The sequence below is a fragment of the Bemisia tabaci genome, chromosome 1, assembly GCF_918797505.1.
Source record: "Bemisia tabaci chromosome 1, PGI_BMITA_v3".
Lineage (NCBI taxonomy): Eukaryota > Metazoa > Arthropoda > Insecta > Hemiptera > Aleyrodidae > Bemisia > Bemisia tabaci.
Genome location: NC_092793.1, coordinates 77,404,396 through 77,526,291, shown reverse-complemented (window position 1 = coordinate 77,526,291; position 121,896 = coordinate 77,404,396). Strand labels below are relative to the sequence as shown.

Here is a 121,896-nt window from a genome sequence, read left to right as displayed (position 1 = left end):
CTAGCAAACCCTTGGCTGTCTGTCAGCAGCTGAAGAACCAAAGGAAACTGTCAGCACCAAAGGTACTAAAATATTTACTTATTCTATCGAAACTTTCATAACGAGTGAGAATAGGAACCGAACCGTCCCTTTTCAGGAAAATTGATCCAAGAATTAATTTTCTTGTAATTTGGCGTCAAACTCAGAGTAGAACTCACTCAAGATAAATTCTGTAAAATTTTCATCGGCAAAAGGGATGCAGAAAGTGCTCATCGGCTGATAGCAGAAAAAATTTGAAGACACCTAAAAGGGAGCAATACCCATAATCATGTGAAGGCAGAAGAAATCCGAGATTTTTCTCTTTCAAACACTATTATTTCTTGGTATGAGTGCTATTTTGTACACTTAAAGGTAAAAGGATTTTTTTTTCTTCATTAGCTTAAGCTTGATTTTCAAGATGGCTTTCAGTACTAAGGAAAGAGCTTCTCCTTCCAAAAAATTTCAAGAATTCAAGACTCTGGTAAGTAAAGGTGAGTAAAGATCGGCAGAAGTAAAGGACTGGAGAAGGTATATATTTGCAAATTAGCTCCTTTATTATAGGCCAATATTGTTGATGCAGGGGACATGTGTCATTCGTAAAACATTGCACAGTCTTGAGGCTCTAAGGCCTCACTGGTTGAGGAGAAACAGTCATCAATTTTTGTTATCTTTCTAATCATTTCATTTTTCAAATTATCATGTTGTCTTCGAGGAGGCGCTAATGACTCTAAATGTATGAATTCGCTCAAAAAAAGCGACACCCGGAACATGAGTAAGAAATATAAGGTCTTAGTTAGATCTAAGACTCCCTACCTACTTACAAATGATAGTGATCTTTCCAGATCTTCCCACTGCTTCACCCTGATAAAACGAAAAAGTTTGGACAAGAATTTCAAGCAGCGTAAGGCATAAAGGGATGAATAATCGAGCAAGACTCGGAAGTATTGACAGCCTGACAGTTCTGAGGCCTCCTTCACGGAAAAAATTAAATTGCTGATTTAACAATTCAGTTGCTAAAAAAAGTGACTGCAATGTTTCGATGTAGATTTTACGACCAGAAAATGTTACTTTAATCACTATTGTGAGCTAATTTAACCGCGGGGGTGGTTAAGTAGCATTTTCTGGTTGTAAAATCTACATTGAAACATTGCAGTCACTTTTTTTAGTAATTGAATTTAAATCAGCAATTAAATTTTTTCCGTGTTGGCAAGGATAAGTACAAGCTTCCTCTTAGGATGCAGTTTTGACCGTTAAGACGGCCTCATTTTGGCGGTTCTACTCTTGACTGTAGCCACCCCAGGTCGAAATACTCGCTCGAATATTCCTTTTTTGCCCTACACATCCCTTAAAGCTGAAAACGGCCGTACACAAATTACGTGAGGCACTTAAGAGGGGGGGGGGGGGATGTCATTAACAGCCTTACACGGCGCCTTACGTGGGGAAGGCCTGAGCCTTACATAAGATTTCCAGCCTACATCCCAGGAAATTGCAAAAAAAGTCAGTCGAGCCTTACATAATTTTTAGAGGAGGGGGAGGGATGCCTTTCGGTGCCTTATGAAGGAGGGAGGGGGAGGAGGGATGCTTTATGAAGGAGGGAACGGGGGTCTAAAAATCGGAAAAACTGCTGTGCGTAATGAATGCTCCCGATAAGAGAGGTATTTCAGAAATTTTGTATCACATCCTCTTCATTTACAATAGTTTTCAAGAAAAGAAAGTAGTATACACAGCCATGCGGAAATTTTTTGACGAATTTTTTAAACTCTCAACCTCATTCTTTGCCAAAAGTTGACTTCGGTACATTGATCAGGATAAGGCCTTCATGTGTTGAATCTTCAGATTCATTCCTTTTTTTTTTCTAGTTGCCCTTGTTTGGATGAAGATCTGTTGGTTTTTTTTGGATTTATCCTCCAATTTGCGACTATTTACCCGGCCCGGATGGGCATGGAATCCCTGAAAAACTCCTTATTTCCCCGGAATAAACGCAGACGCATTATTCCGGAAGCACGTTCGACCCGAAGTTTCCCGCTGGTCCTTCAACGACGAACAGCGGTGCCAACACAATTGCACCAGCATTGTTTAGTATCTTCCTGGTTTTTGTTTCCTACGTAAAATACATCAATTTTTTTTTTTACTTTAATCGAATTCATTATGACCATGAATTGATAAAATTAAAGTGCGTGATCGTTACTTCTCAAAAAATGTATATCATTGCTTGTTTTTCTATAATATAGCATGTGCTCAAGCGGCTATAGTGGCAGCACTGTTCGTCGTTAAACTTCGAACGGCCGGCCGGACGTAATTCCGGAATAATATGTACGTCGGCGTTTATTCCGGGGATTGTACTTACGAGTCTTTTTTCGCGGTTTTCATGTCTTACCAGGCCAGATTTTTCTCTGCTGAAAATATTATTAAGAAAAATATAAATAATAAAAAGTAAAACATATTTTGAGTTTCGTGGCGCCTACAATCCGCAATTCCGCAAAACATAAATCTTAATATAATGAGGTACGACAACATCGGCATTTCACGGTAACTGTTGACAATTTGAATCGAAAATATAAGAATTTCTAATGTTTACGTCTCCGGGAAGGTATTTCATAAAACGACACCAGCGCCCTCTTTCTTGGTTAGGTGTTTTCTTGGGTATTTTGGTAAAATACCGTTTGGGGAAGTAGCCCACCTCCTATATATTCTGTGACAATAAATACTGTCTATCGATGGCTGTAGGTTCCAACGGAATATAAGCCACTAAACCAGCAAAAAAAAAAAAAAAAATTTCTAGGTTATGTTTATATTTACCTACCTCTTCACATGCAGTTTCGTGTCTCCACTAATTTTATAATTAAATCTCTGTCCTTCACAATTGCGTCGCAGAAATCACGTAATAAAAGCACATCAGCTATTTATTACATCTCTGAGTTGTATCGTCGTTCAGAGAATAGCTGGCTTGACGAACAAAGTTTTACCCTTGAGTGTCTCCGATCTTCATGTGATGCCTGTTTGGATGTGATACATAATGAGTTCAGGCAGAGAAGTCATAACCCTTCAGTTTGGTCACCAGTCCAACTTTGTTGGAGCTCACTGGTGGAATATTCAGGTAAACGAAGGATTGTTTATTCATAAGCGTGCATTGTTTTAAACACTAAACTAGTGCTTACGGCACTTACTGAATGGTCCTTAACACCATCTGAACTAAAAGCCAGGCAGACAAATACTTTGTGTGGTTGCATTTTATTGGCAGGAGCCATTTTAGATATGTATTTGTGAGCAGAAGATACTAGAAGCGTTTACTGAGAGGAACTAGAGTTTCTCTTAATATCGATATCCTTTTAAACTAGCGCTTTGATAGCAATACAAAATTGCGAGAATCTCATAAATTTACTTTCAGTTACATAGCTTGTCTATCCCAGTGACATGCATATAAAAAGCCCAGAGGTGTCGTCAGCCAAGTCGGCACTCGTCTACATTCCGTTTGCTCGCAACTGTGATGCAGTTGTCCAATTGGGATCTAGGATTTGCTATGCTCAGGATTGGGCTGCGGCCAATCCTTGTTTGCTATTGAACAATTGCATTTTAATCTCATGCAAGTGGAATGTAAACAAATGCCAACTTAGCTGACAACACCTCTACTCAAACTGGTATATTACTCATTATATATTTCATTGTATCTCTCAAGTTGCTCTGAAAGTTTCCGATATGCAGCGAATGTAACTCTTTTGCATTCAAAATTTTTAAAAGCGATGACATATTTTTTGGCTTTTGATTAAAGAATTAGTACAACTTTTTCAGTGGATGCAAGATTTCAATACCTACTAAGTAATGTAAGCTGGTGTCCCGTTTTCCATCTTTTGCTCAGAAGCTCCTCATACCTGCACTCCTCCTACATTCTTTTCCGGCATGAATTACGCAATTCAAAGAAGTAAAGTCAGTGAGAATTTTTTGTTTTTGTTTTTTTGTTTTTTGTTTGCCTCTTTACTTCTTATATGCTGTACTTTCTCTCTATCAAAACTCATTTTAACGAGAATATGTTGATCACAGCACCGCTCATTTTGACAAAAAATTGTTTGGTCAGTTCTGATTCATTGTATAGAGAGGGAGATTATTGTACAACATTTTACATGTCTGGGACAGGAGGCGGGCCAGTAGGTTCAGGATCCTCTTGATGTGCAGGTGTTACCCGAGGGTTTAATTTTGGGATGAAGGATTCTCCATGTGTACTGATCTCTTTTTTCTTTGATGTTCCAGGAGTCTGGATTTATTTATGATCCCACAAGTCCACCTTCTGAAATAAATCATGATGTTCTCTACAGGGAGGGCATCAACCACCGGGTAAAAATTATTTCTTCCTCTTTTGAATCTGTAAATCTTACAAGCAGTATGCAAAGCTTATGTACTCTTGCTTCAAGTCCAAGATTTTTCATAATTTTCCTATGAATTCTGTTCCAAAACTGATTATAAAATAGCATGATCGGCCAAGTTACAATCTGTACTTAAACACTGAGTGTTCTCAGTAACAATTAAAAAAGTCAACCAAATGTATCCAAGGTTTGACACCTATAAACAAGGTGTGACACCTGACAATAATAATTGACCTAATAATTGGTTTGATGACCAATGAGCACAACAATGTATCTCTATTCCTATGTTTCAAAATTTCCACTCCTATTTTATTTTTTGAAGAGAAACAAGTCAACTTTACAGCTTGAAATTTGCACAGATTGTTCTGCTAACATAGAAGAAAATCAAGGAAGTTTGCAAGAAACCGAGGTTGTCTAGTTTTCTAAACAAAAAATAATTACGACAGGATGTCTGCAGCATCGCAAACAGAAATAACCAGTTAGGTACTATGGCCATTTATATGATGGGGGTAATGTTGTTAAAACTCTTAGAGTATAACAATTTACAGTTACCTGTTTGTAATATTTTGGTATAATGCTTCATAATATTATTATTAGATAATTTTGTATTTTAGGCCTGCTGCTTCATTGACTTTACACAAGATTACCGAACATTTTCCTACAAAATTTTCTAAGAAGATTCTTCAAAGGGCTGAGCGAAAACCCATAAAATTATGTTCAATAGCAATGATCAATAATCCTGAGGAGAAAATAAAATAAAACAAGAAATTTGCAATTTTCCTAACGTAGATATGCTGTTTCATCTCTGGACTATGGTATTACAGAAGTTTCTTCTGTCAAAATACACAGCGCTTTTAGCTCTTCATTTCATCAGTAATGGGGGAACGAAAGACCAAAAGTCTTTTCAGATTCTTATAGAAAAGAATTTGGATTTTCAATTACGCATTTTGTATAACTTTCCATGATGATTCGATTGTTTCAGAACGAGGTCACTTTTACTCCTAGAGCTATTGTTGTTGACTTGCATGGTAGTTTAAATCATTTAAAAACATCCGGGGAGTTGTACGATGATCCAGGAGTTCCTTCGCCTGAGACCATACCATGGCAAGAAGACAAGATTGAAGTTGTTACAACAGATCAGCCAGTAAAAAATGAATTTTTACAAAACCTTGAGAAAGAGGACGGCGAAGGTAATCTTTCAAGAGATAGATATTTCACAAACAAATTTCTTTTTTGAGATACATTTTTTTAAGGATGAAAAATAAACATTTTTAATGGTCTGCAGGCAAAGTGACCTTATGGCTGTGAAGGAAATTTTTCCAGAGAGTGATATATTGGAAGGAAAGTTAAAAATTCGATTTCTTAGTCTTGGATGGAAAATTCGCCATAGTATCGCTAAAAGTAAGAATAATCTGGCACAAAAGTAAAGAATGTTGCATTTTATCCTAAAGATTTTAAGTCCTGATAAAAAGTCAAAGATTTAAAAAAAAAAAACCAACAATAACGTTTTCATTAAGTGTGTCTTTTAAATCTTTCAAATTTCCTACCATCATACCTCTTATTTGACTTGATATTTTTTTTTTTTTTTTGGGGGGGGGGGGTTTGTCCCAAAATTTAAACGAAACACTCCTCTGTGTCGGGATATCTAATGTAGGATTTTTAGATTCTTAATACCAGGCCTCTTATCCTGCGAATAGTCACATATATAGAGTGGACCCAAAATTATTTTTTCAAATAATAGATCATTCTTTTCAAGTAACAATTACATCAGTAACTTTAAATCAAAAATCCTCCTCCACAGTTAAACCTCTTCATCTTCGATCCCTGTCAGTATTTTCTTTTCTTTTTCAGGCGTTCCAGAGAATGGAAAAATGATTTTTGAATTAGACAATGATATTAATGTATGGTCAGATTACTTGAAAACCAGATTCCACCCAAGAACTTTATCAATAGTGAATGAGTATAAGCACAATGATAACAATCGACCATTTGAGTCCTACATTCAAGGTTCAGAAGTATGGAATTCGCCAAATTTTGGAGAAGATTGGTGTGATAAGTGTCGACTTTTTGTTGAAGAGTCGGATAATTTGCAAGTAAGTTATCTATTTCTATTATTTCACTCTTTAATTTGACACTCTGTACCAATGGGTCAGTTGAGTTTTTTTTCTTATCCGTGTGTCCTTTGAAAGTATTTAGTGAACTTGGCTCACTGTTTTTTCCCCCAACTTACTTCGATAATGGCAACATGTTTACTAGTTTACTTATGATTCTCTTTTTCTGGTAAAAAAAAATTAGGTAATTGTTCTAATCTGCAGTTCGTAAATTATAAAGGAAGATGGAAAAACAAAACAACAGAAGCTTAATGTTAATTGAAACAAAAAAAGGTTTAGAAAAATTACTTTCCTTCTATACCTGTACGTAAATTATTGTTTGAGAAAGTTGAGGAATTTTTGTCATCTATGTTTGCAAAATCATGGAAAATTCAATGAAAATGATGGATGAATCAAGATTCCATCTCTTAACAATTAAGGGACGATTAAAGAGTCACATCTCAGCTCCTTTTGTGACGTGCGGATTGGCTGCCGAATTATATTGAGAGTTCCTTTCTTCGGAGATTTTCTCTATGTTTTTTAAAAAAAAATTCTAATCATCTAAGAATCCCTTTTCCTCTTTCAGGGCTTCCAAATTTTGATGGATAGTACAAACGGATTCTCTGGTTTGGCAGGCGAGGCTTTGCAGTACTTAAATGATGAATATAATTCCAAGTCTGTTCTGACGTTCCCTGTACTGATGTCCACCAGCTCCAGTCACTCGACCGACGAAGAGTCTATGAGAATAGTAAATCTAGTCATGGCATTTGCCAAATCCAGTGAATTTTCCTCATTGGTTGTGCCTATGTCTTGCCACAACACAACGTGGCGACAGTACGGCCCAGGAAGAAATTTTCAGCACCTTAATTACGATGTAAGTTAGATACCTTTATATGTTATTACAGTTTTAATAGGCCTGTTGCAAACTTTTGCTAGAGCAAAAATAAGAGTTGTTACTTATAGATAATAATGTCTCAAAAATCAAGATGAGCGCATTGGCAAAGTCTGAAATGCACTCATAACTTCACAATCTGCGAAAGAAATTTGCGTGTTTTTAAGCTTCCCGCTTCAAAAAACGATACTACAGCACAGGTGAACAATTTGCTGGAGGAGTCGTTCCATCGTCGGCAATATTCTTCATGGCCGACGCTTCCGCAGTTCTGCGCCTAATTTGAGGAGAGATCAAGGTCAATCAAGGCAGGCGAGGAAAATATGAACCTAAACACGCCGATTGTCACTGGTCGTATCCTGGTCATGTGTTATCTCGTCCCAGCACACTTGTTTTGGCGGATTGTCGTCGGCCATGATGAATATTGCCGACGATGAGACGTCACGCTGCATTGGGTACATTTCTGGGTACATCTCGGGTACATCCTGATTGCATGGCAAAGTATGTACCCTCTGCCCATCACAGCCTTTAAAATGGCGGCTCAACTCGAAATGCGACCACCTTTCTTTATCTGTCTTGCAGATCGGAAGGGTTACAACCTGAAGGAAAAAACCGCTCTGCTGAAGTCAAATTGTCTTGAATGAGTCTTATAGATTGCAAAAAGTTTAAACTGAGTAGAGCTGAAAATTATGCCTTTGAGGTCAATTTTTTTCACATTACTCAAAAATGTGCTTGCCTCTTACATTCATTCAAGGTCTCAACCATCCCCCCTATGAATACTGTTAACTGCCCGGTACTCTAGTTTTAATGATTGCTTAATCGATTTTCTGGTCTTCTAATTAAAATATTTTTTATGTTGGTAGGTAAACTTTTCTTATCACACAAGTGCGATTTTAGCATCTTACCTCGAAACTATATCCCTATACTACAGACGTCGAAGTGATGCTTATCGAATGTTGAATCTTTGCTCTTCTGTCACTCCTACCGGTCGGAAAATGGCAAACGCTGTCCTCTCTCTTCCATTTGCACTCGGAGAGAATGGAAATCTACTCAGAACTCTGGAGCTGTGGGAAGGACCACTGTGGTCAAGTTTGACGCCTCATTGTGAGGTGGATGAAAGTGTCGCCCTTCAATCTATAGCAGTTAGGGGCATCCAAAAGCACCAGCTTGTCCCAACGTAAGTCCTCATCGAAATTGAATAATTCTGGCTTATTTCAGCGTGTCAATGTTTTTTTACACATTGATGGCAGAACTCCCAAACTGCGTATCTTATTTGCGGTATATGAAAATCCCCATTCCTGTTTTATTACTTAATGGAGGAACAAGTCAACACCATTCCTTGAATTTTTCTCAGAATTTGCTTTGTATAGAGAAAAAATCATGGAAGTTTTTAAAAAGTGATGTTAAGTAGTTCTTTATTTATAAAATGAAGTATGAGAAGAAGTCTGCAATGTCGCAAATCGATATACGTAGTTTGGGAGTTTCACCATCGATATCTGTTTCGCTTAGGTCAGAACATGCCAAAAAAAGGCAAACTTAGGCAAATAGCTGGAAGATCTCATACACCAGTATCAATAATGATTCAACTCCAAAGTTTCTTATTTATTTTAAATTTGTCAGCTTAAGCAGTGTAATTTTAGATCTTTGCCTGTTTTACCAGCTGCTGAATTTTCTCCCATTCTTCAATTTCATCTAAAGTATGTATCACATTAAAATTAACTATGTTTCAGCATTTTAAGACCGCAGGACCAATGTAACCCTCTTTTCAACCATACTACATCTGCTGGAATGCTGGATGCCTATCTGACATTCTCGTGTGATGGGGTTTCGTCGCAAGTGATTTCGATTGAGGAAAATATATCCACGACAGCACCATACCCCAATATTTTCTCAGAACACATACAGCGTGATGGTTCTTTCTCCTCAAATCCTAGACCTTCATTTATGGGTGAGCAAACTGAAAATTCATTTTGTTCGTGACAGCTCAATGAACATCACCTTTTGATATTAAGAAATTGAGGAATAATCTCTCTTAAATCGTTAGGGTATCAGTAAAATTATGAAATATTTTCGTTCAACATTTTACCAACCGGAGAGCTCGTAATTGGCTGGCTTTTTCCTCTCACTGCGCATTGGGTCATCATCAAATCACCCTATTCCTGCAAAAATACTTGAGATCAACTCCCAGGTGTGAAAGAATATTGATCCTTATTGTTTTAGCTTCTTATCACTGAAGGTCACAAAAGCCTTAAAAAAACTGTGTTAAGTATTTACAAGGAAAGGGAGGGTCTTTCAGTATTGTGAATTTGTCATAAGGGTGGAGGAAAAGTTATATCTAAAAGTCCACTCTCAAAAAATGGGTCAGTTGCGCTGGTCACAGAATCGTGTTTTGATGCTTGATTCTTGTAAATCAGCGAAAAATAAAAAGACGTGTTCAAACAGCAACTTTCTCTGTTCAATATCAACCAAGATATCACCCCTCGAAAAGTCGAGTTTTTGACGTCATCTACTGCGGTAGTGACACCCTTGGTTCTTTCCACCTTGCTTTCATCTTTCGGTGTGACACACATTTGTGCTGGTTGTTCAACGTGAAACTCAGATAGAAGCAAAGTGAAAGAAACCAAGGCCGTGTCATTACCGCAGTGGATGACATAAAAAACCTGACTTAAAGGGCGATATCTCGACTAATATTGAACGCAGGAGGTTGCTGTTTAGGCAGATCTAATTATTTTTAGCTAATCTACAAGAATCAAGCATCAGAACACGATTCTGTGCCCAGCACAAGTGACTCATTGTGCTTTTTAGAAAATGTGACCCAAGGACCTAATACCTCCAAATTGAGTTTTAGTAATATCTTGACCCAGAGGAAGTTAAATATTATCAAAACAAACGGTGTTAAAATGGTTTACCGTTGGCAATCAGAAAAATGTAGTTTTGAGAAAAAGTTTTTTAAATTTTCCTCCCTGAAATAATTTGTTTCTATAGTTACATTTTAGGCTTTAAAGTAAATTTAATAGACATCACTGAAGTTTAATCTCTTTACTCTTTATTGTTCACAGCTGTAGAAAAATCTTCGTCCATAGCAGGGTTACAGAGCGCCAAATCAACTGGTGACATGTTATCCTCGTTACATTCTGAAGCCAGTCGACTGAATTTACGTCGGATCCTTAAATCAGCTACATCAGATTTGGAAGTGGAAGATTATTCAGAAGCAAAGGAGACTCTTTTATGTTTGTCAGAATGTTATTCCGATAACATGTTCATTTGATAGAGCAGAAATTGATTTTAAGTCGCCCGTCTTACATGAACTTTTCTCAGGCAAAGGGGCTTCCAAAACTTGTAAGAGTTAACCTTGGAAAAATGAATTTTGTGAAATAATAAAGGTAACGAAGTATTGTTAAGATTTTCTCAGGGAAAAGAAGTTCCTCCGAAAAAAAAAATCTTGAACAAAAAATGTTCCATAACTGGCAATCATAAAAAAAGGCTTCGTTCTTGCCGGTTGAACCACTTTTTCCTGAAACTTTTCATGAAAAAATGCTTTTGAGTGAAAATCACTCAATACATAAAAATAGTCTGCTAAAGGAAAATTTTAAAGGTTAAAAAATTCACTGGTGTCTTAAATGCTCTCAATGCTGCAGCTTTGAATGGATGCTGTTTGTTAGCTGCTACAATATTTTATGCAATCTTACTTGAATTTTTGTCTCGTAATTTATCTGAGCCCTTTCAGTCACCGTGTACGTTATAGTGTAAAGAGGCCATTTGCATGGAGTCTTAAGAGAAGTCGAAAAATTAACCGTGGGTCTTTAATACCAACATTAAAAATAGTTTTGAAAATATATTTATTTTTTCATTTAATTTCATGACCATAACAATTGATATTAGGCAGCCTTCTCCAGATTTTTTCCACAGGACATATGTTTTGTTTTCTTTTAACAAACATATAAGCACCCCAGAGTCAAAAGGTACCTAGCCCCATTTTAGTCATTCCGAGATACCAGGGAAAAATGTTGTCGTTGTCTTCATTGATTCCTATATAAATAGCAATTTCTGAAATTCCGTATCCCATACTCGGCGAGATAGAGCTACCCAATTTTCCACACAAGAAACTGTAATTGGAGATCACCAAAATGACACAAAATAGATTCTTCAAAAATGTAAGTTAAGTACCTTTTGGCTTTGGGGCACTGATATGCACTTTTAGGTAATGTACTGTACAACCATAATGGGGTAATGTAGCCATCTCAAATAAATTACAGATTAAAAATTGCAAATAAATTTCCATGCTACCTAACGTGGCTTTTCCCTGTTCCTACCTTGCTATTGAAGTGAAGAGGTAAACAACCCCTACAGTTTATGGGAGCCAGACAAGTTTTCTCGATCTTGGCCCAAATATTCTTTATGCAAAAAAACCGACTAATCCTACATACTTTAAGGTGTACTAACGATTTCGAATGGTTTCGCAGCTCCTTGAGGCTTCCTAAGTTGGGAATCGGGTGTTTTTGACCATTTTCGATACCCCTTACTTACCGTCACGCAGCCCAGCAGACTCATGGAGTCTTTTGGACCAGAAAATCTGACTCCCTAATAAGATTTTGTCAACTTTTGATGATGATACAAAAATCAATCGATAGAAAATGATCAACTATTTATTTCACCTATGATAAAAAATATTCCTAATGGGCCTGTTGCAAACTTTTGCTAGAGCAAAAATAAGAGTTGTTTCTTATACATAATGCCTCAAAAATCACGATGAGCGCATCGGCAAAGTCTGAAATGCACTCATAACTTCACAGTCTGCATAAGAAATCTGCGGTTTTTTGAGCTTCCCGCTTCAAAAACGATACTACGGCACAGGTGAACATTTTGTAAGAGGAGTCGTTCCATCGTCGGCAATAATCATCATGGCCGACGCCAATCCGCCAAAACAAGTTTGATGGGACGAGATAACACCAGAACTGGATGAGACCATGATTGACCTTGAACTCTCCTCGAATTACGCGCGGAACTGCGCGCAAGCGTCGGCCATGATGAATATCGCCGACGATGGAGCGACTCCTCTAACAAAATGTTCACCTGTGCTGTAGTATCGTTTTTGAAGCGGGAAGCTTAAAAAAATGCAAATTTCTTACGCAGATTGTGAAGTTATGAGTGCAATCCAGACTTTGCCGATGCGCTCATCGTGATTTTTGAGGCATTATCTACAAGAAACAACTCTTATTTTTGCTCTAGCAAAAGTTTGCAACAGGCCCATTATGAAATATCTGATCCTATGTACAACTGGACTTTCCTTCTTTTTGGACAATAAAGTTATTTTTGCGGAAAAATTGCATTTAAATATTCTAGATTTAAGTGATTATTAGCAGACTTATTGTTAAGTTGGTCAAAAAAGATATTCCACCTACTTGAGAAAAATCTTCATATTGAATGTTTTTTCATTAATAGATAATCAAGAATTTTTTTCTCAGGGAATTTTCTTTCTAGGACTCGAGGAAATGCAATGAAAAGATTCTGTCTCTAGTTTTATTAATTTTTATTTCCTATCCAGAGAAAATATTTGGAAAGTTCACACAAAATTTCTAGGAGATGAAGTAAGTATGACATTAACTATAGAAAATATATCTTAAAGAAGGTACAACTGTATTTCGGGTCAAAAAGAAATGTGCTTTCATTTCTTTCATCACAGACTCATAAAATCGGTTAAAACTTAATTAATCCTAAGTTTATAAGATAAAAATAAATGAACTATGTATTTACAGGCCAGGCATTATATAGGCTATATTATCCAATACTTGAGCATATCTATCATTTGGTATGATGTTGGTTTCTCCAACTTGCTGCATCAAACACATCAGAGGTCCTAGCGCACAAATCAAAGAATCCAATAGTACAGAATAGCTCCCAGACACAGCTATTTGCCCCTGAAAATGGAAGGCACAAAAAATTATGAGTTAAGGATTTTTCCTCCACATAATATAGATCACTATACAAAACAAAAGGGACCTTCAAGTCAAAAATCTCTGAATGAAGACACCAGTAGGACTGTTTTCAGGAGTGTCTCATGGGCAGTCCAGAACAAAAAACACCAGGAATTATCAAATAGAAATTATAAAATTAAAGTTGGAAAATCAAAGATGAAGTTTTGATAGGTACCTTATGAAATTTTTAAAAAATGCTGTTGAGGGCTCAATATTTTTAATTTTAGATGCGACATTACACTGTCTTTTGGCACCAAAAATTATCTCAATCGTTTGTGACTGATTCTTTGGAATACTAGGGTCTTTATTGGCGAAAACTTAAATTCTGACTTTTCAACCTATCTGGACAAAGACTGTCTGAAATTTTTTTCCATACACTACGGCCTTTTTGCCTGCAGACGCTCTAGTTCCTAGAATGATGAAAGCAAAAAAAAAAAAAAAAAAAAAAAGAGAGAGATGACAGGCATGTGAAAATTGTGCAGCATCATCTCAATGACTTGGGGCTACAATGAAGTCTTAGAAAGTTCTATGATTACTTTTAAAATGCAGTTGCTGGTGAATGAGAAAAGAGAGAGAGCTCATGATGGATTTTGACTTCGATTCCTCTCCTCTTCCTACCATGGCTTAGAATAAATTGAACTGTTATCAAGCCAATAACAGTATTAAAATCCCTATAACATAGTGCTCTTATAAATGGCCTTAAAGGATCATAAAACTAGTCTCATGTATGAAATACAAATAATTAAAGGCAGTTACCTCATGTTCCTTCAAACGTTCACCGATGATGTTCAATGATTCACCAAGTAACCTCAAGTGGGCGGCCAAGTCAATAGGCTGAGTTCCGACAACTTTATACAGACCAGTCCCCAAGACAGGCTCTTGGACTAAACCTTCTCCACCCTTCATCCTGCTATCAAATTGAATGAGACTATGAGTGGAAAACAAGCGAGATTCAAGAAAAACATGAGATGGAATCAGAGAGTGGGCTCAATGTATGTATGTATGTATATTGAGACAATCAAAGAGTGCGTATCTACTCAGCAAATGAATTTGGCTTAGAGTCAGACAAACAGAGATTGGATTTGAGGTAATTAGATACGTAATCAAGCCTTTTGCCAAATTGAAATTTTTGTGTTGAATTCTAAGACTGCAGCCTTCTACGGATAGAACGTTTTTCCTCGGGCACTTTTGCAGATATATTCAGGCCTTTTGTGAAAGATTTCAGAGGGGAATTGGATTGGGTAATTGGAACCAATCTACAGGCAAATCATTAAATCATCTTAGGGTTTTGTGATTGCTCCCTATTGACGCCTCTATCATTGTTGAATTTTCTCTTTCTTTACTTCTTCTCTTTCTTTTCTTTCTTTCTTTTTTTAGTTTCTTCTTGTGGATTAATCACACAATTATTTTGGTTGAATTTTAATGAATTAAAACAAAATATATTTTTATTATTCTGAAATAATCTCAGACCGATTCACATAGTAAATACTGGTAAGATGATTTGAAACCTGCAATATTTCCAGGCGGTCTACCATTCAAGTAGTCGCTATGCCCAGCGTTGCATAATCTTGTAACTGGGCAAAGAACTCTACTTTTGACATCAGTTTCCGTCCGCACATGGGTGGTGTGATCCTATCTGGTGGCTCACACGTGCAAAATACAAACACTTTCACAGCAGAACCCACAATATTTTAACACGGCGGCAGCTTTCCTACCAGTTTCACTAAGCTCGTGATATTCAACCAATCACAAGCGATTTTTGCACAATTCCTCTAACTCATCATTAGGTTATTGAAAATATGGCAGTGCGTTTAAGGTATTAACGATAACATTTCAAGATAAATTGTGTTACCATCCAGAGAATGACTAGAGGATTGTGTGATATTTACGAAGTGAAAAAATTTAGGTGGTACCTGTGTCTTGAAATGTCTGGTGGAGAAACAGGAATTTTTCCTATGACTGATGGTTGACCCAAATGAACTACTTGCTGACCCTTCGGAGTGGTAACAGGACTAGACACAGCTACAACGTTAGATTGTTTGTTTATAAACTTCCGGGAATTCGAGCCTATCATTTTCTTTGTTTTTTCTTTGATTAACATATCATCAGCCAACCGCTTAGCTCGTTTTTTCCAGACCTGCTCCGCAATGGTTAAAACAAAAGTCATGAAAGATGAGGAATACAGTATAAAACATAATCTAATAATAATCTAAGCAAACCACTTTGAGCTCCAAACATGATGAAAAGTTATTTCTTACAACGAAGCACGATCATCAACTGTCATCATCACTGTTGTTAGTGATGTCAGCCTGCTTCTTTGAGTGTGCACCATCATGAGTGATACATTTTTGTATCCTTTCTTACCATTTATCCATTATTATCTTCTACTATTCTTTGTTTGGGATCATCATTAAGAAATCGTGAATTGTCTCCTTTTTGTTAGAAAATTTCTCGTTCCTACAAGAGGGGGGGGGGGGGGGCGCGTTGCTGTACGCACTTGATACTAAATTCCCAATTGGCTGGTGAAGAACCTAATTTTTTAACGCAAATTTAGACTAAACAACATAGAAACTTGCTTTTATCAGGATCCTTTATAATCTATATATATCTCTCTCTTTATAAAACAATAAGTTCAGTCAAATATTCTCATTTTTTTATTTTATTTTTTTTTAAATTTGATTTACTCGTTTGTCTATTTTTTTATTTATTTGATTTTTAATGAGCAGAGGACATGATTATCTTTTGATTGACGTTACTTGTCGGTACAGTACCATCAAATAAAACAATATTCGTCAGTACAATACCACAACTGCCGTCAAGTAAAACATTATTTGTCGACACCGTATCCCTAACTAGAAAATCTTCTAAGTACTGCTAAGGTGACTTTACAAGATAACTTTTTCCCGCTAAGGTGACTTTACCTGACTGCTAACTGGAAAAATTTCTACCACGAAGGTGACTTGGTAGTTTCTTAAGGTGGTCTAGATATTGTCTCATCAATGATGAATTTTTGATCCAAGGTAACAAGCAAACGCCATCAATGGTGATCAATGGTTTTATTATCTGAGGGAATTAGGTGAACTAGGAAAATCTGGGAAATGCATTGAGTGCTGATCTATCAGTAAACGCGTCCGAAACTGGCTTCACGTTTTCAGGCCACCAAGAGAATCTCACATATATTTTCCATGATCAACTGTGTATTTGTTGAGTTTTAGTTTTGAAGTGCATCTGGACAGTCAGAGATAGCGTATAGAGATAGAGTATTTTTGACAGTTTCATTTTAACTATGCACAGTTTCTTAATAGAAAAATCTTGGCAGTAGACATTTTTCCAGTTGGCAGTCAAAAATTCAACTGGTAAAGCCACCTTAGTATTAGAAAATTTGATGATTAGTGATAAAAATTCATCACATAAAATCACCTTTGTGGTAGGAAGTTTTCTGGTTAGTGGTAAAAAAGTCATCCAATAATGTCGCGTTCGCAATACTTAAAAGATTTTTCAGTTAGGATACGGTACTGACGAATAGCGTTTTATCTGAACATACCCAATACTGTCGAATGACGTTTAATTTGATGGTTTGGTCACGAATAATAACCACTTCGTTATCTTTTGGTTAAATTAAGTTAAAATAGGTGTACTAGGAGAAACCATACAACAAAATTTGAGTATACTCACGTATTTTTCATTTTGTGGAACGGTTTTCCAAAGGTCACTTAGTTTTCTGCTTGTCTGAGAGAAATCTGGAAAAATGGAGAATCTATATTATTTGAAAGAAAACACATTATTTTCACAGAGAAGAACATTAGGTATCTTGACAGGCGTTTTTTTTATAACAAAGTTTTAAAAACAGCTTAAGAAAACGATTAATCCAGTCTCTCCACCTTGACTGGGGTTCGAAATAAATAAATAAAAAAAAAGGTATCAACTTTTTTAACTGTTAGAAAAATGGGAGACGTTGTTCTTGAGATTTAAAGGCATGGTAGATAGGTGGAAGAACTTAAAAACTCACCTAACTCAGGATGCTTCTTCATGAGGTCACCTCTAACTTCTTTGGCCCAAGTCATATATGCAGTGAATCTGGATTTCTGGAGAAATAAATTGAAAATACTAATTTTTTGGATTTAGGATGAAACAATAAAAATATAGTGTCTAGAGAGACGCAGGGCAAACACTTGAAATAAAGCAAATCGTAACCCTAGCAGAAATGATTCAGAAAGAAAAATGTGAACTAAGCACAAAGTCAAAACTCATGAGACTTAGCTGTATTGGCTATTGTTGTTGGGCTAGGATTTAAAGCATATTGGTGGCTGAAATTGAAAAATGTCGTCAATGTTTCATTGCGATGTGTTTTTTTTTTTTTTTTTTTTTTTTTTTTTCCAATACCCGGGACATTTTCCTTCTATCTTTATTCAATACATATACATACATATAAGTCGCTTTACAGCACTCCCTCGCGCTCTACGACTCCTAACCTCCACTGCTCTCTTTCAAACCACAAATCATGGGGATTGAGCACCTTAACATTTCCGCATTCAATACATATTACAAAACAAATATACAAAGAATGGGACGGAATCTGTCTTTAGACATAGCTTACATAGCTTTCGCCCCGTTAACATTGCAATGTTAAAAAAACCTCCGACAACGCTTTGATAAAAATAGAGACAAAAGAGTCGTCTTTGCATTATTTTTAAATATTACCAAATACATGAAGAAAATTCACAGATCATTTCAAGAAAAATAGTTGGTGAAGGCCCTTCTCAAAAAATAAAACACGATATAAATTTTTTACTTTCGCCATAGAAATACTTTTTTGAAGCATTATGGCCTTCAACTTTAATTTTATACAGTTTCAGTGAGGATCAATCAATTCCTGAGGGGTTGATGTTGGAAAATGCCGCATACCATTTCAGCTGCAAGCTTGGTTGATATTCCGCCAGGTGAAAAAATACCGTGCAAAAAATTTCGAACGTGCAAAAGCGAACTTTGAGTTTAGGTTAAAATAAAGGTTAATCGTTATTGGTACAATTTTTCAAACTTAAAAAATTTTACTTACTTGAATTTTATTTAAAACTTTTATTTTTGATTTGTTAAACGATATAATTTTAACGATAAAACCAATTAACGATGTATATTGACCTCTTACGGTGCGAGCAAGAGAAACTTATATGATTGTTTTTGCTTATTCTTCACCAAGGCCATTTAAATTCAATAATAAAAAAAACCATAGGAACACTGGGCTCACAAAGAAACAGCATAAATACTTACTCCTTTGTCTTTTCGTTCAGCTTTGGCGCGGCCTACAACTTTGCCATCTTGCACAACAAGCTTTTTCTTTTTTGACCTTTCGAGCATGTATAAGGATGCACCCTAAAAACATAGACAAAATTATTATATTGACGTACCATGGTTGAATGCGAGGAATTCAAATAGTTTTAAAATAAATTTGAGGGTTGGAAGATATTTAATGAAAATATGGGCTTGAGACACGTACGTAATCATAATACATAGGCTGTCCCAAAACAACTGGCACTAAGGCTATCATTCAGGAACTACAATAGATATTGACATGCGGTTTGCAGGAGGTGATAGCTCATACTCTTAGCTCTTAAACGAGCCTAAGTTGAGCTAGTTTGGTTAAAAACTCAACGAGTTACATCAATTTTCCCGAGACGTGTAAGAAATACCCCTACGGATTTTTCGGTAATTTTTCATTCCTTAACTTTGCCTCCGCAAGCTGTGCAATTGGTTCAGACGTTATGAATCAAGTTTCCACTTGTCTGGATGCAAGTTTGAACTTGTCAGCAAGTGTTTCCATCACAGCCGAGAAGTTTTTTTCTGTTTGCAAAGTCAGTTTAGTGAAATTGTCCGCCTGATAACGCGTTTTTTTGTGTTTCGTCATGAGTTCACCCTCGGAGTTGAAGCAAGAGCAACGATACGCAATTCGATATTGCGTTCGTCGTGAATTATCTGCTTCTGAAACACTTCTGAGCCACTGTCATTTCATTCACAGTTTCAGAAGCAGATAATTCACGACGAACGCAATATCGAATTGCGTATCGTTGCTCTTGCTTCAACTCCGCGGGTGAACTCATGACGAAACACAAAAAAACGCGTTATCAGGCGACAATTTCACTAAACTGACTTTGCAAACAGAAAAAAACTTCTCGGCTGTGATGGAAACACTTGCTGACAAGTTCAAACTTGCATCCAGACAAGTGGAAACTTGATTCATAACGTCTGAACCAATTGCACAGCTTGCGGAGGCAAAGTTAAGGAATGAAAAATTACCGAAAAATCCGTAGGGGTATTTCTTACACGTCTCGGGAAAATTGATGTAACTCGTTGAGTTTTTAACCAAATTAGCTCAACTTAGGCTCGTTTAAGAGCTAAGAGTATGAGCTATCACCTCCCGCAAACCGCATGTCGATATCTATTGTAGTTCCTGAATGACAGCCTTAGTGCCAGTTGTTTTGGGACAGCCTATGTAGGTACAACGTTGGGGAGTATGCCAAGAGTGCCAAGATCTAAGACATTTTCTCTTAAAAATTATTTCGGGTTACAGTCAATCCAATAAACAATGCATAAATAAGTTGAAATTTCAATTTTTTTCTTGTCTCACTTTGACCGAAATTTGACCAAATTATGGAGTCTTGTCTTTGCTTCAACAATTTATTGAAACCATTTAAAAATGGCTGGAGACTTAGTTTAAATATTCTATTTTACAGTTTACATTGAAATTGAGCTAAACTAATTCTTTGGTTTTAAAAGTGTTATTGAAAATTCTACAAGCATATGTGTAACACTCATCAAGCCTCGAGTGGAGTAATTTTTTGGGGAGAGCTGATTTTCGAGATGTTTATTATGGCAATTTTTTTTCACGTAAAATTTGAGGAGCAAACGCAGAAAGAATGCTAATATTCAAGAAGTACTGAAAAAAGCGTAAAATTCAAACATTTACTTAGAAGCCTGTGAACACTTCTCACAGAATTTTTCCATGAATTTTATACTTTTGAAGAACTAACATTCATTTTCTTAAAGAAATAATAAGTTTTTATTAACTTAAAAAATCAAGTAATGAAGATAAAATTTCACCTGTGGTTGAGTATTTGTATCGTTTGATCCTCGCTCATCGATCATCATTCCTCCTTCCATATCGTCATCATCTTCACTGTCTGAAATTGTGAAAATAACTTTAATGGCAATATAGGGAAACAGAGAACTGTCATTTAAAAGCACAAAAGTAAGTCTAATTTATCATTTTTTTAATATATGCAGCTCGTAGCTCAATATAAAAATCATTATTCAGTTAATGTGGTAACCTACAAAACTTAAAAACTCTTGAAAAAGTTACAGAGCCCTGAATTAAATGGCTAAAAGTGGAGGTAACAATCAAAAGGCCTCTTCATTTCTACACATCTCAAAGTTATATTGAAATCCATTTTGTAAGGATATGGTATCGCCCAGATCTGTGGGTAAGTAGGCAATTCTGCGAAAACTTTCCAACTCCCGTCATGATCGTTATATTTGTAAAATGTGTTATAAAAAGTCGCACATTTTACCAAATGTGTTGGAAAATGAGTGTTTTTAACGAATTATAACCATTACAATTGTGTAAACTGATGGGTTAAGCTTCATTTTCAGCTTTTACTGCTTAAAATGTCACGACCGTCAATGTCATGATTGGTAGGTTGCAATGTTTACAACCTCATAATTTTTTTTGGTCTGATAAATTACCTCCAGGAGCAGTACCTGATCCGGCTCTCCTAGGGTGGTGTGGAAACCAGCTTGTCTGAAGGTATTTCCCCTTTTTCCTTCCGAATTGTGGATTATAGCTACTAGCAACAATGGAAATAATAAATGAATAGTGTCAAAACCTGGGAATCTTTTCATTCGAGGTGATTCAATGGACGCCATATTGTCAAAACTACATGCGATATATCTCATCGATTGGTTCCATTTTTTCAGCCACTCGTCATTTTTCTCGAATTTTGAGATCACAATTCTGTTGTCAGGAGACTAAAAAATTCACTTACCACATTTGACAAACAAATTCAACATAATAATGGCGTGGTATCGCATTCAAGTGCAGTTTTGATATCAGTATCGAATGCTATATTTCTCAGTACAGTAGCAATGGAGATACATGGTTCCACACTTTGGCCGTCAATATGATTAATTCAGAGGACACAAGCGGCACCTAAGGTCTTTGAGGATGCAAACAAAGGAAGAAAAGTTACCTAATGAATCTAGGCTAGAGCCAGGGTCCTCATCACCAGGTGCAGGATACATTCCTGGCTCCGAGTCAGTTTCTGAGTAGTGGGCTTCTTTCACTTGAGTTAGTCTGCCAGTATCCTGAAAAAAGAACAGAGCCGATAGAAAAATCGCCAAATGAAGAACTGCATTGAGAGGGGACCCGCATGATCTCCAGCCAACTTGTTTTAACCTTTTGTCATTTTATAAGTTTTTTTCAGTACCTGTCAAAGGGTGGTTTCACGATAACTGGAATATTTTTGTCGCTGTAACAGAAAACACATTTTTCGCTCATATTTTTAGTAGTAATGATAGTCACTCAAATTTTTTAGCATTAATCTACACAGGGTTACGTGTTATAACGCTTCTCAAAGATTTATTGCTTTAATTTTCAATTTTAATACATAAATGCCGAAAAGTGCTGTTACACCGACTTTTTACCATGTAACAAACGGCACATTTTCGGAATTTACATGATATTAATTGAAAAGTAGAGTAATAAATCATTAGAAAGCGTTATAATACGTAACTTTTTGAAGATTAATGCGAAAAAATTTGAGTGATCATCATTTCTACTGAAAAAATATGACCGAAAAATGTGTTGTCTGTTACGGCGACAAAACTATTCCAGTTATCGTGAAACAACCCCTAAATTTTTGTTGGTTTTGAGTTAGATGCAGAACGGACTGTAGGAGAAATGTTTTAGCTTCCATAAAAATATTTGTAATCTTGGTCAGAAAAATGAGGAAATAGGGAATCCAAAAAAGATTTTCATGTATCTAGGTGCTAATTTGCTAAAAATGAATCCCATGCTGGCAAAGCATGGAAAACCTTTGATCATAAATTAGTAAAAAACAGCGCTGCATTGTTTTGAGTTAACGCTACCATTGTAATTCCCATTAAAAATTTGATCAAATGAATAATGAAACTTTTTGCACCTTTACAGCAAACTTGCGGAAAAAGTTCTTTGAGACTGTTAGCAGGGCTTTACTTCCATCAAAATCTGCCAAAACCAGCTAAGAACTTTCATTCCAGATTCACCTCTCAAGATAAAGTATTGGTTTCTAATTTGTAAAACGGAAATTTAGGTTTTTATCTCATACTGCCCACATCTCATTCTCCTCAAAAATGCATGCAGAGCATAGAAGAATATTTTTTTTTTCTTCTTCATTGATTATATAGAGGACTACAAAGTATTAACTCTATTTTTTATAACTACAAACTATGAACTAATTACAATATTTTAGTGGGAACAGAAGAGTTTTCTAAAGAGTAGTTTAACAGAAACATACGAAGTTGCATCAAGTGTGAACTGAGGAAAAGAAGTTTCAAGTTCTATTCCTCCACAGGACTAAACGTTAAGAAGAAAGTTAAATGAATATTTTCACATTGAAAATATTTTTTTTAACTTTGAATTTTTGGCAGGAAAATGTATGACCAGTAGAATCAAAACTACTCCTAAATTGTTTTTTCCTCCAAGATGCAATTTGGTGCATTTCTATTAAACCCGGTCCAACTAGTACTCTTCTACCGTCAAAGGTAAGGAATGTGAATACTTTTTGCTCTCTTAAAAAAAAAATTGTGGTTTCTAAAAAAGAAGGTTCTGTAATTTCACAATTGTTAAGTGTTGGCACCTAAGCCATTATTACACTTTCAAAAGCACATAATTTAAAAAGACACTCTTACCAAATCGGGGAAAATGGGACGTTTGATTTCTTGCTGCACATGCTGGGTGACTTTTTTTGAGGTTGCTGGAGTTCTGTTTTCTGCAGCTAGAAAAAACCATTAAAGTGTTTTCAAATAAAATTTAGAAAGTATTCCAAAATAAGTCTGACAAGTGATGATGGAAGGAGAGAGTATCCGTGCAACACATTTACTTAGCTAAAATTGCAAAGAAGTCAAATTGCATTACCTAATGCTTTTTTTTTGTTCCTTCTCAATTAAATTAATTAAAAAATTCTACGTCAGTTCATAAAAAAACAAGCAAGGGTTCAGAGGATAAAAATAGAAACCTTTCTCATAGGGGTTTAAAAAGTTTTGATGGTTCATTTATACTTTGCAATAGTTGACATTAACAACTTTTAACAATACACTTTCGCCATGGGTAACAAGAATGAAAGATAGACATAAGGTGATTTACCGTGCTGTTTCCTGGATTGTCGTTCTATTTCTTCTGGTGACTCAAAGTCCATCAACTTCGAAGATTTTTTTCGGACACGTCCAGATCTGGAGACTCCAGTGACCTCAAACTCTCCTGCAAAAAATAATGAGAGTTTAAAATTTCCTTTGGCTCTACAACTGGACTTAAGATTTTATTGATTCAAGAATGAATTAAGAATGAATCACAAGGAATCAAGGAATAAAATATATCTCATCATAATAGCCATTAAGGCAGATGCTTAATTTAATTCAATTACAGTTCCTTGACGGGTTGTTGATAACTGTTCCACAACACTGAATTTACCAAAAGGGGCTATCTATTATGATTCACATTCTTCATACTAAAATCACTTTACACCACTACAGTGTTCCTTCAGAATTTTGAGAGCAGTTTGGCCCCCAAGTTTAATTTTCAAAAGCCGTCTACGATTTTTTGGAGGCAATCAGATTTTTGATGATGCTGCTTCAAATCTTGAAAGGAGACGAATGAAAACATGACAATGAAAAAATGAATCAAAATAGCACTAGAGCCTTTTTGAGGCCACATTTAGGTAGCATCCCTTACTTTTGGGTGCCAAAGTTTCATTTGTCAGCACATCTTGCTAATGGGTATGATAAAGTGTTGCCACTAACCCCTTATCTAGTAAATTGTTTCTGAACCCTCTCCTTGGAGTTCTATACATTTTTGAATAGGTAAACGCACAAAATTAGACCCAGAAAACTTTAAATAACAGGGTGGCAGAATATAATGCACGGTACTCGAGGAGCACAGATTGAAATGAATAGGAATCACATAGCAAAATTATTGCTACTAGATTGGAGTAATGTATATCAACAGTGAAACTACCAGACCAAGCGTCTCGTTAGCGGTGTTTTCCGGTGTTAGCTGCTTCCATTTTATTTTGGTATAAAGGAAAACAAACCAATTTAATTTCTTGAAGTTTTAGCAGCTTTTTCGTCACTCAAAGACGAAAAATCACGGAAGTTTTCGAGACTTGATGTAGAATAGTTTTCCATTTAAAAAATAAAGTAAGACAGGAAGTCTGCAACGTCACAAACCGAAATACGTGGTCTAGTAGTTTCACCGTCGATATGTTGCCTGAGTATGTACTAATTGAAGGGACACTTTACATTGAAATTTATTGCAATAAATACATTGCTCCGAAACAGCTCTGCTCTTTGCATTACAAATTTCTTATTATTCTTATAAATGAACTTAATTTTTCAATTTGGAACTATAAATTCTGGCTCTTCTGGAAAAACACTTACGTGTATAGGAAAACTAACGGCACATACGTTGTTTTTAAACTGGGCTAGAATTTATAGTTCCAAATTGCAAAATGTAGTCCAAATGGAGTTCATCTTCTTGATTGTTAAGAATCGACATTAGTTAAGCAAATGATGTAAAAACGTTGCAATTTCATGGTAAAAATTGCGATTCTCTTATTACATTAATTTCAAAATGATTTCAATATTTTCATTGCACTACGGTACTTGGGACTTGGCATATTCTGAGTGCAAAATTGCTGGATTATAATGCAAATTTAGGTCTTCTAACAGGACAAAAATGAGCTGTGCCTCTTGTAAGCTATTTACTAAGACACCAGAGGGTGTTTTCTACCGCATACCTACTTACATCAAAATTCAATCTTAACAAAAACCACTGGAAAATTCTGATTCTGTGTATTAGGACCCTCTTTCTCCACTGACTGTCATATGTAATGAAATGAAAAAATCGGGATTGTTTTACATAGTATTAAAAGAATGGACCACAGCCAAAAAGGCAAAGAACGAATTGAAATATTCTGATGTTTTCTTGTCAAAATTTCACTTGAGAACAATTTTTTGTGCAACAATAATTCCAGTAAGCAACTCCTAACCAACATATTAAAAATTTCATTTTGCACTGATTACAAGAAATTTGAATTTACTGCTTACAAGAAAACTAGAGTATGAATCAAATCACACACAGTGATTGTATTTGCAGCTTTAATCGAGCCGTGTTCCTTGCCTGCCCGGTGCTGTTCAAAATAAGCAACTGCAACTGTCCAATCAAAACGCCAATGTTAAGGTTGCCATATTTTCATGCCGCACTGACATCTGTTGTGGTAACAATCAGTGTGCAATTTGACTTTGGTAGATAGCAATTACATAGCATTTTTCATGAGCAGGAAATTTGACTGTATGAATCATGAAACATGGATATCTTGGTTAAAAGTCACTTTCAACGGTTCTTGTTGGACGAATCTTGTTCTACATGTAATTTTGATGAGAACATTATACTGCTTAAATTAATATCTTGTCTAATGTTTAGCACTACATTTATTTTCTTCTGACATTAATATAGAGAATAACTCGAGTTTGATTCAACGACAGAATTTATTTAAAAAAGCTGTACATATTTACACAATGAGAAATAACTTGCTTAACTTAAGAGCATTAGATTAAACTTCTACATCATCTTCTTGATTCCATCCATCCTGGTCTGAGAGGAATCTTCGCTTGGCAGCTGTGTTCATGTATGGCCTTAAAACAAATTCAATTTCGGCTGACGCTGCTGTGTCCAGAGTTCCAAGAATAATTTTGAAGAGCTTCAACTGGAATCTGGGGCCAACTTCTTCTAATTCAATGTTTTTTCCATCAATCTAGAATTAAAAAAAAATTCAGAGATCATTAATACTGCTTCCATTCTTGTTGGGTGAATCATTTTCGACAAAAAATTTGGAGGAGATAACAAGGTGTATGTTTTTAGTTCAGGCCCGGTCTAGTGACCCTTTACCCAATTCATTTGTAATTTTCTTGCTTGGGGTTGACCACATTATGTCATGCAATAAGTAGGGTAGTTAACCCTTCTACCACTTCGTAACCAAGTAAGGACCCCCCAAAAAATAACTTCATACTGTTTATAGCCCCCCCCCCCCAAAAAAAAATATAGGAAATTATTAGATAACCCCACAATAAAGGCTAAATTTTACTGGCACCCATTATGCAGATCTGAACAACCTCCCTTCCTTAGAGAATTAGGTCACTTTTTGATTGATAACACTTTCCTTTTGGCGAAGAAATTGACTTACTTACTCGATGTTTCAACTGAACTGCAACTGTGAAAAAATTGTTAGAGCCAGCACATTCCACAGATTTTTTCTTGATGTGATACAGTGCTAGACCCTTCTCCTCTGATGGGTGTACCCGTTTCCTTTTCTCAGTCATGAACACCTCACCCCTCTCCTCTCGGCCCGAACATCAGTTCATTGTTTAAGTCTTTTTTGGTGAACAACTATATTCCCATGTTTGCTACTGATAGTTCCAATGTGCCTCAATTGCACTCGTTCTTTTCCCCTCCCTTTTCTCTCTGCTGTGTTCCCTCCGCGAGCGCGGTCCGCACTCGTCTCCGAACCCAATGCTCACGCTCCGCTCCGCTCCGCGGTGCCTCTCCTCTCTCGTGTACCTTTTGCCCCTTCATCATTGCACCCAGGTTCTCTCTCCTCACCACCATACGCAGATCATCCAAGTTCGGTAGCCGGTGCGGACCACGTGTCACAGGATTTTCTCTCTCCGCCGCGCCACATGCCGCGCTGTCGGAGGCCAAGCGCCCGATACTTATTTGCGATCTACTATTCTGTATTCTGTATTGCTTCCCACATTCTTAGCCATAAATTATTAGTTGTTTCAAAATATTTTAGGGTGTTCGGCGAACACTGCGAACCTATGGACGCCACGCCACTGGCAAGGTGGCCTGCCATTGGAGTATCGTAACCATTGCCTCATAAAAAAGGTTTCTGATTTTCTCTCAAAATTTGAAACTTGAGTCGTTTGACTTTATTAATTTTTTGAACAATGTAAAAAAAAAGGAAGAGTGAATAAAACTTACCTTTTTATAAGTGTGGTGCCGGAATGCAATATAATCGTCATGGTTTGCAAAAGTTATGACTCTTTTGCTGTCTGGTTTAGGAACAGGAAACAAATACTTGAGAATGCTTTTAGTTCGTTCTCCTAGCTTTGTTGTAAAATTATGAAATATCAGATGTGGAAATTGCTCGGACATAGTTCCTATATCTGGAATGTCATGCCTCATGACAACATTCGAGAGCGTAAAGTAAGCAGTCGGGCCATAAGGTAGGTGGCATATAATTAAGCCATCAGGATTCCCTCGATTTTCATGCACAATGATGAAGTCAGTGACATCATTGGCCCGGCAGGCATGTACCAATTGTTTCATCTCATATGCACCACGGTTCATACGTTGTGCATTGGGAAAAATTAATCTCAATTCTTTGACAAACATCTTCAGCCTGGAAGAGGGGTCACGACTCGTGGTGACCATAATTTTTGGATCTTCTACACCTGCCCAATGATACTCATCATCTTCGTGCGAGCCGTCAGTTCCACCGACTTCAGTTCCAAGCATACTTGCAGCTTTAGGACCCTCATCTTCCCACTCAAGTTTTTTGTGGAGTTCCAAGGCAGTTTTCTTCAAGTCAGTATGTACTGGCTTGTTGTTTTCAATACAATCACGCAGTCTATCCTTCTTATTTTGAATAGATCTTTGTCTGTTTTCTAAGGACTTGCGGTACAAATACTCCCTGCGGAGACGAGCTTGCCGACGAAGCATGTTGACTGCTGTTAGTTCCTAGGAGTACACTAATAATTTGTGAATCACTACTTCATGATAAACGATTGGAAATAAAAGGTAAGTTAACTTTTAGTGAAAAAACCACAAAATAACTGAAAAAGCTGTCTCGAAACGTAAACAAGATGGAGCACGTGCTGAGAGGTTAGACACCGATACCGATGATGATGGACGATGACGCAGGAGTCTGGTGATCGATGACGTAAACAAAAGTGAACAGTCAAAATAAATACGAAACCTTCAAGATAAATAATTACACGAAAATTAAAGAAATAAGTGCAATTTAATTAAAATATTCGCACGTTTAGATTGGAAAATTCATCGATCGGTACTTGCGCCCGATTTAAGTGTCACGCAAAGCTTGAAAAGCTGTAAAGAGGTGTTTGTTTGATGATTGCTTACCTTCTTGCTTCCCTCGACCGTGACTGTGAGAGCTCATTTTCACCGTTTCTCGTGTGGGTAAGGAGTCTTATTCAAAATGAATTCAATTTTTAGAAAAAAACTAGGGATTGGTGTTGAGAAATTATTAAGTTTTACCGAAAAAGCGAAACTTTTGTACCCACTTGTGAGCTGAGGCACCAAACAGTTGTAGTCAGTGATGCTAAGTTCGCAACGCAAATTACACCAAGATGGGATGCGCAGAAAAATAATTTTTAAGGTTACCTAGTGAAGTTTTAATTTTTATCGGGAGCCACACTTGGCCACCCTTGCAAGTTTGAAAAAAGAGCGGTAATTTTGAAGTCTTGATATGCTTTCCCGTTTGAAATGGGCGTTAGTTTTTACGGTTTTCGAGCCAAAATTAGCTCGAAAAAAGCTTAATTAGTTAAAGCTGGAGGGTAAAAGAGAAGTAAAGTTAACGTCTTGAAGTTTAGATTCTTGAACCATAAAATTGTTTACAATCTATGTTTCCTCAAATAAAAATTAAGTATAAAATATTGTAATTACAAAGGTCCTGATACCTATCTTTGTCAACGTATGAGGATGGTAAGACCTAATTTTCTTGTTCACTTATGATTTCAGATGTATCAGCGGATTAAAAAGTTCAAAAATGGCCAAACCACCACCACCTTTGTTCAGTATGAAAGGTAGTATGGAAGCGGTTCACAGCCTAGCATTCAAACTTGACGATAAAATACCATTGTTGTTTGCGGGAACACAAAGTGGTCATCTCCATATATGGAACTTGCAGGTTACTAAGACCTTCCTCCTGTCCTATAATAAGTGCATAAATATCCATATCTGATTTCACTCTTTTGTTCTCATTTTTTGCAAGACTCGCATATTAATGACTATGAAGTTGAAAATATCATACACATGTATTTTAATAAAAATAATCTCTCTGAAAATGTCCAAAAATATTATTGATTAAATGAAGAAAATTTTCAAAAATTTTTAAAAAAAAAGTGTTCATTAGTTTTTTAAAAGACTATACTTACAACACTTTCTTACTTTAGCAGAAGCATGCAGAGTCGTAATTTGTCCTACTTTTTTTTTTTTTTTACTTTGGCCTCCTTTAAATGGTTTACTAGCTGTTAGGGTATTGCTTGGGAAAAGCAATGTGGAGTCAACTGAGGCTGACAGTCTCTGTTTGATAATTCAAAGTGCTGTCATGATTTCTCAGTTAAATCAAAAATTTTCTTAGCAGTTCTGTCATCATAGTGTTTACTTACCTGCTCTAGTGCTGCTGAGCATTACCTATCAGATACGCTTTACCTGGCATTCCCTCCATCCTTGTGCAGGGATTTCTAACAGAGGTAAAAATATGGATCTCTCAGTATGCAGGTTCCAACGGGAGAGAGGCAAGGCAGTTACATTGAAAAAATTTGATTTGTTTAATTTTTCAAGAAAGGATGACCTCCTTATTCAGAGACTTGAGAACTATAAATAGAAATTTAAAAGAAATTGAAACATTTAACAGAAATTTTAAGGAATCAAGGATTTTAATAGTGACAGACTACCTGCTGATGGCTACAAGTGTCCAGAATGTTAGAAATTTTTGTACATCTAATTTTTTTAAGGGATTTGGTAAAAAGGAGAAGTCCTTTTGCTTTTTGCACTAGTTACTTATTTCATATTTGTGTTACTCTGTTCCAGGTAAATCGAGAAGAAGCCAAATTTTCTTTTGGGACAGACCCTATTTTATCGATACACTATGTAAATAAAAAATTGATAACTCAGACGAAAGTTGGATTATTTGGAGTTTGGGAAGAGGAGAACTCTCAGTGGATTTTGAGGCAATCGCTTCCTCAAAATTTTCTCAGTTTCTGCAAATCAGTGACCAGTCTCTTAGAAGCAAAACCTGTCTTAGCTTGTGCAGACTCTGATTCTTTGATTCAAATTTTTTCACTAGAAACTTATACGAATTTATTTTCATTGAAGAATGATTCGGCAGAAAAACTGGGTGAGGTAATGGCGTTGAGATTCACGACAATAGAAGGCAAATTGTTCCTGTTGGCCGTCTATGAGAATTGCTCATTATTTTTATGGGATATGCAGCGCAAGACAATTCTTAGTAAGCTTAAGATTAGTGAAGAATGTCCGATGGCCCTTGACTATGATGAAAGTTCTATGAGGGGCATCTGCGGTAGCAGTGATGAAAATCTTTCTCTATTTACTATTGGTGAATCACAAGATTTAAAAAAGAAACTTGTAATTAAATTGACCAATCCTGGTATTAGCTGTATCAAGATTCGTCCTGATAAAAAAATAGTCGCTGTAGGATGTTGGGATGGTATGATTCGTTTGTACTCATGGCGGAGTTTGAAATTATTGGCTGTGCTGGATCACCACGATAGCACAATTCATGATGTTTGCTTTTCCGATAGACCTGTGGCATCCTGGAAAACGAATATTCTATTGGCAGCAGCTGGCAAAGATTGCAAAATATCAATCTGGGATTTATACAATGCTACCTGATCAATAGCGACTACACCCTTGTACCATTGACTGTTAAATTTGAACTTACGATAGAAAACGTTTATTTTTTTTTTTTTTTTAGATAGTGTATGGGTCAGGTAACTTTTGTTTGTTCGATTCAAAGTAAAATTTATGTAAAATTTACATTAACAATTTATGGCATAAAATTATCAAAATGTTTGTCAAATTAATTAATCAGTCAAATTGATGCTAAATACAAAATCATGTATATACCTATTATAATTCCTTAATTATTTGGATTTTTCCTTATTTGAGTAAAGTATCACATTAAAAAAGTCACAGTAAGTTTATTAGCGGTAGTGCACATTTCAGAGGCCCATGGGGACCATCAAATCAAGTATGTAATACTGAGAACAGACAAGAATACGTAAGAGCATAAGTTCTTCGATTCCAAGTGACAAATTAAACAGTTCCAAAATTTCCATCTAGTGCTATTCATAAAGTATTAGTTGTCAGTTAAAAATCAAGTATCCTCATCATGATTACGGATGGGTAAATAAATGAAAACGCTTAGGATATAATTTCATAACGTTAAAAATTTTACTATGCTACGTATCAAAAAAGAAAGGGAAATTTACAGTGTAAAATAGAACATAAAGAATACAGAAAAAGAAAATACTCATCACACACATTGTTAATATTAGTTGCAATCAACCAACACTTTTTTGGCACAAATCAGATAGTGTGAGGACACTTTGAGCTATTACAAAAGAAATTATAACTTAAAAAGAAGAATCAGTGAAGCTGTCACCATGTAAAATTAAAAATAGGTGCATGGGTTAACTTTCAAGAAGGAAAAAAGAGGAAACTCATTTATCTTTTGCAGATTCCTTAATGTTCACACACAAAATCATTTTGATATGAATCGGGCAACAATTAAGTGGATTGTGCTTGTTTTCATTGCTCAAGAAAATTTGTATTGGAACGTTGGTAATCTAATTTCTTTAAAATTACTTTGGTACATAGCCCAGTGATGCAAACTTTATTTAAACAATAATTTATCTCCAAAAGTTAACCATTCCGAGAATTGGTAGAATAAAAAGAGAGAAAATCGGTTTATTTTACAAGGACTAGTGTATCGGAAAGTAAATGGTAAAACAAGGAGCTGACCTGATAAGTTTGCACGAGCAAACATCATAACTAGCCTTCTACATAAACTTAAATTGCTAATCTATTATTGCACAGGTAAATTTAAGAGTTCAGAGGCAAATAATTTCATAATAATACTTAAAACATTGATGGTGGCAGAAAACTTACAAATCAATGCTAAACAAAGAAAAAATACAAAATTATAATGGAAAAAATACTTGGTAATACTGTGTGATGATACAAATCACATGAAATGTAATATTGAATGTGACTAGATTTGTTAAATAAAAAACAAAGCAAGGCCGGTGAATTGAAGTTCTGTTTTTAGGGGAAAAATGCTTAGTTCGATAAAGGGGGTTTTATTTATCATTTCGTTGAAACTCGGCACAATTTTTACTTCTTCTTTTTCTTTCTTTTTTTTAAAATTCCTGGTAGGTACTAGTGCATAAATACAAAGAGAACATTAAAGGCAAATTTGAAGATCTTCAAAATATATCATTAATAGTGCACTATGCGGTATGTTAATTTATACTTAAAGGCTGTGAGGAGAACAACTTGTTGTGGTTCTAGGTGATAAAAGGATCTCAATTCAAAGATACAATTAAGAACATACTCACTTGAACAAAGGACAGTACTCCTCACCAATGATAGGAGCAGTTCATTGGTCAACGTTTTTTCATACAAAGAGTAACCTTAAAAATTGTAGATGATAAAGATGGGATTTATGAGGTCTCTTAGAATTGTTGGTAAATGAGGAGTCCTTGAAAATGGAAAGCTTGTTGAGTTAACAACAGGCAAAAAAACCGTATTATTGGAAGAAATATGAATTTTAAAAAAAAATTACATCTTAAAAGGGAACAACCACTTTAACCTAGTTAATTTGTAGATCAAATTGTTTGCTGGAAATTGAAAACCTTCAGAAACCCTATGAATTAGGTTGATGTTAAAAATTCATGAGGAAAATTTGACAGACTGTTACATTTCGAATTTTATTAAAAGAAGTATCTTCTATTTTTTACTTTTAAAATTTACATACAAAAAGGATAAAATAAGCTCATATTGAGTAATGCCTTTGAAATTATGAGAAAAACTTTCTATTTTTTACTTTTCTCTCACTACAAACTGAGAATGATGAGTTATAATTATCGTGAGCAAAGATTTCAGTGGTCGAAGAACGATTGACAGGCACGGTATTACAATATTATTAAAGGAGAACTTATAATATTCTGTTATCAGCGATGCGCATGCCTATTCCGTTGCCGAATGCTGTTAGTCTCCGCTTCTACTTCCTCTGACTCCTCTGATTCTTCCAGTTCCTCAGAACCTTCTGACTCTTCTTCCGATTCTTCTGATTCAGAGCTTTCAGGATTTTCAACTTTTGCCTGATTCTTTTCAGACAGATTTACTTTTCCATTCATTGCCGTTTCCGCACTCACTGACTCCTTTTCCATTTCAGTCCTTTTCAAATTATTTGATTCGTCTTCTCTCTCATCATCTTCAACTTCATCTTCTTCTTCATCTTCATCGTCTCCTTCTTCTTCATCTTCATCATCTTCTTCTTCTTCATCATCAGTGTCTTCTTTTTGAAGCTTAGTTTCATCTTTCACATCTTGATCACTCTCCACCTCCTCATCCTCAGTCCTTTCTGTGTCAATGTTCTGCTGAGGAGAGTAAAAAAAAAAAAAAAAATAAAAAAAAAATACTGAAAGCTATAACATCTTGAAAGTTTAAGTTTGCTCAAATTTCGAGTAAACAGTTACACTTTGCTGCTACACGAACTTTAAAGACAAGATACTAATAATATTAGGCCATAGCTATCTGTCCTACTTTATTTAATAATGTAAAGACCTTTGTCTTGAATCTGGAAGGTCTTAGTATCCACTTTCGCTTAATGGTCATTCATAACTACTAGTTGAACATACAGGTTGCTCCATAAGTCCTGCACCAACACGAGGCATTACCTCTGTAACTTCTGAACAAATTGAGATAGAGACCTAAAATTGTGTGAGAGCTCTTGGAACAAAGGAAACGGCTTTTGGGAACGTAAGGGAGGTGCGGGCTTTTTAGATCAGCCCGTAGTGTGATTGATCGCAACACTGATTCAAACGAGGAGTGAAATTGAAAAATACATAGCCAAGGTAGTTGCCCATAGGCAAATACCTTAGTATTTGCTTTCCGTTGAATGTAATAGTTAACAGTTTGTGTGAGCATTGATGATGGTTAATAAGTCCGAAAAGTTTTTAGCATTAAATGCTGTATTGTTACGGCACCCTGATTGTATATTTCTGACATTTCCTTCCAATATAACCACAGTATTCTCTCTCCATAGCGGTCTTCATATTGAAAAAACTCCATAACGGATGAATACACTGGTCCGTTCCAATACCAGATACATGTATTTTCTTCTCTGTCTACCAGATCTCCTTATTTACCGGACAAATTTTTCAGTCCCTTGAAGTCTGCCACAAACGAAGTACCTAAATTTTTAATGCTCCTCTCACCTCAGACACTTGACAAATTGAATGCAATGGTTTTATTTGATACGGAGGCAGTAAATTTTTGTGAACCTCAAAATCTGACTATTTGCCGAACATTTTTTTTTTTCGTTGACTGTGTTGGCCATCATTGATTTTGATTATTTTTGCAAGCAGGACATTTGTAATGACTAATTTTCAAGTAACTAAACAATAACTGCCAATACCGTCAACTCAGCCTAATTGGGATACATCCGTCCAGAGCAATTTTGTCCCGAATAAGCGGACATCTCATTAAAGCAAAGTTTTTTATACTGCTAGAATACCTATTATGTGAAGGATTCTGTGCTGAACAATTTTATCTGAATAACACATTTGTCACAACTAACCAGTGTCCCAATTAAGCAGAGTTGACTGTATTGTATTTGAAAAATGATTATCAAAATTTCTGACTTGTTTCAAGTTTATTTGCTTTAACTTTTAACAAGGAAACATACTTGGTAAGCTTTAGTTCTTGCCATGTCAAACGGTCAAAGTTAAAAGTGCAAGAACTGGGTAGCAAGTACGGTATGAATAATAAGAATCAGAGAAAGGAGGTAAAAAAGAATGTAAAATACCTTAACTTCTGTCAGATGCCCTGCTTCAATGACGGTATCAACCGAGGATGAAAATTCGACGGATGAGATTCTGCTTCCGAGTTTGGCTTCTGCCTCCATAGCTGGAACAATATTTTACAAAACTTTAGATTCACCTCAGCTTTGAACATTCATTGAAAAAAAAAGAGAAGTAGGTTGCAAGAAAGTAATTGATGAGATTTTGAATGCAAGTGAGAATCTAAACATTACTATATAGAGTGATTAAAAGAATATTGCTGTTGAGAACAACTACCACTGAATTCAAGATTCTGATTTTTTTTCTCTAGAAAAAGAGTCAATTGGGTGCAGATGAAAGAGGCTGAAAAATAGGATGATCAAAGAGTCCCGCACCACCCCTGAGACCCCTAAAGTTCTTGCTTGTTTTTAGGGTAGTCTCTTTAGGATTTTGGGAGTCCATAAAGTTGTTTCCTTTTACCTGCAGCCGGATTGTTGAAACTTTAACTAGCTATGTCGGTGCGATAAGACAAGACATAGCCCTATCTGCGCCGTGCAATATATCGATTTTCGATTCTTGTCGTGATGACATAGATTTCAACAATCAGGCTGCTGGGAGCACACACAAAATTTCAAGTCTTAGGTGCTGTTGGTACAGGGCTTTCCGATCACCCTGTACAGGAAATGTTTCATTAATTTAATTACAATAAGGGGTTGCTCACCTTCTTTTATGTCATTCAACTCTTCTTCAGATGCTGGTTCCTCTTCTTCAGATTCTTCAAAACAAAAAGACAATAAGAAATTAATAAGACAATTTCAAATACAAACCAGGCATTGGAGACAAAATTTTACAAATAAACACAATCAGATTACCTGGACGACCACTCAAAGAGGTGGGCTCCAGAGCTACCTTTTCTCTGCAGAAGCTAATTAAAAATAATCTTATTGCCGTTTTTATTTTAGTCGTTTCGACTAATCTTTTATACCTAGTAGTGATCTATAAATGATCTGTACTTGAGAGCTTGACAACTAGACGTCGGAAGGAGAAGAAGATAAATGATCAGATGTTTTTGCACAGGAAGTTAAAAAATTAGTATTATTACTTAAATTAGTAAGTATACTCACATGCACCACAAAGACAGTAATGCTACTAGCTGTAATTATTAGTACTTGTTATGGTTATTGTTACTTGTGTTCAATGATGAATCGGTGGTCTAAAAAGTTTTATTAAAATTATCCAAATTATCATGATACACCTGAACTAATGATGGCCAACCGATCAAAGAGGAGATGCTACAGTATTGATTGAAACTCATGGCAAATTTTTTTTGAAAAAATTGTTTATTACCTAATGATTTTAGTTTTGATAATAAGCTGTAACCCATTGCCGTCATGGTGATCAAACGAGACGAAATATCTACAAAAGAAAAATTAAAACATCTGTTTTACATCTCAAGTGGGGACCTGGAGAAAGAAAAGTATTTTGACATGATTGTTATTTTTTTAAAATTTCCTTTTTTACTTTGAAGTTTAAATTTTTTTTTCCTTGATTCTTTTTTTCCTAATGCAACAAACTACTCTTGAATTTTGAGCCAGATCTAGGGTACCAAGGCGCCACTGGTTCTGAGGAACCGCGCATAGCAAAGAGATCGAATTTTGACACTTCATTATCAAACTCAAGACAGGTATTCCAAAATCAAGGAGACAAGTTTATCATACAACTTTTTGGGGCTTTTGTACAATAGTTGTATTATCAACCCCTATAGCCTCCTGATCCATTCTGCCCCAGTGACATGAGAATCAGATGTCAGTTGCCTTTGGAAAGACATGCGTAAGTAGCGTTCTGGGGTACAAAGATTTCAGAATGCGATTTAAAAGTGATGCACGAAACACAAACACACACACCTTTATACAAGAAACTGAAAAGATTATGAAAAAGTAAGAGGATAATTACCATTCCCTGATTCTAAGCTTTCTTCGGTTTCCAAGCTCGGGTTCAAGTTAGAGAGTTTTTCCGCCTCCTGATAAATATAATTAAAGCATAAAACACAGCAATTAATCAAAAGTAGGGAGAAAAAAAGATTTGAACACAGTTTAATAGATTGTTACAAAATCCGTTCGAAATGTGACAAACAAGTCCAAGAAAGTTTGCTCTACTTCACTACTTCGCAAATTGTCACAGTAATGATACAATTTTTTATAAGAATGGCTTTTGAGACTAGTTTCTAATTTTTATAGGCGCTTGACAGTAAATCAGTTTGATTCTCAACTCTGTTTGGGTAAACGTTTGTCTCACCATCACTGAGCTGCTAAAATAAGACTGAAAAGCTCAATGAAGAGATGCGTGAAAAATAGAAGTATTAGTCATTTCTAAAAAAATCATCTTAGGATGTAATTTCCAAAAAATTGAACAAAGGTCTCACTCATTCACATGATTTTCAAAATAATTCTCGAAATCGCAAAACAATCGCTAATTTTGTAATTTTGCAGCCAGGTTTGCAATACTTTGAATAAATTACAGCATTGTTAAGGTGCTCCTCAACGGTTTTGGAAAAAACTAAGAACATCAGTTTGCATATTTAATAATGCAGAATGCGGCAAAGTCGCCAACTCATTTTCACCAAAATTGGCAGTTCGGTGGTATTGTACCGAAGCCATTGATTAGCATTTAACATGAAACTTGGAAAAATTGTGCATTCAGGAATACGGTATGGGAATGAAAACAAATAAAGATGGGAAAAGAGGAATCGGTCGGCCAGAGTTAAAAATATTTTAATGGGAATTACAGGTCTAGTAAATTTGACTTAGAGGAAAGGTGAAAAAAGAAAATGACCAAAATAAAAAAAAAAAAAAAAACATAAAAGGCATAATAATACAAGCAATGGAGGCTTGCTTCAGCACGAGGATCATTCGATAAGTTAGTATCCCCTCTCTAAAATACATAAAAATCAACCAATTTTAAAAAACTTAAGTATAGAGTCTTCCTTAGGACGTACTGCATTCAGAATAGTAAGCATCAAATTAACTGGATGAAATGCAATAGTACACAGATTGGGGATGTGGACGGCGTAAATGTGGATCATCACTTCAGGTCACATGCGATGAAGAATAATTCTCTCTCGCAGTTCACACAATTAATCAATAGTAGGAAACAGACATAATTCTGCTGCTCACTTTACTTGTCTATTTAGTCAAAACCCAAGAGTCTCCCGACAAATAAAAATTTGTTTATCACTAGAACTAATCCGAACTAGCAATAATAATTCGTTATTTCATTATATTAATCAGAAATTTCGTCAAAAGACAATATGATTGAAAAGAGGTGATCCTATGCAAATGAAGATAATGCCAAAATGACCAGAGAGAATAGACCAGGTAAAGCAGAAGAGTTGTAAATTTAGGGGATGTACTTGAGGCACAAAAATTTTGATGGCAAAACCTCAAAACAGCATATCTCACATACAATATTTCAAAATTTTTTTGCACATTAAATTTTGCAGAAAGAGCATAAATTAATGTAAAGTCTTGAAATTCTTGACAGCTTTGAAAGGAAAATTTTGAAATCTAATGTTGATTTGTTTTCCTCCATACAATAGGTACACGATACGCAGGCATTTCCAGACATCGGCAGTAAAACTCCCAAACCACGTATCTCATTTGCAGTGTTTAGGAATCTCTGCTCCTACTTCATTAGTTTAAAAGAGATTGGATCAACATCATTCCTTGAACCTTTTTCACTATTTGCTTCGCACAGAGAAGAAAAATCACAAAGGTTTTTTAGAAGTGATGTTGAGTAGTTCTCCATTTAAAAAATATGGTATGACAGGAAGTCTGAACACCAAGGTACCTGGTTTGGGAGTTTCACCATAAATATGCTGTTTTTGAGTTCAGGCATCAATTCATGAAACAAAGAACACAGATCTGAGCCAAGGTAGAAGAGGGGTAAAATCAAATAACACTTAAAATTAAAAACTGTTACCTGGGTTTTTTTGGAAGAGAATTGTGAATAAATCTTTGATAACCTGATTTATGACAATACTTAAAAATTCAAATACGTAAGATAACTGAAACAATTAAATATTAAAGTGCCTACCAAATCATAACAGAAGAAATAAAGTCAATTAGTAAGGAGGATTTTCGTTCCTTTTTTTTTGTAAAATAAAATAATTGCAAAACAAACAATATATTTGACCAATACTCTTGAATCTATTGACGAATGGTTGTAAAACAGTCAGTTTCAGAAGTTTTAACATTTGAGGTACTGTTGGCAGATAATTAAAAGAAAAATATTATTATAACTATTAAGATTGGAGGATAAAATAGGTTGGTAGAATGTAGCACCATGCAAAGGATGTCATGTGAATATCTACAGTTTGAATATCTGAACTAAAAATACAGCAGAAAATACACATCAAAAGTTTGCTGCTTTAAAAATTTTTGAGTTAAGTCACATGAAAAGAAAACTGAATGGAATCAGGTAGAATTTTATCACCATAAGTTGTAACCACATCTGTTCATCTAATTGAATAAGCACAGTGGACCTTTTGACAGAGTGGGAGTTAATGTACCACAAGATATGTCCGCACATCAAATGCATGAGACAAGACCAAAGACAGATCACGTCATATTGGGCATTGAATATAACTTATTTTACTAGTAAGGAGCTAAAGTTTGGTTTCACAAAGATCTTCTTCCTCACTTGCCACACAGTACTCTTAAATTTGTTTTCAAAGATTCCATATAATGAACAAACTACATTGTTGCTAAGTTAACTGGGATTAATTTTAGGGCTGATTTGACTCCATTAGAGAATGGTTTTTTGACAAGCCAAAAGTTTGCTTGGACAAATGTTGAGAGAAAATAATCTCTCACTCAAGAGAGGAATTAAGAAATTTTTCATGTATTCACCTCCTTCTGCAAGAAATTTAATAAAAAAAAAAACATGTGCAAGATAAGATGCTTAATTGGACTACTTTTTGCAATTGGAAACTACATACAATTTCTGGTTCAGTTTAGAGACAACGGATGTACCATTAGTCCCTATGCACATGAGTGTTTTTATAGATGAGCCAGAAATTACAGTTCCAAATTGCAAAATGAAGTTCAATTTCTAGTACTGTCTGAAAGTCCATACCCTGCACCACCCCAAATTTGAAAGAAACTTTCAAGGCACCTCAAAAATGATGGTTCAGTTGTATTTCGTAATCACTGAAGCAAGAAAAAGAAGAACTGGTGCACTGCAGAAAAATATACTGCTATCATCAGAGATTTCAATTTCTTTCTGCCGAATAGGTAATGATGGTTTGTAGACAGACTTCCAAAACCAGTCAAGTCCCCTTCAAATCAATAAATCAATTTAGTCTTCGAGATTTCAAGATTTCAGTTAAGTTAAGTGCGAAAAAGCTGTCAGAGAATAGGAACTTCAACTTTTCATGATTATATTGAAAAAATAAAAAACTGAACCACTTGGTTGTGAATTTGTGCAGTTTATCTATTCATTCGAATTTACTTTAAATTGAAAAATGAAGCTAACCTTTAATTAAATTTAATATTTGCGAAATGAAGCATAGTAGCAACATTGTATAAAGACGATAGATGTAGGAGGAGCTTTTTCTTAAAGTTTCAGCACAGCCCTTTGTTAATACTAAGATAGGGGTTGGTCACTTCCCTCAGTTGAAATTACTCATTTAAAGAGGGAGCAAAATGAAGAGCTATCTTGAAAATTTCATAAAAAATATGATTCGAGACATTTAAACTTGCTAGGAAAATTTGAATAAAATTACCTCTAATTAAAAATACTGCTCACGCAAATTAATTAGAAGAAAATGTGAAGATTAGATTTCTTAAAAAATAAAATGACAGTTGATTCTACGGTAATGAAAAGAGCCAAGGTATGGATTCTTCATAATGCAAACTTTAAGCATATTTTCTTTTCTGTCATAATCTGATGCAGTCGCGGGCAGTAGTGAACTTCAAGGTACTCATTGAAATTCGACCAAACAGAATATTTGATAATAAATTAAATGACCTAATTAACTCCCACATTTTTTTTCATGGGATATGGGGGAGCACTGATAAGTAGGTATTTCACTATATTCTAAAAAAATTAGCTCTAAAATGATTGTCAGCTTGAAATAAAATACAAAACAGTAAATCAGTTTGTCATGCATCAATTTATCTGATCAAAACGAAAACACGGTTCTTTTATGATGCTTTACTAAGATGAAATTTTTCTTCATGTATCCATCATTTTTGAATTGATGATACATGCCACCTAACTTATTGATGAAAATATAAGTGATTTAATACCCTTTCCTCAAAATTAAAAATTCAGGAACTCCTTGATTATTCAATCGAGACAAAATTTTAAGGGAAGCTGACTTGTTTCAGCAATCTTTTTTGGTAAAAAAAGCAAATAAATTATAGCACTTTTCGATACATTCTCACGAAAATTCAAATTGAATGAAAAATAAAAATGACTATATTTAAGAGCTAGTCAGAGAATCGCGTTTTGATGGTTAATGCTTATACATTAGCAAAAAAAAAGAATGAGATCCAACCAAAAGCCTAGTTTCTACAACCAATATTAATGGAGATATTTCACTTTGAAAAACATGGTGTACAAAGTCATCTGCCACAATACCATAGTTTTTTCCATCTTGGATTCATCAATTAGTGATACTCTCATTTGCAATGGTTGCTCCCCTTAAAACATGAATGAAACCAAGGTGGAATAACTTAGGGCATGCGCACTTTACTGGATGACATAATACATCAAGTTTTTTGATGGGCATTGCTCAGTTAATATTGGATGTAAAAATTTGATAATTGGAGATATCTCATTACTTTTTGTCGATCTATCATCTAGGATCATCAAAACATGATTGTGTGAGTAGCACAACTGACCCATTATATAAAACTCATCATTTTTCAATTGTTGCTTTTTTTTATAGAGGTTGATATTACTCTCGACAAGTATAAGAGACCGAGAGCTCGAACAATTTGAGAGCATTCTCAGAATATTTACAGTTGGAGGATGGTGTTTGTGTTGAAAAAAAAATTTGGGTCAGAGTAGGAAAAGTGAATGGTGCATTGATACAAAATAAACAAGAATAAAAGAGGAAAAATGAAAAACATGAAGGTGCCACAGAAGGATAACATATATATGTACAAATTAAAAAAGTCGTCTTACTGGATCAATTCCGATGAGAGACAGGGTGACTTTACTAGCTAATACAACAGAATCTGAGTTACTATCATCAGGCGAATGCGGGATAGGATGAGTTTCTGACTGACTTACAAGGAGCTTCGATTCTGTTGGAACAGAACCTGTGAGGTAAATTTCAATTGGTTCAGGAACTGGAGGATTAGTCATGGGTATTGGTGAGGGACTTCGATTTCTCGGAGTCAAAGAATCACTCCATCGGTTTCCCCCCGTCAAACTTTCAGTCATTTCAATGTTGACTACTTTAACAGCACCTTTATCAATATCTTCCTCTACCTGTTTTGTATCCAGTCCTTCATCCTCCTTCTGCACACTTTTGTTTTCTGCGTTTCCTTGAACCTGAGACTCCTGCAAAAAAATCATTAGTGCGTTAGATAAAAGAATATTCAGTTGAAAACATTGCAAAAAAATCGTCATACATTTTCCCTTCACCTTGCTTTTCAGCTTCAAACAAATCATTTGTTAAAAAAATAGAATTCAACCTAGCACATTTAAGTTAACTTAGATATTTTTTAGAAATCTAAAAGTGAGAAGCTAATGACAATTGATGAAGAGTCAATAATAGAGAGTGGAATGTGATTAATTGAGAAATTTTAACATGTGATATATTGGTTGCAATGTGTATTTTGACAAGCGATTCATTAAGGTAACCATAAATAAGGAAGCTAAAATAGAATTTTTTAGTTGAATGTGCTGAAAGCTACCTCCTTCATTTTAATAAGCAGTTGAAAGTGCGCTGAAAGCAGTTCCTAGCAATACGATTTTTTTATCTCAACGGAAACACATTGCAATTTTTGAATACTTTTTGTGATTTTGTGATGTAGACTTTTATTCCCAGTCCTTAGGATGTTAGATGGATTATAAAATGAGATAGGGATCCAAACTGATAAGCTGAGCTCAATTTCTAAATTGTTTTCTTTCTCGATACCTTCTGTTACTTGAGCTTGATTGGTCAACCGTAACAGAACTATTACTCCCATATGTAGTACATTTACCAATATTTTGTTGAAATTAGCAAAGAGACTAGCAAAAAATATACTCTTCATTTTAGCTTGACAACAAGTCTGACACCACTGGAAAAAGGTCTTAATAGCTCATTATTTTACAAGAATCTACACTGGAAGTAAAAAAACATAGAGTTTATCATACGAATTTTGCATCATCACTAGTTTCACTTAACTTTCAGCAAAAAGTGGATTGAACACTTACGGCTAGAGGCACTGTTTCTTTCTAAAGAATCTACATATATTTTGCAAACCTTAAAATAAACCTGAGAGCATGCAAATACGAAATATAGCAATCGGTCAGATGTGAAGACCACCTCTTCCCTATTTGCGTACTTCCAGTTTCATTTTAGAATTTACAAAAAAGATTCCTTGAGAAGAGCTGGCTGGATTGTGCCTCTAAGTGTAATTGATTCGATTTTTGACAAAACTTTAAAGTGAAACCAGCAGTTTAACAAAATTGGTTAAATACCTTGATATTTAATTACTTCCACAATAATTTCACCTGAAAAACTGACAAGAATATGTACATCAATTATTCATACATAGAGAAACCACTAAGTCAATTTCTTAAAACAGCTCAATCTTCTTTTTTCTTCTTTTAACGAAAAAACACAATTTCTACTCAAGCTCTTCATGGCATAAAGAATTTTAGCCAAAAAGAGGATCAAGTGATAGAAGAATAATTATAAGTATCCACACTTCAACTTTTATTTTATTTTTTGACACATTTGCGGTTACGATTGCTGTAGAAAAGACCTGAAAGATGGGACGACAGGCTCTAAACTAATCATAGTTTATTAAGAAATATCTAAGGTAAATAATTCAGACCAGCCATAAACAGTAAGTGTTTAACAGCAATAAAACTGAACCTGATAAAGTTATGAAACCATTCAAAATAGTTATTTGACATTACGAAGCGCTTCAGGAGATTGTTTTAGAGAAAACAAAATTAAAAACAACCGAACACTAACTACACAATTACTAGGGGAAAGCGTTCAAACTAAATTTAAAAAATGACCCACGGCATAAAAAATAATTTAGAATAAAAAAAAAATCAAATCAATAAGCAAAAATTTCCAGGTAACTTAAATAAATAAACTTGAGTAATTATTTTAATCAAGTGATATTTACGTTCTTTCAAATATAGTTTGCCTCCTAAAAATGAAAGTGAAGAAACGTTCCAGCAAAATCTTCCTAAACTCAATCAGAAAGTGGATTGAGCTGCTACTTACTTTGATAAAAGCAAAACGGTGCCCAAAGCAGTTCTACTTTCACCAAACTAAATAGAGGGAGATATAATTGGTGCTGGAAACTTGCAATTTTTCGAGAAAAGGAATAAAAAATATGTTTGGCATTGACAAAACAACGCAAGCAACCAAATCTTCTGTCAAGGATTTGTGAACATGATCAATGTGATCAATTTTTTACAAAAAACATATGTATAAATAAATAAATATTGATACATCTATCTCAGTCCTCAAGAGAAAAGGGAAAAAACACTAGCAAAATCTGGAATCGTAGGATGGTCTTATGCAAGTTTTGCTTTCAACATTTGCAACTTGATGGTGAAACTCCCAAACCACGCACTTTGGTTTGCGACGTTGTAGATATCCTTTCATACTTAATTCTTTAAAAGGAGAAATACTCAACGTCAATTCTTTTCAGTTCCGTGATTTTTCTTTTCTGAACAAAGCGAATCCTAGAAAAACTTCAAAGAATGATGTTGATTTGTTCTTCTTTACAAATAATAAAACAGTAGTAAAGATTTCTAAACACCGCGAACGAAATGTGTGGTTAGGGAGTTTCACTATCAAAATGTAGATAATAATTCATTGCATGCGTGAGAGCATAGTCTAGAGAGAGACCACAAACATTTTTAGAGAGGAGTATTCTTTGGAATACACTCAACTACAAAAAGGCTACAAAATGGAGAATGGCTGATGAAGTGAAAGCAGTGATGGAGTTGCATAAATTGCTGATACAGTACAGGTTTATGGAGGAGGAAAAAATACTTGCAGTAATTTACTTCTAAACATGCGCACAATCTAATAGTTTGCTTTTTAGTTGGGCTTTACAAAACGGCTGAAACTGGATTTCTTGATTGTTTCATTAGGAGCAAGAACAGTTTCAAGAAAACATGCCGTGACACGATGCTACATAATTTTCAATCCAATTCAGCAGTACAATTCATAGAGGGCTTCAAAAAGGGGGCGTAATTAAGGAATATGAGATTACCAAACACGTAAGATTAAAAAAAGAAAAAGGGGAATAGCAAATTTACTCATTACATTTAAAACAAATAATTTTACGTAGATGACAAGGAATTTGATGGGTACTAGGGAGTTGAAAAATTATAAAATGATATTAAGCTTGGGGCGGGGACTATATAAAAACACCCCAAACATAGGAAAGGTCACATAAAAAAATTCTAGTTTCAGTTTTGTTGAAAGGCATGTCATTTCTTCACCAATCAGCAGACACGAAAGTTTCATGACCGACAAAAAGTGGGTTAGACGTGGTACTTCTGTCAAAAGTAAAAATAAGTACATTGAAAGATAGCTAGCGAAACAATTAGATATTATTAGTTGGAGATGTTAAAGGAGGATTCCTTTTGCAATATTTAAATGTTGCTACTCAGAGAGTAAAGACAAAGAAGCGGGACGAAAAAAGCGGATGCGATCCAAGGAGGTGGGGATACAGATCGTCCCCGAATCTCCAAACGAAAATGAACGGTTAGAAGTTTTGAACCGTACAATGAATAATACACATAGGCCGGTACAAATTGAGTAGATGAGTTGCGAAACAGCACACACATCCAATAAATATTGTTAATAGTGCCATGCACTATGGGTAGATACACATTTCTGTGATGTTACCAAAGAGACCAGTAAAAACCAAATTTTCAACACTTGACGGTGTAGTTTAGTTCATGGCTGATTCTGATAAAATTGCAAAAAAATTATTTTTCGAATGAAGAATGGGTTGTGAGAGAGTAGTAAGAATGTTGAAATTTCCCTCATTTTTGACGAGAAAGCTTGCAATAACTCCACATTATTACCTGCAAGAGTGTACTTTCTGCTGTCTAGTACAAAATGTCACTCTTCTGGCAAGCTAATGTTTGATTTGCTTGTAAGCACTTTGATAAGTAATCAAGTAAAAGAGACTGTATTCATAGCTGAACTCGAAAATCACACATATCAGTTTGCAAACTTGCCATTATACTTAATTTCCTGATAGGGATATCAATCGATGTAATTTTCCAGGAAATTTTCAAGGCCTTTCTGTTTTTAGATTATTCTGTGAAAGTTTCAAGTAATCAAGTTAACTGATTTCTCATACAAAAATAAAATAAAGTAGGAACAAAAGTTTTAACACCCTTAAATCAACACATTATTTCCAAATTTAGCTGCTGATGTACTGATATTTTGTGATGAAATTAATAAAACGCTTATTTTTTTCAGCTAAGGGTAACTTTAATTGGTTCTCAATCGGGCTACAGATTTTGACAGGTGTTAGACCTGTTTGTGAATTTGTTCAGTTCCATTTTCTAATTTGATGCTAAAAAGTACATTTTATCAGGACTTCATTTCTTTACATACTGATCTCTTGGGTAACACGACAGCACAGTTATCTCTAATTTCGATACCTTGGCCTCAGATTCACTGTGTCCTCGATATTCTTCTAACTTATTATCTTGGTTCACTTCTTCAACCAGGTCTGAGATCGCTGACACAACTGACAACATATAATTATGAAATTGAATTATTCATTAATTTATTAATGCTGTTACCAAAAAGTAACCGCTTGATAATTATAAACCCTTCCATTCACAAAGTTTTCTGTTTTGATGGTTGAACCAGTCCTCTTGAAAAATTAATGACGAGATATACTTAAACAATTTTTCATGGTGGCGCAGCTTGTTATTCAACCATGAAGCTTTCTGCAATTTGAAATATAGGCGCACAGAGTGTCTTAGTCTCCAATTATAAACGTTCTAAATATTGGAGGAAATTTGTTTTTTACTTATTAAAAGGCAGAAATATTGTTGCTTTGGAAAAGCTCAAAAAAAATGATGGATGACACAACAAACATTTCTAAAAATTATTTATCCAATATTGAACTGAAAAAAACTTGTTGTGATGAAAACATCGGTGATTTTTTCTCAGTATGTGAGGGTGAAAATTCTAAGCAATGATCTTGGTTCGATCTCCTTTTAAAAAAGAACACCACGACCGAGATACGCACTTTTGCAGTTTCATCGCTGATATATAAGAATAATGCAAATGATCAGATTTTAACCACTGGAGAAAGACATAACCTCAGAGGAATCATATTTTTTGTTTTTTTTCTTGTCGTGTTGCAAAATGGATAAGAGGAGAAAATGAGGATGATTTTCTTTTAAATCAATTAAATTAAATTAAAGCGTTAGAGGAAAAAGAAAAAAAAAGTTCTTTTAGTGAATAGTTGAGGAGAGTGATGAGCTTTGAACCAACATGAGTTTTAGATCATGCTACTTAAGAACTGCAGAGGAAAAATTATGGTAGTCTGGTGTCAAGTGGGTTAACAGAATTATGCTTTCAAATTAATGTTCGGATTCATTTGAAAACAATAAAAACCGCAAGTACTTTTTTCCTCCTTTGAAAAAAAAAAAAATGATTACCGGTGCCGTATACTGGTGATCAATGAGAGGAGAGTAATATGTAGAGAAAGAATAAAATTTGTATGCATAGTAGTGCAAAACGATGATGTTGTGGGGATATAAGATGAGATACTCAATAAATAATAGAATACGTAGAAACTTAAAATGTAATGTTTTTTTAACATTGTAAGTCAAATTGAACCATTAATTTTTCTGATGGACATAAAGAATGGATAAAGATATGGCAGCTAGTGGACATAAATGATAGGGAACTTAAATATAAAGAAGCAAAAAACAATTTTGCTATTTTTTCAAGGTGGGAAAGAGGGAAACAGCACTATTTTAGTACTATGGACCTTGATTTGAAAAACATTTATTCATACTGCAATGATTTCAAGTACTAAATTTAGCAGAATATGGGCATTTGACACTGTCAAATGTACAATGCAGAGTCAAAAAATGGAAGTGGCTGAAACAAAATAACCCTCTATTTCATTTTTGAAATCTACATAATCATTTTTTTAAATATTGGAGCCATTTTCACACGAATCAAAAAATAGTAAATAATCATTGCACTAATTATTGGCATGCAAAAATGATGAACAAATAGTCTCTGCATGTTGCTACTAGAGAGACTTTTTCTGCTGTGAGGGTGCAATAATGACTGTGCAGGAATTAGATGTAGCAAAAGTGCTAGACGATAACAAAAAGGCGAAAAAGACTAGAACACGAATTCGAACGGAGTCATAAGCAAAGTGCAGAATGAAAACCCAAAAAACTAAACGAGCGGTTATTGAAACAAGAGAACCTCTGGCTGAGCGGATGGGTAAGGTGTTGGTATTGACACCATTTGTTTAACAATCCTCTCCATCGCAGCTTCAGTCTCTTCTAGCCGTTTCCTTAAAAGATCAATTTCTATATCTCCTGAAAATCATTCGTTGAATTACAAACTAAATTCAACCAAGCAAAAGCTTATGATCTTTAGCGTACACAGTTTAGAAAGCCCCATACACAAAAATGTTAACTAACCATGATGTTTATGCAAGTTTTTTCCCTTTCTTTTTACACAATTTGAAAACTAAGGACAGAGATTTTTTAAAGTAGGAGGGAAGAGAGGAGTAATACAGATGAATATTTTGAAGAGCTGCTGCTAAAGAAAAAAATCAAGTTTTCACTCCAAACCTTCTAAAAATTACTTTCGAGAAAAGAAACCAGAAGTGTATGATTGACGTTCCTCATAACTTTGAAATCACTCATTGTATAGGGTTATAAAAACCTCCTGATGATGTCATTTCATTCGGATTTCTAAACTACTCTGGATATTATGAGCTTTGAAGGAAAGCATATTCCTCAAGTTTCTTCGTGGTGTTAAGTGTTTTTACAGTCTCAACCAACACTATGGAAGCATGCGAATCAGGCAATCTTTTAGGATGCCGATGACAGATAAAAGGAAAGTATTTATTTTCTCGCGGGCTTTTTGTAAACAACTGAAATATTCTGATGGCTTGAAATTCTCACAGTCAACTGCAGAAAACTTCTTAGGACTAGACTTTTTTCTGTTGATAGTCACTGTGTCTTAGAAACAATTATTGTTCTTGATATTCCACTCCAAGTTTCCCGATTTTAGAAGTATCGGTGTTTTACTCAATTTATCCGAGTTTTTAGACCAGTTTTGTAGTCTTTCCTCTCTTTATCCTAGCTATATTAGGAATTTGAAATATTTCCAGTAAATTTGGGCAGTTTCCTGTTACGGCATAAAATGACTGCTAAATTTAATTGACAATCTCACTTACTTGTATCCTTTTCTTGCCGGCCTAATTTGAGTGAAGCATGAAAAAAGCAAAAAGGTAACTATTATTTCCAAAACTTTTCTATCCCAGAAAAATACCTCTTATTCACTTTATTACTTCTATTGATGGTACAGAGTGCGTACAATCAATGGTGCTAAAAATTGAGATAGGAAAGGCAAAGATAGGCAGGGCCTAATCTAGTCTTTGAACATTCAAACTGAACTGAGAACAGGAGTTAATTTGGAATAATTCTAGGAGGGTTTTGTGTCTGTTGAAGGTTTTGTTTTTGTTTTAGGGTGTGGCGAAATGAAAAATGTTTGATTCATTTATTTGATGTGAGTAGATTTTTTGCAGGGACTTAATTTTGTACCATAATTTTGTTTTGTAAGTAATACCTGACCTTGGTTTGTAACTTGAAAATATACCGAAGACCGTCGATTGTGATTCCAACACGACCACAGGATCCTCAGATGTTCAGCTCTATAAAACATTTATAATTTTAAAAATAGCGCAATCAAAATTTTAACAATGACGGCAATGGTTAATGAATAGAAAAGGATAAAAACACTCACCTAGTTTTGATGATTCTTGAGGTTTTCCGTTGGCTTTAGGGGTGGGAGCAGCTTTTGGCTCATTGAAGACTACTCTACGGAATTCAGGATCAGGCGGTAAGTCTTTTAAATCCCGTTCTTCTTCTTTCCGAAACAGTATCTGTATTTAAAAATTTAAGAAGTACTTAAGTGAGGTACGTGAAAAGACCCTTGATCAACTTAATCTAGGATCAAAAGTCAAGGTAAACTTTGAGTTTCGGGCCAAAAAAAGACAACGGCCCCATATATGAGTCTATAGAATCATTTGCAAAAGAATGAAAGAGAATAACGATTTTTAAGAATTCATAGAATTAAAAACAAGATTTATCTGTGAAAAAGTTTCGCATTTGATAACTCAATAGATTGCTATACTGAGCCATTGAAAGCAACACATTTTTTGCTAACAAATGCAGTTCTCATTTCAAGGAATTTCGCAATTTTGTACGGATTCAAATTATTCTCATGGTCTACCTATACCTCCCATCAATGATGATTCATGAGTGAATTTGAAATTTAGTGTTAGGGCGTTTGCAAGCGTCAGTGGTTCTCATTGGTTGTTGCTGAAAAAGTTGAGCTGAATTAAAGTTTATAAAAAGAGAGGAAATACTAAAAATCTTCAGATTAAAAATCATTATTTACCCTCAACATGGTGTATACAAAGAAGACAACAATACAGATGGTGTACATGGGCATCAAAATACCAACTGTACTCCCCGTTTTTGGCGGTGGAACCACATGACCAGCTGCTCCCATCGGAGGCCTCATGCCGGGAACAGGGCCTGGCTGAAAATAAAAAAAAGAATAACACAAATAAAAAATAGTAATTACGATTGTGAAATGATGTCTTCCATTCTTATAATTCTGTTCAAAACTGAAAAGATGGCAAATAATAGAGCCTTCATCACTTTTCTTCTCATGTTTTGATAAAAAATTGTACCTCTCCCCTGCTCCCTTGCAAGTTTTCTACCTCAAAAGACCAGTGTTCTGACTTTAATTCAAATCTGTATGCGCAAATCGGTTGACAAGATAATTTTTAAAAGCTTCCCAAAAATTTATCAAGAAGCATGAGAGCATTTGATAATGTAGCAGAAAATTTTGCGGAGGAGGTAGACGGCCAGAACTTCATTCACTGGAAAAACAAGCCGTAAAGGAAGTGTCAATGAATGCATGACATATCATGACACTGCACCAGATGTCAGTATTCTTAACAATTTAGAAGACATGCGTCTGAAATGCAGAGGTCTTGCTCTTCATCTCTATGACCTGGATGAGGGCCAAAGGCTAAAAATAGCCCATACAACACCGGCGGACTATTCAAAAATAAACATTATCAAACTGAGACACCCAGCATTAAAGAAGTTGGTTTGTTTTAAAGCCTACTGCGGCCTGCAGAGAGAGAAAGAATAAAAATTTCAAGGTTAACCTTCTTTTATCTTTGACAATAACATCTTAATGCAAGAAGGTGATGCAAGCAATGGATCATATCCCTTTGTCTTTCTTGTTGACTTCTTCTGAGCAGTAACTCATTATTTTCTATTGCTTCCTTGCTAAAATTCCAGGAAAAATATGATGTATACGTTAAAAATTTCTAACTTCATTTTATGAGAGGAAAAATGGCTTTTTTGGATTCAAATTTTGGCTAAAAGAAACTACAATTTACTTGAGTCAAGACAAGCACTACACTAAGTATTTCAATGTTACACAACTGCAGAATTTTTTGAGTGTGCTGAATTTCTCTTGACATGTATATGAGTTCTAGGCACTAGAGAAAAAGAACAATATTTACAAACCAAACACAGAATATATGCTGAACAGATATCATTTTTTCATTGCTTTATTTGACCTGTTTAAACTTTTGTTTGCTCACAAAAGGGACGTTTAAATTGATTGATTTTGAAAGCACAAGTTAATTTTGAAAGTTTCCCACATTTTCACGTTTTTGCTTGAAATATCCAAAAAATATCGATGCTTTTAAAAGACAATAACTTACTCTTGGCAGTGGTGACACATTTTCGTTTTCAACTCTTGGTACGACATGCGAGTGCGGCACATGAGACTGTAAGATTGCACGCCCGCGTTCCCTCAAAGCTGGATGCATTAACTCCGGGCGCATATGTGGTAACCTTTCCGGCCGTTGATGTTCTATTTGAAAAAGGCAGAGAAAAAATTATTGAGATACCTAGTATCTATCTACAATTGATTCACACTCAACTGAACTTCTCAAAAATGTTATAAAATTGATGTGGATCAATTTAATGCTACATCTAACAGAAAGACTCATTGTTCTGTGAACAAAATCTTAAAAAAAAATTAATAAAAATAGAGACTGAAAATTAAAGGATAAAATAATGAATCAAATTTTGTTGGAAGGATCCATGTTTTTTTTTTTTGGAATAATTTTTGAGTTGCTAAGGTTGAGCAACTCCATTCATTTTGCAAGAAACCATGGAAGCTCAGATAATTAGGTGCATGTTATTTTGACAGGTCAAAATTGAAAATTAAAGTAAAAATCATCAGAGAATTTAAGGGCTCTGTAGTGTTTTTCCCCCCTTCCCGGTAGAGAGGAAGAAACACATTCTCAAGAGTACCGCTGAGCATTAGGTTTATAACTGTTGGAATGGAAACCATACCATGCCATACCTGCTGAATTGAATGATATAAAATGCTAATTGCAAATCGGGATACAAGTTTTTCCTCTTTTTTGTTCATTCACAGTGCGGCTTTCTCCATGCTGATGAAAATCTATCGGCACAGAATTTAGCACAGTTTTGCTATTACTCGCTCAATGCTGGTTGACCCGCAACTGATGACATTTGTCCCTGATAATTTTTTTTCTTTTTTAAATCATCAGTTTTAAAAGTCAGAAAGTAACAGCACAATTTTACTTTTGATGACTTGTTCATTAATTTTGCTCAGATTTTCTTAGTGCATGACCGTGATTATTCGAGTAAGCAAGATGAGAAAAAAAATGTTCAAGCTTTGGAAGTATAAAAAGGGGGGGGGGGATGTTCACTGTTTTTTTTTACTCATGGAGTAAGTTCCAACGTCAGAGGTAAATATATAGTGCAAGCTAGGGTAAATGCAAATTCCAATTGTTACGAGCATCCTTGAAACCTCTCAGTTCTCATTAATTAAAGGAAATGTTAGTAAAATTGAAAGTTTGAAAAAATAACTTAAACAAACAAAAAAAAAAAAAAAAAAAAAAAAGAAAGAAAAAGAACCGAACAAACAAAACTGAGCTGGGGAAATGTATAGGTTGCAAATTATAAATGACCATGCACAATCACAAAAAATGAACGGAAAGTTCTGTAGAGATTATTTAGAGCAAATCAGATAAAAACAAAATAGTTTCACCAAAAAATGAAAATATGCTGGTGGTATACATGTGGATAAAATATATTAATAGATACTAGTTCGATTTATTCACATTTTAACTATTGCAATTTTGGATTAAGAATTAAGAGAGTAGGTTTACGCTGATGGTGCATTAGAAAAAACTTGCATGTTAATATAATAACTGTTGGTTTCATGACTAGTGTTAAGCAGGCAGTTCAATTTAAAGTTCATGAGCTTCAACTCGCAAAAAAACCCCAAAAATTGATTGGCTTACTTGACTGAACCTCTTTAAAAGTTCTCATTAGGCGAGGAGTGCCAAGTAACCCAGGCGTAACACCAAAATTATATTTCATACAAAATGAACTATTGAAAGTTCTAATTTCATCTAGAATATGTTTGTGGCCTCTGCCTATTTTATCTTTCTCCGTCAGGAATAGTGAAATGTCGACATTACATTTCTCTAAGACCTCGCTGCGGCATTTTTCGATTATTTGTTTATTTAGTTTTCCTTGTTGGAAAGCCAAAGAAAGTTTTGAATCAAAATCATTGGATTTCCTCAAAATTTTCTCGCAAACGTCCATCATAATTTTGATTACATTGACGTCTTTTTCAAAAATAACATCACAGCAACCTGAAATTAAAAAAGGTATTCAAAATAGTGTTTTTAACTCGCTGATGGCTAAAATAAAACATGATACAGGAAACAAATTTGAAAGTTTTTTCTCTTTTTCTTGTAGTACTAAGTCATGAAAAAGGTATCTAAAATAGCAGGCGTTGTTGTTGTTGCTTCAGACTGAGCAAAAATGATTGAAGTTGATAACTTCATGGGTCACTTCATATTTAGACATCCTTTGACTCTTTCTCATTAAAAAAAAAACCATTAATGACCAAGAGAAAGCACCATTCGAGGCCAGTCTTTCCTGGCCTCAGATGATCGTACGAGATACTAAGCATTGAGGCATTTAGGCCTAGGTGGCACTAGGATGTATCATCTGTCTTTGCATACATTTTTTGGCACTGATTCTATCTTCACCTTCATCTATGAACTTCTCAAGATTGTCAAACTGAGAAGTTTTAGTTCTGCTAAGTTCACAAACTCTTTTGTAGAGTGACAATGAGTGCAGAAAAGAGAACCTTTCTAGGGACCTTTTTCAGGTTTTTCTGTAACTTCTGTCAACTTCCCGTCCTGCAAAATGGGTGCAAAACCATTATCACAATGTTATGAGCAAGGCTGCTCCTAAGACGTGACGCTGAAAAAACGTTGTACCAAGGTTTTTGCACTTAATTGGCTAGACGAGTGATGATGGTATCTCTACCATCCTCAACAAGGTTATTTGAGAGAAACCACGTTGATTGGTACCGTGTTCCTGGCATTGAGGGTCCACTTTTCATCCTCTAACCAAGAATACACATGAAATCCTCACAATAATCAGAGCTTGCGCTTATTGTTATAGAGCACTAGTGCTGCTTGTAGGATTGTCATGTGCAACTAATCAATTCAAAGTATATAGTGAAATAAAAAGGTTAGTTTTCTGGTGACAAAAATAGACCCTACACATGAACAGCTAGGCTCCAATCAGAACATTTTCCCTCCATAAAGTCAAGCCAAACAAGTTGACACACTCTAAGAGTGCAACAGATGATGCACCATCTTGATTCTTGAATTTACTTTCAATGCTGAACTGAAGATAGAAGATTTCCTGTCGCACTCTAAGTGCATCAACTTATTTGCCAAGGACTAATTACCTCATTCGTCATTCTGAGCAGGAGCAGGATGTTTCAGTTTTTCTGAATACCAGGAATAACTTTAAAAGGAAATTCACTCATCTTCATTTGCACTTAATCCTAGACGGTGTTACCTTCAATGTGGGATTTTAGCTTGGATAAGAATATCTGTGAAAAATGCTAGTATTGTAAAATGTTTCCTTTCCTCATTGAAAAACCATTTCGATGGTGTAAGTTCTCAATCACATATCTCGTTTGCGGTGTCTGCAAACCTCCGCCTCTATGTTATTGATTTAAAAGAGAAAAAATTGACATCGTTCCTTAAAGTTTTCGTAGAATTTTCTTGGTGCAGGTAACAAAAAACACAACAGTTTTAAAGAATTGCTGTTGAGTAGTTTTCCATTTAAAAAATACAGTATGACAGGAAGTCTGCGACCTTATGTGATTGCCAACTTACATCGACGGTTTGGCATGTGAGTCAACGCTACTTATATGTTGGACTTTTAGGACTCTTGCTTGGAATGACAGTGCTCAGTGATAACTGCTGGAAGGCTACTCTATGACGGCTTTTGTGATGAAATGCAGTAGTAGGGTAGGGTAAAGAATAAATGTTTTTTTGCCAGATGCTTTTGAACTAATCTACATTGAAATGGGCTGGTTGTGAATACCTTCTGAATTGAAAGATCGAGATGGTGATTGGTTGACAGAAGTCTGGAACATGGGGTAAAAAACTTTTGGCCATAGAATAGCGAAACATCCTAAAACAATCGATAGGATGAAAACAGTTTTTGTAGTGCTGAGCTCGACGTTCGGCATTTTCGTTCGTCTTAATCGAGGTCGGTAGTCTCAATGAGATAGTGTTGATTCCTCCAACATGTACCCTACAAAACTGCACTTAACACTGGAGACTCCAGAAAATAAACTCAAATTTTAGTGGCAGTCAAAACAAAATTTCAGCATCAAAGAGGGGGCTGAGGCAGGTGAAGTGAAGATGAGATTTCTCTCTCAAAAGAGGAGCTCAATTCCGGCATTGTCAAAACACCTCGCGCTCATTCGACGGTTTAAAGCTTCACCTCACGTTAAAGTCCATGTAATTCCCATCCATACCACGGCCACTGCGCGCACTACACTCACGCAAGCCAAAACTTTCGGGAACTTTAATTAGAGCTTGCCAAAAATAGTTTCACCTTAGCCCGAGCCGGCCGAGCCGAGAGAGATGTGTTGGTGTTTTGTTTTGATTAAAGTTTCCGCATTCCGCAGTTCCAGATCACCACAAAAAGGAACCAAGTGGAAGCTGAGGAATAACTAGCGGAACGTGGCATTGAACTGGCTCATGCGCGTTACGCGCGCGCGCGAGGATTTAAAAGTTTGAACCGCTATTTAAATTGACGGGGAAGTTTTTACTGCCCGCAAAAAAATTCTCACTTGCTGCGCAGATTTCCCGCCGCGCGCCGTTCGTTGAGTGCAACGACCAATCAGTATTTTTCCCGCCACGCGCCGCTCATTAGGTGCAACGACCAATCACTGTATTTCCCGCCGAGCGCCGTTTGTCAAGTGCAACAGCCAATCAGCGTTGAGCGCAGGAAAGAGGGAAACATTGAAATTTTATGAAATATTTCACGACCTCTCACGAGGTTTACGAGACATGAAGCTGCGTTCATGCAAACTATAATTACTTTATGGAGAGATCACACAACTTCCGGTGGAAACAGCTCATTGTCGTTGATTAGCAATTTTGATAAATTCAGTTGTGCATCATATTATTGGACTAGGGGTTTACCTGTGCTTCGCAAGGAGCACTGCCTTACGCGCTTATTGGCGAGCATTCCACGCTGTTAATTTGTTAATTACTCCTAAATAATTATAATTATAATGAGTGGATGGGAAAATATTTACTCATACTGGCAAGGAGCTCACATTGATTACTATCCTTACTGAGTGGAGCTTATTTTATCAAATTCGCCTTCAATAATCGTACTGGCAATATGAGCGGCTTAGGAGCTAGAATCGTTTTCATGATGTTTAAGACTATTCACAGATGTTGATGGCAAAATCATGGTTGTTTCTAAATTATTTGCATCAACGTTTCCATCATTCATGACTGCACCCTTCATATGAGTGTGATCTTTCCGTAGCTTGACTTGTTACAGAGGAATGTCAAAATGAGTCAACATGAGCTCAAGAACGATCGTCAAACTCTCAAAAATTCACACCGAGTAAGCAACAAAAAGACCGTTGTCCATAACGAACACATCCTATCATTCAATTTTAAAATTTGTTGATAATTTGGAAACGAATAGGTTCAACCACAACGAAACAAGATCCAGTTTTCGGCGACTCAATTTGCCCTCCTCCTCCATTATAAGGCGTCGGCCACAATAAAGTTGTGCGAGAACCCTCCTCGCCCCCCGTAGCGACACGGGAAATCCGGTGACTTTTATCTGTCGGCCGTCGCGAGTAGGTGTCGGGGGGGGGGGGGGGGGGGGGTTACGACTACGGCTGGGGCAAAGAGCGATTAATAGCCGAGCGGAGGACGAATTTCACTTCATTAAAACCAACTCCGGTGAACTTTTCCCCGCCTCCCTCTTTTTTCTAACGAGCTCTCGAGAGTTTTAAAAATTTTTCCTCGCCACGCTCATTGCTCAGTTTTCAGTTCTCAGTTGCCTTGTTACGTCCCCTCGAGCCCCCCTCGGTTTTTTCCCGCCAACCGGGGGATAAACAATAGCGGGTCTCGGATCCGAAACATTAGAGCTTTACAGCACCGTTAAGATTTCGACTCCATTCCCACTGCCTTACGTGCAACCCGAGCCACGCGTAAGTCGAATTTGTCATCGAAAAAACGCATTTCCGCCACCCGCTCGCTTGCGACCGAATTCTAATCGCAAGCGCTAGTTCACTCGCTGCTAGAGGCCGAAAGATTTTGCACGATCTTGGCAATATTGCTGTGAACTTACGATGTTTTACTTTTGTAGAGGACTCGATAGATTTCCTTCGCTCGTAGGTACACTAATGACAATCGCCAAGTCTTGATAATCGGTTTCCCCCTTTTCCTCTTCTCTCGACGGTAATTCCGTTTTCAACGGCCGTTCGGTCTCCCGTTTTCGAGATCGTTCACACGAAAGTTCAAGACGCGGCTTCTCGTGCGGGATTGTCATGTTCTGACTCTCCAGAGTCGCCGAGTGAGAAAAATTGTTTCCCGCGTCACGATGTTTCTATTTCACAGATACATACACATTTTCTGATTTTCAAGTAAATTTGCCAATACAGAGAATCTCGGAGTGCTTACCACTTTCCAATTTTTTTTTGTATCTGTGGACTGGTTTCAAAATTTTGACTCTTTCCCGGGAAAGAATTGCAATTTGCGAAATAAAGAATTGAACTAATCTTTAAAAAATGAAGAAGTTTTCAGTGGAGAATTCTTATGAGAAATCTCATTGCTTCTTTTAAAAGTGCCGACTGAGGCGAGTTCATTGTATTTCCTGATATGAGAAATTAGAGGAAAATCGATTTGAAAGTGAGAAAAAGTAACACCTTGTGACGTCAACAGAACTGGCTGTATTCCCTACTTTCAGGGCCGGATTAAGGGGGTGGCCGGCGGCCAATGGCGGCTTTATAGGGGGTGGCAAATTTTGCAATTTTTTTAAATGTAGGTATAAAGTAGGCAAAATCTCTAATTTTCTGAGAGTTTAGTAATTTCTACTTTTGTCGTCTTCCAGTGATACAAGAGACAGCACCTTTAACTAGTCGAGTTAAGAGAGAAACCAAACACGCAATTTGGCCTGGAACGGCGCGACCTATCTAGAGAGAAATGATGACGAGGACTTGAGATGAAAAGGAGAAGCCCTCGGCGCGGCGATCGGCATGTAATATATATTAGCGCCTACAAGACTGGACGAATACTTCACGCATTGCATCAAACACAGTGCGGTCATTGCGGACAGCGTGAAACGGATAGCGCCTACAAGAATGCATGAATATCTCACGCATTGCGGCAAACACAGTGCGATCAGCGTGAGACGCATAGCGCCTACAAGACTGCGTGAATACTTCACGCATTGCGTCAAACACAGTGCTGTCTGCGAGGTGCGGCGGCGGAAGTTAGAATCATTAATCTACATTTATGTTTGTTCTTTCATAACTTTTTCGTTCATTCCTCATGAATGGAAGGTCTTGTTCACACAGAGATAGGTTTACAAAACTTAACTTTTGCTTGTAGTGTTGACAGGGCCTTCCCAAAAAATGTGTTCAACACCAGTAAATGCGTCTTATGCACCCCTCCCCCGCTGGCACGTTCATTTTCATTGATGTTTCAAATCGAATGAGATGGGGACGGCAAAATACTAGCGGCCCATGGGCGGCAAGTAGGTAAATCCGGCCCTGCCTACTTTCTTAAAATTCAAGTTTAAACAACCTAACAAATCACAGAGAAAAAAAGACCATTAAATCAGATTTTGAATGAAAAACATTTTTCTGCAGTTGTCGAAATTTTAAGAGGAAAAAATACGCCTCTAGAAAATCTCACAGCTTTCCTCAACTCAATTTATTGACGGTTGTTTTCGTGGTTATCTTTCGCTAAATGCATCCCAAGTGGAAGCGACTTTAAATTCTGCGGTTTCCAGACGAAACAGGTTATCCCATACCAGTGTTTTAAAATTTGCTTGAGTGATTCGAATTTTCACAAAAATATGACAAAGCGCAATTCCTGTCCAGTCCAAGAGAAGTTCAATGTTCAATTAGAGACGCTTAATTTTTAGTTAGTGAAAAATCAATTTGTGAGTAATAAAATTTGTATTTTTTCCTAAATTTTTTGTTTGTTTTTTGTATTCTTTTTTAGAATGTTATCTTGTTTAGATACTGCAACCTTGTAAGGAAATTTTGTATTTTCTATTGTTAAAATGATTGTCACAAAGAAATACAAAATTTTTATAGCTCATTCTTGACGCTCTTAAGCCTTAGTTGTGAAAAAGAAGGGATAAACAGAAAACATTGATTTACAAATTCTATGAAAGAAATTACAAAATTTGTCGACCACTGTGGCTTTTTAAATATGATTTCTTTTAAATTTAAGCATTCCTCCAAAGGAAAAATGTGTAAAATCCAAGAAATGAAACCCAATGAAACTGACTGTGTTCCGATTTCAAACCCTTCTTGACTGAGAAAGTGCTCGAATTTGAATAAAATAAAAAATTTAGCAATTTAAATGAAAATTAAAATTTAAATAAAATTAGACTTATCATTCGGATGCAAACTGCCTGAGTTGAACATTTTCCCCTCAGTCTTGTTCTGGTACTCAATAGGGCTAAAAAAATTTCGACTCCATAAATTAAAATTTTTGAACTTATTATGGCCTCGTTTTCCCTGCGAAATAGTGTGAACTCAGCACTATTTCACCACCCTGTAAAATTAAAAGGTTTAGATGCAATGCTTTTTTATCGGACTTGTGCATGTGAAGTGAAAACAGAGGGTTGTTCTGGTACTCAATAGGGCTAAAAAAATTTCGACTCCATAAATTAAAATTTGTGAACTTATTATGGCCTCGTTTTCCCTGCGAAATAGTGCGAACTCAGCACTATTTCTCCACCCTGTAAAATTAAAAGGTTTAGATGCAATGCTTTTTTATCGGACTTGTGCATGTGAAGTGAAAACAGGGGGTTGTTCTGGTACACTCAATAGGGCTAAAAAAATTTCGACTCCATAAATTAAAATTTTTGAACTTATCATGGCCTCGTTTTCCCTGCGAAATAGTGTGAACTCAGCACTATTTCACCACCCTGTAAAATTAAAAGGTTTAGATGCAATGCTTTTTTATCGGACTTGTGCATGTGAAGTGAAAACAGGGGGTTGTTCTGGTACTCAATAGGGCTAAAAAAATTTCGACTCCATAAATTAAAATTTTTGAACTTATTATGGCCTCGTTTTCCCTGCGAAATAGTGTGAACTCAGCACTATTTCACCACCCTGTAAAATTAAAAGGTTTAGATGCAATGCTTTTTTATCGCATGTGAAGTGAAAACAGGGGGAATTTTTCATCGGGAGTCCGGGAGCGCAGGTAGGAATAAAAATGACGCTGAGCCTCGTCGTGTCGGAGAGATGCCGGTGGTAAAAAGTAAGAATAGTGAATATATATATTTGATTAGAAGGAGAGGATTTATTTGGAAAGTAGGTGGTTTTTCATGGCTGGGCGCATCGCGTCACGATTGGCCCTAATTTCGTTTCGTCACCAGCACCACTTCTCGGAGCACGAGCGGTCGCATAGCCTTTGGCGCACCGGCACCGGGCAAGGCGTAAAGGACGTAGCCACGATTGGAGATGAGCCCTCCTTCCCGTACTTCTCCTTGTTTCCCAGGACTCACGTGCAAATGGAGGCGCGCCTTTACGTCGGAGGAGAAAAGAGGAGTGGCGCTGGCTTATTTAGATTATTCCTCACGCCGGAAATGCACCGCACCCCGTACCGGCTCCGGCTCTCCGACGTTGAGCATTTGACGACGGATCCAACTTTTTCATTTTCATAATCCGCTTGCCGCCAAGTCTCGTATTTGCATTTTATTTAAATTTATTCGGCTCACTACAACGGATTGGTTCCTCGGAGTCCCGCCGCGCCGCGCCGTCGGTGTTTACCTCATCCGACTCGCTTGTCACGGACGTGCAACGACCCATCGCACACAACTGCATAAGCTTCCATTAACGTCACCGTCCACGTCAAGAGGAAATGAACCACAAGACAGGATAAGAATGGACCACTAGACACGGTACGAATTTAAGCAATCTGATACATGTTACTTAACCAGAATTTTACGTAGAAAACGATTCACACAACGAAAATTACGAAAACCAACTCCTAACGAAGATATTAACGTTTTTATTTCACATTGGTTACGAGGAATTTGAACTGCCCGCTCACAAGAAACTCAAAACTCTACGTGAGTCAAATCGCCCACTACAACGGTTTCAGCAAGCTTCTCAATCGAGTAGTGTTCATTTCCCATCATGTGTTGTTCAAACTATTAGCAATTTGCTATAACTGAGCCAAAGCGTCAAGATTGAGGTTGCCAGATTTTTATATCGCAGAGACTGTCATGATAAAGTTTAGTGCGCGATGTGAATCACGTAGAGCATTGAGTTTTCATGAGCGGGTGGTTTGAACTCACACATTAAGAATCATTAAATATCTTCGTAAGGAGTTAATTTCAGTAATTTTCGTCGTGTGCATCGTGTTTTACGTAAAATTTTGGTTAAGAAACATGTATCAGAATGCTGAAATTCGTACCTTATCTAGTGGTCCATTGCAGTCGTACCTCGTTATACCGTTTTTGAGGGGGATTCAGAGCTGGAACGTCGATCCCGGTAGAACCAACGTTATTTCGAGAAACTCCTAAACGAAATTCGACTGGCTAGGGCTTGAAAAAAATGAATGACGTTATTTCCGAAAAACCGTCAGTTCGAGAAACGTTATAGCGAGATAGGACCGTAAATTGTTTGATATACTAGCGAAAAGCCCGTGCCTGCAGTCGCAGGACTAGATGCTCCGCCAAACTATAATTTTAATACTTGCTTACTTCATTTATCGAGTCATTTATACTGGAGCAATAGATCGGGATTGTTTCGATCGACATAATTCGATCGAAGAACAAAAAAGAACCTGATTGTCAAGCATTTCGCGCTCGAGTCAATGTCGATCTGTTAACGTTTATCTACTTTTATCGAGTCTTGTCAATCTGGCACGATCTCGATCCACCCGTTTGTTCAAGAGCTTTTATTTGTGTGTGGCCCGTGTAAGCGAGCCAATTTACAATGATATCAAAATTCGACCACGTTAGAGCGCGCGTTGCCTACACTAAAAATTGAGAGCGACCTGGCATGGTTTTAATGTAATATTTTTCCCTTGAAGGGAAGGGTACTTCATTTTCTCATTTTTGCTTTTTCTTTCCTTCCTCCTCTTTCTTTTATTTTCATTCCTTTCTTTTTTCTTCTTCTTCAACTTCCTTCTCTTTCCTTTTTTCCCTCGTTTCTTCATCATTTTCCTTTTCTTCCCCTTCTCTTCTCACTTTTCTTCTCCTTTCTCTTCCTTTCTTCTTTTCCTTCCATTTTTCTCCTTATTCTTCTTCCTTTTTTCTTCATTTTCTCCTCCGTCTTGTCGCGTGTAGAGGAAATTCGTCGACAGAGATCGTCTAACTATTATATGCGAATGATACCGCTATTCGACCACGTGGGAGCTCGTATTTTGCGCATACTAAAAGTTGACGGCAAACTTTCATGACGCTAAAGTAACCTCTCCCTGTTTGTTATAATTTTTTTTATATGTGAGCCTGCCATTTCACGATGATTTGATCCCGGCAGAGCTCACGTTGCCTAAACCGAAAATTGTAGGGGAACTTCCAATGCGTTACAATCACCTATCAACGTTTAGTAAAAGGATGATTTTGTGCGTTCTGAACAATCGTGACATTTACGACGATACTACTTTTCGATCAAGTAGGATATCATAAAACAAAACAAAAAATTGAAGGCAAACTGACATGACGTTAAAAGCTTTTATTCATGTGTTTCTCGGGTGAACGTACCATTTCGTGATGATAGCACTGTTCGACCACGAGGAATCTCGTGTTGCCTACACCAAAAATTGAAGCCAAACTGACATGAAAGTAACCCCTCCCAGTTCAGCAGGAAGCTATTCTTTGGGTGAGTTCGAGAGATTTTACTTCGTATTTTACTATAACCATTACTCGTACCTAAAGATTAGTCACGAAAAGTCTGTTCACTAGATATCTTTCCATCCGTTTCCCGCTACAGAAGTCATGTGAGGTTGAGGGACATTTCGGCACCGATTTCTTGTGCGCACATACCTGGTTCTTCTACTAGTTTATGTCCACGCGTTTTTTCGGCAGGGGAGTTCGTGCCGTAGTACCTTAATTTATTTTTCGAGGAAAGTTTCGTGCTCTTAAAGGCAGTGAGACGAACGTGCAGTTACAGACGAATATAAGTTGAGAGAGGCCAGTCGTAATGCCTTCAATTTTATACATACATATTTTTGGGCAAACTGAGAGACGACGTATCTCCGTTTGCGACGTTGCAGACTTCCTTAGAAATTTTATTTTTCTTTCGAGAAGCTGGTCAACATAAAACTTAAATTCTCCATGATTTTTCGTATTCAATAGCAGGAGATTTGGTTCCAAATTGAAAGTCGTAAATTTGGATTGTTTCTCATGGAAGAGATGAAAAAAGAACGGAAATTTTGAAACACCGCAACGGAGATACGTGGTTTCGCAATTCAGTCGGTGCGATACGGACATCCATCAAGTTTAAAAAGTTGCATCAAGTCCCCGTCACCGCCGACCAACGCGTTTGTCGATCGAATCAACTGCAGGTAGTGTGAGCAGGCAGTTGAAACGCCTTCAATTTTTTGAACGCAATACGGACATCCGTCGAGGTTGTATAGTTGTATCAAGGCGCCGTAGCAAGCGCGTCCCATTGTTTATCGTTACAGACGAATATAAGTTGAGAGAGGCCAGTCGTAATGCCTTCAATTTTATACATACTTATTTTTGGGCAAACTGAGAGACGACGTTTCTCCGTTTGCGACGTTGCAGACTTCCTTAGAAATTTTATTTTTCTTTCGAGAAGCTGGTCAACATAAAACTTAAATTCTCCATGATTATTCGTATTCGATAGCAGAAGATTTGGTTCCAAATTTAAAGTCGTAAATTTAGGCCAGGCGCCTGGTAAGTCTACCTGGAATTTTGGGTACACAGCGATTTTTTTCGCTTACTTTATGATTTTTGGGTCGCTGAATACGTATCTGAAGTTTCCTACCGCCAATCTGGTGAGCGTTTTCCGCCATTTTGAAAAAATGGCGTTAAAAGGCCTTTTTTGCGGTTTTTATATATAGCGGCCACGCATGAGAAAAAATCCCGGATTTAGCTAATGTTTTGAATAGTTGACAAAATTTGGAAGAAAATGGTATATGAATATGCTAGGTTTTCTAAAAAAAAGAGGAACCTCGGATCTCGGAACTTTGGAACGCTTCGGAACTTAGCTGACCCCGGCGAGCCGGATCGCGCGTTGACGGGTGCGCCGCGAAAACGTGAATGGGCGCGATGTTCACGATGCTGTATCTTCCTCAATTTTTAAGCAAACCTAGCATATGTATACACCATTTTCTTTCAAATTTTGTCAGCTATTCAAAACATTAGGTAAATCCGGGATTTTTTCTCATGCGTAGCCGCTACATAAAAAAACCCGCAAAAAAAGGCCTTTTTAGGCCATTTTTTCAAAATGGCGGAAAATGCTCACCAGCTAAGCGGTAGGAAACTTCAGATTCGGATTCAGCGACCTAAAAAACATAAAGTAAGCCAAAAAAATCGCTTTGTACTCAAAATTCCAGGGAGCCTCATTTTTAGCTACCAGGCGCCTGGACTAATTTGGATTATTTCTCATGGAAGAGATGAAAAAAGAACGGAAATTTTGAAACACCGCAACGGAGATACGTGGTTTCGCACTTCAGTCGGTGCGATACGGACATCCATCAAGTTTAAAAAGTTGCATCAAGTCCCCGTCACCGCCGACCAACGCGTTTGTCGATCGAATCAACTGCAGGTAGTGTGAGCAGGCAGTTGAAACGCCTTCAATTTTTTGAACGCAATACGGACATCCGTCGAGGTTGTATAGTTGTATCAAGGCGCCGTAGCAAGCGCGTCCCATTGTTTATCGTTACAGACGAATATAAGTTGAGAGAGGCCAGTCGTAATGCCTTCAATTTTATACATACTTATTTTTGGGCAAACTGAGAGACGACGTTTCTCCGTTTGCGACGTTGCAGACTTCCTTAGAAATTTTATTTTTCTTTCGAGAAGCTGGTCAACATAAAACTTAAATTCTCCATGATTATTCGTATTCGATAGCAGAAGATTTGGTTCCAAATTTAAAGTCGTAAATTTAGGCCAGGCGCCTGGTAAGTCTACCTGGAATTTTGGGTACACAGCGATTTTTTTCGCTTACTTTATGATTTTTGGGTCGCTGAATACGTATCTGAAGTTTCCTACCGCCAATCTGGTGAGCGTTTTCCGCCATTTTGAAAAAATGGCGTTAAAAGGCCTTTTTTGCGGTTTTTATATATAGCGGCCACGCATGAGAAAAAATCCCGGATTTAGCTAATGTTTTGAATAGTTGACAAAATTTGGAAGAAAATGGTATATGAATATGCTAGGTTTTCTAAAAAAAAGAGGAACCTCGGATCTCGGAACTTTGGAACGCTTCGGAACTTAGCTGACCCCGGCGAGCCGGATCGCGCGTTGACGGGTGCGCCGCGAAAACGTGAATGGGCGCGATGTTCACGATGCTGTATCTTCCTCAATTTTTAAGCAAACCTAGCATATGTATACACCATTTTCTTTCAAATTTTGTCAGCTATTCAAAACATTAGGTAAATCCGGGATTTTTTCTCATGCGTAGCCGCTACATAAAAAAACCCGCAAAAAAAGGCCTTTTTAGGCCATTTTTTCAAAATGGCGGAAAATGCTCACCAGCTAAGCGGTAGGAAACTTCAGATTCGGATTCAGCGACCTAAAAAACATAAAGTAAGCCAAAAAAATCGCTTTGTACTCAAAATTCCAGGGAGCCTCATTTTTAGCTACCAGGCGCCTGGACTAATTTGGATTATTTCTCATGGAAGAGATGAAAAAAGAACGGAAATTTTGAAACACCGCAACGGAGATACGTGGTTTCGCACTTCAGTCGGTGCGATACGGACATCCATCAAGTTTAAAAAGTTGCATCAAGTCCCCGTCACCGCCAACCAACGCGTTTGTCGATCGAATCAACTGCAGGTAGTGTGAGCAGGCAGTTGAAACGCCTTCAATTTTTTGAACGCAATACGGACATCCGTCGAGGTGGTATAGTTGTATCAAGGCGCCGTAGCAAGCGCGTCCCATTGTTTATCGTTACAGACAAATATAAGTTGAGATAAAGGATGCCTATCATTCTTAAAATGATGGAGCGTCTTCAATTTCGTTTGATAGTGTGCAACACCTCTGTTGTGAAATAGTTGCTTGAGGCACCGTGGCACGCTTTGGCGCGTTGGGGCATCTTCCAACGCGTAATGGCGCCTACAAACCTAAGGGGATACTTCAATCATTGCGCAATGCGTAAAGTATCCCCTTAGGTTTGTAGGCGTTAGTGCACGATGTTCGCCAGTTGCACGCCGCTCCGCTTTGTGTTATGGCTCGTAATATATAAAATCGCTGAGTCGGTGTTTTTCAGTTCATAATTTTGAAATTTTTGCACACTCTGAATGGATTTTCCTGATTTAAATTGATGAAAAAAAATTGTATTTGAGGACATAAAATGTGTTTTGTAAATATTACGGTGGTTCTGTGTCAAATTCAATGATTCCCAAAGCACTTTAATGTTTCATTCTATATTTTATGCTTTTACTGTGCTTCAGCGCGGTGTCCGCGTAACCAATCGCTCGAAATCGGACGTATTTGACTCTAAAAGATCGATGTACATAGTAATACGGGTTAAAACTAATGATAGCGTGCTTCTTGGTTTTTCTCCCATATTTATTCATTTTTGTATTGTTACTTTTAACACACCTTTTATTTTCCGCGTGGACGTAAACTACTGGACAAAACAGCTGAGCGGACAAAAAATCGTTGACGTTGACAAATGTCCTGAAACCTCATGTGACAAAAATCCCACCCTCTGAGTAATTGTGAGGCATGATGCTTTTCAACCAATTATATTAAATTCTGCGATAAGGTAGCACTATTTTTAGCTCTTTTCTCACACATCAAACACGGAAAAAAAGAAGTAGGGGTTAGGTCCCAACTGCTGGATGATATGGACATTTCCCAATTAATTGTGGTAGTATCCCGATAAAATAGGTTACTAACCCAAATGTTGCGGTACTACCCCAACTTAAGTTGCGGTGCTACCAAAATTAATTTGAAATGTCCATATCTTCCAACACATTGGGGTAGTACCACAATTTTAGGAGATAACCCCTGACATTTTTTTACCGTGCAGTGTGTCATTTGTGTTCCTAGGTACATGTGTACATTCTGCGATAAGGTAGCACTATTTGTAGCTTATTTCTGACACATCAAATGTGCCATTTGGGTTCCTATGCACATAGGTGTTTTTACAAATGATTCAGAAGTATAAGTCCCTCAATGCAACCTGTAGTCCACCTGAAACTTCCTCAAGGTTACCTTAAGGTTACACGCGATTGACGAACAAGGTGGTAATGGAAGAGGAGTTATACGGCTGAAGTTTGCTCGATGCAAGAATTGCCCTTTTTATGATGCTGTACGTTGAGGATCCCTTTGAACCTTCCTTAATCGCAATGTTAACTATATTTGGTCCCCTAAGGAGAGAGGCTGTGTAAGGAGCGACTGTGATTACGACCCTTAAACTTCAAGGCCGACTTGAGCCGAGCAAGACGACTGGAAACTGACCTAAAGAATAATTTCATAGCGGTGCGCTATTGCCTTCCTCTCCCGCCTCGCTGCGCCGTCTACCTCCCTCAGTTCCTGTTATGTTCCGGGAAACTTTTCTCTAAAAAACCCGAGTATCGTAATTTCGGTCTTAATACTGCGACAGTAACTTCCATCTCGAGCAAGTTGCGGGAGGATATTTTTATTCTTATTTGTTTCCATGACTACGAGCGCGGAAAGTTCAGGAACGAGCGAAGAAAGCTTTTGTTTAGGGAAAAACGCTGAACGTTCGCGTTCAACAAAAGAACTAAGAACTCCGCATATAGAGCGTAAAATTGATTAAGAGACGATATTTTGATGAAAATAAGGACAAATTTATGGCCGGGTCTCCTCACTCTTCAGTTCAGCACGTTCGGGCCCCTTCCAGACTCTCTCTCTATCTTTCCCCTCCCCCTCTCTCCTTCGGTGTGCTCGTCTTTTTAGTTCAAACTTTTCGACGCGTAGGATTAATGGGGATCCTTTTGCATGAATATGGGCTCATACGTTACGGCTATAATTTAATTATAGCAATTTTCTCATCTCTGTGTGATAGTTATCCCCCTATCTTGCACGGTGGGCTCTGCAGAAATAACTAACTCGCCGCATCATGAGCTTCAACATCTTGAAAGTAATCCGATTAAGAGGGGAACTTCGTTGTTCTTCAGCAAGTCTTCGCGGCATAGTTTTTGAGCGCAGTATAAGTAGGAAGCTCCTCTCCCTCGAGAGGTCTTTTTTAATTTTTAATTTTTATAACGGAAGTTCAAGATGGTACAGCACGTAGTCAGTATCACTGAAAATCTTTCATCAAGAATAAGTATAACACTCATTGAAAATATTTTTTCCCTTCGATCACAAAAGAAAATGGGCACTTTAAATCCAGCCTCTCAAACAAAAGTGAGCTACTTTCCTGTTGTGCTCATAATCTTCGACACACCATCAAGCGAGTTCGGCAAAATGACGACAAAATATTCGGATTCTTTACTGTTTGCATTTTTTACTTATTTCACCTCAACCGAAGTATCATCTTAACCCTTTGTATCTTGGTAGTATATACTTGTGCCGCCAGTAAAGGAAAAAAAATAAAATTGAGGAGGCTCTCAATGTTTTAAGGCATTCTAATTTCACGAGACCACATACATTCAATTCCGAAGTTATCAGTTATGTTCGCTTCGAAATTTCATGTGCTGATTAATCCTGAGTCAAATAAACTTGCAGTAAAACGGAATTAAGCGCCATAGGGAGAAGAAGGGGAATGAAGGTTGAAATGGCGGGTGCAGTCGAACGAAGAGCGCATGCCATCCTCTACTCACAATCACAATGCTTTTCCAAGGCGTTTGACAGGACGTGCTACCCGCGATTCTAAAATCCTCAAACTGGAACTCAAATCGGCGCTCAGTTCTGTTCAGCAGAAATACGTCTGATTACAAAAAAAATAATTCCTTCGTATCCCTAACTTACCTTCATGTTTTGATGCTTTGTCATCATTGCAATACTAAACGCAGTGTTCAAAATATTTTCGATTTTAATTTTTATTTTTTTCAGAAAATTTAATTGCACGGAAAAAATAAAGTTGCCGATTTATTAATGAAATTGTTAAAAAAAAAGTGACTGCAATATTTCAACGTAGATTTCACAACAAAAAAATGCTACTTCAACCACTATTTTAAGCTAATTTAACCACGGGGGTGGTTAAAGTAGCATTTTTTCGTTGTCAAATCTACATTGAAACATTGCAGTCACTTTTTTTAGGAATTGAATTGTTAAATCAGCAATTTAAGTTTTTCAGTGTGATTTAAATATAAAAAAAAATCCATTTTTTCTAGGTTCAAGATTTGAAAGGTTAATGTGTATCGAAGTTCCCTTGAAAAAAACGGAGGCTCCTACCCCTTGCACAAAGAGCTACTCCCCTTAAACTTCGGCGAAAAAGAGAGTAATGAATATTCAGGACCCTTCACCCCGTGCAGTCCCCCCCCCCTCCCATGCTCGAAAGAGGCGCGACAAGGACAAGGGTGAGAGGCGATTTCGGGAAGCTGCGGCTGCGGCCGCGGGGAGTCAATAGGGCTACGTGAGACAATAACGCCGGCTTTCAACAGTCTATTATGCCCCGCCAATTCCCTCCGAGTCGAGTCGAATGTATCCCGACACCGACCGACGCCACCCTAGCCAGGGACAGGTAAAAGACGCATAAAAGTTTCCCCGCGCGATAAAAAGCATCGTAGATAAAGGAGTTCCGGGACACCGGGGGCGGGGGAAGGGCGGAGGGGGGACCTGGAGCGGGCCCATGAGAGGGGGTTCGAGTTGACGCTTCAAGTTTGCTTGCGAAGACTTCTTTCAATTCTTCCCGCCACCGCTTCGCCGCATATTAAGACGCCATTGTTGCCGAATGACCTCACCTGGTAGACGAATGTGCCTGCGGCGACATTTATTGTCATGGAATATTTTTGCGTGTTCTACCATGAACTATACACAAATCATACAGTTACACGGAGAAAAAAACTTCGTGCGTGGGACCCAAAGTTGAGGTCATATGGATCTTTGAAGTTTTCGGATCACGTATCTAAAAACTTGAGGTCCAGCTGCCGAAGTTCGGGTCAGACATCTGAAGTACTCCGGTACAAACCGAAGTCCCTCGATGTCTGACCCGAACTTCGGCAGCTCGACCTCAAGTTTTCGGATGCGTGATCAGAAAAGATCCATATGACCTCAACTTCGGGTCCCATGCACGCAGTTTTTTTTCTCCGTGTAGGCTGATTGACTAAGTTTAAATTCCAACTTTGTGCTTAAATTCGAAAAATGCCTTCCAATTTTAGTCTCTCCTATGCTGCAGAGATAAGGCAAAACGTCGAATGGACGTTTGAGAAGTGTCAAACTTCCTCCAATTAAATGTTTATTTTGGAGAAGAGATATGCCCCGGGGTTGAGATCCTTAAGTGCCAGGTGGGGCGGCCCGGGGTTGGGATCCTTAAGTTCCAGGTGGGGCACCCCTGGGGCTGGGAACCCTAGGTGCCAGGTGGGGCAGCCCCATGGGTTGGACTCCTTGGTTGCCAGGTGGGGTAACCCCAGGGGTTGGGCTCCTCGGTTGCCAGCTGGGGCAAGCCCGGGGGTTGGACTCCTTGGTCGCCAGGTGGGGTAGCCCCGAGAGTTGGCATCCTTAGGTGCCGGGTGGGGCAGACCCGGGGTTGTGAGGCGCAGCATTGTGATGTTTACACTGTTCAATATTGATGGATGCCTACAAAATATATACCCAAGTTCTCAAACGGCACGGCGAGTGCCAAGTCACGGAAAATCCTGTCAGGTAAGATAAGGCGGAGCGCCTGCAATTTTTGGTCTATGAAACACGCACATCCACAAAGCACGAATAGTCGCATCAAGGCGCCGGTGGTATGCTAAGCATGAGCCCACAGGGAAATCGCGTTCACACCCCTGCATTTTTTCGACTGCTTATCAAATGATACTATTTGAAACGAGTAAACGTATAATTTCAGTAGCATTTAAATTTTTACGTATTTTTACGTTTAATTTTTACGTTTAATTTTTACGTTCAATGAAAATTCTATCGAATTTTCATTCTATCGAATTTTCATTGAACTATTCTGAAATTAAGGTTCGAGAATCTGGTCTCTTTAAAGTGCTGTTGCGACACTGTTGTCATAAAATATTCTTTTCCGAAATGCAACGGAATGAAAGATTGTGCACTTTAGCTAAAACTCAAAAACCATTCCTCCATCCGACTGAAAAATAACTATTCTGAAAAATTTGCATCGGTAGACTGGGCTCCTTTTCCCCATGTGCTGTCACGTTTGATCAAATTTCAGGCACCTACGTACAAACTGAAGGGAAGTTTCATACAAAGTTGGTTGGTCAAACTGCTAACCTTCACAATTGCAAATGCTCCACTTTTTCAGGCATCGCATAGATTGGATCGAGTTTAACAGAGCTGTAACAAGTTGCATTAGGTTTGAATCGAGGAAAAGAGGTACGAAGTTTTATTTCTCCTAAAGACGCGATGTTAAGGACAAAATTTAGCCACTTTTTCCATGCTCAAAATATTTTATCTCGACTGTGATTTTGGACGGTATAAAAATTCTTTTTTAAATCCAAAAATATTCCGCCATGCTAAGGACGAATGCCATACGCGCATCCGAATGTTGCAAAATTTCTCCTGATAAAAAATGCATTCTAGGGGAAGTTCATGCATATCGACGGTGTAAGTCGGCAATCACATAACTCGGTTTGCGACGTCACAGACTTCCTGTCATACTTTATTTTTTAAACGGAAAACTATAGGTACTCATAAGCATAACGGTAATTCTTTAAAACTGCCGTGATTTTTCTTCTATGTACGAAGAAAATTCTGCATAAACTTCAAAGAATAATGTCAATTTTTTCTCCTTTAAAAGAATAACATAGAGGTGGAGATTTTTAGACACCGCAAACGAGATATGTGATTACAGTCTTATGCCGACGATATTTTCCCTTAACATTTTCAGATACATAAGATCAACAAATTTTCTGGAAAATTGGAGGAAAAATATTCAGAATTTTCCCAGCAAATTTGTGTTACATCGAAGGTAACATGGTAACATCTGAAGGCTCATACGACGTTTTTACATAGCATGGCTGTGCTCCTAACTATTTTTCCTCAAATATGCAACTTCGTGCGTCTCCGTCAAGCTCGGTCCGGTTCATATCGAGTGAAATAGAGTCGCATGTTGTCGGTCCGCTCCGCCGACCTAGAGACGCATCTGCCTCTCGGGATGAACCCTATTGTCCATACGACTCCATAGTTTTTAGGGCTCAAGTAACCATTGAATCACTCCCATCACTTCATAGGAGCGAATACTTCCGCGGGCGAACATGTGCGGGGGATTGCGTGCGGATAAAATGCAGGAGCCACGGACGGGTCTCGAACGTGAATGATTATAACTTTTAATTGAGTTCAGGCCGTCGGTGTTCGCAAGGGAATGAGATAAAACTAGGGGGGAGGCAGGCAGGGGCAGAGCATCAAACGTTGGGTGATTCTATGTCGTGTAGAACACGATCGGGGCGTATGACGACCCGGTGGTGGCGACGACTCTATTAAACTTGGCCGCTTTCTCAGTCGAGTTCCTTGAGTTGAGTTGAGTTGCTCGCCGTACAATATCAAATTCTGCAGGAGAATGCTTCGGTTCCATCCACTGTTGCAGACTGCGGGAGCTTCTTTCAATGAGTTTCCTTATCTTTGAGCCCCAGCTCCTTCCTTCTCTCGGCCCTTGTTGCCGCATCCGCTCACATTACGTCATAGCGATCGGTACCTTTCGAGGGGCGACAAGGCCAAAACATCGGAAATGAGCTGTTGAACGCGAGATCCAGCGAAATAAATGTACTCTTTACAGGTATATTTGTCGCACGAAAATCATGTTGGGCACATAAAAAAGTCTGAAAAATATTTCTTAGTGCGCAATCTGCGTAGTTTGTAACAAGTTTTTTCAAGTTTCTCGCATCTGTAGGCAGTTTTTCTCAGTCGCTGCCAATCAGGTTTACTCAGAGAGTGGGGCGTCGGAAAAACTAATTTGAGTAAACAAACGATTTCAATAAATTTTTCTATTGCATGATTTCAATCGTTTCCCCCTTTTTCTTTCTAGACTTTGCAAAAACGAAAGCGTTGAATCAATTGAAATATTCCGCAACGAGAGTTTATAACAGCTCGCGAGATTGTTTATTTATTTACGTTAGGTGTCCATCCGGGCGAACTTGACTGCCGGTCACCAAGAAAAACTCCTCGGATATGCGGTAAATTTGAAAAAAAAAAAAACGTGTCAAAAACTACGCAGATCACGCGCTTAGTCCACTACTTATAGTGGACTCCAGAAGTTTTTGGTGTGCCCAATGTGATATCACTCTTTTAGATAGCGTGTTCAATGGGCTCCGCTTGCGAGCAGCAGACCCATGGACTGGTTTGCAAAACTCGCATCTATTATAATGGAAGGTACGTCGGCTGGCAAGAGACCAGGCTTCATTTTAAAAAATATACACTTTATGGAAAATAATCTCCTCGGAACTAACCGGAGCTTCGAATAGTTTGTTGTTAGAAGAACAACCGTTTGCTCATATAACGAGGTGTTCTGCTCAATTTGACCTTTTTAGAAATGACTCGGGGATCCTATATACAGTTGAGTGTTAATTGTAACGCGCCATCATATCATGGAGGATGAAGATTTTCATATCGAGTATACATACATTTAGGTATTAAAACGCAGATTGCACGTCTCAGGATAGGTCACACTTTTTTCACTCACAATCATATCATATCTAAAGAAAACCAACCCACCTGCCACTTCTGCAATTCATCACCTCTAACCATCAATCACATACTTATGGACTGCTCTTCCCTCCGATATCTCCAATCACAGATCTACTCCCCTACAATCAACAGAAATACAAACCCTCTTACATGCGATGAACCTAATATCGCCACCAAAATTCTGAAACTCTTCACCTCTCTTAATTTAAAAATCTAAATTTTCGTTCATACTCCTATTTTCAAAATTACCTGTAAAGACGTTAATAGCCTGAGTCGCTGAATGTCTCAAAATTATAATAACTAACTAACTACACCTATATACAGATATGCAGATATATACAACGCAGATATATACACCGCAGATATATACGCCTTGTATTGATGTAACAATGTTTAGGCGCTCAAAACATATAATTTAGGAAATCAAAGAGCGTTTTCCGGCTGAACCTCGAAATCTAATTTCTTTATCCACCGCGAAAATGATCAATGCACTGAATATTTTGCCTCGGTTGTTCTAGAACCTTTTTCTCGTTCAGGTCAAATATGAGAGAAGAAAGTTGGTTTTTTGCGTAATGCCGCTCGAATATAGAGCAACATTACAAGCCTCTCTTTCCGGTTTCCTGACCGAATAACGTGAGGAAAAACTAACTCTTTCGGCTCATCGTAGAAAAAATAGATATGCCACTGATTTTTCATGCAAATAGATAATTTCACATACAAACCGGTGCAAATTAGTTTCTTTTTTCGCGTTGCGTTCCATTTATAATATCAGTATAAAGGCGGAAATCTACCATCGGGTTTGACAAAGCGAAAACCGGACGCATCTACTAGCGATTATTGTAAGTACACTGGAAAAAAAACACATTGGATCTAGAGTCCAGACTCTTGAAAACATTGACAAGAAAAAACACTCTTGATTCAATCGGATTTTTGCTTGAATCAAAACGAAATCCGCTTAAATTAAGAGGCTCGGTTCTTGATTTAAGCTAGATTCTGATTGAATCAAGAGTACTTTTTCTTGTCGATGTTTTTAAGAGTCTGGACTCTAGATCCAATGTGTTTTTTTTCCAGTGTAAGGTGGCAACTTCAAGCCTCGCGTATTTAAACGCACGTAAAACAATCGATATATATCGAGGTGGGCAGTCTCACCTAGAATCGATTATTTATACATGCACCGGAGGACTCGAATGAAAATAAAACACCGGTCGCCAGGCAATAAAACAAAGGAGGACGGCTCGTCCGATAATCCGTATTGATTAAACACAAATAAAACAGATCATAAAAAGCGAGCGAGGGGAGGAGTGGGGCAAGGGGTCGGGGGTGGGGGGTGAAAGCGGAGACCTGATGTGATTAAAGTTGACATCATGTTTTGCGAGGCGAACAATAAAATTAAACGATAATTGTGACGAGTGTAGCGCTCGGCTATCTGGTGCTCCCTCGAAATTTTGTCACCGTGAAAATCCCTGGGAAAAATCGAGGCTCCCCGCCCGCTATCCACTACGCTCCTGTTCTGTTTATTTTTAGCTGGGACCCGCGGTCGACTACTTGTTTTTTCAAAGGCAGATTTTTACTGGGCATTGTGAAGTACTGATTCACGCTTAAGGTGAATCTTCAGCCTTTAGCTCTGCTTTTCATTATTTCTATTTATCCTCCTAAGGCCTAAGAGTACAAGACGTCTTGCCATTTACTTTGGCACTGCTTGAGACCCGGTGGCAAATCGACTCTTCATTTCGAGTTCTAATTTGAGTCGCCAGAACGCTGCTCTGACACCATTGAATGACTTATTGGAGGTCTGTGATGTTTTTTTTTTATGCTGTATGAGGGAGATTTAATTTTTTGCGATTTTTGACGGTATGAAAAGTAAAAACTCGGAAAGTTAAAATGGACTCAGGACTGAAGCACCATAAAATTGTGAAATCTCCGGGTCTTGAGAGGTTAATGTACATGTTAGCCATTACAAGTTTTCTTTTTTAAAAATTGAAATGTCTATCTAGAATACAATCGCTCTTCTCATGATAGTCGGACAGTATTTGCTGTAGATACGATAATTTTTCATTAGAATCGCGTCAACCTTTTCAAATTCTTAATGATAAGCTTTTATGTCGCACGAAGATTCTAGCTTCTGATTTAGGTATTCCACATCGAACTGTATACGAAGGAATTAAACCATTAGGGGCTTTGCAGCACGAGCATTTTACGGACATTGATCTTTTTTAAATTAAAAAATTAAGTAAACATGAAACTTTTCAGCATGAGTCCGTCTTGGTGTGATTGAATCTTAATGCGACGAGTTTGGCATAGTTCCCTAATGGAACATTTCCAGGTGTCTGAAATTTGATGAACTTCGAATTCAAGTGGAAACTACTGAGTGAACTGAACACGAGGATATCCTTGATTAATAAATTAAACAATTCTTGGATGAGATATGACAAAATGATCTAATCTGCTAAAATACTTGTATTTAAATGGGGAATGCCGCCGGATGACGTCATCAGGAGGTGCATTTTCTCTCCTTTAAATCTAGTTTTTACTGCTTCCCATATCGGAAAAAAATGGTAAAAAATACTGAGAAATCAGCTCTTTATGCTCTCTCAGATGAAGCAACAAAAAAATTTGAATGCATTGCTCCAATTTAGGCTTAGGTCGAGTCTCTGAAAAAAAAATCCATCCACCAAATTCAATCCACACTAATCTTTTCAGTGCCACGACACAAATGTTCTGTCGGAGGGTAGTGGGTTTCGAAGGGGAAATCGACAAGAGGGCGAGTAGCTGCGTAGAGGGCGCGTAAGATAGGAGGGGAGAGGCGATGACCCGAGAGGTGAACAATACTCGGGGGGCCGTTTGGTGGAGAAAAGGGGGGCTGCATCTTTGAGCGCTTGTTAGAGTATCATTTATCCCGCTTTACTCGAGCACAGCCGGATCCTCAGACTTGAGACACGCTATGGGCAGCAGGCCCGCAAATACTGAACCTATCAATACGCCATCCGGTCCTCTATTGTTCTTTTTTCTCTACTAAACCGGAAAAAAAATTGCTTTCACATTTAGTCCGAATTCTTCAAAATCCAACCCTGAAAAACGGAGAAAGGGAGCGAAAAAATCTTACCTTTTAATCTCTTAAATGCTTCAGTTTTGCCGCCGGAAGTGTTCCGTTTTTTAAAGTTAAATTTCCTGCACTTCCAAGTATTTCAGAATCGTGAACTCGAATTTTTGCACCGAAAATTAATAATATGCTGAGACATTAGTTTGGAGGTCAAAATTGAATCTGGCGAGATCTTAATTCTAACTCAGTTTACTCCACATGTAATGTTACATTAACCCTTAAATGCCCAAGACTTTTATTTTACGCTGTCCCAAGTTGATCAAATTGGACCGTGACCCGTATTTAAATACATTGGGTTTGATAGTTTTTGCAGTATTATTTAAGTTTTTTCTATGTTTCTGAAAGTAGGAATACTTAGGGGGGGGGGGGAGGGAGATTGAAATGTCACATTTTTGGTAACATAAGGATGAGTGTTTCTTAATCCCTCTTCAAAAGAGAATTTCGGATCGATTTACCCGGCTTGGGATTTCTAGTAGTCGTCAACTAATTATTTTCCGACACGCCCCAACTCTAGCCAAAATCCCGATTTTTAGACGTGCGCCCTTTGAGACTTGAGACCCCTTGAGAGACCTTTAAGCATTTTTCTCCCCACCATAATTTTTGATTTGGACACATTTTAGAATATTTTGAGCAAACTTAGCCTTAAATTTGTCCAAATTTCTAAAGTAAGAGACTCTCCGACGTGCGTCAATGACAGAATAGGGATACGACTATTCGTGCTTGATGGATTTCTATGTTGCATCTGCAAAATTGAAAACGCGATGGCTTGAGGAACAAAGTTAAAAAACGGGACCCGATCATGTTTCTCCTGATGTCTGTGACTGGGTTGCTCACGTGGCCTTTGAAGCACTCCAACAAATAATACAAACGGAACCAACATAATATGGAAAACAAGCAAAGGAAATGATACGCTTTGATGAAGGCGTAGAGATACAACTATTCGTACTTGATGAACGTCCGTGTAGCATCTGCGAAATTGAAGGCGCTATGGCCAGCGCGAGGCATAAACTCTCTACGCTCCGCTCTTAGCAATAGCAAAAGAAAACGTTTGTTTCGACCCATTACGTCTGACGTTACTCCGGTTGTCATCAACAGCTTCCGCCGAGTTCATGACGTGACACTAAGAAACCCCATCAAAAAACTCGAGGCAGTTCAGAGATCAAATACCACAGTTAGCGCCAGTGTTGGTGTTGGTAGCTTTCATAATCGACGATTGGCGGACCAGTCGCAGAGATGCGGAGGGCTGCGGGGTGTTTGAAAGGGCGGGATGGGGGAGGGCCCACACTCCTCGTTCCGAGTATCCTGACAACAACTAAGACTTCATTTCCGGCGGGACTTGGAGGCCGGAAGTGAAGGAAAATTCACTTTCTTTTCCCCGCTTGGCGCGCACCTTGCCCGCCACCGACTTCCTCTCGAGTGCCCAAGCGAAACTACCGTGCTAAGGAAGAAAGCCGTATGAACATTCGAGAGTTGCCAAATTTCCTTCGATAAAATGTTCATTTTTCAGGAAAGTTATGAATATTTTCCCTTGAAATTTTCTGAATCTTTAGGTAAAATTGCGAACAAAATTATCTGAAATATTGGGAGGAAAATATTCATAAGTTTACCAGGAAATTCGCATTTTATCAAAGGAAATTTGGCAATGCCTGAAGGTTCATACGGCATGTTTCCTCAGGACGGCAGTAAAGCGGTTCTTCCTCGCCGTGATCGTCGCCAGTGGCGGAGCGTGAACGATAGATTTTCGATATTTCCGCATAAAAAGCTGTGGTACAGAATCGATTATTGAGGTGCTCGTTGCAGACACCCTGTTTATCGATCCTTTTCCATGGGTTTAAATGGCAGATCAATCGATGTGTCGCAAAGCACACCACGTCATTGATCGTCGTCCGTGCTCATGAATACATTCAAGAAAGCTCTTTGCTTAAGAAGCGGAACCGAGCGAAAAGTAAAACGGGGGCTAATTAACCTAAAGCCGCTCTCGCAGCGAAACCAATAATTGGGGGGCTTGGAGGACAAGGCGCATAAGTGCATAGTTTTTGAAAAAATTGAGATATTCATGAGCTCAACTAAAAGTAGTTTGAAAGTATATTATGTGGAAAATTTACAATTAAAATCAAACTTTAAAGCATCAAAAAGTGAGTTTAAACCTTCTTTTTGCCATAAGACTCCATGTAATTTTCAAACTTTGAACAGGTATCTCTTGATACAGCACAATTTGCATTTGTGCGCCTTGTCCTCCGAGCCCCTCAATTTTCTTAAATTCTTCATGCACAATTTGTGCTAAGTGACAGTACGCGTTCTTGAAAATTAAGAAACATTTTAATTGTTCGGAAATCGAAATTCGACTTTGCAACTTTCAAGTTCTGTAGCCAGTTAAAGCAGCTCCAATATTTATGTAAAAAATGATAAAAACTACAACGTAAAAACGGAACTGTACTCGTACATTTGTGATTGACGAAAAGGAAGAGCCTATAATTACATTTAACTTTTTCTGGACACCAAAAATTGCAGATAATCAAATCAGATACTTTTAATTTTGGTGTCGAATGATTGACGACTGAAAGCATACTACAAAATATTCTCAAACATGTAAGCACATGTTACATTCAATACAAGTTCAGATTTTTTGGTATATTTGCAATATAATTTCAATGATTTTTTTTTATCGTAGAATAAGTCGTGTTGCATTGGTCAACTGGGGTGCTTTTTTAACCCTCATCCGGGATTTGGCTCGATTTCTTCAGGATCTGATTGGGCTAGGTATGTATGAAGCAAATAAGTGAATGTGTAAATGGGCCACTAGACAAGGTACGAATTTCAGCATTCTGATACATGCTTCTTAATCAAAATTTCACGTAGAACATGATGCGCACAACGAAAATTACCGAAATCAACTCCTAACAAAGATATTTAATGATTTTTGATGCGTGAATTCAAACCACCCGCTCATGAAAACTCAATGCTATACGTGATTCACATCGCGCGCTAAACGTTATCATGACAGCCTCTGCGATATAAAAATCTGGCAACCTCAATCTTGACGCTTTGGCTTAGCTATAGCAAACTGCTATTAGTTTGAACAACACATGGTAGGAGATAAACATTACTCGATTGAGAAGCTTGTTGAAACCGTTGTAGTTTGCGATTTGACTCACGTATAGCTTTGAGTTTCTTGTGAGCGGGCAGTTCAAATTCCTTGTAACCACTGAGAAATAAAAACGTTAATATCTTCGTGAGGAGTTGGTTCCAGTCATTTTCGTTGTGTGAGTCGTGTTCTACGTGAAATTCTGGTTAAGAAACATGTATCAGATTGCCTAAATTCGTACCTTGTCTAGTGGTCCATTGCGCTGATCACAGAATCGTGTTGCACTTTGAGAGGAAAAATCACGGTATGCATATTTAAGAATTGACGTTGACTAATTCTTCATTTAAAAACTAAAGTATGGCAGGAGCTCTGAGACGACGCAAACTGAGGCATGTGGTTTCGAAGTTTCTCCATTGATGTGGGTACCCCAGTCTTAACTCTCTATAGACGAAATTTTGCGAGTGGACTTGGTTGAAAAAGTCAACTTTAAATCAATTTTGAAAGCATCAAAAAGTGAGTTTAAACTTCCTTTTTTCCATAAGACCCGGTCAACTGATGATGAAGGTTTTATTCAACCCAATCTTTTCCTTTGTTGAGCTCATCAGTAACCGGTGCCTGATAAACCAATTCCAAAATGTGTGGGGAGTCCAAGTGGACGGGAGTAAACAGTTTCGCGAGAAACCTCGGAAAAGTAACACATTTTTCCAAAATGGCGGTGTTTTGTGCGACAAAATCAAGCAGTATAATTTCAATGATGTTTTTATCGTAGAGGGGCGCTTCCTTGCATTCAGTATTGGGCTAGATTTCTTCAGGATCTGATTGAAAATAAGTTACTCAATTCAGATTGGTCCGAATTCCAACGGTGGTCCAACAGTCATCAAGCCAAAAAATTAACCGAATCCAGTCGCTAAAATTCGCCCGATAAAGAGAGTGTAAGTTTTTGCCAGGTTTCGGGGTCAAGCGCGCAGTGTGCGGTGCGAGCGTGATTTGCGGGAACGCTCCCGCCGAACTTGTCCTCCATTCGGAAATTCCAGTCACAGTCACAGGAGCTTCTTTTTTATACGTGCTTTATTTGTATCTTGGCGGCGAGGATCCTCCTGGCTCGGTCTCAATTAATTGAATCAGGACGGCGAACATCATTATAAAAAGCATTGAGAGCTGAGCGTCATGTCGTATCGCGCCGAGCCGCTCCTCGTCGCGACGACGGGCGTCAAATTGGATACCGTGCAGAGTGCAATGTGCAACCCCTCATCCCTCCCCCACCCCCGCTCCTGACATATTGGATTCCCGGCTTCATTTTTGTATGCTTTCACGTACATGTTAAAATTCAATATGACTCGGTCGCGCCTCTAAAAAAAGCTTCTTAGCATCTCATAAACTTCGAGCGGGAAGGAACTTGATGCATACCGATACGGTGCAGTTTTTGAGCTGGCATTCCTTTCATACGTGCGTAGAGGAGCACATTGTTCGGTGATTCAGAACTGCGCCAAGTGTCCTAAAAAATACATTACATATCCATCCATCTATCCATCTATCCATCCATCTATCTATCCATCCATCTATCTATCTATCCATCTATCTATCTATCCATCTATCTATCTATCTATCTATCTATCTATCTATCTATCTATCTATCTATCTATCTATCTATCTATCTATCTATCTATCTATCTATCTATCTATCTATCTATCTATCTATCTATCTATCTATCTATCTATCTATCTATCTATCTATCTATCTATCTATCTATCTATCTATCTATCTATCTATCTATCTATCCATCTATCTATCCATCTATCTATCTATCTATCTATCTATCTATCTATCTATCTATCTATCTATCTATCTATCTATCTATCTATCTATCTATCTATCTATCTATCTATCTATCTATCTATCTATCTATCTATCTATCTATCTACCCATCCATCTTCCTTAAAATTTTAAAGTCTCCCTCGGGAGTCAGCGCTTAGAATCATCTTATGACTGGTGACCAACCGTTTCAGCAATTAGGTCGGCAAAAATGACAGAATTTTGAAAAAAAGCCTCGCCTGGCCCTAACGATGCACTAGGATGCGTGCAGCACGGGCAACGTGAGTCATAGACCGGATTTCAGCGTGTTTTGACGTCTTTATCGTGATTTTTGGACGGTTTCACTTGTAAAAGTCTATTCGTTCATCTGCGTCTCTTAAGTAAAATTGATCCATTTCGGAGGTCCATCCATTAACTTCTTCGAAGACTGGGCTAAACTACTTGTATTCCTCTATCATCACTAAGCCTTACATTGATGTGAAATTGTAGAAAGGGACGGTTTCGGGACATTCAGTCAACCATTTTTTGTCCGCGCACCTGTTTTATCCAGTAGTCTACATCTAAGCGTCAAATAAGCAGCAATGACTTGGTCCAAACGTTATATTTTAGTCCGCGTATGTAAAATTAAATTGACGATATCGGAATGAGAAAATTGAGAGAGAATTATTGATAGAGAATTATCGAGAGAGCGTGTAACTCATTATTTAAATGAAATGCTTCTATCTTCCTTTGATTCATCTTTTCAAATTGTCATTGGTGAATATTTGGTTATATTACCATACTTGAAATTTTCGATATAAAATATATAAACCTTTTTTTCTCCTTTTTTTTAAAAAATGAAAATATTACTTGAGTGCAATATAGCACGCGATCTTTGGTTTTAACCCAATTGCACATCGATCTTTTAGAGTCAAATACGTCCAATTTTAAGAGTTTGGTTGCGCGCACACAGCACAGTAAAAGCACATAATATAAATGAAAAAATTAAAGTGCTTTTGAAATCATTACATTTGACACTAAACTACCTTAATATTTTCAAAATACACATTATATTTTACTTTAATACATATTTTTTTCATCAATTAAAATGAATAATCCCTGTAGAGTGTGCAAACATTTCAAAATCATGAGTTGGAAAACGCTGACTCCGCAAGTTTAAATATTAGAGCCTACACAGAGCGGAGCGGCGTACTGCCGGCGCGGAACGCGCACTGGCGCCTATGCACAATGCGTGAAGTATCTCTGTTAGGTTTGTAGGCGCCTATGCGCCTATGCGCAATGCGTGAAGTATCTCTGTTAGGTTTGTAGGCGCCTATGCGCCTATGCGCAATGCGCCTATGCGCAATGCGTGAAGTATCCCCGTTAGGTTTGTAGGCGCCTATGCGCGTATTACTTATACGCGGCAAAGACGAAAGAGCGAAAAGGCCGGAAGGATGCTCACGAGATGACCCAGACGTAGGCGGGCAGGTGGATAGAAGAAATTGAGACAGAGTAAAAGGGGACAAGGGGAGCCATGATACGGACCGGGGGGCGGGGGGGGGGGGGGGGGGCTAGCGGCGAAACCACGAGGGCAAGAGAGCAAATTGTGGATTGTTTTGATGGCGGAGTAACACGTTCAAGGGAACTAATGGATGTGTTTACTTGACAGGAAGACCATTAGTCGGGGCAGAGCAGAACACGGCCAGCTCCGAAAGGGGTACAAATTTGTAAGATACTATCGTAACAGATGATCCCACGTAGCCGCCACCGGTCCTGCCTCAAACGCTCGACCGCAAAGCGAGAACCTCGCAACTATAGACTCATACTTCGAGTAGATGTGTCGTTTTTTTCCTCGAGTCCGGCGTCCGGTGGTTGATGCCCGGCGGATACGTTCGCCTGAACCCATGACCACTCCCTCGTAATAAATGTTTCATCCCTTCCACCCGCCCACTCACCTTTTAATTACTTCTTTATATTGTTGCCGCTTCATAATCGGGCTCCGTTTTTGTCCCCGTTTCTCGCTCATTTTTTCTTGTTTAGCCGCAATCACGTAGGACCCGGCACCGGCCGCGGCTCGCTCCCGTCCTTCAAATTAAAACTAACTGCTCCGACCTGGATGCGCGGCGCGTCGCTTCACCTGAAATTTCGTCGCGAGCAACGTTAATTTTAATCTGAGGCAGATTCAGATCCCGGGGAAATCTACCCGGGGAACTCTCCGGGCTTAGCTCCGTCCGCTCGAATTCCACACCTCACGTATTTTCCTCGAGCATTAAGTGAGAAGAATATCGATGGTGCAACTGCAGGAACGCGTATATCTCGCTTTGTGACGCTGCAAACGTCCTTTTGTACTTCATTTTTCAAATGAAAAAATACTCAACGTCATTTTTAGATAACTTTCTTGATCTTGTTGTCAAGAAAAATATATGCACTGAAAAAAAATTTCGGTGTATTTACTCAGAAAAGGGTAAAATTACCAAGAATTCAGGGTTCTATTTGATCCCAGTTTTTTCTTGGTAAAATTACCATTCATGAGATTGGTAATTTTACCGAGAAATCTCGGTAAAATTGTTGAACTTTCTCGGTAATTTTACTGGACCTTGGTAAAAACTATTGAATTCATATTTCAAAAATTCATATTAAAAGTAAAAAATAATGAGCATTCAACACGATAGAAAACTGCTTGAAGAATCAGCGGGCATTCAGATGTCAAAATCAGTCGTTTCTTCAAACGATTGATTCACTCAATTCGTGAAAATCAAAATGTAGGACGGAACTGATTGTTTGAAACTGAAAACACTGCTTCAGGGTATCGCTGAGTTCCTTTAAATCGGATGGAAGGGATTTGGAATGAAAATCGACTTTGACAATGAATCGCATCAAACAGGCGTTCCATCGCTGAGATTGTATCGATATCAATTGTTTCGACATGTAAACATAGCCTCAAAAGTCAATCGAGTATTCTGTGGGAACGAGTTTTGAGTTTTTATGTTTTATTTTTCACTCTTATGGCAATGAAAAGTGAAATTGTCAAGAACTTCCTCTTCTTCAGCTTCTCTGACTGAACTCCTACAATTTTTGTCTGAGGCTATGTCCTATTGTTTTGAACAAAAACGATACATGGATCCACTATCGAGTAATATCCCCTCGGCCGTTACGCCTCTTTTCGGCGACGCGTCACTCTAGTTTAGCTCCTTGCGAGCGAGTCAAGGCGGGAAAATAGTTCCGGATTGACCCAATTTTTCCGGGCTCCGTAACTCCGCAAGGCGACACATACTGCGAACCGGGTGCCGGAAGCAAGAGCACCGCGCGTATTTACAATGCCGTGATGGAAGTTTGCACTGAGTAGCGCCTCTGGAGAGAAAACTGCTGCGCTGGGCGAAAAACACGTATCCACACACAATGGACGGTGGAAGATGAGTGGTTTTCGGTGAGCAGGGTAGAGGAGATCCTGGGAGCGGTTCCTAATCTTGTTGTTTACGAGCTATAAAGACGGAGAGGACAGGTTCATATTGCCGCCGTATTCCGTATAGAGCCGAGTTTAGGTCTTTCTCGGCTGCGGGGCTGCCTCCGTCTCGTGCGAAACTGTTCCTTCCGTGACAGGCAATCTGGCTTTCGACGATTTTCCCCCGCCGCCGCCCCGAGTTCACTCCCAATACTTATCGCTTCGATCCTTCCGCGACGGAGCACCCGTCAATGAGCCGTTAGCGTCATATTTTTCACTTTACGATCCTCGGCCTCGACTAAAGTTTCGCCTTTTTCATCGAGGAAACCCCTGCTGCGCCGTGATGAGTCCGCCTTTGAATTTTCTTCCCGGCATCGCGTGGAAAACCTCCCGCGAGATGATGTCTCTTCAATTTTCCCAAAGAGGTGGTCATAGGCTTAAATCAGACTGTACGTGTTGGCGAGTTGATGTGATGTGAGGCAATACGACTTGTTCCTTTAACATTACTAATCAACCGTCAGGTTGAAGTAGAGAATCAATCAAAGATTTAGGTGAAATCGACCGAGACCTAACCTAACCTAACCTAATGCGTGGGAAATTTACCGCGAGTTGGCATCTTCAATTTTTTCGAGGAGGCGGTCAAACATTGTGCCAACATTTCAAAATGATGAGTTGAAAAACGCTGACTCCGCGAGCTGAAGTAATACCTAACTCAGAGCGGATTGGCGTGCTAACATCGCCAAACGTGCTGGCGCCTACAAACCTGACAGGGATACTTCACGCATTGCGCAATGCGTGAAGTATCCCTGTTAGGTTTGTAGGCGCCTATGCGCGTATTACGCTGGTTGCTAGCCGCGCCGCGGAGTACCACTGCGCGGCTCTTCAAGCAACTATTTCGCAACAAAGGTGTTGCACAGTGTCATACGACATTGGAGGCGCTCCAATGTATCAATAATGACAGGCATCCTTTGAGAGTACAGAGCTTTCCTCGCTAAATAAATCAAGATACTACGGCACAAAAAGAGAGCGGTGGTCCAAAAAACTCACTGAGTCCTAGCATCCGTATTCAGTAACGTTTAGCGTTATTTTTGAATGTTCTTAGAGAAAAAAGTGTCTTGATTAAGGCAAAAACATTCTTGAGATTGCCGTCAAGAAGATTTTATTTTGAATCGGAAAAAAATCGCTAAATGAAAGCGGATTTCTCCCTGATCTAAGTGACTTTTCTTCTCATATAAGCATCTTTTCTTCTTTTTACAAGCATTATATTCTATATTCATAAAAGAATCTGCTTGGCGGTAAATTTGAGCATACTTCTGCTTGAATCAAGTCTTTTTTTCCTCTGATGAAGTTCAAAAATCATGCTAAACCTTATTGAGTACGGATAATGGGACTTGGTAAGTTTTTCGACTACACCATTCATATTACACACATACCAGCCAACACATACCACCTGATACGACCTGCTCTTTTAATATAATAATTCAACCGTTAGGGTCAAGTACTCAGTCATTCAAAACTTTATGTTAAATCGAGACAACTTTACTCACGTGCTGCCGTGCTAAGGAAAAACGCCGTATGAACCTTCAGGCGTTGCCAAATTTCTTCCGATAAAACACGAATTTTCTGGTAAACTTATGAATATTTCCCTACCAATTTTTCAGATAATTTTGTTCGCAATTTTACCCGAAGTTCCTGAAAATTTCAAAGGAAAATATTCATAACCTTCCGCAAAAATAAACATTGTATCTCAGTAAATTTGGCAACTCTCGAATGTTCATGCGTCCTTCTTCCTTAGCACGGCAGCGTGCTCGTCGTTCTCATTGGTTTTCTACTTCTTTGCGGATGAGTAGCGTCAACAACGCTATCCATGTTCAATCGTAACCGCCCGTGACTAGTTTTTACCGGTTTCGAGTTTTTCAACTGGAAGATTCGGTGAATATAATGGAAAATGTGGTCAATTGGACCAAAAATAAAAACTCAGCATGATCAATGGATTGCATTTTGCAAAAAGGAGCCAGGAGCATTGCAATGTTGCTAAAATTGTGCATCTTCTTTTGTCATGGAAGGAAAACCTGATTATCCATTAACAGTTCCTATTTTACTCGCTGACAACTGTAAATTTAAGACAAAAATTATCATGTAAATTTTCATATTTCTTCATGGTTTCAGTGATTTTATTGCCAAGGATGAAGTTGCACAATCTTAGCACCATTGCAATGCTTCTGGTTCCTTTTTGCAAAATGCAATCAAAATTATCCGAAAATTTGCGTTTAATTCCCCACATCAACAGTTGATCCCTCGTGGGCGATACCCAAGAATTGAATCAGACTTTGAGATTCTTGAGGTCAATATACGTCCGTTGGTGTTGTAAATGTTTGATGCATCAGGATCGTGATAAGGGATTTGTTTGAGGCGGGCGATGGTAGCGTAATGCGCATCAAGATAAAACTAGATTGCTTTTGAAGTGGGGGCAAACTTTGATCCTGGAGGTCCCTGCGCCCGCGGGAAGCGTGCAATTTAGCGGCAGGGATGAGCTGCTCGTCCCCGGATAAAAATCGTCAATGTTGGCTCCTGCTTCCACTGCCGCTTCCGCTGCCTGGCAGTCATTTTCAATTACAAAGCCCCGTACACAGAGGATTATTTTCCAGATAGAGTCGCTAAACGCGTGTCCGGAGATTATTCCCCACCGACCCACTTGCCGGGTTTTTCAGTTGAATTTTTGTCACTGCGGTCCAGCCAGTGGCGTGGCGTGAATTGCGATATATCGATTGTTATGTAATTTAAACCTGGTAAAGAATCGATTATTAAGGTGTTCGCTGCGAACACCCCGTTTATCGATCCTTTTCCATAGGTTTAAATTACATAACAATCGATGTATCGCAATTCACGCCACGCCACTGAGTCCAGCCACCGTCGAGAGCGAGTACTCAGCGGATATTGTCACAATATTATCGAACTTTTGGGTATGAAATTGTTTCAGAAAGTTCCGTGCAAACATTTGGACGGATTAAACCTGACTGAATTTTGAATTCCTTAATCTTTTTTTATGTTTCACTGTATTGACCGAGATCGAAACAAAACAACGTCTCGAAACTTTCTATGATCTTTCCAAAACTTATGCGAAATATAGTCACGAAATTTCAAGTCGGAATGTGGCTTAATTTTCTTGTAGGATACAAGACCAGTGAGGAAATTGGATAAAGTCTGATTTAGTTAAACTGATCGGTTGAATTTGTCCATTTGAACTTACGAAAATGACCTATGATTTTGAAACATTTCTTCTATATAACCAGACGATAACTGAATTTCACGATTGGTCGAATTTCATTCCAAGGTGTGTGAACAGAAGATGTTAAATATGATTCCATGAAAAATGTAAATGTTCGCTGTTTTATTCTTTTCAAAACAAATTTTTGAATCGTTTCGGAATGAATTATTCTTGGAAACCTAATTATACTTAAGTTTATTAATCTCCCATTTTAAGACTTAAAGAAAATCTAAGCCTCGGGAGCTGCTAGTAAGCAATGAAAATTCATAAAACAGCCACCATTACTTTGACGGAAATAATTGTTGATTACTCGCAAAAAATCCCTTTGTGTCCTGCGGCTCAAATTGGAGATATTTCATCATTAGAAATTGCGAATAGTCCGCATAAGTCTTTTCGCATTTTTTTTTATCGTTCATAGTATCTTACCAAGTTTATATAAAACACGTGGACCCGGCGATTCCACTGAGTGAGGTACAAGCTGTGAATGCAAGTACTTAAAACAAGAGATACCACTATTTGAACTTGGAAACAACCGTTTTGCCTATATCCTTTATTGAAAGCGATTTTGTTCTTTCTCCTTGGAGTACTTACGTTCCATTTTACATTTATCGACTAGCGAAGTCATCAAATTGGATTGAATTCTCGACAAGAACCTGCGCTAGACATAAAATGGCATTTTTTTCTTATTTTTCTTTTAATTAGGGCATCAGCCCTTCTTGTTCAGCCATCGCCGTATCAGGCACGCATGATATTGATAAAATAGAATATAAACCGATCTTCATTTGAGCAACCAGTCGTCAATTTAAACATGAAAAATATTAATGGATCCTGCGGGGGTGAGAGCCAGTTGTGTACTCATCTCTTGAGCGGTCGTCCAGCAGGTTGATTATTGAAATTGATAGACATAGCGATAGACAAAGAAGACATAAGGGGTATGGAGCGATTTGATTGATTGGAACGGATGGTTGTTATAGACTGAGAGGGAAAGTAATGGACCGACTAAAGTTTTCTTGTCCGTTGCCGTTAGTTAATCTATCACTCATCACCTTTGTCCATCGAAAAAATTTCCTTCAACCAATGTAGGATCGCCTCATTTGCCCGGGGTCTTCTTTGTCCATAGCTTTGTCTATCAATTTCAATAATCAGCCCGCGGGCATCCTGGAATGAATGCGTTTTCATGTTGAATAATTTAAATCATGAAAAGTGTACAAATGCATTGTATTGTAGTCAGATCCTCTTGGAAATCAGAAACGCTAAGTTTTTGTGGTGCAGCCTGGATATCCTTGGCTTCCCGATAAAGTTCCTAGTATAGTTCAATCTTGCAGCAATCATGTCTTATTTTACTGCAATTCTGTTTACACGCCGATTGATTATACAGCTTCTTGGCTGTTAAATTATTTAACATTAAGAGCAGGTCAAAGTATGTCGGCCGAAATGTCTGTACAAAATCGTCTGCACGTCTGTATGAATGAAGCATTGACAAAAATGGTCTTTAATATTGTTCACTATTTTACGAGAGTCTCCTTTAGGCCTCAAAAACACTTTCAAGCTCATAAATCTCAGAAATAATTTGATTGTGCACCTATCTTTACGAGAGGGTAACTTTATTTCTTTTACACTGAGGAAAAAGGTGGTGTTCTGCACCATTGATATGATACTGATTTTCATCTGGCTAGTCTATAAGTGGTGCTGCGCACCGACGAAATTGGCATTGTACCTACAGTAATTTAATTTACACCGACTAATTTACATTAACACTGCATTAGACTAACGCAGCAAGTTTGAACTCGATTCGAGAGAAAGAATAACTTTAATTTTTTCATTAGTTATGATACCTTCAAGAAGATTCACTTACTGGGCACTTTCTTCCAACAGTTCTCTTTTCAAGTCCCAATTAGCGCCTCTTAAAGAGCGGAAAATCGCACGATTCTGGGACTGAAAGTGGAAACTTTTAAAGAAAGAGAGCACTGACATCGCCGAGAGGTCTAATAAAATTACGCAGGATTGTAAATTCATTTTTTAAAAATCCCTCGATTTTAACCCCGAAGCGACGCATCATCCGAGGCGAACTACCTCTCTTCCCTCTTTTTTATGAGCAGAGAAATGCGAAGCATAAAATATTATGCGTACACTTCATGAAATTAGATAGAGAGCGAATCTAATATTACTTACCTCGTAAAACCTAAGGAACTTTATTGTTTTTGTTGAAACTTTGCCCGGAAGGAAGGAGGAGGAAGTAAGAACCAAATCTTCTCAATGTTCTTTATGTCTAGAAATTCGTTTAAAACTCTGAAGCTTCCCTTTTATAATAATTTTTCAGCGGAGGAAGGACGATAAAAGAACAGCCGCAACAAATGCTTTGCCTTTAAAAGCTTGTCTGGCCTCAAAGAAAGTTTCAAATTAGTCTAACCATGTGTTGAGTCTATCAACATTCGCATTACGTCACTCCTTGTAGGCGTTTGAGTATCAACAAAGAAACATTTACTTTCCTTTAACTTTTTATAAACACTTATTTATGGCACCGCGTCATGTCTTTTATGTATTTTATGTGGACCATAAAAACGCTTAGCGGAGAAAGAATGATGATAACAGGCAATGGTTTTAAAAAATCATAATACGAATACATTACATTTCTGCAATTTTCTGTATATTTAAGATCTCGGTAAGGCGCGGGTAAAATTAAATTTTTTCTTGCTTCAATACGTATTTTACATAAATCATTTTATAAAATTGATGTAGTGAACATTTACGCTATGATACCATTACCATCTGCTACTACCTCAGTATTTCTACTATGTATTGGAAAAGTCTTATTACTCTATTACCAAAAATCAGGGGTAGAATGGCCACTTTACAGCAGTCAATCACTTTTTTGCGTTGATTGCCAGTTTTGAGGATCACAGGTAGGCCTTGAACATTCCGACGCAGAGTACACAGAGAGGTCGACTAATCAGAAGTGGCCGGATAATTGACCAAGCGGTAATTGCCATTTGCATGTAAAGCTTTCCAAAACTCCGTGGAACATTTCCTCGATAAAATTCTTCACTTCCATTTTTTTCCCTCTAAAAGGTACAAGAAGCTATCGGTAGGAACAAAAACCGAAAAAGTTCGCTTAGTTGTTCCTCAGAATTATGCGTCAATACATTTGCCTCTCGAGGATTTTCATTAAGATAGAGCTAGCGAAACGCAATAACATCTGCACTTATTTCTTACCAACTGCAGTTTTATATGAAAACTATAAAACGAGAGATTTCTTCATTCAATGCTGCGCAAAATAGCAATAAGTAACATTTTAACATCTCCACCCCGTTCATGTAGCTACGTGTTAGGTTAGGTTAGGTTGGGTTAGGTTAGGTTATTAGGAAAAGAATAATTCGTAGGGATCGGCAGAGAGGATGCTAAAATGCACATGACAGTTGTGTGCATTGCTGCCTTGCGAGGTGTCGTGTAGTTACTGCTGTCTCATTGGTAATTACGACAATTTTTACGTAACTGTTGCTCCCATACATGCCTCGATTTTTGCATTTCTACTTTTTCAGGAACAACTAACTTTGCCATTTCAGAAATAGGGGCCACTTGGCAGACTGCTCCTCAAAGTTCTGGCTATTGCTTTCTGTTTTTGAGCTTCACGTGAAATGGCGTTGCCACTACATCAGTCTATTAATGAGATGGAAAAATATCAGAGTAGCCGAGAACATCGGTGTAACTAGGAATTCTCTGTGGAGGGGGCCAGGAAGGTAAATTATCATGAAGAATCTGAAGGCATATAAGACATCCCAGCCCAAGCAATATGGTGAAGCCTTTATTAGCTCTTAGCTCTTTATTAGCCTGGTAAAAATTGGCAGTTGAATCTGCGTTCCAAAATACCATAGACCTACAGCCGGCTGTAAGATTTCCAATAGCTTCTATAGCCGGCTACACAATTTCTTATAGCCTTTTATAGCCGATGGCGATTAAGCAACAGCCAGGCGATAAAGTGTATGCTAAACGTTATTAATTACGGATGCTAGGACTTGGCGAGTTTTTTAACTACCGCTCTCTTTTTGTGCCATAGTATCTTGATTTATTTTGCGAGGAAAGCTCCGTACTTTTGAAGGATGCCTGCCATTCCTAATATATTAGAGCGCCTTCAGTTTCGTATGATACTGTGCAATACCTCTGGTGTGAAATAGTTGCTTCAGACGCCGTGGCACGCTGCGGCGCGGCGGGCAGGCAGAGAGCACGAAACGCGCATTGGCGCCTACAAACCTAACAGGGATACCTCACGCATTGCACAATGCCTGAAGTATCCCTGTTAGGTTTGTAGGCGCCAGCGCGTCGTCGCTCCGCTTTGTGTTAGGCTCTAATATATAATCTGGCGGAGTCAGCGTTATTTAACTCAAGATTTTGAAATGTTTGCACATCCTGTATGGATTATTCTCGTTTTAATTGATGAAAAAAAATATGTATTAAAGGAAAATATAATGTGTGTTTTGTAAATATCAAGGTGGTTCCGTATCAAACTTAATGATTTCCAAAGCACACGAATTTCTACACAATTTCTTATAGCCTTTTATAATCGATGGCGAAAAAGCAATAGCCATGCGATAAAGTAAAGCCCGGCGATAAGAACTATAGCCCGGCTGCATAATTTTTTATCGCTTCGTATAGCCCGGCCGTATGATTTTCTCCGCATTCTACAGCCAGCTGTATGATTTTCTGTAGCCTCCTTTAACCGGCTATAAGAATTCCTATGTTATTTTGAAACGCAGCTCTTATCGCCAATTTTTACCAGGGAAGGGAAGTTCGAAGAGACTTTCACAGCTCCAAAGGGGGTTCAGGGAGCCTCCACGAGCAGAATTTTGAAAAGCTGAGTCGACATAAGAAAAATTTTGATTTTTTCTCATCGAAAAGTTTATTGAAATACAATCACAGTGATCAAAGATGGACGATTTTCTCTTAACAGGACCATGTGCAATTTTCAAACTTTCCAGTTGAGCAAGTATTGATAAAACCATTGGCGTTTCTTCATTAATGGACCGATTTTGAATCTCCGCGGCTTGTTTGAAAATCGAAGAGCTCCTCTAAGATAAAAATTGCCAAAACTCCAAAAAATTTGAGAGTCAACTAAATTTTGCGAGATAGAAGGAAGATTGCACATAGTTCCGTTTGATAGAGCGCAGTATCCCGACTAGCGCATTACATCAAAAGGGGACCACACTTAGTTCCATTTGCTTTAATTCGTAATCCTCCGTCCCCCGTTTTACGATCTTTCATGCGCTATTCAAACGGGATGAGATGAGTTTTTCCGGGACATACTCATACCTCAGAGTAGCTCAGATGATGTAGAATACAAATCCTCTAAAAACTGAAAATTGAAAATTTGGCACTTAGTTCCCTATAGTCGAAATACGTCCAGATACGTCACGCACGTTTCGTAAAATTCATCAAAAGATTTCTGGGGGGCAGGCCTACTCGGGCTCTCCCCAAATTCCACTATTGGCGGATCCAGCAACTTGGCAACATTGTCTTTTTTCCATTTAAACCTATGAGAATGTATCGATTCATGGAACGGCTAGGTGCTCCGACAAGAATCGATTATTTAGCATAGGTTTAAATGAAGGAAAACCGGTGTTGCCAAATTGCTGAATCCGCCTCTGAATTCCACCCACAGCTGAGAGTGTGAAATACTAGGGAAAGCTGCGTTACGAGAGCGACTCAATTGCACCTGATCACGAGGCAAGTGCAAGAACTGAGAGCCCAACCTAGGTCGCCTAACGAGGAGCCCGCAACCGCACCCAATCAAAGAGCCCCGATCGTCGAACGCGTGACGTCACGGATTGATGAGAGCACTCACGAGTCGTAATCCGTGCTGCACTTACGTCAGTTAAGCATCGAGCTTAGAGGGAGACGCGGCGCGGCGCGACGCCGGCTTATCACAGAGCAATTAGGGTTGCCTATTCGATTGAGGGATTCGCAGCGCATACACCTCCAGCGCCACCCCCTCGAGCCGGGGGGCGGGGACCCGAGTCGGGTGAGGGTGACTGCCCCGAGTTTCTCGTCCTCAGTCGTTCTTCGCTTCCGCTCGGCGTCAGTGCGCTCGCCCCCGCTTCGCTTCGTCCGCGACCACGTGCTTTTTTTCGCCGCTCCAATCATCGTTGATCTCAACGCGTCATCGGTGACCAATCGGTTGATAACGAAACTCGCGCCTCGCTTCCACGTGATTAGACCGCACCAGGGCAAACATTTTCATACGAATTTTCTCACACGCATACTCTACGTTCATTTCATCGTGGATTCGATCGAGTCATCGGTAGTAAATTGCTAGTTCGTAGTAGATTATAAAAATTGCACGTCTATTCATATGGCAAAACAGGGTTACAACACGAATCCATAGTTCTCTCTCCGTCCTGTTTTGTCACTGGTGTTGTTACTCCATTGATTTGACTGAACCATCGATGATGTCTCGTCTTTGAAAGCGAAAGTCGTGCTTCTTTTGCACGTTGTGAAAAAAACATAAAAAATAATTCGGGTATTTTTATCCCGTTAAATATAATGTCCACAGCTCGACGCTTAAACTTGTTTTTTTACGTGTAAAAGGAAGAGCAATGCTTACTGGTGACGGTGATTTTTTGGCTGTCGAAAACGAGGAATGGAGAATCAATAAGAGTGAATATTGGGTAATATTCTAAACGCTATCATTTAAGAATTCTAAGAAAAATAGGTTACTTCACATAAAGTGACGCAATGATTCGCTGCTTCATTCACGAGTTCAAGGTGCCAGGTTTCCACTAGCTTCCGTTCGCAGCACACTCTTTATAATCATTCTCAGGCGCGAAATTCCGTTTTCATCTCGGACGGTTTCGTGATTGTATCAACGAATAAGTGCCGTGCATTCTGATACCTTGCAGTTCATCGGAGAGGATTAGAAAGTGACACTGTCGAGGGATGAGGACGGTTCGTTGAGGCAGACTTAGATGCTGATGGATTCGATCTGAAAGCTGTTGAATATTTAATCCGTCGCTGGATTTCACTCTTGAGTGGCCTCGTGGTTTTTTTTGGCGGGAAAAACGGAACTGCACTCTCGAGAAAATGAAGCATGGAAAAGGATTTCACCACACCGCAAGAGCTTTCACGCAGTAGCTACTTACACTCGCTCTAGCGCTCATTTCTACCTTCGAGATATTCTAGTCAGGTAAGCTGTTTCACATTTTTAATGTCACGCTCTTTACCGGATCGTTATCTTTGTGGGTATCCAACCGAAAACATTGAATGTGACAAACTTTACGTTTAAACATTCGTCGCCAAAAATACAGTGATATTCCACAAAATAGACGCTAAGTAAATTTCATTACTATTGATTTAGAGTTTCTCCTCCCTGCAACATTACTATCGGGAAAACGCAAAATATAGACAAAAAATAATTTGAAAATTCGATAATAATTTATCAATTTTTTTGTGCCATTGTACTACAAAAAAGTTGAAAAATTTGTATCGGTTTTTTTAAAAATATTCTTTGTCTATATTTTGCTTTTTCTCAACAATACTACTGAAGGGAGGAGAAACTTTAAATTAATATTTATGAAATTTACTTAACGTCTATTTTGTGGAGTTCACTGTCTTTTCGGCAATGAATTTTCAGCTTGACGGCTCATCTTTACATGGAAATATTCTTGGTAGGATATCATGGGGTTTCTCGCTGAAGTTCATAGTTAAACCAAAAGAAACTAACGATCAGATTTTTGTGGATAAAAATTCCAGTTTCTCGTCGAAAAATACTCTCTGATATGATACCAAGTTTCAAAAAAAATTGACGGAACAGGAGCCGAGATAGCATTCTATGCTACACCCGCCATCTTGGATTTGCGAATCTTGAAAATATGCCTGAAAATTCGAGTTTCTCGTCGAAAAATACCATAGTAATGTATGATATTTGATAACGAGCTGGATGAAGGCGTTCAGTGAAATAAGTTCCTCGTCTCTTTTTTTTCCTTTTCTTCTTAAGACAGAGGACGAAGAAAAAGGATGTGGTTAGAGGAAAATAAAATATAAGTACTTAAAAAGAAAGAAAAAGAAGTTGAAGATGAAGAAGGTGAAAAAGAAGGGGGATAAGAACAAAGAAAAGCAGGAAGAAGAACAAAAAAACATTAAATGGCGCAGCGCTATTATGAGGAACGTTCATGTTTTCAGAACGTCGTGACTCATTTGATACTTAGGTCAAACAGATTGCCACTAAGTAAACCGACTCTCCCTAGTCGAAACACGAAAAACCATCGGACCGTATTTCATTTTGATCCATCGGTTAAAAAATCGGAAAAATTGCCTATCGTCAGTATGCATGGAGAAGAAGTTCAGTTCATATTCAGCATCGTTCAGCATATTCATCATTATATAGGTCATTTTTCCTAAATTTTTTTTTCCTACATCAGGTTTTCCTAATACTTTTTTCCTACTCGTTTTTTGTCCCATTACATGCAGTAAGTCCTACGAGTGAGATATCCCACTGGCTTTTTTCTTAAGGGTGTTTGTCGTAATAATCCAATAATAATTGAAACGTAAACATGAGTAGAGTAGAGGGAAATTTTTCAGAAAGAGTAAAGTTTTCTCAGCGAGCCGAATATAAGCGCATGAACAGGAGGCATCACAAACTGAGCCTTCTATACCCTCAATATAAGGAGGAGGATGAAGCTCCACTACTTACGGGCACGCGGCCACAACTTTAACTTGTGAGGTACCTATGTTGTTTTTTTACTTTCCCTAGTAGCATGATTCACTTTCCCCTTCCTAACAAACGTATAAGGAATTAATACCGGTTATATAATCACCATTTTAACTAAAGTTTATATATCGTGTATATAAGTTTTATATAAAATGCCCATGAAAATAATTATTCATATTTTCAGAAGATAACGTTTATATAAAATTTATATAATTGAGGAAGGGTTTTTATAAATTTTCTTTATACGCATAGTATCCTTTTGCTTAATTTGCTTAATATAACTGTTATATAAATGACCTGAATGACTTTAACGTAAACCTATCTCATTTTCATGAATGATGATATCAATGAATATTTTTAAAACGTTTTAAAAATATATTAAAAATATAAAAAATTAAAATTTTTAAAATAATATTTTATAATATTTTTAAAGTATATCATAATTATTTTTGTTAATATTTTAAAAATATTATTAAATATTATTTTAAAAATTTTGATTTTTTTTAAAATGTTTAAATTAATATTATAAAAATTTAAAAGAAAAAAGGAAATGATAATAATAATAAATAAATAACATAAATACATCGACATAAATTCAAACTAGAAAAAGGCCCAAATAATTAAAACTGGAAAAAGACGCAATTATAAAGTTAAAAAATAGAGAGAGAGAGAGAGTTAAAAAAATGAGAGTTAAAAAAAATAGAGAGAGTTAGAAAAAATGATAGTTAAAAATCATGATAGTTAAAAAAAAGAGAGAGCTAAAAAAATGAGAGAGAGTTAAAAAAAATGAAAATGAAAAAATTACATCATGAAATAAAAAACAATAAATAAATAAATAATAAATAATAAAGTCTGGTAAAATATCATAAGAATCCGTCAATAAACAAAATATTACGGACTCAAAGGCCTGCGATAGTTAAGAGATTGAATTTAGGGACCCATTCACATCAAGCCTGGCTGGTCTGGTGGTAAAGTACTGGACTTCGGATTGCAACTCCATCCCGAGGTGAGGGTTCTAATCCCGACTAGGACGGCGCGGATTTAAGGTAAGTCACAACTCTACGATGATCCACCACCTGGTAGTAACGCATATGAAAACTTGCACACTTCATAACTAGAGTGCGCTACCAGCCAGGAAGAATAATGAAAATTCATTTTATACACTCTTTGAATTTGGTTATATAACTTTTATACTAAGGGTTACATAATAAAATAAGTTTTTTAGTAAACTTTTAACTAAAAAACTTTACATCCATTACATAAACAATGAATATTCTTTAGCTTGTGGTTATTTACGGTTTATACTTTTAAAAACAAATTTTTTATATAACTCTGCTACTAGGGTTCTCGATCCCCTAGTTTTAAAATTGAATTTAGGACAAATGCCCCTAGGAAAAAAGCCAGTAGGACATCTCACTCGTAGGACTAACTGTGATGGGACAAAAAACCAGTAGGAAAAAAGTATCAGGAAAAATTGCAGTAGGAAAAAATGTTTTAGGAAAAATGACTTGCCACCTTTCGGTTTAAGCAACCGAAATGTTTGGTCATAGAAATCATTTTTGTTCAGTTAACCGATATTTGGTTTCTACGACTGAAAAAAATCGGTTACCTGAGCCGGAATACTACGATGTTCAATACGGACCGAAGCTTAGTCGCTGTAATCAAATTGTCTTCCTCGAAGCACGGACGATTCCTATACAGATTGTAAAGCGGAGTTCATCACAAGGCACGGAGCACGCGGGTAGAGATCTGCCGTGCTAAGGAATAACGCCGTAAGAACATTCGAGCGTTGCCAAATTTCCTCCAATAAAATTTTTATTTTTGAAGAAAGTTATGAATATTTTTCGTTTGAATTTTCAGAATCTTTAGGTGAAATTGCGAACAAAATTATCCGAAAAATTGGAAAGAAAATATTCATAAGCTTACGAGGAAATTTGCGTTTTATCGAAGGAAACTTGGCATCGCCTGAAGTTTCATACGGCGTTCCTCCTTAGCGCGGCAGGGATGCCTTGGTCGTGGCTTAGTTTTGACGCCGGCGCCGGTATCAGCAGAGGCCTAGCGCGCGGCGAATTTCGAGACGGTCCGTTGGTCCGGGAGGAAATTCCACCGTGGCGTTTACACCTTTCAATGAGAGCGCGGGACAACGGCTTTGAGGCGCATCAGCGACCTTTAGGTGAGCAGTGCAGCGGAATGTTGCGCGGGACTCCGCCGAGGAGGAGGGGTGCGCAGGGTGGGGGCAGGGGAGGCCGTTTCCCTTCAATTTATATCGTTTGATCTGCTGATCAGAATCGGGTCCCTGACAAAGCGACTGCTCCAATTGTTTCCTCTCAAGTTGTCGTTCCTCCGACGAAGAGCGTATCTCGCTTCCCACGTGAGCCGAGGGGTGCATGAAGTCTTATGGACAATGGAGCTCAACCCGGAAAGCAGTTACGTCTTTACGTCAGGGTGTCCTAATCGCGATCCGCGGCGACTCGGCTGGTGAAACGCGTCCAGATTATCCCGGCCTCGGCCGAGTTACAAAGCGGGATTAATCCTGGAAGTCGGGCCCCCCGCGCCGATGCCGGAATGGACACCGGTCACCTCCTAGTGAGCGATGGGATCTAACACGCTGCCGTGCTAAGAAAAAACGCCGTATGATCCTTTGAATGTTGCCAAATTTCCTCTCCGGAAATAATTAATTTTGAAATAAGTTATGAATAATTTACTCTGAAATTTTCAGAAAAGTACGAAGCCAATTCTCAGAAAAAACGAAAGACATTTACAAATATTCCCAAAAATGTGTGATTTGCCTAAGGAAATTTGGTAATGTCTGAAGGCTCATACGGCGTTTTTTCTCAGCAAGGCAGCATACAGATAATATTTTAGAGACTCTACTCTAACTATCCAAGCAACGTAATCGAGTTAGGTGATCGGCGGTACTTTCTGCTGGATGATGATTACTAACTTGCTGAACTTGCCAAGCATACAATTTTCCAGATAATGGCTTATTAATGTCGCGGCTAAGCGAATTTTCTCAAATTAGGTTATGTTTGCTAAATCGATTGCTCAACTCTTTAGTCATCAGTAATCAATAAACGAATCTGATCGTTGACCTCCGAAAATAACATTTACGCCCTAGAGAAGATAGCGGTGCGAGATCTTTAAAACATACTGTCTTTGGTCACCGTCCACTCTATTATAGTACCGTCATAGGTAGAGTATTATCATGGGAGGAAGGAGGTCCATTCCTGATTGGTTCACCCATCTTACACTTCACGAGACTATCTAAAATTAAAAAATGGCCGACTTCAGACACAGAGACATTATATACTTTCAATGACAAAATCTGTTGCAGCAGCACTTTAAAAAGGCATATTTTGGAACCTTAATTCTAAAATAATCCTAAAAAAAACATACTATTGAACATATGTACAGGTTTGAATACTATACTGAACTAATGCTTTTACTCGTTTAATATCGTCTCGTACGATAAACAGTGGAAGAGACGCAAATGTGTGAACGGTTTCCGTGTGGGTTCGGCTTCAGGATGCCACCGGCGCCGTGATGCGACTATTCGCGCTTTCCGGTTGTGCGTGTTACATACGAAAAAATTGAAGGCGCTCCGCTCTGCCTTAGCTCACGATTTTCCGCGGCTTAGCGCGTTGTGTCGTTTCGTTAGATGCAGCTGATTGGTTCTTCCGCTGACGACAACAAGCACGAGAAAATTCTCTCCTATACAAGTTTTATCTCTGACATTTTCTAACTTTAGAATGAAGGGAGCGTTAAGGTTTGAAATCTTCCACGTGAAAAGGGACCTCGGTCCGGGAGGCAAAGGCGACTGTTGTTAAGTTGGATCAAAATTCAAAATTTGAGTTCACGATGTAGTTAGTGCTCTGACGCCCAAAAATTAAGTTACGAGCTAAGGAGGGTAGGGGGCAGTTTCTTTTACTTGAGAGTTGATCCGAGAAAAACCTACTAAAAAGCAAAAACTTAGATCCCGCAAGATTTTTCCTAAGAACCGATCATCAAATGGGTTGTATTTTGTAAAAAGGAACATAGAGCATTCCAACGTTGCTAGGATTGTGCAAGTTACTTTCTTTGCAATAAAAACAACTGAAATCATATAAAATATTAAATTTACAAACATAATTTTTGGCTTGAATTCAGCAAGAGTAAGGATAAAACTTATTCAGGTGATCAGTTTATATTTGCAAGGTGGAAAAAGTTGCACAATCTTAGAGACATTGGAATGCTCGTGGTTCTTTTTTGCAAAACGCAATCCAAATCGAAAACCTTCACCGCGTGTAAAAACTCATCTCGCGATATCAGACCTCTAATCAAGATAAATCTATAACCAACTCCAGGGAGAAGATCAGTACCACAAAAAACCCAGTATCAAGATTTTGGTATCTTATAGAGGAGTGTATAATCCTTGATATGTGCATGCAAGTCCACGCCAAGTAAGTTATTAAAGGTTTTGTCGCGGGCTAAATGCTTTGGGATAAAAGTGCGACAATAATCTCTCTGTTGGCATATGAGGAATTAAACAACTTACAATTCAGTCTCTGAGATATACCCGGGTGTAGGAGTGTTCTAGTGAAAAGTCAAAAATCGTATTTTCTACCCAACTGAAAAATCGCTGTTCTCCAATAGTTGCCGAACTGGACTGTGTTCAATCAGGAAAATCTGAACGTTGCTTCCCGACAGCAACCTATAAGTCGTAGGGGAGATAGCAGTGAGGATCCTGATTTAAATCGCCTCTGGCCACAAAAGTAGGTTACATCATGTCAGATTAAGTTAGAGGGTTAGTTAAGTTAGGTTACACTCAGAGGCAATATACTATGGAGGCTTTACTCTTATGTAATTTAGGGTTAGTTAAGTTAGGTTACACTCAGAGGCAATATACTATGGAGGCTTTACTCTATTAATTTAAATAACGTGATCGCGGTTGAGGCAGACGTTAAGTTCAGAGGTCAACGCTGATTTTCACTAGATAATAGTTGCTAGGTACCTTGTTGAGAATAAAACACGCCTAATGATGCCGCAAAACGTGTTCAGGCGGTACGACAACGGCTTGTTGGGCAGTATGACGACGAAGTAAGTGAATTTTGAGTTGAAAGTCGAGGCGAGTACCTTAATGGCAAGTTTTAGCAAATGAGATTAGATTCCGTGCAGAAATTGCTTGGATTTAGGTTCATCAGTCATCAGTAGTGGAATCTGAGCGTTGACCTCCAAATATAACTTTCAGACTATAGGGATTCTCAGGAGTGACGTCATTTCTAAATCAGGCCAACACCCAAGCGAATCGTTATATTTGCAAAACACAGTGTATCAAAGTAGAAGGAAGATTTTAAATAATCAAATGCTCTTAACTCACACGAAAATCAAGCAGCTCTCTCTCGAATATCAGCTGAAAAGAACAAACACATCGCAGATGCCTGGTAGAAGTTAGTGTCTTTTAAACTTTGAGGCGCAACGATAGAATTGCTGACAATGAAATGTGCAATCTGGCAGCTCGCTACAATCATGACAAGTGCTGTCAAACAGCATCAACGCTTCATTTGTCCATTTCGAGCTCAGTCAATTGTTGCAGAGCCTTTGTTTGGTTGCTCTGTTACACTGGTTGCGTCTTCGCATCGTGAGGCTTTTACTTAATTTGTTCTGACTTCAACCAGAAAAACGAAACTTTTTGTGTGATGAGTGGAATATTCGTTTAATGGCGATGGTTAAATCATCACATTGATGATGAGAAATATCATCAAATTGCGTTTCGCGTATAGGTTGAAAAGCAAAATCTTCCCTCGAACGAAATTTCAGTACTGCGTGTCATTCTAGTAAACTTTCATTTAAGTGAGCCATAGGAATGAAAAATACTTAGAGTCATTTGGATTTTACATTTTCAAAAGATACTCTTTACTGAATAGAAAAGGTACACTGGAAAAAAAACACGTTGGATCTAGAGTCCAGACTCTTGAAAACGTTTGCAAGAAAAAATACTTTTGATTCAATCAGATTTTTGCTTAAATCAAAAGGAAATCCGCTCAAATTAAGAGTCTTGGATCTTGATTTAAGCAAAAATCTGATTGAAACAAGAGTCTTTTTTCTTGTCGATGTTTTAAAGAGTCTGGACTCTACATCCAATGTGTTTTTTTTTTCCCCAGTGTAGGTCTTATGAACTGAACGTTCAGTAGATACTCAACTATTCGGTTTGTTAAACCGAACTTTCAGTTTGTGTAACCGAAAGTTCCACTCATTTAACCTAACTTTTTTCATCATTCCTGTCTACCTTATGAAAGAGAGAAAGAAAGAAAGAAAGAAAGAAAGAGAGTAGTAGTAGTAGTAAAATAATTTTATTTTAAAGCGGTGCTTTAGCATCTAAGGCCATTTACACCTCTAAAGAGGGCAGTAACAATAATAAATTTACATGGAAATATCACTAAAAATACAAAGGGTTGAGAGGAAAGGTTAAATTTTAAAGAGAGGAAGAAAGGGAGTAGTAGTATTAAGATAAGTTTATTTTAAAGCGGTGCTTTAGCATCTAAGACCATGCATTTACACCTCTGTGTGTTTACATCAGTGAAAATACAAAAGGGTTGAGGGGGAGGGTTAAATTTTAAGTTTAGTGGAGCGCATAAAGAGAGATAGAGAAAGAGAGAGAGAAAGAAAGAAAGAAAAGAAGATAGAAAGAAATAGAGAGAAAGAATGGAAGGAACAAAAACAGGAACAAAAACTATCTATAATAAGACATGGAGGATAAAAGAAGCCGTCTTCCTTGCGCCTCGCTCATGTTTAAGTAAAGTATACGTGCGCGTAAGTAAATAGTGATTAAAAAAGTTAGCCGAGCAGATTCCGTCAGTCCCGCAAGAAAAGTTGGCGATAAAGTTTATTCGAAAATATCAAAACTCAATTATCTTCCCGGGCTATGATAATAAAGCACATACTTAGTACGTATTAAAAACTTAAAAAGTCGGTGCTCTTCATAGAGGGGATCCGAGTACGGTGAAATAGGCTCTTCCTCCAAAAGCAAAAAGGGCTTAAATGCATTTTGAGACAAGCCCTGTTGCAATTTAATCTCTGTGCTCACCAAAACTCACTAAAAGAATGCGGATAGGCTTTATTTCGGTTTAAGCGACGAATAGAGTGGCTCATTTAAACTTTTGGAGGCCGAATAGGGGTGGCGCGGAATGGAAGGGGGGAGGGCTTCTCGAAACTCATCCACGGAAGCTTGCCTGTGTTTTATTTTGTTTTAATACTCGTTGCGTTCACCTCCGTACAAATGGGCCTGCTTTTTTATAGGAAGTAAATTACCTTAGATTACATAATGGGCGCGGTTTCATAATTACATCTGCTGCCGGAGATAGTCTCATGCTTTTGCTAGGGTTAATGTGTCTTATTGTAATTTGATGCTCGTTTGGAAAAAGTCCAAAAATTATTCTTAATCCCAGCGGGAGGGTGGAGGGATCATCAAGCAGGCTCTTAATTTCTCGCTTTCAAACTCTAGTGTGTTTTTTTGTTTTGTTTTGTTTCTATTGTTTTGTTTTGTATTTTCGTTTTTTCCCCTTAATCCATTTTGTGTTTTCTCACGAGAGCTCATACTGTTACAACAAAGAACATTTTAGGAAAATTTGAATGTTAAATACCTACTTTGCTACGTTATATACTGAAATAGAGAAAAGTTATGATAACTTTCCTTTGACTTTGGGACAACATTTTGTGATGCGGAACTGTTGTTATGAGTTTACAATTAAACGTATCAAGTCGAGTACGGAAGACATATCTTTTTATTTTGGAAACATGGTCAACGAGAGACTGCTTACAGGCTACTGAAAAGCGGGGGATTTCATAACGGATGAACGAATTGTGAATAACAAAAATGCATGCGATGCATTCTACAAGTTCTGCCTTGTTGCTACGTCTCCTTTTTAATAGTTCAATTACTCACATCTCAACGAACTGCTGGAATTGCAATGCTGATAAGATTATGCAACTTTTTTTTCATCCTGGAAGGAGCAGCTGAGAACATGAACAATTTCTATTTCTGGTTCATAGAAAAATAGAATATACGGATCAAAGGGGAAAAGTATCCTGTGAATCATGAAAGACATACCAAGCATGAGAGGAAGATTGGAAACGAGTAGTCTTATCATCTAACTCTCAAACTGGGTGTAGTGCCTTGATGCGAAGGACTCCTTTTCACAAAAACAAGGCACTGAGGAAGAAGAAAGTATTATTGCAGTGGTTAATTTCTTGAAGTAATGCGGCAGGCTAGGTATTTTATATTGAATGCCTCGGTTTAATTAGAAATAACTTAAATCAAAATAAGTTCCATCTGAGGAGGAAGCGGAATTCCTCGGATATTTCTTACGGAAAAAGTCGAGGAGAGATGAGAATTCACCGACTATCGTGTCGTTTTCTCCCGCGCGTTTAGAGCATGTTTTTCATTCTTAGGTTCTCCTTGCAACCACAATTTTACTCTGAGATTTTTGTATCACCTATTTTCGTTTAATCGCGTTGAAATAAATAATGAAGCCTTTTTTGATCATTCAATTCGTCAAGGAGAATCCGTCATTTAAAATTCGGTTTAAGTGTTGATAGAACGTGAGTCTGAATCTAGACGGATCCGAACGGAAAGTTCAAAGTATCCTCTCTGCATGAGATCTCTTCAGAATTAGGAGCTGCTGCAACGCATCACGAATACACGTGTGAATTCAAGGCTAGAGTTGTTAAAAACTCATGGAGTTCTATAGTCTTAAGTTACAATTGCAAGCTTATCCGATGACTTTCATTAAAGATAGTAATCAAAAGAGAAAAAATTTATTTTTTTAAATTTTTATCCATCCTCACTTGTTGCGCCTACAAACCTAACAGGGATACTTCACGCATTACGCAATGCGTGAAGTATCCCTGTTAGGTTTGTAGGCGCCAGCACGCCGCCGTGGGATTTTCTGGTCAGAAAAGCTTCACGAGCCCGGTGAATCGCGCGCGGAGCCTCGGGACCACGCGCAATCGATTCAGCGCCTAAGATCTACCACTTCAACATAGCCTACTACTTAGGATTCAACACTTTATCCATATCGTATTACAAAAGACAGAGAATTACAAATTTCCTGGTTTTTCTAGATAATCTGTTACTTCTAAATTCAATTGCCCTACTCGTCCCGGATAAGAACTTAACTTTGTTCCAAGATTGCAAAATTGACTGAAACATTTTAATTTTTGCACACGCGTACGCCCTTGCGATTTTTCTCCAACATTTTTCTGATTTTTGCATGAGGACAGAGGAAAAATCAGTAAAATTTCCAGAAAGAAATACCCAAAATTCTTTCCGTGAAAATGCAACTTGCGGGGAAAATTCGGCAACATTCAACTGTAGTTACGTTCTTTCGTGGGGATAACGACGCATTTTGCACATGCTAAGACGCTGTTGAATGCTGCAAGAGATCCGCGACCGGAGAGGTTAGGAAGCGCCGAGCTGTCCTCACACACACGGACGGTTGCCTAGACTATGGACATTATGCGGGGGTGTAATGAATACAAATGTAATTGTGTTTCCGCTTCAGAGGTAAGGACGCCCCGGTCCCCGGATTGCCGCTCCTCCGATGAAACTCTCCTTTTTCCCATCGTTGCAGTAACGGAGCAGCAAAAATGGCAACGCTGGATGCAAGGACCAAGAAGACGAAGCGAAAATCGCGTGTCTTCACTTGATATTTACATGGATGATACGCGGTTCTTCTTCCCGGAGGTGGATGCTGGAGTGTGTGATGTTCCGAGCGAGGACGGAGTTAGGAGGGTTTAGGGCACCGGGGAAAATTCCCAGCATCCATTAACTGATTAATCCCGCACGCTTCGGATGACACCGGAGCAGTGGCCCCCGGGCCCCCGACCGGACTCCCACTACGACCCCCCTCCCCCTCCCCCTCCTCCCTCCCCCTCCCCCCTCCCCCTCCCCCTCCATCTCACCATCCGACCCCTCAGTCCCCACCGTGTCGCTCATCCACGCAAAATAATTTAAATCCATCTTTTTTCGCGGGAAAAATGTCAAGACCAGAAACGGTATCGTTCATGAGCCCCCTGCAGTGCGGAACACACCCTGAAAAAAAAGTTTGGTTATATGCACTGAAAAAAAAAAAAATCTCCGTGTATTTACTAAGAATAGGGTAAAATTACCAAGAATTCAGGGTTCTATTTGATCCCAGTTTTTTCTTGGTAAAATTAACATTTATAGAATTGGTAATTTTACCGAGAAATCTCGGTAAAATTATTGAACTTTCTCGGTAATTTTACTGGACCTTGGTAAAAACGCCAATATTTTTTATCGACTGTGGTAGAATTACTGAAATAAAACGGCAAAGTTACCGGGAATTGATTACCAATAAAAGTGGTATTCTTACCTGAAAAGCCCAGTAAAAATACCGGTTTTTAGGTAAGCTTACCAGTCTGTCCTGGTAAAATTACCAATAATTGGTAAAAAAAGTGAGATGGTAAACGTACCAACGGACCTTGGTAAAAACGCCGAGAATTTTTTTTCAGTGTGAAAAAAAAGTTTGGTTATATGAACCGTGCGTTCGGAGTTCCATGTCAGTGGCGAGGCGTGAATGATTTTGAAGTTGTGGTAAAGAATCGATTATCAAGGTGTTTGATGCGAACACCCTGTTTGACGCTTATCGATCCTTTTCCATGGGTTTTAACGGCAGATCAATCGATGCATCGCAAAACACGCCACGCCGCTGTTCCACGTCGTCCAAATTATTCGTCGTGTCACACGGACCTTTCCATCCGTGTAAACAAACGTTCGGTTCATACGACGGAACTGCGTTCATCAGTTTACTTAACCACCGAAGTTTGGTAACCTAAACCTTAGTTCGCTTTGACAAACTGAATAATTTCGGATGGTACGGAACACCTGACGTTCAATTTATACGATTGAACTTGTTTTTGTCAGCGTAGCGCGAAAGCATTGAACACCGATTTTTAGAACCGTTGATGGACATTTATATTTTTAGGGGAGTGATGAAATTAAAAATCATGCCATGCGGACAGATATTTCTTTTTTCGAGTAGGTACTTGAAAATTTCAAGGGGAAAATAAGTAATTTTTTTCATATTGAATAATCTGAAAAAATCCGAGAATATGTAGCAACTTCTGAATGCCCATATGACTTATTTATTTCTTAGCCCAAAAGAATCCTCGTTCGGATCTACAATTCCGCGAAAAAGAGTGGAAAAATACTTGAGGCGCCGTTTTCTCAGATTAAGTTGTTGCCCTCTTCAATCGCCAAAGTGCATGCATCCAAGATTTCTAATTTCAATGGTTACCGTTTAGATCTGTTTGTATAAAGGAGCCCTCAATTATAAGAGATTAAAAATCCGAGAGGCAAGGAACAAGGATCAACGACATGCTAAGGGAAAGAAATATGAAACGGGAGGCTTAGCCGAGCACCAGGGCGCAGCGGTTCTGAACCGGAGCAGGCTCAGATCTAGGCTCAAGAGTTTCGCATGAAGAGTGAAATTCCCGTTTGAAAAGAACTTCCGCCATTAAGTTTTTGTTTTCAATGGAGCCAGGGGCTAATTAAATTTGTACACATCAGCAAGTCTTCAACTGCAGCCATTCTTGTAACGGGAGTAAATCGCTCCTTTTAATTAGCAGATGTAGAATGTTTTCTGGATTTTCGTTCCGCGTATTTTTCGCTCCCGTTTCTCATGTCCGCCAACAATGGCGAGCCATTATAATGGCAGAAAAAGTGAATCCAAATTAGCCGACCTCTCCGGAGGTAAATGACTTTCCCGCCAAGATTGCCGGATTAAGGATAAAGGATTGGATTCAGGGTTCCCTGATGCGGGGATTGCTAATACCGTACGGAGAGAAAACGAACAAAAAAACAACAAAGAAACAATGCTACATTTGCATTTGAATGTTGCAGAATATTTACTGATAAAGTAAAAATTACCTGGAAAACTTCATGGAGAAAAATTTCTGTTGGATCGATAGATTTCAATTATCAATTCCTGGATGTGAATTCTCTTTGAGTCAACAGGAAATCTCTTTGTTTTAAACGCGTATTTCCAGACACGGCCAGTCGCTTTAAAGAGGTTTCTGGCTGACTCAACGAGAATTCTCATCCGGGGTTTATTAACTGATAAATTATTTTCAGCGTTGTGAGTACTTTGAGGTTTCAGGTCATTCCGTCAACGATTTTTTGTCCGCGTGCCTGTTTTGTCCAGTAGTTTACGTCCACGCGTAAAATAAGAGTTGTGTTGAAAGAAACTATACAAAAATGAAAATAAAAGGGGAAAAAACCAAAAGATAAAAGAAATAATTAAGCGCTTTGGGGACCATTAAAGACACGGAACCACCTTAATATTAACAAAACACATTTTATATTTTTCTTTAATACATTTTTTCCCCATCAATTTAAATGAAGAAAATCCATGCAGAATATGCAAACATTTCAAAATCATGAGCTAAAAAACGCCGACTCCGTGATTTTAAATATTAGAGTCGAACACAGAGCGGAGCGGCGTGCTACCGGCATGCAACGCGCACTAACGCCTTCAAACCTAAGGGAACACTTCACGCATTGCGCAATGCTTGAAGTATCGCCTTAGGTTTGTAGGCGTCAATGCGCGTTGGGAGTTGGCCAGCCGCATGCAGCGTGCCTGCAGCTGCGGCTCTTTTATGCATTAGTGTCACTAGTTTAGTTTTGAGTTTTTGTGAATTAAAGTGACTGTTCCCTTGGAAATTCACTTACAAAAGAATATGTACATATTTTTCAAAAGTAGTGATGATTTGGACTACATTTTGCAATTCGAGACTGCAATATCTGGATCATCTGTAAAATCACTTATGTGCATAGGAAAACTAATGGTACACGCGTTATGTCTAAATTTTGCCAGAAATTGTAGTTCTTAATTGCAAAATGTAGTCTATTCAAAATGTGATCATTTGGTCATTAAAAAAGAACCCATTCTTATTAAAACTCTGATTTATCCGGTTATGCACAAAAGCTCTCGATCGTTTCGTACGAATCATTATCGAAGCAAGTCCTAGAGGTTGGGTAATCGGGTTCAAACCTACAATTAATGCAATCCCGGTTGAAATTCGCGCGAACTGCATGATTATACCGTTTTAGAAGCGGATTTCTTCGTAAAAGTGAAGAAGGTTTCTCGGATATAATATACATCGTTGAACACGTATTTTATAATTGCGCGTTCTTATCGTGGCCGCCGATTCGGACTTCATGACTACCGCGCCGAAGAAAAACGCTGTACGAGCAGCCAGATATTGCCATATTCTTGTCGATTAACATCGAATTTTCTCAATAATTTACGAAAATTTTCCTTCGAATTTTCTATCTAATTGCGACCATAGGCCAGTCTACTGTGTCAGAAAATTCTAATGAAAAATAACCATAACTTCTCTGAAAAATGAATGTCTTATTGGAGAAAATTTGGCAAAACTCGAATGCAAGTAAGGCGTTCTTCCGTATACCACGGCAGTTGAGTTTTAAGAGCAGTGACATTGTGGCAAAGGAGAAAACCGCCTGTCGACTTACCACTGGAATCGGTAAAGGGGTGCAGCTCAAGAGACCCCGCTCATTATTTTCGCAAAAGCAGCCAAGAGATGAGAAATTAACACGAAAACGAGGAAAGGCAACGGGAAGAATACCTTGTTGCCAAGCATCTCGGAATGGATTGAAGCTTTTTTAGCCATTTAAGGGGGGGGGGGGAGGGAGTGACGATGAACTCTATTCTCCGTTTCAATTTTTTTTTCTCTTCGTAAGACAAGTATGTTTTTTTTTATTCGTGGAAAAAAACCCGATTTCACGATTACGACTAGTTCATCCAACACCCAGAAATCGTATTCATGGCTATTTTTTTCTTTGAGAACGTCTAAAGAGTCTCAAAGAGCTCGGATCTAATCCACCGAAAATGAGGATTTGATTCTGCCCTGTTCGTTGCTTCCCTCACGAAACTGCGTAACCTTCCTCCTCTCAAATTGTATTTTTACCAGGAGGAACTTGGGAGTTTGTAACAGAAAATTCCCCCAATTTTTTTCCTGATCGCGAGCAAAAATCAAAAAAAATTTGGCCTAAGTCCGAGCAGGTACATTCTTGGAGAAAATTGAATTGTTAAGTCAATTTCTAAACCTTGGAATGGAGTTACGGTCCTCCGCATGAATGGACGTATTTATGCTAAAAGAAACTATGTGCATGGGGTTTGTGTGAGACATAGTTCCTTTTGGCATAAATACGTTCAGATATAGGCGGAGAGAGGGCAGTCTGCATCACGGTGTAGTATGAGGCTGAGAAATCCCAAGCCTGAAAAAGCTCAGAATTTTTTCGGGATTTGAAAAACAATATTTTTTGATAAGATTTCGGTGGAGATTTGATTAAATCTGAAGGAGGAGCAGAGGGGAGTCATTAAAAATAGAAGACCTTATAGTGTTTTTTACAGAAAAAAACTTAAATATGAACCGCAGAAAAGTAGAAATTTTCTCAATTGGCACCAACCGACTTTTTTTTCTTCTTTTTTTCCACAAGGAGATTCGTAAGGAGAAGTTAGTCAGAGTGCCAACGTACTCATGGGAAGCGAGTCGCAGCCTGTCAGCAATTTTGAAGAATCTTACGGGCTAATTAAGCTCATGATGAGGAACGCATAAAGGGGTGTCGAACCCCCAAGTGGGACGAAACACCGAGGGGTGGGGGGAGGGGCTTCGTCGGGGTGGTGTGGTTGGCAGGCAGTGGGGTTGATAGAGATTCCAGATGCGTATAGGCACTGTCAACATATTACGTATTCATACGTCCTTTGCAGTCATTGTGCGACTGTTTTTCCGCCGCTCCTCGATCCTGGATTCTTGCTGATAAAAATCAAATTTCAACCCCCCTCCCCCTCTCTTCCTCCCCACCCCCGCTCCAGCCAAGTTGCGCGCGCTCCTCTCGTTCGCCCCGTCGCGCGGGGGGTTTTTCGGTTTTTGTTTTGCTGTCATTCATAATTTTCTGGGCTCCACAGCCACGGCAGGCGCCATGCCGCTCTTCGAGATAAAACCGCGTATCGCTCTCGCAGTTACGTTGTTCCTCGTCCGCGTTCCCATTTACAGTCGTCACCGCTGCTGATTTCGCGTCCCTATCAACTAACCCCCGCGGCAGTTCAGATAAAATAAACGCGCGCCATAACCCCCCTCCCCCACCCGCCGCGCTTCTGCCTCGGTCGGGTCTCTACTTAGGCGAGTGTTATTTCTATTTTTTTCCCCCGCGTTGGGTTTTCGCTGTCAGCCGCGGCCGCGGACGTCACGTCAGTTTGACAGCCAAAATAATGACGTCAACTCACTTTTCGGGCTCGACTCTATCGACGTTTCCGTGCCTCAAATTTTAAACTAACGTCGCCGCGAATTTTCTGAAGTTCATCATTTTGTTTGACACCTGAGCGCGGTCACATCGAACGAGTTCCGCTCGGCGAGGAAAAAGAAAAAAGAGGACTCGATTTTAACAAAGTCAACTTTTTATTTGCACACAACCACACGACCAAGACACATTTAAATGAAGAGCTTTTTTATGTCTATCTACCCCTAAAGCCGACGTAATTTTGTCTATTTGTTGGGTTTTTCGTCGGCGTCTGGAGTTTTAACTACGGGCATTCGGAGCAATCTCGTGAACCGTCGAACTCGATGATATACAGAGATTTTTTACCGTGATAAATGGAATTTTCAAGAAATGATGCTCAGTAGTTTTCCGTGTCGGAAATAAAGTGTGACAGGAAGTCTGCAACGTTGCAGACCGAGATCACATCTTGCAGTTTTGGCACCGAAATCATTTTTTTAAATACGATGGAGGGAAGAAGAAGCAGAGGTGAAAGAGGAATTAAACAGGAAAAGAGGAAGATTGACAGCAAAAAGAAGAGGTGAGAAAAGAATACAGAGAGGAGCAAAAAGAGGAGGAGGAAGGAGGAGGAAGGAGGAGGAAGGAGGAGGAAGGAGGAGGAGGAAGAGGATGGGGAGGAGGAGGGGGGGGAGGAAGAGGATGGGGATGAGGAGGAGGATGAGGATGAGGAGGAGGAAAGAGGAGAAGATAAAGCGGGAAAAAAGACATGTCATTGGCACTAGGGATATTATGAGAGAAATTAAGTAAATACAGAAGTAATGCGAGAAAAGGCGCCCCACAGTGGGCGCATATCGACGGTGTAAGTCGGCAATCACATAACTCGGTTTGCGACGTCGCAGACTTCCTATCATACTTTATTTTTTAAACGGAAAACTACTCAACGGCAACTCTTTAAAACTGCCGTGATTTTTCTTCTCTGTGCGAAGAAAATTATGCAAAAACTTCATGGAGTGATGTCAATTTGTTCTCCTTTAAAAAAATAACATAGAGGCGGAGATTTTCAGACACCGCAAACGAGTTATGTGATTGCCGACTTAGACCGTCGATATGCGGTTGACACCTCAGGCAAGTGCGCACTTTCTGCGCCCCTCGCGACAGGCCTGCAGACCCTTAGGACTTTTCAGGGCATGTGCCGGCTAGGAAACGCCGACTTTTTTCAGTGCACTGGATGAGCTCTCGGTTAATCTGGATCACTCGCACGTTTCCATTCCGTTTACTGCCCATTGGGCCAAAGAGCTCGGCCAGAGGCCGAGGGGGGGGGGGGGGTGGCGGCTAAAAGTTAAAAGCTGTGAAATATTCAAGGCCCCCGACCCTAATCTAAATTGAGATCTCTGAACCTGCGGATGAGGCAACGACACGCGGGCCCTTGTCCTCCTCGAGTGCACTACGTTGCTGCCAAATTGCACGAATTTAATGCGAATTAACGCTCAGTTTTTGGCAAAATGAAGCGCTGAATGGCATCATTGGATGCACGGCACGCCGGCTGCATCGCCGAGAAAACTCCTCATCATTTATTCATTCTTGAACGTCTTCTCGGCGAATATCCGTCTTTGCAGTTGCCCATGCCAAATGAAGAATCTCAAACGGAAAATTCTGTGCCTTTTTCCATGTGAGCACCAGCATAACTAGGGTGGATTTTATTGAGTGACATGGCAACACCGGTTCCCATACTTTGAAGATAGATGAGGCATTGAACGTGCAGGGTCAAGAAGATTACGAATGTGTCATCATTTAATATTAGAAGCATGAATGTGTGAACATTTGGAGGGAAGTGTGAGGCTGACACGTATTTGATCTACTAGTGATTGTAAGGGCTATAATCACTCAGATGAAAGTTAGGTTATGTAAAGCGAGCAAATGCTGAAAAATAATGAAATTGGTCAAATGACTTATCCTCCAGCAAATAAGCATGATTTGAGTGACATTGATAAAAGAATAGTGATCACGAACAAACCCAATGGCAACAAAGGACGCAACTCTAATAGCATTCACCAAACGCATGGTAAATGTTACCACACATCTGGGTGCTGCCGCGCAGCATTTTTGCCGCACGATTCAAATTTTAGAGCGAACAATATCAATTAAAAATAATAAAAAAATAACGCCAAAAAATATTCACCTTGAACAACGATAATATCGCAAGCACAGTCAATATACATACCCTCTCCCTACAACAGCGACCAGAGAGTAAATACCAAAATAATGGCGAAGGAGCACACGGCGGCGTATCCTTATTGTGATGTCACGGGATCTGTTGCCATATTTATCCGTATGAAACGGGGTTGGATTTTTGGTGAATTAAGACTTTTTTTCTCAGTTACAATTTGGTTGAGTAAAAAAGAGGAAAATGTAGGCATTCGAATTTTTAACTTGCTTTCCGAAAATCTTACTCTATCTTACCCTGTAACATAAAATCATATGAGTAATGCGTAACACACGACGCATGAAGTAAACAGCGCTTCGGGGAGTTGGAATTCGAAGCGTTCAGAGGGCACAATCCCCTAGTTAATTTAAAAATAAATGAGGAAAAAAAAACACTGAGAAATGGCCCGAGCTGTAAAAAAAAATCGTAAAAATAAATCGTGCAACAGCCCCATAACAATTACACAATGAACACAAATGTCCAGCGAAATACGAGAGAGTGTCCTCCATGTTTCTCCATAGAACTTGTGGCCGGGGGGAGGATGGAGGGTGGTGGAGCTTGGAAATGAAAACGAGAGGCTTGGGTCGTTTCTCCGGTGGCTCATGCTCCAGCCCCTGTTCGAAGAATAAAAATAATGAGGAAGCGGCTTCGTAATTATGGATAATGCGAGGGAGAAACCAGCCCAAGAGACGAGGGGGAGGAAGATAATGAAGGAAAAACAAAGTAACCTCTGATTAGGCCACGGGAAAACTCATGAAAAGAATTACAGGAATGAATGTCACCTAACGAGGTTGTTATTGAACCGTATCGAATAATTATTTCCATGCTCCCTCCTGTACGCCCTATCAGCTTCGAATTTATTCAAATCATTTTTACTTTTTCCTCTCTCTTCTTAATTGAGAGTCACGCGGCATTTGAAACGTTTATCAAGTGACTTTTTCACATTCTCAAGCGAATCATAGTGGATATTAGTGATTTTTGGGCTTTTCAAGTTTGTCGTTTCTCGTAGGCTCATACCATGCTCACAGTTCTTGAGACCTTCTTCGAATTGAGGATTAGAAATTGTAAATATTCGGCCATAATCTCATTGTATCATCGTCGAAATTTTGGTTCAATGACCGCGGTGATCCAGGATTCCGCGAAAGGTCTAAGAAAATACATGAAGATTGCGCGAAAGAGGCACAAGGCACACAGATTGCGCGAATAGAACCGTAACATCTGCTATAGAAACGCGGAAATTTAAAATGATATTAATTTAAGGTAATTAGACGTTTCGCAAAACAGGGAACAGTTGGAAAATAAACGAATTTTTATGTTAACGATAGTTTAGGTTAATTTGTTGACAAGTCACCGATGTCTTACCTTCTGATGATAAATGAAGTGAAAAGATGTGAATAATGGTCGTCGGTATAAAGAACTTTCCTAACTTTTCTCGGAATAAATATTTAATCGGGAGAAACGAGTCAACGTTGGAATGCTCATACGGCGTCGTAATCAACATGGACCTTTTGAGCTCTATCATTCGATGCCGCGATTATTCTAACGCGAGTTCGAATAATCACGCCAAACACGGTGCGGCCAGCGTTAAACGTATATTAGCGTCTGCAAGATTTTAAGAATACTTCACGCATTGCGCCAAACAGTGCGGTCGGCATACGGCCCATATTAGCGCCTACAAGACTGCGTAAATACTTCCCACATTGCTCCAAACGCAGCGCAGTCGGTCAGTTGGCTTGAAACGTATATTAGCGCCCATAGGCGAATATAACCTTTCTTTTGGGTGCACCCGTCGGGTTTTGAATTTATTCGTCTCTTAAAAAACTTAAACATAGATGTTCTACGATTTTTACGTGTGGTTTTTTCAGTGGTTGGCGGCCGCCACTGACGTGGAAAATCCACCACCGCTCAATTTTTGTTTTTAGATTTATCATTCAGTAACCACAAAAATTATGATAAATGTTCCGTACTTGACTTCATTCGTTTTAACAATTCATTACAAGGCATTTTCCGAATTGTGGACGCACAACAATGGATCGGATTCGATACATCAAACGGGTGAAATTGTATCGAAATCGATTGGTTCAACATTAAACATAGCCTCAAAAGTCAATTGAGTTATCTTTGAGAACGGTTTTTTTGTAATAGGTTGTGTGCTACATGGCAATTTATGGTGAAATTATCAGGAATTTTCTCATTTTCAACTTTTCCAACTTAAATCCTAAACTTTTTGTTTGAGGTTATGTTCTGTCGTTTTGAACGAACGATAAATCGAACCACTATCGAATACGATCCATATGGTTCATCCACGATCGCACGTAACGGAAGTCAAAAAGCGAGGTTATTCCGCGAGCAGCCGATCATAAAAAAAATAGGGCTTATGAGCGGACCTCACTGAGCATAAACTTTCGCTTGATCTAAATTTATTGCACAAGTTCAGCCGAGCAAAAAATAACAGTATGGAGGCAGTCTATTCTTCACCGCAGCGCTTATTTTATTTATTAAATCTGATCACGGAATTATTATACGGCCTTTTTGCGGAGATTTTCTCCTCCTCTCCGCCGTGATAGCGAAGAGAGCAGTAAGGGCATTTCTGTATGAGCCACGATTAGCACGTGCTTTTATGTGTCTCGAGGTTCATCCCAGCATCCAGTTACTGCTCTCTTTGCTATCGCGGCAGCTCTCTTCCTGCAGCGACTTGATTAAAAGCTTTTTGTCTGGGACGATGTTGGGGGGTTATGTCACCACCGAGAATGGAACTTTCAAAATCCTCCCCGAAAGAGTCAAACGTTGCATGCGACGTCATAGCAGTTTGACGGCGAACATGGTTGTTCTCTTTTATCACAACAAACGCAATCGCTTTTGAATATGGGGTGGAAAAACTAAAAATCACATACAAATGCATATGCTATGAAAATAAAACTTTAGGTCAATGGTTAGGATAGTGAAAACAATACACTTGAAAAAAACAAAACACATTGGATCTAGAGTCCAGACTCTTAAAAACATCGACAAGAAAAAATACTCTTGATTCAATCAGATTTAAGCTTAAATCAAGAACCAGCCTCTTAATTTGAGCGGATTTCCTTTTGATTTAAGCTTAAATCTGATTGTATCAAGAGTCCTTTTTCTTGTCAATGTTTTCAAGAGTCTGGACTCTAGATCCAATGAATTTTTTCTCCAGTGTATTCTTCGCTAAATTTGGTACTAACCAAAATAGGGTCATATCTACTAGCGGTAGGTAGTTAATTTCTAGATTAGTGCAACGATTTGGATGTTTCGACTTGCCTAAAACTTACGACTTTTACAAAATATTTTTTCTCTCTCGTGATATTCTTGGCATGCCGTCAAGACTTCCTTTTTAGCGACTTTCCCAACATCGATGATAAAATTAAATGAAAAATAAAAGAGAGGAAAAACTAAACCCAACCTCCTCCACGACCTGTGCAAAGATATACTATCTTGTTTTAACCCTTAGATGCCCAAACCAAGTCAAATTGACCCGAAGCTTGTTAAAAATAACACGTGGCCCAGTATCTCTTACCTTTAGAAACTTAGGAATAAAATTGATGATACTTAAAAAACTATCAAAATCGATGTATTTAAATACGGGCCAATTTGACCCGACTTTGGACTTTGCGCACAAGAAAGGTCTTGGGCATCTAAGGCTCAAATAAAACTTTGACTCTCTAAATTTCGTGTCCTGAAAATAAAATGATATTGGCCATGGCAGAAATAATTTTTTTTCTTGCGTAGGAATCATCCTGGCAAATAGGCCATTTTTGTAAAAATTATGAGAGTTAGGAGGCGCATGCATGTTGGATGGGGGAGGGGGAACATCGGGACAATCATCGAAATTAATTTATGTAAATGAACTGATGAGCAAAATAGTGCTAGAGACTGCGCCATGTATTTCGTGAGTGCAATCGAGGCTGGAACATACGAGTAGCGATTTTCGCTTAGAGTTACACGAATTTCAAATCATCTCAATTATTTATTACAAGGCTAGAGCTTTAGTCTGATCATGCATATTTTCATATCAAAATTTTACGTATAATACGAGCGGATTTAACCAAACTTTCAAACCAACTCTTCAGGGAAAAATCAACATTATCAGTTTACTAATTCAAACGGACTGCCGGTATAAAATGGAATATTTCTCGAACCGCGCACCTGATCGCGGCGTGCGTTTGACCAGAAAAAGACATGTAATACACTAAATAAACGAGGTTTTAAAAGTAAACTAAAGGTAGATGGTCCTCTTACTTGAATATAGTGCAGATTTTTGTCATTAGGGGTTGTAAATTGTCTAATTTTTTGTCTAAAAGTTCATTCTCTCCCGTTGAAATTCCGGTCGCTACGAAGTAAATTTGCAAAACTTTTGAATTAAGGGTGGGAAAAAGTGTCACATTTACCTATATACCTTTTCTTATGGTCACATTTTCATACTGTCGTGCGTACCTGACTTGGAAGCTTTCAGATGAGAATTCGAAGGTTGCCAATCTTTTTAATATTTTCTGTAAAATTGAACTTCAAAAGGCTTACAATTTCTTACCTTACATTACATACTCTTTGTATCCTAAACTCTTGTAGCACATTATTTGAGTGATTCATTAGGAAACGAAAATGCTGACGTATTCCTGCTTTTGACGGCAAGTGGTCGATTTTTGTGCCAATACGAAATATATTATTTCTTCATTTTTCTAAATTTCCCTGCTAAAATGTTTACAGCTCATCACTGACTGTAGGTATTGCATCGTGATTCTCAGGGGTGAAATAACCCGAGAGGCAGATGAGCAATTAATGGTGCGGCGATTGTGCTCGATGAGAGAAGAAAGACTAACAACTTTGTGAGATCTCTCTGCTTCCACCCACGAGAGCATTATTTCGATCGGTGAGGACCCCAAGGAAGAAATAGGATTTTAAATAGAGAATATTGAGACGATCTATCAAATACCTTACCCCGACGAGGAATTTGCCGTGGCCTCAAATTCCCCAGCGATCCATTCTGAAAGTTTCAAAAAGGAGGAAACTTTCCGAGGTCCGACGATAATTGTTTATCTTCTTAGGAAGCCATCAAAAGCCAAAACGTAAGCAGCATTCTTTAGGAATGAAGGCCAGTCTTTCTTGAAAAGTTTTTCTTCCGTACTGGTCCACTTACTCGCGAACTTTCTTTCAGCCGAGAAGATTATCGACTGAAAAGTGCTCGATCAGAAACTAAGAATTTTAATGCCTTTTTACCTTTGAAATTTGTGACGCAATGCGGATAACCAAAATAGTCTGAACGAATTTGTCGATAACTTCCTCAATAGTGATTTAATAAAGTGCCTGCCTCAAACAGTGTCAATCAGTCCCATGCACGATAGTGACCGTCCTTATTTTTGTGGGGTAAAAACGCTTATGTCGTTGTTTCGCAGACAAAAGAATGTGACTCAATCCTAAGGTTGTAAAACTGACTATTAATCAATTCAATTTTTAACATGAACA

At 38.2% G+C, this 121,896-nt stretch overlaps 6 protein-coding genes across 20 annotated transcripts in view; 3 read left to right on the top strand and 3 right to left on the bottom strand.

Annotated features, from left to right (window-relative positions):
- The first annotated feature begins 2,800 nt into the window (after positions 1–2,800).
- On the top strand, positions 2,801–11,191 carry mst (misato mitochondrial distribution and morphology regulator). Of its 2 annotated transcripts, none has more exons than XM_019061291.2 (8): positions 2,801–3,115; positions 4,264–4,347; positions 5,359–5,566; positions 6,228–6,469; positions 7,053–7,340; positions 8,219–8,532; positions 9,086–9,303; positions 10,415–11,191. In XM_019061291.2, exons 1-8 carry the CDS (start codon positions 3,035–3,037, stop codon positions 10,621–10,623), a joined length of 1,644 nt encoding a protein of 547 aa, XP_018916836.2. In that variant the 5' UTR covers positions 2,801–3,034; the 3' UTR covers positions 10,624–11,191. The 2 variants fall into 2 exon arrangements, with proteins under 2 accessions (XP_018916836.2, XP_018916844.2); XM_019061299.2 differs by lacking the exon at positions 2,801–3,115 and adding an exon at positions 3,901–3,942.
- Positions 11,192–12,861: 1,670 nt separating this feature from the next.
- On the bottom strand, positions 12,862–28,990 carry LOC109043896 (uncharacterized). Its single transcript, XM_019061255.2, has 11 exons — positions 28,776–28,990; positions 23,724–23,837; positions 23,270–23,355; positions 21,571–21,685; positions 20,426–20,505; positions 18,599–18,700; positions 17,340–17,415; positions 17,006–17,070; positions 15,244–15,467; positions 14,087–14,240; positions 12,862–13,273 (listed from the first exon to the last, which is right to left on the bottom strand). Exons 1-11 carry the CDS (start codon positions 28,810–28,812, stop codon positions 13,106–13,108), a joined length of 1,221 nt encoding a protein of 406 aa, XP_018916800.1. The 5' UTR covers positions 28,813–28,990; the 3' UTR covers positions 12,862–13,105.
- On the bottom strand, positions 26,104–28,521 carry LOC109043915 (U3 small nucleolar ribonucleoprotein protein IMP4). The gene is made up of 2 exons (XM_019061280.2): positions 27,615–28,521; positions 26,104–26,388 (listed from the first exon to the last, which is right to left on the bottom strand). Exons 1-2 carry the CDS (start codon positions 28,353–28,355, stop codon positions 26,188–26,190), a joined length of 942 nt encoding a protein of 313 aa, XP_018916825.1. The 5' UTR covers positions 28,356–28,521; the 3' UTR covers positions 26,104–26,187.
- LOC109043906 (guanine nucleotide-binding protein subunit beta-like protein 1) lies at positions 28,578–31,526 on the top strand. The gene is made up of 3 exons (XM_019061268.2): positions 28,578–28,832; positions 29,394–29,562; positions 30,468–31,526. The coding sequence occupies exons 2-3, from the start codon at positions 29,422–29,424 to the stop codon at positions 31,287–31,289; spliced, it is 963 nt and encodes a 320-aa protein (XP_018916813.1). The 5' UTR covers positions 28,578–28,832; positions 29,394–29,421; the 3' UTR covers positions 31,290–31,526.
- A 302-nt stretch (positions 31,527–31,828) lies between these two features.
- Positions 31,829–56,989, bottom strand: LOC109043854 (uncharacterized). 14 transcript variants are annotated; one of them, XR_011900823.1, is made up of 14 exons: positions 56,444–56,989; positions 54,325–54,681; positions 52,705–52,856; positions 51,354–51,497; positions 50,697–50,835; positions 50,128–50,148; positions 49,143–49,258; positions 42,656–43,036; positions 37,418–37,484; positions 36,812–36,880; positions 36,186–36,239; positions 35,491–35,591; positions 32,095–34,060; positions 31,829–32,054 (listed from the first exon to the last, which is right to left on the bottom strand). XR_011900823.1 is itself a non-coding variant. In XM_072306204.1 (13 exons), the coding sequence occupies exons 1-13, from the start codon at positions 56,589–56,591 to the stop codon at positions 33,632–33,634; spliced, it is 2,178 nt and encodes a 725-aa protein (XP_072162305.1). In that variant the 5' UTR covers positions 56,592–56,989; the 3' UTR covers positions 31,829–33,631. The 14 variants fall into 14 exon arrangements, 13 of the variants coding, with proteins under 13 accessions (XP_072162305.1, XP_072162307.1, XP_072162312.1 ...); XM_072306204.1 differs by having other exon boundaries at positions 31,829–34,060; XM_072306206.1 differs by having other exon boundaries at positions 31,829–34,057.
- A 39,238-nt stretch (positions 56,990–96,227) lies between these two features.
- The window catches only part of LOC109043992 (cell adhesion molecule Dscam2), a 168,404-nt gene continuing 142,735 nt past the window's right edge, over positions 96,228–121,896 (top strand). Inside the window, 1 exon segment of the mRNA XM_019061421.2 lies at positions 96,228–97,390. The gene's annotated coding sequence lies outside the window, so the exon portion shown is untranslated.

What these genes read in the sequence shown, in the direction of transcription:
- mst (XM_019061291.2), top strand. Translation starts at nt 3,035, where the DNA reads ATGAGTTCAGGCAGAGAAGTCATAACCCTTCAGTTTGGTCACCAGTCC. An exon ending in TTCAGCACCTTAATTACGAT is followed by an intron (nt 7,341 to 8,218) that starts GTAAGTTAGATA and finishes TTATGTTGGTAG; the next exon opens with GTAAACTTTTCTTATCACAC. An exon ending in TCCTAGACCTTCATTTATGG is followed by an intron (nt 9,304 to 10,414) that starts GTGAGCAAACTG and finishes TATTGTTCACAG; the next exon opens with CTGTAGAAAAATCTTCGTCC.
- LOC109043915 (XM_019061280.2), bottom strand. Translation starts at nt 28,355, where the DNA reads ATGCTTCGTCGGCAAGCTCGTCTCCGCAGGGAGTATTTGTACCGCAAG. An exon ending in GGCACCACACTTATAAAAAG is followed by an intron (nt 26,389 to 27,614) that starts GTAAGTTTTATT and finishes TTTTAATTCTAG; the next exon opens with ATTGATGGAAAAAACATTGA.
- LOC109043896 (XM_019061255.2), bottom strand. Translation starts at nt 28,812, where the DNA reads ATGAGCTCTCACAGTCACGGTCGAGGGAAGCAAGAAG. An exon ending in GTCCCATTTTCCCCGATTTG is followed by an intron (nt 21,686 to 23,269) that starts GTAAGAGTGTCT and finishes TTCTTTTTTCAG; the next exon opens with GATACTGGCAGACTAACTCA. An exon ending in ATACAAATACTCAACCACAG is followed by an intron (nt 18,701 to 20,425) that starts GTGAAATTTTAT and finishes CTATGTTTTTAG; the next exon opens with GGTGCATCCTTATACATGCT.
- LOC109043906 (XM_019061268.2), top strand. Translation starts at nt 29,422, where the DNA reads ATGGCCAAACCACCACCACCTTTGTTCAGTATGAAAGGTAGTATGGAA. An exon ending in TCCATATATGGAACTTGCAG is followed by an intron (nt 29,563 to 30,467) that starts GTTACTAAGACC and finishes ACTCTGTTCCAG; the next exon opens with GTAAATCGAGAAGAAGCCAA.
- LOC109043854 (XM_072306204.1), bottom strand. Translation starts at nt 56,591, where the DNA reads ATGCCGAACGTCGAGCTCAGCACTACAAAAACTGTTTTCATCCTATCG. An exon ending in ATGTGTCACCACTGCCAAGA is followed by an intron (nt 51,498 to 52,704) that starts GTAAGTTATTGT and finishes TTTTATTTTCAG; the next exon opens with CCAGGCCCTGTTCCCGGCAT. An exon ending in AAGCTTAGAATCAGGGAATG is followed by an intron (nt 36,881 to 37,417) that starts GTAATTATCCTC and finishes TTTCTTTTGTAG; the next exon opens with ATATTTCGTCTCGTTTGATC.